The following is a 144179-nucleotide window of genomic DNA, read 5'->3' on the forward strand; positions in this document are numbered from 1 at the left end:
TTGTCGATTGATTTTTGAATGTAGGGTTTTTGATTTATTTCTATGCAAGGTTTTTGTTGTTAATTTAACAATATTGGTTTTTTGAACGGAGAATTTATCATGCAAGGTATTGTTGCTTGAATCCTCCTTAGTTTTATTTATGTTCTAGCAAGGCACTTTCTAATCTTTTGTTCACATGGATTAGTCTTTGGTTCACATGGATCAGTGAACAGTTCCTTGATGATAAAGATACAATAAATCCTAATTTTTTTTTTTTATGGAAAGATATAATACTTGTTTTTTGTGAATGGAAAATATAATACTTCATAAATCTTTTCATTTGACAGCAAGATATGTCACTATTTTTATTTTATTTTCCATAATATCCATTCTAAATTCTAATGAATAAATTATTTGAAATAAAGATTTAGGTTGTTTTTCTACTAAGATTTAGTTTGTTGATTGAAATATATTAAAAACTTAAATATCTTTAAAAGAGAAATAAATCACATAACTAATAGTCAACATTAAAAAATATATATATAACTTCATAAACAGATTACTATATGTTATGACATTTTCAAATAGCTTGTTTTGTTCACTCAAATTAAGGTCTTTGAAGTTTCTAAAAGAATGTTTCAACCAATTTAAGAACATCAAAACTCTTGTCATTTTCGAACTCAATGAGCTCGTATATGTGTCTAAAACCTTCCCAATGTGCTAAATGTTCTCTAAGAAGCAACTGTTGATACATGTGTGGCCAAAACATATCTAACCATTTTATACCAAAACAAGCAACGAAAGCAGTTTTGCTTCTAACAAATGAGAATGTCAAATTTTGCATCATCCTTTTCGGCAAGGTCTCTTAAATACCTCTCAAGGTCACAACTGTTCTTTTGAAGCATCTTCCCTTGCACAAAGTGATGGCTTTTTTGAAATAGCAGATTGTTCAGTTGAGGAACTGTTGTTTCCTACTGACCCAACAAAGGTATAAGCCAAAAAATGGTTTTCATGGGCAAATTTCTATCCCAAAACTTGTTAAAACTGAAAACCAACACCTTGTATATATATAGGCATCACTCAACCTGTCTTGCTCTTTAAGAAATATCCTTGTAGCACATATTTGTTGCCAAGCTATAAAACCTCATTATATTTATGATTTCTTGAGAAAGAAGTAACATCTTAAACTTTCTTGAGAAACAAAAAAAAAAAATAATCCAACAAGATTTTGAGTAACACACAACAGTTACAATCATTTGGCACAAGAAACTTGAGGGAGAATTTTGAAAAAGTTAAAAACTTCAACATCAGGCAAACAAAGATATACCACAATCAATAACCAATAATGAGTTCAGTGAATCTTGGTACATGGGTTAGTCCCAATTCTATGTTGAACCAAACAATCACAACCAAACACCAAGTTCGTCCGATACTCTATATTGCCGCCTCCGAACTCAAAGAAGAATCCATAAGCAATTTCAATTTCAATGCCTATATGTTAGAAAAAGCAAATGTCCCAAACAAACTATCAGATGAAGCAATTGTAATAAAGGAACCAGAGAAGATTCATGAAGCCATGCGACACTCCCTCATCGTCAGATGAAAACGAGCGTGTAACAATACTCTACATTGCCACCTGCAAACTCGCTGGCAGAAAACAAGAAACATTGATCGCATTAGGATGCACTGTTGAAATGATATATCCCCTGTCGTTGTTAAATTATGACGATTTACTATGTATGGACATTGTGGATTTCGCTGAAATGGGTTCCACTTGAAAAAGTTGTTCATTGTGGATTTGCAAAACAAGTATATGGTAAGGGAAGACAAACATTGTAGCACCAACCTTTCTAATAGAAGACATGTCTGTCGTTGACGCGAAACCCACACATGTAATTACGATTAACTAATTTATTTATTTTTAAATTTTTACTGATGTCAACGTTTCAACGTTGCGTTCAATAAAATTTAGGTAATTGACTATTAATCATCTAATTCAATCAATTAATTTTTCAATTTAGTTTAAAAAATGCTTTGTCACCTCATCTTGATGAATACTATCAAAACTCAACCAATCAAAAACATTCCTCCAAACATTTTTAACCTGGATACACTTGAAAAATAAATGTTTGGAATTCTCCACCAAAAGAAAAGGTCCCTCGAGCTAAGTAGTACTACAATATATGACAAAATGCTCTTTCAATAATACTGATGTATTCTTAGGGTTTGATTGAAACCCAAGAATTAAGAGAGAGTATTGTAATTAATTATTCCCATGACAAAATGCTCTTTCAATAACACTGATGTATTCTTAGGGTTGGATTGAAACCCAAGAATTAAGAGAGTTAAGTAATTAATTATTCCCTCTAGTCCCTTTTATAAAAGACAAATGTGTCAACAAATGCTTCTATATTTGGTTCATATTTTATTCATATTAAATTCATGTTTTGTAAAAAAAAAAAAAAAATTAACTTTTTCTGGAGCGATTCTTATAATATTATAAAAAAATTTTGCAAAATTTTATTCATAAATAGGAATTCTACATATGAGTTCACTTTCAAGAAGGGATCAAAAGTGAAGATCGAAAAAAATTTTAGGGACTAAAAGCTGAAGAAATTCTTTAGAGAGACTAAAACGAAAAATTGACATATTTATAGGAACAAAAAACATATTTAACCCTATAGGCTAAATACAAAATATTTTATCGACATGAATTGGCATGTTCAAATAAACCATACTTGGCGTGAAGGCAATAGAGCAGCTGATTGGTTAGCTAACTTCAGTTTAACTTTGAACGCTTTTGATTTCCATGTAATGGAGACTCCTCCGAGGGAGCTTCAAAATATTCTCTTTGATGACAGATCCGGCGCTTGCATGCCTCGGAATGTTCGTTTAGTTTTGTAGTTTTCTTCTTGGGCTTTTGCCCTCTTTTGTACCAAAAAAAAAAAGACCAGAACGAGTCATTAATTTTGTAGTAATTTAGTCAATTAATTATAAAATTTAGAGAAACGGTCCGATTTCAATTTTTTTTTTTGAGGCAGTAAATAAATACAAAATTGGGCATATGACCCTTTTTGTACCAATAAAAATAAGGAAAATTCTATGGTGAAGTCATGAGAATGACTTTTTTGATGAAGTTAATATTTTAACCAATCATTGAGTATTTGTGTATTTAATGCATTCCACATCAAATTATACGGTGTATTGCACATTTGTTCATACGGTGTGCCACTATATATTTAATTATTGCAATTGTGTCCTGATTGAATCAAAATTACACATTTTTATTATTATTTTATTTTTTTAATAGTAAAACTTATGCATCAAAATTGAATACGATCACTTCCATCTTCCCCATTGTCGCCGATCACTGCTTGCTTGATTGCATCGGTCAATCATCAAGTAAAATTACAACATGTGAATTGAGAAAATTGCGTTTATGGGTTGCAGCACAAACTGAGATTTACTACTCGATAGAGAAAGTTCTCTCTTTTTTTAACAAGTTCTCTATATCTTAATTTGCATTTCACAAATACAATCCATTACAGATATTTTAATTTTGCTAGTTAATTGATTGATTCATGAATCATGCAGTTCTTTGGATGTTACTTATACTGTCATATGTTATCAACATCACCATGGCAGGGTAGATTGAGTTTACTTTCCATCTAAATTGTGCTTTTGTTTTCGAAGCATACACATCCAAGTTACAACCACCTACTTTATTTGCCACACGGTTAACTCCCAAACTGAAGGCTCCCAATTTTTCTATAGTTTCAATAGGAACTGTAACAAAAGCAAACATGATTTATTTGATAGAGATTGGTTTCAATTTTTTAAAAAAAATAAGGAACCTCGATTTCTTTGCAAAATGCCACATAATTAACACCAGGCAATTGTTGTTTGTTTGCAAAATCTGTTTGGAATAAAATACTGTCTCATAAGTTTTTAATGCTAGCCACAATACTTGGTTCAATTACGAGTGTATTTAATACGCTTTTAATACACTTTAATAGCATTTTTATGCCCTTTAATTAGTACGGTTGAACACCGTTTCCCATAGGAGGATCACTATTATGAAAAGAAAATTTGCTTGCATGGCGTCAATTTTTAATTGTTGTTGTTCAGCCACCCAAACTTCAGTATCATAATTTTTTTTTTTTGCTATTTTTTTTGTTTGTTTACATTTTATATGATTGAAGAAAAAACAAATATTTGTGTTCATTTAGTTCTCATCATTTGCGGTATTATTTCATGTTTCTTCTTTCACTCGCTACATGTGTTTATCTATTTTAAAATAAGTACCATCGAGAAAGCAATTGGTGGATGAGATCTTTGGAAAAAAAAAAATTGGTTGCCTAAGATAAATTTTCACCCACACATGAATACGTAGAATAAATTAAAGATAGACGAATTCATTAGTTATGAAAATTTCTATAAATGAATATTTTGGATTTTTTTAATTAAGCAAATTTAATTGATTTCTAAATGTAGCAAAAGGAAATAATTTAAAATGTTTAATTGATTTCTATAATCATCATCTTTAAAAAAAAAATCATCATAGGAGAGTCAAATCAAAATAGAAGAAGATATTTTATCAAAAAGAAGAATGAATTTTTTTTTTTATATAAAAAAGAAGAATGAATGGCAATTGAATATATAAATGTTTGAATTTTAATAACAACATGATATGAAATAAGAGTGTACAACTTTAGGGTTTAGGGTTCATCATTCACTGTAGGGCATTATTTAAGGATACGAAATAAAGAATACAATTATAACATTGCATTTATTTAGAAGTTGGTCCAATCAACTGAATACATGTATTTTCCTTAAAAAATGAACTACTTTAGGGATTAGGGTCCAACCTGAAAGCCTTGAAGTTTCGTCTTACAATGTTCAACCTTCACCGTAGGGCATTATTTAAGGATATCAAACAAAGAATAAAATTGTAGCATTGCATTTATTTAGAAGTTAGTCCAATCAACTAAATACATGTATTTTCCTTAAAAAAACGAACTACTTTAGAGTTTAGGGTTTAACCTGAAAGCCTTGAAGTTTCGTCTTACAATGTTCATCCTTCAACGTAGGGCATTATTTAAGGATACCAAATAAAAAATAAAATTGTAACATTGCATTTATTTAGAATTAAGGATACCAAATAAAAAATAAAATTGTAACATTGCATTTATTTAGAAGTTGGTCCAATTAACTGAATACATGTATTTTCCTTAAAAAAAATGAACTACTTTAGGGTTTAACCTGAGAGCCTTGAAGTTTCGTCTTACAATGTTCATCCTTCACCGTAAGGCATTGTTTAAGGATACCAAATAAAGAATAAAACTGTAACATTGCATTTATTTAGAAGTTGGTCCAATCAACTGAATACATGTATTTTCCTTAAAATAAAATAAAAACAAACTACTTTAGGGTTTAGGGTTTAACCTAAGAGCCTTGAAGTTTCGTCTTGCAATGTTCATCCTTTCACCGTATGGCATTATTAAGGATAACAAACAAAGAATAAAATTATAACATTGCATTTATTTAAAGGTTGGTCCAATCAACTAAATACATGTATTTTCCTTATAAAAAAGCGGCCTACTTTAGGGTTTAGGATTTAACATGAGAGCCTTGGGTTTAACCTAAGTTTATTGGACCTTATCAGATTCTTCGCCGAGTTGGTCCTGTAGCTTATAAAATTATATTACCTCGAAATTTATCCAATCTTAATAGTGTGTTTCATGTGTCCCAACTGAGGAAGTATATGGATGACCCTTCACATATTATCATGCATAAAGTGGAGCTTAAAGAAAATCTTTCTTTTGAGGTCCCTCCAATGAGTATTGAGGGTCGAATCGTGAAATACTTGCGGGGCAAAGAATAACTAAAACAATAACTAAAACATATCTACATTTTCCTGGAATTATTAATAGAATTACTACATTGGTCTAGATGGTAAAAGAATTGTGTTTCTACTATCCTTATGTTGCTTGCGAGTTCAAATCTAAGCAATGCCATTTTTTTAATAATGCCATTTTTTTAAGGTGTTTACAAATGTTTCCCAACCCAAGAGAACCTCTCAAAAAAAAAAAAATACTTACCAAAGACCCTATGAAATTCTGGCACGTTAGACTTAGGACGTTCTATGACATGTTTCAACACTAGTGAGATGTATTATAATATTGAAACAAATGTAAGAACAACTTACAACAAAAACAAATGCAAATGACTGTAATTTGAGTTGGATGGGTGTGTCGGATCGGTTTGCGGACGGGAGCATTCTAAGGGGATGGCATGTGTGTTTAGGTGTGGAGGCGGGTGTTTGTTGGGGTGATTTCTTTTGGAGGCAGCCTCTGTTACACGAGTCCATGTTCGTCGTCACTAGCTCTTGTTAGCGTTCTTTGGGTTGTTTCAGGTGTTTGGAGGGTGTGTGTCCCGTTGTGTTGAGTCTTTTCCTTTGATTTGTTTGTTGCTTGCACCATCGCATATCATGTCTTTCGTCTTCTTTTTGTGTGTAGGTTACCGATGGGCCGGTTAATTTTGATTCGAGATCGGGAGTCGGTGTCTAGCTGCAATCTTGTTTGACTTGATATGATGTTTCTCTGGTGTACCGGGGGTCAGGGGTGCCCTGCTGATTAGGTCATAGTCTGGTGGGCCGATCACTTTTGATTCGAGATCGGGAGTCAGTTCTTTGCCTCATGTTGGTTTTTGGGTTTTTTATGGTGCTCTTTCGGTGTATCGGAGGTTGAGAGGTGGTGGAAGTTGTATGATCATTAGGTTAGGAGCTTTTCAAATGTGGCTCAGCTTTGGTGTTGAGGGCTGTGTGTTTTATTTTGAGGGGTGTTCTTTGGGGGTGAGTAGTGACGATGGGTGGTTGTGGATAGTGTGTTTACAGTGTTTGTTTATGTTAAGGTGTTTCTTAGGTGGTGATGTGTTTTGGTGGGTTTATCTTAAGGGGCCTTGTTTGGTGGTTATGATGTACCGTCTATATGCGACACCATTTGTATCTTGTTTCGTCCATACCTTGCATCTTGCGTGGATGACGTTTAATAATATTTGCTGATTAAAAAAAAAAAATCAGTTTCTTTTAAGCTTTGAATGTCATGATATGTTATGAAACTGTTGAAAAAAAGTTAGAGTTAAATATATAAATGCCTTCCAACATTTTCTCACGCCTAATGTTGGTTATTTGATTATAGGAGAGTTGACCAAATTTATTTGATTAATTGATGAGTGTCCCATATAATCTGTTATCAACCTCTTTCTTTTCTTTTCTTTTTTTGCTTAAAAAAAACCTCTTTAGGAAAATTCCATAGATCCGTGTAGTCCAAATTCATGCTAATTTATGTATATATTTGACCAGGATATTTCTCTCTTAATACTACTTTCATCCGCATTAATTTCCACATTAATTTCCTTTGATTTGGTAACATTTCCTTCCTTAATTCATCAGACTCTCAATATTTCAAATCATTCTCATCTACACATTTGGTAACGTGGCCTTGGTGTGACAAGACCTTGTTCTCTGATGCAACTTTGTTGCTCCTCCAAAGTCTTTAGATCTGCTAATTTTATGTTAAAAATTAGGCATGTTAAAGAACATTAGGCATGTTAAAAATTAGTTAGAACTTGAAAGGATTCATAATGGCAAGAAAAGTTCAATTCACAGAAGAGCCTGACCTTGAAAGCATGCACATATATGAGAGTAGTTGTGAGCAGCCAACACCAACACGCGATGATAGAACTGGAAGGCGATTCATGGACATGAATGAATGAGTAACAAACTGAAACATGGTTCTACCCTGCAATAATGAACTGAATCATTAACAAACTCAGCAAAATAGATATATAACATGCAATTCTTGAAATTAAATTTACCAAAGAAAAGTGATATAACCAGTAGTTTTGAAATTAGGGTTTAAAGCGAAATAAATTATAAAAAAAAACCTAATTGTAAGAGTAAATTTTGACATAGAGCTCGATAAAAGATATGGAATCTGAATTGCACAATGAAACCCCAAAAACTCCAAACAAAAAACCAGAAAAACCCCAAAAAACTAACTAACCGAAGGGACAAACAAATTGAAACTCACCTCAATCTTTGTGATTTGAGAACGATTTGGAAAAAGGGAGGAGTGAATGATATGAACAGGTTCAAAGTGGAATTGGATTTCGATTTCAAACCGGGAACGAGGAACTGGTTCAACTGAACCTCATCTCAATGTTTGAGTTTCGATTTTGAATGGTTTTGGAACGAGTTTTGTTAGTGATGAACATGTTTTCGATTTTGGGACGAAGATGAAGAATAAAATGAATAATTTGCAGATGAAGAAGTAAGGACAAACAAAATGAACAGATGAAGAACAAAAATGATTTTATTTTAAATAAAATAAGTTAAGAAATCAAAAGTAATTAATATTTTGTACGAGGATTGATTTGTAATAAGGTAAAATTTAATTTTACAGTGGTCCACCAGCAAGACACTAACTGACATGGCATCAACATTTATTCTATTGGCTAAACAAAATGACTTTTCCAAAAAAGTCATTTTCTTAACTACACCATAGAAGCCCCCTAAAAATAATATAAAAGATTTTTTTTTTGAGGAAAAAAATATAAAAGATATAACAATAAATACACTTTTTTTAACTAATAAATGCACACTTTTATTACCGTTGAAAGGAAAGTTCCTCCCGCGAGCTGGCGCGTTCCTATTTCTCACAAATCAAAACCCTAACTAACAGTTACATATATATACCATATTACATTATTGAAGGAAAAACCCTAACTCTGTTGTTCTGTTGAGTTGAAAGAGAAGTTGATCTTATTGTTCCGCCCCCATCACCACTCTATCTTACATTCAACAAAATCACTTCCTCTTGGGAGAAAAATACACTCACAAAAAACCCTTTCTTATTTCACAAACCCTCCGATAATAAAGTAAAAACCCAAACATGTGTCCAGGCAAAACAAAAGTGATTCAAGGTGTTGGATTCACGACAAAACCAGTTTTTGTCAAAGAAAATTGTATCAAGAAGAAGAGAAAATTTGTGTCCATTAATGCGCTTACAAAGAAGATGCAATTAGAGTCAGAGAAAGAAAGAGTCGCGGTTGATCATCAAACTCCATGTCAGCAAACTCCTCTCAAGAAACTTGTTGATCCTTCTATTGATGATCCTCAAGTGAAGAACACTTTGTCTAATTGGAGACAACTGAAGAGTCAGTGTCGTCAAGATCAGAGAGAAGAGGTTCGACTCAAACTCGAGAAGATCCAAAATACAGCTTGCTTCAACGACAACATGGATGCTATGAATGATTTTCACAAACTCATTGGATGTTCCGAGGGATTGATCTTATCTTACCCACGCGCAAAGTTGTTTCATTTGACCAACATGGGAGGAACAACAAGTAATTATCAATAATTGTTTAAGGTTTGGGTGAGTGTTTAATTAGGTTTAGTTTTGTCACTCTACTGTAATGTATAATTGTGGCAGTACATACTATATATATACATTCTTAATTAGGTGATCACAATTGCTGTAATTGTTACTGTCCATTCTTTTGTTGTGTGTCTGCAACATTAATCCTGTTATATAAATATATATATTTGTTTTAGCCATATATTCGGTTTCTTACTTGATGGGTGTTTTGGTGTTTGTGATTAGTGGTGAGTGTCTGACTTGTTTATTTTATTGACTTTTTTGATAGCTCCTGATGATACCCATACAAATCTACAAAGTTAATTAAGAGCGAAATTCAATAGAAAAACTCCTAACTCAAATTTGGAAGATATCATTTACCGTAAAATTTGAGTTAATCAAGATATAACGATAAATAAGATTACGGTAAATGATAAATCTTATTTAACATTTTTCTAACTTCACCTATTATAAACAACGTTTTTCTAACTTCTTTAACATTTTTTAGAAAATATTATTTCAGAATGATAAGTTTTCATTTTAAACCTCTTTTCATGTTTTCGAACAAGACTTTATTTTTCCACCACATGACTCTTTCTAAACTTATATCTACTATACCTTTAAGAAAATAATATGTTGTGTAAATTACTTAACTATCTTGCTAAAATCTATAGCTCAACTTCTATCTAAACTTCTCTATTATATAATATGTCGTTTTCCTTCTATCAAATTGTGCACAATCCTTTCCTGATCTCAACTAATATATGAGAAATGTTTATGTCTCCATAACTAAAAGAATAGCACTAACAAAAATAAAGAACTCTAAGGCATAAAATATAATGTAATATCCCTGCTCATTTCCCTTATAGACTGCAGTATCATTATTGCGTTTGAGAAGAGTTAATTAAGGAAGGACATTCGAGTAATTGGAGCACAAGTATATAAGCCAACCAACACCACTTTCCCTTCATTCACTTATTCATTCCTTTAAGTTAGAAAAAAAAAAATAATTCATACTCCCTCACCTCTCACGGTTCTCTCCCTCCCTCAAACTACTACACAAACTTCACCCATTCCTTGCCAAACTGAACATGCACCAGCCCTTAAGAGATCCTTGAGATAATTGGTATCTAAAGCAAATTGTATTTCCACCATTCCTTCTTTGTGGACAAGCCCTCCCTCCACCCTTCAATTCTTGTAAGCTTTGAAATTTGAGCTTGAATTGAGGCTTGCATGCATGGATAAGAAGATGATTGTAGTGTACTTAGGTAATTAGAAACAAGATGTTGAAGATTAAAATGAGGCAGAAGCATGGGTATTTGGTTGAGGTAGAGAACATGGAAAGAAAAGTAAAGAGAATGCTTAAGTTGAAGCTAAGGATTAACAGTTGATGAAAGTCTAAATTGTTATATGAGTGTTTGTTTTCGAGCTACTTGTTTGGACGTACAAGGTCGGATCCTAGGAAGTGCAAATTGGAATTTAGCATAAGCTGCTGTATGAGAGAATATTGGGTTGTCAAAGAAACTAGAATGATCAAAAGAGGTTTCAAACTAGTGCATGTGTGATTATGTGACTCGTAATGCAATTGTGGATTGATGGGTGCAAGTGTTAGGTCTAAACCCCAAATGCAATAAATCATGCAAATAATTCAAAAGAGTTTAGATGTTACTTCTACATTTTCTCAAAACATGCCTAATCTGATTTTCATAAAACTTGCAGCGGAAAAACAAGTATCATAAATATCTCAACACATGTAATAATCCTCCAATACATGAACAACAAAATCCAACACCATGTCTCAGGACTCATATACAAAACGAAAATTTAATCAAATAAAATTCAACAACGGATAAATGACAGTAAACATAAATGCCCGACACCCTAATAAGAGCCTTACTAGACTTCGAGCAAAAGGTAAAAGAGGTAGCCCAAATGAGTCCTCGAGTACTCACAAGCAAAGCAAACTCAGTCCTGCGCACCGTCTATCCATTCATACAAATTGATAGGCGGTCAACCAAACAACCATTGGGGGTTATATAATATTCCACATAATAAAATATAATCATAAAATAGTATTCAAGGATTTCAAGTATAGCACATATACATACTCATCATTCCTAGAATACTAACATCATGTGAATATTATCATAACTTCAATCATAGCATATCAAACATATTCATTTTTCAAGTCAAGTAAATATTCTCTTAATCAATTTATCCATCCGTAAATCATCACATCAACAATATTATCTCAATGTACTAGTATCACCAAGCAAACATTTCCGAATACACAACTTCACACAATCATGACATTCCTCAATTACATAATTCATATAATTCATCAAGTCACGTAATTCATTTCACCTCGTCAAATAATATATCATCACCTTGTTTTTTTTTTTTTTTAGGGAATATCATCACCTTGTTGACTAGCACTAAAATTACATATGTTACTCACTTCAACTTGTATTTATTTTTTTGCTCATAAGTAGGAATTGCATAACATTTCTAACAGCGAAACTCAAAACAATGTGTTGAAAAAAAATGAGAATGTTAAATATTCAGAATAAACCTACTCACATGAGTCACATCGGTCATTGTTGTTTTTTCTTTTTTCCCTTCTTGGATCGGTCATTGGTACTTCTTTTATCTTTTCTCTTAGCATTCTTTTCCTGTAAAAATTTGGTTGCAGTATAGGTAAAAATTCAGAATATATTGAAAGTATATTAATACGTAAAAAGACATAAATTTGGTTGTCATAAATACATTAGTAGCTATAGTATATATTTTATTATGTAAAATCATTTTGTTTAAATTTTACTATCAATACGTAAAAGACATAAATTTTTAGTTTATATGAGATATACATTCAATAAAAGGAAACCTAATCGTTTTTAGTAAAAAAAGGTGAATTTTATGATGATAGACAAATGGGAAGAGATTTAATTCTTTAAGAAAAATTTATTGAAAAATACGAGGGTTCACCTTTAGATTCATTTTGAGAGGGGCATATTAAACAACTCATACACATATCAGTTATGATGTCTAAAAATATATAAGGACTGACAATGAATTTCAAAGAATCAAGTATACTAGAATTTGTACGCTACTTTGCCCTAAAACTCCAGATCAATTTAGAGTTTTTTCAAAAAATAAAAATAATATTTTTTGAATGAAGGACGAAAATGTTAGCTCAAGATTGTACCTTGGGAAAGTAACTTTGAGGCAAGCTAAAATCCTCTTCTAGATTAAGCATATCGATCTCTTCGTCGTCTTCTAACATTTCTATGTTGTAGAATCGACCCACCAATTCAAGGACCTCCTCAGAAGAGAAGTCTCTGTTAAAATGCCTCTTTAGATGTTCCATCAGACCAAAAAGGACAAAGTTACGATGCATTCCTGCAAGTTTTTTTGGAGGATAAATTTCAAAGGCTATCAAGAGTTGTATCTCCAATTCAACCTGATCCTCCTTCTTTGGTTCCTCCTCCTTTGATTCCTCCTCCTTTGGTTCCTCCTCCTTTAAAATGAAGCAATTATGAGCAAACATATATTTGTTGATAAGCCAAGTTTATTATTAAGAATAAAAGGGGTACTCAAAACCTAGTTATAAGATGTCAAAGTTCATACACTTTAAATACATTCAACTGCGTTCATCCACCACGACCATGACAAACGTTTAAAAACGATTGACATACTTTTCCATTGAAGAGTGTTTTGTTCTAACCAAATATATGTACCATTTAAATTAGCAAATATTATGAGAGGATCTCATTTGAGCCATTTTTATTTAAACAAATGCTTAAGTAAGCATGTATCAGTTATTTTTTATTTTTTTAAGTTCATGAAATCACAACCCAATGAACACATCTTCCTCAAGACGTTGCCCCCATTAACACATAATAACAAATTTCTTGCTAAAGTTTCTGCCAAATCAACATATATTTCAAAATACTGTCCTTCAATGACAGTAAAAAATTGAATAAAGCTTATGTAGGTGTTTGATGCAAAATGAATCAATGGGTGACAGAATTTTGTATTGGTGGAAATATGTTGAGGTCTAACTCTAGCCCCTACCCCTAAAGATAAAAAATAGAGAAAATATTGAACAGATCTCGCGGAAGGACCGTCTCCCATCCTAAAGATCTAAACACTCTATACCATATCCGTAAAGAGAAGCAACAAGCAATAAAAAGATGGGTAACACTTGAGTGACATTGTATAAGAGTTGAAGTTTTAGATATTTAAAAAGAGTGTACTTACTTCGACGGTATTGACCTTCTCTTTTCCCTTACCAGCATGTGTTATACCATTCTCATATTTTTCGACAGCTACAAAGGATTTAAGTGTAACCCCTTTTTTTTCCTTATGATGATAGTACTGCAACAGAATGTAATTAAATGTATATCATATCAATAAAAAAAAATATAAAAAGACGTAATCAAAATGGAATAAAGATGATGAAACGATAAGACAAATATAAACTATTAATTAGTTGAAAGAAATCAAAATAAGTTTTTATCGGGTTTGTTAGAAGAGCAAGATAAGTTAATCTATTTGTGTGTATGAGTCAGGATTTGTAGACACCATGTATAAGTATAATGATTTATACCAAATCTCAACCGTTAAATTAAACTAATCCATTGATTCTTATCTATTAAATTAAGTGAGGTCTATGCAATTTTTCTTGCTCTTTTTTGGTTTTGCCGAATCTAGACAACAATAGCAAGACTCACAAAAAAATAAATATTACTTTGAATTTTAAATCAACTTCAAGTATAATATTTGCAAATAAATATTACGATAGAGAAGCTTCAAATTTTTATGATTAAGGATAAAACAATTATCCCAAATCTTACGGGAAAAAACATAAATTATATTATGAGAGAAATATTGAAATTAATCTAATTGGGATAATGTTTGAAGGCCATGACTTTACTCGTTATTTAAACTCAAGAATTTGTGTTGCACCTCTTTAAAAAAAAAAAAAAATCAAGAATTTCCACTTATTGGTATAATTTCATATTATTAATTAAAGGTTCAACAAACCACAAATTGGTAGGAATTCACACTTAACATATGCTTTGAAAATTGGTAGGAATTCACACTTAACATATGCTTTGAAATCTAAAGCATGAGTTGCAACTTAAAAACGGATCTAAAATGCACACATCAGAAAAAGAAGGACTTCAACCAAGAACATAATCTATGATCAGTGAGAAAACGAGAAAAGATCACGAGAAAGTCTTGAATCAGTGTTATAAGCTTTTCTCGGTCAATTAGCTCTAGGAGAAGACAACATAGAGAGAAGACAACATAGAGAGAATTGGATGTACCTCACTTAAGAGGTTTTTAATTTGACATATGGGAACTTTACGACTAAGTTAATTTAATGATTGAGATTTGATGTAAGTCATTGGAGTTACACCTGATGTAAACAAATCCTTGGCTATAGATATGTGTGTATGTGTGTAGGATCGATGGATCAAATTACAATGATTGATGTGATGTTACACTGCTCATATATCATTTGACCGTTGGATTGCAAATTTATATCATATAGATCTTTCCTATAAAAATTTACATAAATCTAAAATCATTTGATTTGTTATTGCAACCCATAAAGATTAATGGTTATGTGTTTTTATTGAACATTGTTCATCTTGACGAGTCTTAATAACATATCAAATAATATTATATTTGTGTAATTTTTTTACATGGATGATCAATAGGATATAAACTTACAATTCAATAGTCAAATTTGTAAAATATGTATTAAGTAAAATGATATTGAGATATATATTTTTGTAAATTTTTTAATTAATCATCAATTAAAACAGTTAGTTAAACTCAGTTCACCACACTATTTAGGATGGGCCGATGTAGGATGTTTTTTAGCTTAATAAAATCTCGGAGGGGGATAAACTTTCTATGGTGGCTCCGTTTTTGTGTGTTGAGATTGAGTTTTATTGTTATGGTATATGACGGTAACAAGATTTTTAGGTTCAAATGGTTTTAATTTTGCTTTCTTCAAAAGAATATGGTCCCTTATTCGTCTTGAGGTAGGAATAATGTTTGATCAATTTTTTAATCATAATAGTTACCCAGAAGTTCTAGCTCCTATTACTCTGATTCCCAAGGTGGATTCCCCACTCCATTTGGGGGAGTTGCGTCCAATTTACCATCTAGGCTCTCGTTATAAGCTGGTAGATCGGTAAGAAATATGGATATAGCTAACTAGTCGACGTTTATTAAGGGGAGACACATGGAAAACGAAGTGGTTGTTGTGAATGAAGTAATTGATCTTGCTTGAAATTCTATGAGGAATTGCCTGATTTGAAAGGTATATTTTAATAAGGCTATGATTTGATGAATTAGAGTTTTTTGGATTATATGATGAGGAGGTTAGGTTTTGATGTTAATTGTATAGCATAGATTCATGCCTGTGTGTATTCAGGGAGGCTCTAAATTTCGGTTAATGATTTCCTGACCTAGGAGATAAATATCCTAAACGGTACCAAGTAGATGGATCATTTAGCTTATTTCCTCTTTCTGCTTGTGGTCGAGGGGTTGAGTTGAGTGTGTCTATAACGAAGACAGAGGAGTTGGGGGAGTTATCGGGTTTATAATTGGGCTATTAGTATCTCGTTGGTGAAAACTCTTTGTTTAATCTCAAGACCAGTACAACTATATTCTAGTGTGTTGATCTGGCTTCTAGTCTTTGTGTTAACTTACATAAGAGTAGTATCGTGGTTGTAAATGTGGACATAGGTTTTCTGAGCCAGTTATAGAGCTTCCTCCATTGTAGAGTGAGCATGTTGGGGTGAATCCTAAGAAAGAATGGACATCTGAACCTTGTGTTAAGCTTATTTCTAAGAGCCTTCATTCATGCAGTGATAGGTTTGTTAATTTTGGTGGTAGGGTGTCTTAATTAACTGTATGGTCCATTCGAGGTTGGTTCACCAAAATATTTTGAGGAAGTTGCATCAGAGACTCTTATCTAGATATACAATCATATGGCGACATATCGTTGGTGATATGAATGGTGTTATTCGTATGTTGTTTACTCATGGAGGGAGGGGGTTGTGTGTTGTCAGCAACCCCCTCCCCATGGTGCAAATGAGTACATCTTTTATGAAGTGGTAAGATGCTAATCGGACTAGTTGTCTTAATGAGTTGTAGAGATTTTGCAGGATAGTTGAACAAATTCCACTTGGAGTGAAGTTTAGGAAGGCGATGTTCCACCAAGGGTGATGTTTCCTAGGTTGGATCATGTCTTTGTTTGTGCTCTTTGTTGGGTTTTTATCGAGTCTGCTCATCATCTTGTAATACTTAAATGGATGCCTTAGGGGTTTGGTATAAGATTATTAGATGGTAAGGATGAGAGTTGGTTATGCTTGGGGATTTGGTTTGACTTTTTGAGAGATTCTTTGGTTTTGATGGAAGAGATAAGATTATGGGAGGTGTTTTTTTAATCTCGCATACTGTTGTGTGGACAATTTGGACCGACTATAATGATCTTGTGTTTTCTAGTATGATACTATATATGGATGTAGACCGACTATAATGATCTTGTGTTTTCTAGTATGATACTATATATGGATGTATTAGTTCATAAGATTCAGTTCTCTCTGTAATATTGGTTTTTTTAGACACCCTACTTCGCCTTATTCTCGCGATTACTGGGTGGTTGAATCATTGCTCTACTAGAGTCGATAGCCTTGTTATGCGAGGGTCTTGTTTGGGGTACCTTTAAATGGAGTTTTGGGTTTGTTTCCTAGTTTCCTATATCTCATCTCTCTGGTGGAGTAGACTTGGTCAATTCTTCCATTGTTTTTGCACAAGGAGGGAAGTTTTTTTGTTTTCTTTTGTGTGATTGTTATTGGTGTCGTTTTTTTGGTGGTGTTGCAAGTGTTTTTTAGTTTTCAATAGGCTTTTTTTTTGTACCTTTCAGTATCCCTTCAACCTATTTTGGAATTTTACACAAATAATATTATTAGATGGTAAGGACGAGAGTTGGGTAAGAGTACCACCATCTTTTTATCATTAAGGTTAGTGTTTTTCAGTTTTGTTATTGGGCAAGAGTACCACCATTTATTCTCCATTTTATTAAATACTTATCAATTTAACCTTTTAAAAGAAAGAGAAATTTTGTAATCATTGTACATCCTATCTCTCAAAAGAAATTTTATAATCCCTAAAAAAAGTTTATATTGTATGTAAGACTCTATATTAGACATTGTTTAGTTATAACTCAATCAGATAAATTGAATTCTTATTTACTATAAGTAGCTAATAAGCTAAATAAATAGTTTTTCTTAAATACATTCATAAATAAGTTTCATTAAAAGAGTTCATTTTAAGTTTGAGTATTACATACCTTATCAATCCTACCATCACTTCGTGGTCGTTTTTCAACTTCCCAGCGGGCAGTCCATTCCTTTGGAAATGCTTTTGAGCGCCCAGACTTCCTTAAAGATGTTCTCTCTGAACTTACAATCTAAACACATACATGGTTCGAAATGTATTAGTAATATATTAGAAAATGTAGTCATAAAATTTTAGAGAAAAAAAAGAATATTTTGAAATATTTAAGCAATTTTTTTAAGATTTGAAATAAAATACAACTTACCGTATTGATGTTATCAGCACCATCACCAACATTATCATCAACACCGTCGTTATTGCTATCACCATTATTGTTGTCATTATAATTTATCGGAATAGGTTCGGCCAAAATGACTTAATTTTCCTGAGTTTACACAAACATGTAGATAGTTAAATTATGTCTTTAAATAGAATTTAATTATACAATACATATCTACATAGTATGAATAGTATGTGTTAAACCTATTTTCTTCGTTTGAAAAGCTTGTTTGTTTAGTTTAAGATAGAATGAAAGACATCAAGAGTACTTGGTAAGCAGGGTAGTAATTAATTTGAAAAGATGCTAAATATATACTGCTATTAATATTTATTAGTAATTTTTAAATTTATGACTCAAACCTCCAGCATAAGGTTTCCATTTATTCAAATACACATACAGTAAAAGCGTAAACAAGAGCCAGGTTGTAAGTGAAAACATATAAAATAAATTATTGAAGACATGTAACTAATGCTCATTTTGATCTTTGTTTAACAACCTAATAGAACTCATACAAATATCATATTTTTTTATAAAAAGGAGAATTATGAATGCAATCTTGATATAATATTAAACCTAAAGTATAAAAACTAAAAGGGTTAATTGCACTTTTCCCCCTATCTTTTGCTAATTGTGCGATTTTGCACCCCCTATTTTTTTTGAGCAATTTTGCACCCCATCTTTTGCCAATTGTGTTTTATTCAAAATCATCATTAAAAGAGGGGAAAAGAGGGGAAAAAGATGGGGTGCAAAATCGCTCAAAAAAAATAAGGGGGTGCAAAATCGCACAATTGGCAAAAAGATAGGGGGCAAAAGTGCAATTAAACACAAGAAGGTCCATCTAACCAGAAAGGGGGAAAAAAGATGGAGCGTAAAATCGCTCAAAAAAAAAAGAGGGGGTGCAAAATCGCACAATTAGCAAAAGATAGGGGGAAAAGTGCAATTAAGCCAAACTAAAAACTAAAAACATCATAAAACAATGTTGATATGCACAGTGGATGAAAGTTAACATTCAAAGTTGTGATAATTTTTTATATTTTTAATAATTGTTTGTTCACTATTTTCTTTTTCAATGAGGGGATTCTTCTAAGAACTTGAGAGAATTAGAACAATTAAACAAGGAAAATATTACCATGTGATGATAAAAATTGGGATACATGATACCTTCACCTGTCCCTCAACCATTCATAGGTGTCATCCCTAATTAATGCACCTCCTGAAGTAATATTTTGATATTCTCATGTTTGAATTAAGTATACATGGATTATGTTGAGATCTAACCACTAAATACTTGGTTGACATCAATTTAAAGATACTATTCTAAAATACAGTAATCTAGTGCTAGTTGGAGCCAGTAATGAACATTGAATAAATTTGTTCACTTTTAAAATTAATTAAATTTTTCAAGAACAAAGGATCTAACTTGTTATACAAAACTATACAATTGAATTGAATGAAAACATATCCACAATTGAGGTTGTATTTACGAAAATATATCACATATGTAAAAACACAATCTATGGAAAGGCAAGAGACAGAAATGAAAAATTAAGTCCAAAAATATAAGATATGAAAGAGAAGAATAGATTATTGAATGTGATGTTTACCTTTGTTTCCCCGTTCTTTGCTTTTGAATGTGATGTTTGCATGGATGTAGTCTGAAACTTCAAATATTTTGTTTTCAATTTTGTGAATTCAAGAAGAAGAAGAATAACTTGCCTTTATATGAAAAATTAAAATATTAATATATATTTTCAAATGTTTCTCATCCTCGTTTCGTGATTCCCGAAAACTGTTACACTTATAAAATGATGTTTTAACATTTTCCAACCTTTTTCATGATTCCCGAAAACAGTTACACTTATAAAATGATGCTTGAACATTTTCCAAACTATTTTCACGTATTCCCGAAAACTGTTACACTTATAAAATGATGTTTTAACATTTTCCAACCTTTTTCATGATTCCCGAAAACAGTTACACTTATAAAATGATGCTTTAACATTTTTCAACCTATTTTCACGTATTCCAACATCTTTTCACATTTTCCAAAATTGAAACTATCTATTCTACAATTTACGATATCTAAATCTCCACCTATTATTATAGACAGTTTTTCTAACCTCTTTCACATATTTTAGGAAACATTAATCTCAAAATGATAAGTTTGCATTTTTGAACTTTTTTTCACGTTTCTTAACAAGACTTTGTTGTTCCTCCATATGACTCTATCTAAACTTTTGTCTGCTATACTTTTAAGAAAAGACTGTGTTGCGTAAATTACTTGACTATCTTAATAAAATCTATGATCTCAACTTCTATCTAAGCTTCTCTTTATTATACAATATGTTGTTTTCCTTCTATCAAATTGTACACAATCCTTTTTTGTCACAGCTAATATAAGAGAAATGTTTATACCCCCTAACTAAAAGAATAATACTAAATAAGAAATAACTCTAAGGCATAAAATATATAGTAATAAAATCTAATATGTACGGTGAGGATGAATGAGAGGCAACGGTGGCGGAATGTGCTTCGACACGGTGGCGATGAGTCTTCGCGGTGGGACGAAAGGTGCCTGCAGGCACGTTAGCACTCTAACGCTCAAGTTAGTATTGGAACTGAGAAAGAGTGTGTAGAAAGTTTTGTGAAAAGTGAATCATACCTTAAGGGTGAAGCTAACTCGCCCTTATATAGGCGCGCATGTGAATAACCGTCTCCAGGTTTTGTGGTGTGTGATTATGGAGCGGTTAGAGGACACATGTAGAGTGATCCTCGCGTGGAGGCGTGCTCGGATACAATGTGGTGCACTGATGTTGGCATGCTCCTTCAGACGTTGAGCCTTAAGGCGGTGTATGTATAGTCCATGTGTCGTCGTGGAATTAGCCTTTTGGCTGGTCCAGAATAGTTTTCCCCATCCTGGTTGATGCCTTTAAGGAACAATGGCTTTAGTTGCAAGATTCGTTCGATGAGGCATCTTCGAATGTGGTGACTTCTTCGAGCGGTGTTTTTCCTTTTCGTGAGAACTTCCTTACCGCTCAGTTTTGAGGGTGCAGGTGCCATCGTAAGTGAGTGGGGGTAGTTGGTATGTAATACCTGGAACTGAAACGTTCATGATGAGATGGCTGCTCAGTCTTCTTTCCACGTGTCAGCTTCGTGGCTTACATGTGTTCTGGGTTTTGTGCTTTACATGCGTGTACTTGGGTATGCCTCGTTTCTCGAGGTTCCTTCCTATCTGTTGGATCGAAACCTTCAGATTTCCTTTCTTCTAGGTCCTTGATCTATACAATTCATAGCTTATAAAAGGGAAAACCCTTTCTTTTCCATTTTTTCGTTTTCCAACTCTCCGCTTATCTTATCGAAAGTTCTTTATTTTTATTCCTCCAATCCAATCTTCTTAAGTTTTTTTTTCTTTTCGTTTTTCTAATTATTTCAAGTGAGGATCTTTTCCTCCTTTTTGGCTTAAGTTTCAGGATATTAAAGCTCTAGGAACTTCTACTTCTTCCAAAAGATCACATAACTATGAAGGTATTGTATCCCCCTTTGTACTCTGTTTATCTTCTTTAATTCGTGTGTTATGCGTTTTAGGGTTGAAGTCGAAAGATGATGGTTTGTCTTGGGCATCTTAAGGGTTTAGTAGATTTGTCACCCGGAGGTAGTTTTTTCTTGTTGGTGGTGAGGATGTTGGTCTATATGGCTAATTAGAAACCAAGCTAGGGGGTGGGGGTGAATAGTTTTTGGAAAAGTTTTTTCAGAGTTTTTAATCAAGACCAATTTTAACGAAATTGACTATTGGAATCGTGCTCGAACAATCAAAAACGATGAATAAAAAAGACAAATATATGTGCAATAAGATTTAATCTTAAAATTGAGAGATTCACGATACAAATCTTATTATACAATCAAACTTTAATAATCCTTGAACAAAGTACAACACTTATAGACAATTTCATATATGAACAAAATTATTATGCTATCAAATCAAAACACAATACATGTGTAATTGAAGAATTGAATAGATTTTGCAATCAATTGATCTAAGCAAATTATGTGAAACCTAATTTAATGAATTAGATCAATTTTCAATGAAAAACAACTTAGATCAACATTAGCAATTATCCTAACAATTATTCAATTAATCACATGCATTAGTAAAAGTAAAGAGGATAGCGAAAGAGATAACACCGATATTTTTATAGTAGTTCGCTCTTTCTCGTCCTCGCTAGAGCTACATCTACTCTTCTCGATGAAGTACACCTTCACCAAGGTCATCCACTATGTAACAAATGTTGAATACAATGTGTTTAAACCTAATTCTTCGGCCCTTATGTAAAACACTCCCCCAAACTCCAAGTAACCCTTGAATTTGGTGCTCCTTGAATCTTCGAATCCTTGAATACCCATGCACCCCTTCGAACTCTTCACTCGAGCCTTCGATGCTACGTCCGGTAAGTGAGTCCCCTTCGACTTCAAGAACGGTTAGAAAGACCCCCAAGTCCTTTGGAGGTGGAATGAGATTATTCACTCCACTTTGAAGCCTTGATTAAGCCCAATCAATCTTTTTTAGAGAACCAACTTACAATCCCTACTAGAACCCTAGAGAACTAATGTGACTTAAAGAACAAAGTGATTATAAGAAAAAGTGTTTAATCTTGAAGAATGTATGAACAATTAGTTTTTGAGACCTAGAGAGAATAGTTGCAAATGATTCAATAGTTTTGGGATAAAGAAGAGGAAGGTTTATATAGTAAGGCAAGGGAAGTGTAAAATTTCGAGCAAAATAAACTGTTTGAATCGATTCACTTAATGTTTGAATCGATTCAGACCATATAAGACAAAACAAGAAAAGAGGAAAATGTGATGAAGAATGATACGTGTCAAACAATAATTGAATCGACTCAACTTACCTAGAAATGAGTGTTGATACGATTCATTTCTACAATGAATCGATTCAGACTAAGTCAGAGAGTTTAATGAATCGTTTCAAGCAAAGATGATATGATTCATACTTGAATCGATTCATTGTGTGTATGATACGATTCACATGAAGTCAGAGAGTAACATGTAAACACCTATGAACCTATGAATAGATTCAAACAAGATTTGATACGATTCACAAAGAGACACTTGATGCATGATAACTTTGTTCATGAATGCTAGACAAGCTAGGGTGCTATTTTACATACTATGAGCATATAGACTAATCAACATGAAAGATAAAGAAATACAATGCAAGGAACATCATTGAAACAAAATCAAAACTAGTTGGAGGCTTCAATCTCCCCCTTTTTGATGATGTCAAAAAAAGAACATGTTGATTATGTTGACTTAGCTCCCCCCTGAAACTATGACATATAGCAAATGCAATAATATCTAGCAAGCAAGCACAAAATCACCAAAGATACACATTATATGATCAACAAACACAATATCATGCAAGCATCATAAGCAACCAACAAACACAACCACAATATCATACAGACACAATAACACAATATCATAGTGACATAATATCCATAAAGTGACATAATATCTATAAAGTAAGCAACATAATAATATCCATAGCTTCTCCCCCTTTGACAACAGCAAAAAGAGACATAAAATGCTATGAAAGTGCATGAAATTCTACATAAAATGATGAAAAAACAAGATAAGCTCCTGTGCATCCATTCTATTGGTTATCATTTTCAGGGTCAAGGGAGCCGTCAGCAGTATTTTCCTTAAAAAGAAGTCAGCTGCTGAACCTACAAGATTTGTGTTCCACCTATGAAATTGCTCTCTAATCTCATTGAATTGAGTCTCCTGTGTGTCGAACCTGTGATTAATTTCCACAAAGCGCCCCTCTTGATCATTAAACCTTTGTGACATGAAGGCTTTGAGATCACTAATACTAGCAAGCACTTGATACAAATCCGGTCCTTGAGCTCCAACACCCTGGTGTCCTTCCTCATAGTTAGGGACATAATCAGAATCACTGACATCCTCAGCTTCACCCATCTCAGCATCACCTTCTAACCCAGCACCCCATTGTTTCGATTTGCCCTTACTTCTTCTACCAATGCACGTTTTGTCTTAGCAGGAACATCAATATCATCATAATACCAAAAATCACCATCAGAATAGAACCACTCATCACTAGAATCTTGGTAGCAGTGCATCTTATTCACAGTACCATTATCAAGTCCACTCCTAGGGCTAGGCTTGGTCAAGAGAGGGTCAAATGTCATGATCTCATTTTCTTTTAGGACAAGACCAAGGAAGGAGGGGAAAGGCAATTTTTTGGAAACATCTAGCTTATAGGAGACCATCCTATTGCACAAAAACAGTGGCCAATTCACCTTAATCCTATTTTTTATTAGCCACAAAACCTGGAGATCAAAATTATCAATTCTTCCAAAATTATCCTGCTTACATATAATTATTTTAACAATAATCCAGTGTAGAATCCTATCAACCAGTTACTGAACACATTGTTTTTGAACAACCAGTTACTGAACGTATCCCTGAACCTGAACCTGAAACTATCTCTCCTGAACATCATGTTCCTGAGCCAACCTCTTCTTCTACCAATTCTTTACCAGTACAAGTTGTCAAAATCACCCACTACACTGGTGTGTGTGATATGGACACTGATTCTGAGGATGATCAAGATGATCATTCCTCTGATATGATTATTGACAATTGTGCTAACCAACCCTCAACTAGCCAACCATTAACCACAAACGACCAACCAACATCAAGTCAAGCCATTGTCCCCATAGCCCCTCTAAAACCCTCAAAACAACCTTCACCACCCACCATTTTTCTAGATTCTCATGTACTGCAAGGTGTGTGGGAAGATATTACTTCTGAAGTGCACATGCTGATTGAAGGAAGAAGTGACTTGGGTCACAAGATCAGCTATCAGAAGCAATGGAGGAGGATTAAGGAGAGAGTCATCAATCTGATCTCAACTCTGCATGATTCTTGTCTACAAGCTCAGGAGGAGGCCAAGCAGAAGTTGGAAAATTGGATCAATGGGATTGATGAGGATGTGGATGACATAGAAGTCCTTGGTACTTGGGTGAAGAATCCACTGAGCATAAGAGGAAGGGAACCTGAAGATTTCCTTCCCAACTATATTCATCCCAAGGATCTGGATTTAACTTTCCTCTCCAAGATCAACCTGAAGAATGCTGCACCTGACCTGACTCTAGTTCAGGAGAACACGGTGCTGAAGAAAAGGAACAGAGAGTTAGAGCAGAAGCTACAAGAGCAAGATCAGAAGCTACTGAGAATTGAAGCTGAAATGGAACAAGCCAGAATCAGGGAAGAAAAGAACAAGTCAGAGATAAACCAGAAATATGCTGATATTCAAGAGACTCTGAAGAAGATCTTAGAAAGCCAAAATAAGCCAAACCCTTAGTTGCACACCTTTAGCTTATTTTTAGCTTACTAGGCTTCTGATATATTCTGATTTATTTCTGCTTCTGATTTAGTCTTCGCTTCTGATATTTTATGCTTCTGAACTTTTCTCGCTTCTAAATAATATGATTGTTTATATCATGTGTATTAGTATTTGCTCTGATAATATTGTTTGCTATGCTCTGTTTAGTTTATTTTTGAAGATGGTTAATATGCTTTAAGTTATATAGATATTTATTATGCTCTGAACCTTTAATCTTATGTTTTTCTCATCTCTTCTTTTTGTTTATTTCTTTTTGCTAATGACAAAAGGGGGAGTATATGTGATAGTATTTAAAGGCTCTGAGCCCCATTAATAATATTTGAAATTTTGAAAAATTTCTATCCTTTTGTTTACCTTAAAAAGGTGTATAAAAAAAAAAGGGGAGTATCAAATTTCAAATAAAATTAATTGAACCATTCTTCTTATCTATAAGTTAATTCTTTCAATTTTTAAGCTTTGATATTATTATGCATAAAATGAATTTAATTAACCTGGATAGAACTTAGGGGGAGCTTACAAACCTCACCTTAAAGGCTATCAGACTCAGGGGGAGTTAGAGCTTACAAACCTCAGACTCTGAGCTTACAAACCTCAAAACCCCAAAAGTCAACTCGTTAATTAGATTAAAAACAATTGATCAATTTTAAATACTATTGTTTGTCATCATCAAAAGGGGGAGATTGTTGGAATAAAGTGTGTTTAACAATGAACCTTAAAGAGTTTTAATGATAACAAGGTATTAAAAATTGTAAATTGGACTAGCTAATATTTGTTCAAGTGTACATGACCATAGTTAATTTTTTACATCATTAATTGGTTCTGAATGAGCAAATAAAGAGCAAAAGAAATCAACAAAATTGAAGCTTAGACGCTCCTGAAGGCAACTTGCTCCTGAAGAGAATAAGCGCTCCTGAAGTAAAGCCGCTCCTGAAGTTAGTAAAGTGCTTCTGAAGAATAGTGCTCCTGAAGACAAGAGGTCCAGAAGCTGCATCATCAGAAGCTGCGTTATCAGAAGCTGCATCATCAGAAGCTGCATCATCAGAAGCTGCATTATCAGAAGCTGCCTCATCAGAAGCCATTTCACCAGAAGCTGAAGATCAACTGGATTTGCAAAATTCAAGGATTCAAGAGTTGTTTCATGGATCGAAATTCATCAAAGGACAGCAGAAGATTAGTGGAATGTTGCAACAATCATATCAAAGGTGTTTGAAGGCATGTGCTTGCAATTTGGACGAAAGCGTTGACATTGTACTACTGTACGAACTGTACAACCACCTTCTCCACTACTCGTTTTGTGTCCACGCTACAAGACAAGAAAACAGCTCCAGAATACGGCTTCGCCTGCAAAGATGTTCCTTTGGATTAGGAATGGATTTCAAATTTGTTCTTCATAGGACAACAACCAAATCAGGCAAAAGATCATTGGTGAAAAATCAAGCTTCAACAACGACTCTTTGATGTGCTGGCAATTTCACAACGTCTCTTTCACACCTCTATATAAAAGAGTGAAGACTTTGAGAATTGGTAATGTTGAACGAAAGACTCACAACATTTTTACAAGTGCCAAACTGTTTTATCTTGGTTTTGGGGTGTCAAACATTGATTACGTTTGAACCTTTTAACCTTTGATATCTCATTTTTTCTTGGGAAGGGAAAAAATAAGCAAAACCCTTGAGAATCGAGGTCCGGGAGTTGTTTTCGCTACGGGAAGGTGTTAGGCACCCATAACGACTATAGTATCCTATAGGAACCGTCTTTACTTTCACGCACGCGCTTTATTTTTAAATGCTATTTGAAAGTGATATTTACACCTAAGAGTTTACTAAGTCAAGAATTGGAGGGAGAAGAAAGTGTTTGAATTTTTGTTTTATTTGAATTGAAGGAATATTGTTTCCTAGCCTACGTACCCTTTTAAGGGATCAAATCCACCGTAGTTCTCTTCCAAAGATGTTTTTGTTGGTTGATTTTAAGTTTGAAAATGTAATTTTGAAGAATAAGAGAGAGGCCTCAAGGGCATGAGATTTTAGGAAAAAATGAGGTGGAATTAGTCAATTGCAAAAGAAAGTCTAAGTATTATTAAGATTTATTAAAATTTTATTCAAGAAAAGAAAAGGAAAATACAATGGGATTTTGATCCCAAGGTTTATTTAGAAAATGATTTGAGTGATTTTGTTCATATTTTTTGGAAAAGAGAGTTTTTTCTAAGTTTCAAAGTTCCTAGACATACATCTAAAGCATTCAAACCCTAAACATACATCTAAGGCATGCATACCCTAATCATACATCTAAAGTATCTATGTGATGTGTGTGCATGTGTCGGTGCTTGTGTCGGTGTATATCATTAGAGTCCATTGTCCTTTACATCATTGGCCTAGATACATGCTATGGTCTTGCAAGAAAAGTAAATGGCATGAAAGTAATATTACAAGTCCCTAATTCTTTACATACTAAACTTTTGCAAGAAAAATAATATTGCAAGAAAACTAGGCTAGAATATGAGATGAGAGGAGCTTATGGGATGCATGAAACATGAAGTAAAGTGGTTAGTAACACAAGGTATAATAGCATGAAAATTATAAGCAAAAGAAACACTAAAAACTTGACAAAAAAAAAAATAAGACTTTTAATCTAAAAGTGGCAAAGTATACCTAAAATTTACCATAACATCAAGGCAAGTATATAGCTTATGATTCCCCATGTCATGACAATTTTCAAAGGTGGTATTTCAGCCATAACATGAGGATCACAAAGAAGTATCAAGCCAAGAGTTATGACATATTCATAGGCATATTTTCACACTTATTTCCACACTAGACTATTCACATAACTTGTAAAACAAGAAACTAACATTTAAACCCACAACACCATGGAAACAAGCACACATTCAGAGGCAAGAATATCAAGCAATCATATGTCAAGTATCCATGTGACATAGCAAAATATCATGACCAAAATATAGCAAGATTTCTCCAAAGTTTTAACAATAACAAGAAATATCACACATATATTTTTCAGGTTTTAAAATGTAACAACATCACAAAAATATCAAGAAAAAAGGCAAGAACATATAGAAATATATTTTTAGAATTTTTAAAGGACTTTTAAGCTCAAGAACGTGTAAAACTCCACAAAATTTAACAAAAATAGTGAATAATTAGCAAGAACACCACACATATTTTCCCTCAAGTTTTTACATATGAAAATATCACAAAAATGTCAAGAAAATTATCAAAAACATGTGGAATTTTTTTTTAGGAATTTTTAAAAGAAATTTAGGCAAAGCAGGGGTGTAAAAATTAAAACACAGTAGTGAAATAGCAAGAAATACAGATGAAAACGTATAAACCAAACTGCATGAGGCCCAAACCCAAAGTCACCATACACACACAGAAACAGATCTTAGCCACACAACGCATCATCAAAGAAGAATCCAACGGTGGAAGTGGCAAGGGAGCATGGTAATATGATGCACGCGCGCGCGTGGGATTACAGGGAGTATATATACGTACAACCAAAGGGAACCAACACAAAAACACAAACCACTTCTCTCTCTAACGAAAGTTAGAGAGAGAGGCTCTGCAAACACAAGCCTTTCTTCTCCGATGAAGATTTGAACGCCGGCGAGGTTTCCGGCGACAGTTTCCGGCGACGGCAACTTTTTCTCTCCGATTCAAACATTTTTTAGTGTTTTAGAAAGCTTTTTCTCTCCTCTTCTCGGATATGAACTCAGATTTGCAATAACACACACATAATCTCCTAGATCTAACATTCAATCTTGCGAAAATTTGAAACGAAAAGGAGCAAGAAAGCTTCGGATATACCTCACGTTAACAGCGTGAATCCGAACCTGTTGTATATCGTATCTTGCTGCAATGGATTCGACTCTGTCGCGTCCTTCTTCTTTCTGCTTCCTTGATTCAATTTCTTGCTAAGTTGTGACGCTGTTTTTGCTGTGATCTGACGGAGTTCTGGTATTTGATTTTGTTATCGCAAGAGTTAGAATTCGATTTCGTGATTTGTTGTCGTTGACGAACGATTCACGAATTGATTTGGGGATTCACTGTGATTTTTGCATTCTTTGGGGGTTTGGTAATGTTGTTTTGGTGCGGTTGATGTTCTGGAATTTCTGGAATTTTTGGATTATGGCTTGGTGATGACGAATGTTGATGATGAATATTGGTGAATTCTGGAAATTTGTGTTGTTTTTGGGAAGAAATTGAGTTTGTTGGGGTTTGAGATTCATGTGTTCTTGATGAGATTCATCGAGTTCATATGAATCTTGATGATTTGATTTGTTTTTTTGTGGAGAGAGAATCTGTAAGGTGTTTCTGATGAGTGTGCAGAAAATGATTGGTGAATCTGATGACTTGGCCTGTGACTGAGCTTTTATAGGTGCCATGCAGTGATTCTGACCCAATGAGAAAATGACATGTGGACTGGACTTGTAACTAACTCTCTTTGGACTAATCTGCAAAAAACTAAAATAAAAGGACTAAAATGCAAAAATAGCAAAAGGACTAAAATGTAATTAAAATAAAATTGGTAAAAAAAAAATGTAATTTGAAAATAACGTAAAGTGAAACGATTAAAAATAACAAAATGGACTAAAATGAACCAATTACTTAAATGAGGTACTTTAAAGTAACCTCTCTCTATCAAAATTTCGTGTGAAATGACCAAAATGCCCCTAAGGACTAAAACGACTCAAAATGACTCAAATGCATTAAAACGGTTTTTTAACAGGGAAATAAAGCAAGAGTTTATACAAGCAAATTAAAAGACTCAGAGACAATTTTTTAGGGATTAAAAGGAATTTTAACACAGGAAATGACTAAAATGCCCCTAGGGGCTAAACTGACTCAAAATGACTTCAACTGTGATTTTTGAAATGGATTTTATCATAGGATTGAAACAAGGACTTATTCAAACCAATTGAAAAGACCCAAACAATTTTTAAGGACTAAAATGAGTTTGAATGCAGGAAATGACTAAAATACCCTTTTTCATGAATTTTGCAAATAACATTGAAATAAGATGCAGAGAAAGATGCAATTGATCAGAGACACATCAAATGACTTGAAATGCAAGAAAAGAAGAATTGAGCTAGTATTTTTAGGTCCAAAATTAGGGTATAACACCAAACCTCTGCTGAAATTGTTCTGCATTCACTTAGAATTTATGTGTCTCAAAGTTTCATCTTAGAAATTCTTAAGTTATTGAGTCTGTATCTGATTTGTATTATGAGCACCTCTGATTGTATATCAAGTGTTCAACCTTAAACAATTTTCTGTGTAATTTTGTTTAGTTAGAAGTCTCTTGCAGTTGTGCTTGAGCAGGGAAGTTTCTTGATTGTGTTCTTGAGCAAAGGAAGACTCTTGCAAAGTGTGCTTGAGCAAAGGAAGTCTCTTGCAGGTGTGCTTGAGCAATTGTAATCAGATATTACTCTTAGTGAAATCTCCTTGGAAGTGCAAGGGGGACTGGACTACTTCCGGATTGTGGAAGGAACCAGTATAATTGCTTTGTGTCGTTCTTCTTCTCTCTCTCTGTTTTATTCTGCTGCATTTAGATTCTGATTACCACTTCAGAAGCTGTCTCACTTAGCTTCTGACCAGTGTGTTCAGTTTTAGGAGAAACGAAGAATTTTCCAAAAACACAATTCAACCCCCCCTTCTTGTGTTTTTCTCGCCTTCACACTCCTAGGGCTAGGCTTGGTCAAGAGAGGGTCAAATGTCATGATCTCATTTTCTTTTAGGACAAGACCAAGGAAGGAGGGGAAAGGCAATTTTTTGGAAACATCTAGCTTATAGGAGACCATCCTATTGCACAAAAACAGTGGCCAATTCACCTTAATCCTATTTTTTATTAGCCACAAAACCTGGAGATCAAAATTATCAATTCTTCCAAAATTGTCCTCCTTACATATAATTATTTTAACAATAATCTAGTGCAGAATCCTATCAACACATTTTAGCTGCATAGCGCTGAAGTTGGAGTATTCTAATGGGGGAATGCAAGTTTTAGAGATACTTTGCACAAAGGAAACCTTGTCATAATCAGCAAACACATTTTCACTTTCAATGTCAACACCAACACATTCCAGACCCGCTACACTAGCCCATATCCTAGGGGTTAGAGTTACCACACGATTCTTAAAAGGACAAACAAAACTAACATTATCTTGTTGCCTCTCAGCAGCACAATAGAACGCCTTAACTTGAGAAGAATCATATGAATTCTTCAAACCTAAGAAATTTCCTAATTTTTGAAAAACTAACAAATCCTTTAATCCAAACCCTAATCTATCTATAGCATCAATATCACAGAAGAATTGCCTGGAGGTTAAAGGGGTTATTTTTTTAAAAGCTTAAAACAAGCCACGAATAAGTGACCCGCCAAATCAAAAGAAAAAAAGCTAGCCTAATAATGTTTCACAATATATATAGCTAGCCTAATAATTTTTCACAATATATATCTATCTATAAATAGTATAACAACTAGTAAAAATGACGCAATAATTAAAAAAAATAAAAAATAAGTCGCTATCTCAGTAAATAATCATAAATTGATGTGAACAAACTCTCCTACCCTTATTGCCTTATATTAATGTGAAAGATTTCAAACTCCTACCCTTGTTGTCTTATATTAATGTGAAATAGGAAAAATCCTTTAATTGGAAGAAAATCCAGCATAAGTTTTAAAGTGAATCATATAATTAACATTCATTTTCTCATCAAGTGAGACTTTTAAGTTTTAACTCACGTGAATGTTCTAGTTGTGGTGCTACTGACATTTAGCTATTTATACAAAAGAAAACAACTGAAAGTTTCTTAGGGTGGTTGAAACCATTAATTAGCAATACATTTTAGACAAAATTACTTTAGAAATGTACTAGTTTAAACCATGTCATTAATCATACTTTCTTAAATTGATCTTATAAGTATTAAGATATAACTACAGTTGATTTTTTTGGTCATGTGTCCATGGCATGCTGTTAACATTTTTTTTTTTTTTTGGGTATACTAACTTTATATTATTTTTTTTATACAAAAGAAGTCCAACGGTGTTGATATTTGAATGCTTAATTCCAATGATATTAATCAATTTGAAGTGTGATGTAGTGTAGCACATCAGAAAGTGGTACTATTGCATAGCACATGTACGTCATATGCATTACAATATGTCTAACTCATACTCAGAATCAGTTACCAAAAACTGAAAAACAAGTAAAAAGTGTTATTAGAGAATTAGTGGAAAAATGATAATGACAAAATTGCATAAGTAGAAATATAAATGGACCACCACTAATATTTATTCATTCAAGAAATATGCAATTAATAACTAACCCTTTGCATTTGCATACATAATTCATTAGATGCAATAGGACAGTATCACCCTCTTCACCAAGCCCTAACAATCTGCATCTTCTCAACACCAAAACTCTTTGTTTCTCTCTGATCAGGTCTGCTCTCTCTGTTCTCTCACAACTTGTTTCTAATTTTCTCCAAGTTTTTCTTATTTTATTTTAAATTTTGTTCAATGGATCTCTTTGTTTCTTCTTCTTTCAGCAGATCCATTTAAAAGAAAAACATCATAACATAAATTCGTATTTTTATACACTTTATCATTACATTTTTAAGAAAAAGAACTTTAAATGTGGTGACAGTCAACAGGTAGAGAAAAAATTAAAATCAAGTATAAGTGTTCTTTAAGAATTTTGAATTTATTTTGTTGATGGAGCATTTTGAAAATGTCAAGGAAGTAATTTTCTTTAAGTATCTTGCTTTATTTTGTTGATTTTCTAGCTTTGTTTTTTTATTAGGTGTGTTATTGAATCGTTTATGTGTTGACCTAGACAAAATAAGTTTACTTAAAATTTTGAGTTTGACAAATAGTCAAATAAACTAGGGTTAATTGATTTGCTACCTTGTTTGTATATCTTTATATAAAGATGTCTTCTATTATTTCAATTTCTTGAGAAATTTTTTTGGACACATATTTCTTTTGAATATTGACAAAGGTGTTGAGTTTGCAGGGCTTCTAATAGTTTGAATATTGACATTTTTCAGACAACCAAACTATGACTAACAATGCAAAGGAGTATCCTGGCTTTTTCAAAGTCTTCCTTAAAGATAAGCACTCTGAGAGAATGGTATTTTCTTATTCTTAACCATGCTTCATCTAATTTATTTTTTGCTTTTTGATAAAGTCGGTTTGATATGCACTTGTCTTGAATCTCAACTATATTGACACATCAAAACTTTATCACATTCCTCAAATGTACACTTGCATGATAATAACAAAATTTTAACATATTGTATGGATTATTAACTGTTTATCGAAAATAACATGTGTAGTTATTAACTATATGATATGTGAACTTTGGTAAAAATAAAATAAAATATGATATTTATGTTAACTTTTAAGTAGCATTGATCTTCATTGGTTTTTTAACATATTGCAGCTTATCCCAAATGCTTTTGTGAACTTGGTGCGTTCAAAAAGAAGGGTAATAAAGGATTTTATCCTAAGAGATCGTAGAGGAAGAGATTGGAATGTGAAAGCGCGTCGTATTGGTGACGAGTTTTATTTTGATGATGGTTGGAAGCAATTTAGAGAAGAAAATTGTTTAGTGGAGAATGACTTCCTTGTTTTTACTCATATTGAAAACAATATATTCAAGTTCAAAATTTTTGAACTATCATCAATGTGTGAAAAGATGCCGGTGATGGATGAGGAGGAAAATAATAATATGGAAGATGAGGAAGAGGAAGAGGATGGTGATGATGTTGATTATGGTGACAATGATGATGATGATGATGCTGAAGAGGGTGATGATAGTGACGATGATGGTGAAGAGGGTGATATGATGGAAGAGGAAGAAAAAGATGATGATGATGACGATGTTGGTGACGACGATGACTCTGAGAATATAATGAAAGAAAAACAGAGTGAAAATGTGTACAAGGAAAATAATAAAAGTGGACATCAACATTGTAGAACCTGCAAAGCATGTAAGTTTTGACATCATACTGTGCATGCAAGATACATGAATTAGCATTTACCTAATGATTTCTTTTGTTTTAGGGGACATTGGGAGCAGTTCTGCAGGTTCAAACCTTGAAGATGATGAAATTGATGCTGAAATGTACATTCAACCGGGAAATCCACACTTCATTGCAAAACATAGTCTTTACAGACCCAATGAACTGGTATAATTCTTTATATCAATTGTTTTATTTCTCATTTCTTATCAATTTTCCTTTGTACTTTATGACCTTCTAATTAATCTCTATTTTTTTTTTTGTCCATATTCAAAAGGATTATTGAGTGATTCTACAATGTATCAACATGTCAAGCTGTTGCAATTTTAAACTATTACATGTTACTTCTTTGATGTACTTATTATGGATTTTGCAGCATTTTCCGAAGAATGTTATCAAGGATTTCTGCCTCTGCTTCACAAAATATGTCAACCTTGTATGTTGCCACTGCAAGGTATAATTCTAATTTGTAGCATTCCTTTTTCACGATTATGAAGTTATTTTCAGTTTTACTGATTGTGTTGTCTTGAGAATTTAATATTTCAGTTGCATTCATCCTTTTTTTTTTATGGCAGGATATTAAAAGCAGTGACATAGCAGCGTATCATCACATCTTGCCACAGATCAGCACAAGACATACCGAAAAGAGAGGTCAAATACGTACTTGGAAAAATGGCCGAGTCTTGGTGCTAGGGTGGCAAGATTTTTGCAGAAAGTGCAAGATAACAGAAAATGATAGATGCTTGTGTGAACTTGTAATGCGTAACGGAGAAGCAATAGAAATGATAAGGGTGCACATTGTTAGGAAGGTTAACTAGAAATGAAGCAAGGAGGCCTCAACCGTACTAATGCATTTTCAATTATCCTATGATGATCTTTGACTTGTTTATTTGTAAAATATTTTTATGCATGTGTGTTCTAATAACTTTCTTATGTAATAATTTCTGTCAAGACTATGATGATCTATTTTATCTATGGCTTATTGTATAATTATTATTTAGCTTGCATTAACTATTTCACAATCATGTGTCTGGTTCTACATTGCAAGAAAAACAATGCACAATGGTTGAAATGTTATTGATAATTATATTGATCAGATTTTAACTCAAGCTAGCATTTGGCTTTACAGTCCACTTGTCACAATGGTTGAAATATGTGTTGGAAAAGTTTGGAAGTTATATTTTTTCCATTGGAAATGGGAAATCACTAACCTATATATTGCTCTTTTATTATTCTGCTGTCTTCCATTTTCATTTTATCAAAACCCCTAACAATGCAATTCCTCTAAACCCCAAAATCTATACAATCAATTGTATTCTTTAGATGATATGCGCTGATAGTAGCAGCAGACTGAGAAGAAGGAATCATCTATTTTATTGTTCCACATCACGCAAACAAATTATATGACATATATCAATAACCTATAAAGAGTTTAAAGAGTGTGTGTACATGGTTAGTCCCAATTCTATGTTGAACGAAACACCAAATGAGTCTGTTCGATATTCTGCATTGCTGCGTGTGAACTACTCTGAGGGAAGGTAGAAACAGCGATCCCATAGAGATTCCATGTTGAAATGATCCACACCACCATGACATAATTTGCGATGATATATAATGCAGGAAAAAATTACTCGTGACGATATATAATGCATGGAAAAATCAATAGAAAAGAGTATTTAGTTAGAATCAGAAGGCTTGTTAAATGTGGACTTGCAGGACAAGTATGAAGGAAACATGAACCAGTTCCATTTTCAATTACTAATGGCCAATAAAAAAATAAATCATGGTCAATTATTAAATGTGGGAATTAGAATGATCTTGGGAAGAAAGAAAGTATTCTTTTCATATGCACCGAAGTGGGATAAACAACAAGAATTAATTAATTGATTTAAAAAAAAACTTAGGATTTCGTTTTTTTTTTTTAATTACTGTGTGGCACTCCTTGTTTCTTTTTTAGATAGATAGAATGATAATACCCACTTGAAAACTCAATACACAGAGATTTCGGATTTGAATTCGGTCACAGCATCTAACCTAGCAATTTTAACTTTTGTCGGTTGAGAGAGGACTTGTAGACAACACTCCTTATATCTACCACACTAATCTTGTTATATATATTATTTTTTTCTAGCCATAATATTAGGTTACTTTCTTGAATAGCCCATGTTGGATGGGGTACCTTTTTCTACACTACTGCATGAGGAGAATATGGGGTTGATTGCTCCTTTTACTTTGGAAGAGATTGAAAGGGTGGTTAAGGAAAATGATAGTAGTAAAAGCCCGGGACCGGATGGATTTAACAATGCTTTTTTATAGGATTTTTGGTATCTTTTGAAGCATGAGGTACGTATTTTGTTTGATCAATTCTATGGCAATGCAAGTCTTCCTAAAAGCTTTCTTTCCTACTTTGTGGCTTTAATCGCAAAGGTAAAATCACCTTTTGCCTTGAAGGATTTTCGTCCCATTTCGCTTTTAGGAAGTGTGTATAAATTGATATCAAAAGTCTTGGCGTGTAGGCTTTTTAAAGTTATGTCCTCAATAATTTCAAGTCCTCAATCGGCTTTTTTTTAAAGGAAGAAATTTAGTTGATGGGGTTGTGGTGGTTAATAAGGTTGTTGACTCGGCAAAAAGGTCGAAACGAGGATGTTTGATTTCGAAGGTGGATTTTGAAAAAGCTTATGATACGGTAGATTGGGGTTTTGGGGAATATATGATGAGGAGGTTTGAAATGTGTGATGCTTGGGTTGTTTGTTGAAGGCGTGTGTGTTTGGGGGTAATATGTCCATTCTAATCAATGGTAGTGCGACGGAGGAAATTTGTATCCAAAGAGGGTTAAGGCAAGGAGATCCATTGGCTCCCTTTCTCTTTTTGTTAGTAGCTGAAGGCTTTAGTGGCTTTATGTCCAATGCCGTCAATCGGAAGCTCTTCAATGGCTTTGAGTTTAATCGGAGAGGAACGGTAGTATCGCATATTCAATTTGCGGATGAATCTCTTTGTATTGGTGAGGCATCGATGGAGAATCTTTGGACTTTAAAGATGGTGTTAAGTGGTTTTGAGATGGCTTCGGGTTTGAAGGTAAATTATTCTAAAAATTGCTTGATATGGATAAATGTTCATTCAAGATTCATGGAGATGGAGTGTAATTTTTTGGGGTGTAAAGAAGGTGAATTCCCTTTCATTTACTTGGGTCTACTCGTTTGAGTAAATTCAAAGAATTGGCAACTTGGGAGCCTTTGTTGGATAAATTGAAGGGGAGATTAAATTGTTGGGGAAACAAGTATGTGAGTCTCGGAGGTCGCATTGTTCTCCTTAATGCGGTTATAAATTCTATCCCTACTTTTTATATGTTCTTTCTGCTCATGCCAAAGTCAATAATGAAGAGGATTGTCCACATTCAACGTGAATTTTCTTTGGGGTGGCGTGCAAGGTGGTCGAAGGATTAGTTGGGAGAGTTGGAGGATAATTTGCAAACCAAAATCAAAGGGAGGTTTGGAAGTGAAGTATATCAACTTGGTCAATTCAAGTCTTCTGGCGAAATGGAGGTGGAGGTTAGTGCAAGAGGAGTGTCCTCTTTGGAAGCAAGGGCTTATTGACAAATATGGGGACAAATCCCGTACCTTGGTGGAGCATAGAGATAATTTTTGGCCTTCTTATGCTTCTACTTGGTGGAAGAAGTTGATGTTAATTGGGGAAGATGGTGGCGCGTCTTGGTTTAATAAGGAGATGGTTAGGAAAGTGGGCAATGGTTTGTCAACTAGCTTTTGGAAGGATATTTGGGTGGGAAGCTCTTCACTTCGAAGTCCTTTTCCGTGCCTTTATTCTTTGTCAATCTAAAAGGAAGCAACAATTGGGGAAATTTGGAGAACGGAAGGGATGTATTGGGAGGTTAGGTGGCGTAGAGAACCTTTTGAGTGGGAGGCGGATCTAATTGCCACTTCCTTGGACTCCATTGGGACCTTGAATGGCAACTTGGAGGATAATAGGTGGTGTTAGAGACTGGAAGGGGGGTCTTTTTCGGTTAACTCCACATATTTATTGCTTGATAATTTGGCGCCTTCGGATTAATGTTTGACGGATTTACAAGAGGGTGTTTTCCATAAGATTTGGAAAAGTCCGGCACCGTCAAAAGTGGTGGCTTTTTCATGGAAACTCCTTCTTGGTCGTATCCCCTCTCATGCGAACCTCGCGTTACGAAATGCTTTAGTCCCGGATTTGTCTACGTCTTGTGTGTTATACGAGGAGACTTCGATCCACCTCTTCTTGCATTGCCGTGTGGCGGTTAGAGTTTGGGCTATGGTTGCAAGTTGGTTAGATTTCTCGTTTATTACTCCTCCAAATTTATTTGTTCATTTTCTTTGTTGGTCGGATGAGGCTTTGAATTTGAGGGTCCGTGGCGGATTTTGGTTGATTTGGCACGCGACAATTTGGATGCTTTGGAAGGCGAGGAATGACCGTATTTTCTCGGACCGGGTAAAGGAAGTGGACGATATTGTGGAGGAGGTCAAAGTCTTATCTTAGCAATGGAGTTTATCAAGGTTGAGGAACGCCTCGTGTCTCTACTATGCGTGGTGTTGGAACCCAAATGAGTGTATAAGGAGAGGGTAACTTATGAGGTCCTTAATTAGTTCTTAAGGTTGATGTTGTCTGTTGTAGGCTTGTAGCTTTGTTCCTGCTGCTGCATTTTTTGTTTTTCTGCTGCCTGTGTGTTGCTTTATATGCGCCAGGTTGCTGTTTTTAGGGGTTTGGCTTTAATTGCCTTTTGTATTGTTCCATGGCTCTTTTTATGCACTTCAGGTGAAGAATGATTTTGGGAAGAAAGAAAATTAAATCGTTTAATAGAACTAAATTAACCTAACCTGAAAGATTTGTTCTTGTTGCATCCCAAATTGACAAAAATGTTCTTAAGATCTTTTCAATGAATTCAATTTTAAAACTTTGATCCTTCAAAAAAATAGTCTAAAAGTGTGTTTAATTAGAAAAAAGACTTTTAAACAACAACAAAACCCTTCCAAAGAATTACGTACCTCAATCAAAACAAAACCCATTCATTTCACAACATTAATTTTTTCAAATAAATGTAGTTTTTTTTTCTTATCATATAAATGTAGTTTTTTTTACTTGAGATATATGACAGAAATTTTTGAAATATATTTGAAATATATTTGAAAAGTTATAACGGTTAAATAGAGACCATTCAAAGAAGGGTTGAATAAAATGACTCTATAAAAATACAAACACATATTCCAACTTTATAATTTAAGATTCTTCCTATATTTTACGATGTAATATACGCGAAGTCCAGAAAAGTGACTTCGAAGATGAAGTTTTTCATGATTTTTGGCAGGCATGATCAGGACATTTATAAATAATACATTCTACAACAACAAAAAATTCCAATAACCGATTAAATATGAATATTTATGCGCCAAAAATTTAAAAAACAAGACAGCAGAAATCTCAACTTAAAAATTGAATTTTGAGTTGGTTGTTTGTAGAGATATCTATAAAAATACATTAAAAGGATCTGGAAAGTTTTATAGCATTTCGAAGAAACCTCAATTTATTTTGACTTTTCATTGTGTTCTTCACCATCACCTTCTTGATCAAATTATTGCAGCAGTCCTCCAACACAGGTTCTGACAAGACATATATTGGGTTACCTTACTTGTTTATGTCCTTGTTTTGATGTCTTGTGCTGATAATTTTAGTTGTAAAAATATACTAAAAAAACTGGTTTAACTATAGGAGTTATTTTTATTTTAGAGATAATTAATAATAAACATAAATTCAAAATATTTAGCTCCCCCAACAACACTTTATTTTCTTGATTTTGTAGAATGATCTACAATCCAACTTTATTTTAAACTTTTATTATGGTTAATACACTCAACCTATGCATAATTCAAAAAAAATAAAAAAACTATGCATATTCAAGGGAAGAGAGCAATGAAATTACAAAGACTCCAAAATATATACCACAAGTGATAGTAAATGAAGAATGATTTTGGGAAGAAAGAAAATTAAATCGTTTAATTGAATTAAATTTACCTAACCTGAAAGATTTGTTCTTGTTGCATCCCAATAATTTTCAATTACACCCCAAATTGACAAAAATGTTCTTAAGATCTTTTCAATGAATTCAAGTTTTAAACTTTGACCCTTCAAAAAAATAGTCTAAAAGTGTGTTTAATTAGAAAAGACTTTTAAACAACAACAAAACCCTTACAAAGAATTACGTACCACAATCAAAACAAAACCCATTCATTTCACAACATTAATTTTTTTCATATAAATGTAGTTTTATTTTCTTCTTATCATATATAAATGTAGTTTTTTTTTTTTTAACTTGAGATATATGAGAGAAATTTCTAAAATATATTTGAAAAGTTATAATGGTTAAATAGAGATCATTCAAAGAAGGGTTGAATGTTTAAATTGACCGTATAATATATGCGAAGATAGGAAAAGACTCTATAAAAATACGAACACATATTCTAACTTCATAATTTAAAATTCTTCCTATATTTTACAATGTAATATACGCGAAGTCCGGAAAAGTGACTTAGAAGATGAAGATTTTCATGATTTTTGGCAGGCATGATTAGGACATTTATAAATATGACTTGCTACAAAAAAAAAATTAAAATTTTCGAACAACAGACCGATTAAATATGAATATTTAATGCGCCAAAAATTTAAAAAACAAGACAACAGAAATCTCAACCTAGAAATTGAATTTTGAGTTGGTTGTTTGTAGAGATATCTATAAAAATACATTGAAAGGATCTGAAAAGTTTTATAGCATTTCGAAGAAGCCTCAATTTATTTTGACTTTTCATTATGTTCTTCATCGTCACCTTCTTGATCAAGTTATTGCAGCAGTCCTCCAACAGAGGTTCTAACAAGACATATATTGTCTTAGTTGTTTATGTCCTTGTTTTGATGTCTAGTGCTGATAATTTCAGTTGTAAAAATATACTAATAAAACTGGTTTAACTATAGGAGTTATTTTTATTTTAGAGATAATTAATAATAAACATAAATTCAAAATATTTAGCTCCCCCAACAATTCTTTATTTTCTTGATTTTGTAGAATGATTTTAAACTTTATTTTAATACACACAACCTATGCATAATTCAAAAAAAAAAAAAAAAACTATGCATATTCAAGGGAAGAGAGCAATCAAATTACAAAGACTCCAAAATATACCACAAGTGATAGTAAATGAAGATAGATACATATATCTCCCCCTTTGTATCGTACCTTTGCTTCCATCACCCTATATATGATTCAAATATCAGTCAAACCAACAAAAAGAAATCCTACGTCACAAACAATGAATGACACACTTTCCTTAGTCCTTCCCTTTATTACTTTGATAAATATGAATCTTAAATAGGAGAAACCCCTTTAGCTTCAATGTACCGTAAATTAATCAAGAAATAATCATCAATTTAAAACATAATCAAAAGGACAGCTGAGATAATAGCACACATCCCTATTACAATGTCAATAATGTATATTTCAAGCTCAGAATGAGTTTCCAAAACCGGGCAAGTAAATAAAAAGTGTTACTAAAGAATAAATGGCAAAAGAAGAAATGTAAATGGACTGCCACTAACACTTATTATTGTTCCAAGGAAAAAAGCAATTAATATTGTTGTCAATGTAACAGACATAGCATCATCAACTCCATTTTATGTTGAATTTTCAATCAAAGCTCATCAATATTTCTACTCCAACACAGAACCCTCAGCATCTGCATCTTCCTTAATACCAAAACTCATTCCAAAGGTAAATGTTTTTTCATGGTTAATGTTTTTTTTTCCAAGAAAGATAGGTTAGCATCCACATCTGCATCTTCCTCTTAATTTACATGGTCTGTTCAATTCCTATTTCTTTGCAACTTTACTTAAATATATTCAAAAAAATGAACCTCTTTATTTCTTCTTGTTCACTAATTAAGGAACATATATAGAACCTTCCAACAAACCTTTTGTTCTTCCTTTTCTCACTTCAATATATCAAATAAAATGTTTTTTTGAGTAGGTTTTTGAAACTGAGTACGTGATTCATTTTTATAGTTTTATCATATCTTGTATTTTGCCTTATTTTGTTGATTTGCTACTTATTATTGTCTTAATGGTATTATAGGTACAAAATATTTGTTAGCTTTGTGAATAGCATTATAGCTCTGGGGCCAAGGTGTAGGTTTAGCAATACTTATAAGAAAATTAGACATTAATTCGAAATTATGTTGGTTAGTTTTGGAAATATTTATCCTTGTTCCAATGCTAGTGCCTAGTGGATAAAAGTTATGTTTAATTTTATTTGCAATTCATTCACATTGATAAAATAAAAAAAATAATAAAAAAAAATCAAAAGAAATTTTAAGTAAAATAAATATATTAAAATAGCCAAATGAATTTAAGAATTGAATTAATTAGAGTTCTTGAATTATTTAAACACTCATGTTTTCTCAAAATTAACAATAATGGTGTTGCCATTTTTTCAGATAACCAAATTATGACTAACAATGCCAAGGAGTTCCCTAACTTCTTCAAAGTCTTCCTCACAAAGAAGCACTCTGATAGAATGGTACTTTTTTCATTCTTAATCAAGCTTCCTCCAAATATTATTATACATTATTTTTATTAATACTAAGTTTAACAATAGAAATAATATGTCATGTAAATAGTTATTAACTACATGATATATCAACTTTTTTTTAAGAATATTTATCAACTCTTAAGAAACTTTGATCTGCTGCAGCTTATCCCAACGGCTTTTGTGAAGCTGATGCTTTCAAAACAAAGGCTGTTGAAGGATTTTATCCTAAGAGATCATAGAGGAAGTGATTGGCATGTCAAAGTGCGCCCTATCGGCAACAAACTTTATTTTGATGATGGTTGGAAACTATTTAGAGAAGAAAATTCTTTAGAGAACAATGACTTCCTTGTTTTCACACACATTGAAAACAATGTATTCAAGTTCAAAATCCTTGAACTATCCTCAATGTGTGAAAAGATGAAGGTGATGGACGAGGAGGAAAATACTAATACGATGGAGGATGAGGATGAGGAAGAGGAAGATGGTGATAATGATTATGATAATCATGATGATGATGATTACACAATGGTAGAGGAAGAAGATGGTGATGATAACGATGACGTTGATGAGGAGAAGGATGAGGATGATGTTCATGATGATGATGATTACACAATGGTAGATGAAGAAGAAGATGGTGATGATAACGATGATGTTGATGAGGAGGAGGACAAGAATGTTGCTGATATAATAATGAAAGAAAAAAGGAATAAAGGAGATGGAAAGGGAATCAGCAGAAGTTGTGAACATCAACATTGTAGAAGCTCCAAAACATGTATGTTATTTATATCATAATGGAGAAGAAGAAGGAAAAAAAAAATACTATTTTGTTTTTTCATTTCAATACTTAGTTGTGTATGCAAGAGTCAACATTTACCTAATGATTGATATTGGTTTAGGGAGCATTGGAAGTAGCTCTGCAGCTCCAAATCTTGAAGATGATGAAATTGATGCTGAAATGTATATTCAGCCTGGAAATCCATACTTCTATGCAAAACAATATGACAACAGACCAAACATATTGGTTTAGTTCTTTTTATGCTTTATTCTAATTTTGTGCTTTTGTCATTTCATTATTGTGTATATACATTTTTTTCTAACAACAAAGCATTGTTAGATGAGTAATTAGTCCATTTTCTTAGGCCTGGGGTGAGGATGAAATTGGTCTTATTTCTAATCACTATGTTAATATGTGCACATTAATAAAACTTTTGCAGAATATTTCGAAGAATGTCATCAAGGATTTCTGCCTTTGCTTTACAAAGCATATCACCCTTGTATGTTGCCACTGCAAGGTATAATTGTTATCAATATCTTGCATTATTATTTTTTTACACTTATGAAGTGAAGTACAATTTTATTGGTTGTTTGTGTTAAGAATTTGATATTCAAGTTGTATTCGTCCTTTCTGTCATCACAGGATGTTCAAAGTAACGGAATAGCAGCCTATCATCATGTATTGCCGCAAATGAGCACAAAACATATTGAAAAGAGAGGAGAAATACGTAAATGGAAAGATGGCCGAGTATTTGTGCGAGGGTGGGAAGATTTCTGCAGAAAGAGCAAGATCACAGAAAATGATAGATGTTTGTGTGAACTTGTGTTGCATGAAGGAAAATCAATTGAAATGCTAAGGGTGCACGTTGTTAGGGAGAAATGAGTCAAGCAGCAAAAGTACTCGTATTAACTCATAACTAGTTTATTTGTAAAATATTTTTATGAAGTGTTTTTATAAGTTTCTTGTGTAACTATTTCTGTCATGGCTTGATGACTAGTTTTAATGATGCCTCATTTAATATTATTTAGCTTGCACTATTACACAATCATTTGTCTGGTTTAACATTGGTAGAAAACAATGCATAATTATCAAAATGTTTTGATAATTTGTTGATCAAATTGAATATGGAAACATGAATTGGGTTTAAAGTCACCTGTTTTCCTTGTAATAATTGTTTCATATATAAAGTTCAGGTATTGAGAAAGTTTGGAATTTTCATTACCATTTTTATTAATGTAACCTTCTCAAGCTAAAACAAGGTACATCAATCTGTTCAGAATTTTTAATATAACTTTCGGATTAGCATCGTTTGAGTTGCATGCGTTACAGTCAATCAGGTTGCAAACATCTAACTTTATTGCTTGCGGAATTAACTGAACCTCTCGCAGCATGAGCAAGGTTTCTTGCAGATCTGAAATAAAGTATTTCCTTTCAAATAACTGGTATATTATAGTTTCATTATACTTGGGAACGTAGTGTTCATAAGGAATGTAAAACTCTGAAATACATCAATTACATATCATGTTTTACACTTGCACCTTGCATATACAGTCACCAAAAGTTCCACGTCTCATTAAAGAAAATTGCCCCGTTCCCACAGCTTCTTGGTAGCCTCTTTCATATCCAACTACTATTGCACAAAACTTGGATTGAATCTTGAGATAAAACCGCAGAACAGATTTATTGCCATCTTCCAAAATAATTGCATATATGGAATTGCCAATCAATAAACAGCTTTCAAAAGAAACCCATTTCTTTTGAAGAATTTTGCTGTATAATTCACTCAAATATACACAGATCACGCCCTCCAGTGTACTGAGGCAACGAACAAAAAGCAACTTTGTAAACTTTGCTGACCCGTTACTCATGGATCTGGGTTGAAATGCGCTGGTTCTTTGCCTTGGTTGGCATACTGGAAAACAGCTTCATGATCCATCCCAATAGCTTTATACATTTTCGTGACAACAATTACAAATCTAATGTAAATCCGATCAGAGAAGCTTGCTAGTTCTTCGTTTTGACGGCCCACCAGGAAATAGCTTCATAATCCATCCCAACACTCTTTCCACCACCTACAACAAAAAGAGATGTCAATTCCTTCTTTTAATTCAAGTTTCTAACCCTAGTATTCTTAATGATTACAACTATTCACTACTACTTAAGTTTTTCCTGCATAGACCAACTATTTCCACCCTTGACAATGAAATCGATGTTTTCCATTTTTTTTCTTATATACTTGCACTGCTTACAACCAGTGAACGTTTCAGTTGCATAATATAACTGGAATTTACTGACAATAGATGAGGATGTATAAATGATATGCTTGTCTTTCAGATAAGTTAAATCGACCAACATAAATTGCACAACTGTCTTACCTCATCACCCTCATCTGCATACGGAATGTTCTCATACGTAACACGAGAATCTGGTTGTTTTGTCGAAATATTATCAATATTTCCATTAACCATGTTTTGAGTAGTCAAAAGCTCTAATCTTTGGGTCTGGACCTCAAGTTTCCGGGACAACTCCTTGTTTATCTCCTTCAATAATGAAACGAAACAGCAGAAATTGTGTGGTTAGGCTAATACAGAACAAGAATAAATCAAAATACCAGGATTCTTACATAAACTTATGCAATAAAGTTTCTAAAACTCAACTTTCTGACAGTGCAAACTCAACCACACATCATTGGCCATAAAGTTTATTGTGACCATTTATGGGAATTAGATAGGAAAGAAGAAAAGATTGTCGAGACTATAAATAAAGGATATGTGATTAATATGGTGTCCATAGAGTATAATACAAAGCACTGAAACAAGTCATATAGATGACTTGCTCAAAAGACTAAACACTGATATACAGTGATTAGGTGTTTGATGCAGCACAAAAGACTAAACACTGAACCTTTCTTATACTAATAAATACTCCAAATCCTAATTAAATAGGAAAACAAATCATGATATAACAAATAATTATGGAAACAAATCTTAAAGAGATAGTCTAGGATCCTAAAAGATAAAAAAAAAAAAAAAAAACTAAATGTATGATATAATCTAAGATACTTTCAAGATAATATAAAGATGAAGATATTTTAATATCTTCTAGTACCCATTAAAAGTAAAAATAACCAAATACTATAATTTGGTATCAATGCTTGACTGGAGCGCCAGATCACATCTAAGACAAGTTGAGACCAAAAATTGCAGCTGTGGCAAAAGCTGGGGCCAGACCGCAATTGGTAAAAATAAAAGAATGAAACAGCAACTGAGACAAAACCAGTTTCAAACTAACTGAGATAAATCCAGTGCCAAAGGGTAACTGAGAAGAAACTAATACCCAACCACAACTGAAAGAAAAATCATGTCAAACAACAACGCAGACAACCAGTCCAAAACATAGCTGAGATAAAACCTGAGCAAAAGCACAATTGAGACAGAGAGATTAAACCTGAGCAAAGCAGCAACTGAGGAAAAAAGGTGCCAAACCGAAACCAAGACAAAACTAGAATCTAACAATGACCAAGACAAACCAGCTCTGGCAGAGAGCAACTACAACACAAATTAGTGCCAAAAAGCAGCTACGGAAAATAGAAGTGTAAAACTATGACTGGGATAAAACTAGTGTTTTGGAAGAAACACGTCCAATCTTAGATCCGATCAGAAAGACAGGGATAAAAGCAGGAGATAACATGGAGGATTGCAATTTGTTCATCAAACTCACAACTGATTACTAAGAACCCAAATCCAATCTTACTTTAAAAAAAATGTGTTCTCTTCCACAACCAAGTTAAATAATAGAGAAAAAGAAAATAAGTGTCCATTGAGTCATACCAAATAGAATTCTAATTGAATTACCTTCATTCTTGAACTCTCAGATGATTCAAATGCCAAGGATTTCATCAATTCTTCTTTCTCCAATGCCAGCTACAGTAAAATGCTATACGGGTGAATATTTAAGCTTATTTGATTGCAATTTCACTCTACTTAGATGAGATGAAACAGGATGGGTGAAAAAAAAAAAAGTAATTGTCCAAGCAGTAAGGAGCAACACCTCACGTTTCTCATTACTGTTTGGAGAATTACTTTTTTCACCAATCCAGCTTCGTCTCTGTTTATATATTACTGCTTGAGTTTTCAAGAGATCAACTCCTACCTCAGAAATAAGTGCATTAATGTTCTCAATCACTCTCATCTGATCATGAGGAATATTCACAGGAGAAACTCCAAAAGATGAATGTGTAGTTTCAGGAACTATGGACAAACTAGATGTTTCAGCATCACGAACAGCAGCATTGTCATTGATTTCTGTGTTGGAGTTTGAAGCAGGATCTTCACTCACTGCATTTCGTAGATGTATAAAGTTTAAACATAACTAGAAAACTAAACCGCTAAAAATGTCCAAATGATTGGGAGTACTTTAATCAGGTATTATTTGCCGGTTATGAATGCTGGAAAATTTTTTGCTGTAAATGTCTCGGTACGAGAAAATTTTATAAATGCTGGAAAAATCTGATATCAGATATTGGTTATTTACCTATGTACAAGACATTCTGGGTCTGGTAAAAAGTTATCTAAAATAATATAGTTTATAATAAAACAAAATGAACCTAAACTAGGTACACTGCAGTATAAATTCAAATGCTTGGTCTGCAGAACCTGATAACAATAAAACTCTTCATCCAAGCATCTTGTTAATAGATACACATCATAACACAGTAGAAAAATTTCCTCTCTTATTCACTTTTAAGAATAAATGAACCCCAGAATCATGCTTGAGTGACTTTAGCATGCAAGGAAAATATAAGTCAATGACCCATGAAAGAACACCTAACAGACAAAATAATAACCATACTGAGGAAACAAACCTAAATCCTCGGTAGATGTAGAGCCATCTCTTTTACTTGTTTTATTTTCAGGTTTTCCGAATCCTGAAGCCTTTCGTACCTTAGACAGCAACATCTTCTTTTCTGCATCAGTGCAATGACAAATAATGAACATGGCTTCAAAGTTCATATATGACTTAATTCACATAAAATTTGTCTAGAATTTTGTAAGAAAAGTTTATATTTTATAACACAATTTAGATAGTCAAAGTTTAGTGGCCAACAAATGGCTAGCTAGCATTATTATTATTGAAAAAAAAAAAAAAAAGTTATGTTCTTAATCTGAAGATCAGGTTACAACAGATTCATATAGCTTGCTTAACCTACACTATTGTGAGGTTTACCCTACACTGCTGATACTAACTATGAGTCAGCTACAGTTATGTGGGTGTGGGAAATATGACACGTCCACAATTGCAAAGCACAGCCTAACTAACTGAGAGCTTGCACAGCAAGCTTTTACAATTAAGCTACCAAGCTATAAAAAAGTTGGAACTAGAGAATTGGTATATTCTCACACCCTAATATTTGTATCGTCATAAAAAAGCCTAATTATATCAAAAGAGAACAAATCAAAGTTACAAGATACCACCAATTAAAAAAGAGCAAGAAGGAAATACATTCAGCTCTCTAAATATCCAGAAAATAGTGAAATGTGCATAAGTTCTAAACATTAAATGAGTCGTCTTCAATGAGTGTTGTCCACATATATCAGAAGCACCAATGGTGTAGGTCCTGAATGTATCATATCAGACATCATTGGCTATAACTAAAGTTCCAGACACATTGATATCAGACATCACTAGCAAAAAATTAATACAGATCTCAAACAAGTATTTTAATAAAATAAACGGTTAATGACCTACAACAATGTGTCGCAGAACATGTAACCATTTGTCCAAAACAAAACTAAACCAATATGGGCAGAACACCGCCATCATAAAAGCACCGTTAAATATTTTGATTATTTACTTATGGAGGAATGCTAGCAACACTCACTTTTGAACACTCTCTAGCACTCACTCTCTTCCTGGTTTAACTCATTGTATGTCCCACCACTTTGTGTGGGTTCAATTTTCAAAGTGTAGATCCACCATGATTTAAACCAATAAGAGAGTGAGTATTAGAGAGGGTGTTCAAAAGAGAGTGTTGCTTGCATTACTCTTACTTATGTAAGCACGCTAACAAACTAAAGGATCCTAAATTAGGAATTAATATGACATGACATGAAACAAGATAGAAGAAAGATTGGACAATCCGAAGATGCTATTTTTCTATCTTCTATTTCCATTGCAAGTTAACAACCCTCCTTAATCCTGATGTTTTGCTTCTTTCAAAAGCTTCATATAAGAAAAGAAAAAAACCTAGCCCTACCATCATCAGTCCACATTGGAATGCCAAGAGAAAATTTCAACGACAACTCAAAAATCAGATGAAACAATAAAATCTATGAAAACCCAAACTGCTGGGATAATTAAAGTTGAATTCTGATTACCTTCTTGAAGAGCATCAATGGTTGACTGCAAATCACGGCGGTCTTTTTCAAGGCTGGACATTTTCTTTCTGTAATATTTATAATCAGCTTAAAATGTGCGGTATCTTTATAGATAAACTCAGTTATGAGAAGTACCAGATGGAAGGAAATGAAGAGATGACATCTAATCAAATTTCATCAGAATGAGATGTAATATATTTAAAGAATACAACATTTTTAACCAGATTGTGTTGAAGGACACCGATGCAAGAAGTAATTGTGACCAAACCCAATTAGGTTTCCAATAATTTTTCTACTAAAAATAAAAATTACTTCAAGATGAATGTAATTGAGTATCTCTATCCAAATTAGCAAGCATTACTGTAGGTGAGCATTCCTAAACATAAAACTCGTTCTTTAAAATAGTTTAATTATATATTTTCAATACAAGAAGAAACCTTAGTAAAAGAAAGCTGGTGAGTACTTCAATTCAAGTAAAGGAAAATAAATCCTTCAATCACAAGCAAAAGAATGAAAGAAATACTAAGGAGTTATTCTTTTTGAATTTATTTCATTCTACTTAATATGGATGTCTTCCCTAACTCTGATTTGCACTCGGTTCAATTTTTCATACAGTGTTTGAGAAAAGACAATTTACTACATAATTAAAATCTCAATGACCATACGAAAATGTTCGTCCAACACTCTCTTAACACATTCACACTAATAACACAATAATTTTTACCTATAACTTGACCTGCAACATTAGACAAAAGTCTACATAGAGCAGAGATTCGAAAATAGATCCCTTCAAATAAGTGCCACCATTTCTGGCAGAAACCATGGGTGAATATCCGCTAAATCTTCATTTTTCTTTATAGTATTTGCGGCATATTTAAAAGTTCAAAATTACCTGTATGAAGAAATTTCTGCTTGTTCAATTTCCAGCTGCTTCTCAAGCTTTAACTCATTTGATCTTAGTCTGAGTGCCTAAGAAGTTAATTGAACAAAACAATAAATCAAAAGTTGGAATCTGATATATCTATTAACTCCTAAATCTATTAATTAGCAATAGTTAACCTACACATGCTCATTAAAAGAGTGACACTTGTGTCTGTGTTTGGTTCGATAGAGATTACATAATCACATCACTCTATATCACGGATGGAAGTGGTGATGATTTTATTAAACCAGGCAATGCAGATATAATTTTACATTAGAATTAGAATATTAACATTTTTGTCCTTAAGTTTTTGGGCTGAAGCATGGACATTGCATTGGTCGGATGGAGATGTGATTCATCCAAGTTGGAGCTCATTGCATATAAATGTACTCACGTTACAAAATCAACCTTTTTTGAAAGCACATCCTACAATTGATATATACTCCCTCCGGTAACTATTATAAGCAAAAACCCACTTTTTGAATTCATTGAATAATTGATGTATTTGGTCTATATATAGTTCAATACATCAGTTATTCAATGAATCTAAAAAGTGGTGTTTTATTTTTAATAGTGACCAGAGGGAGTATTTATCTTTGTATTAGAGGTTTGTCTAATTCATATATACTACCTGGGTTTCGGATGAAGAGGTTAATATTAAAGAGTCCCACATCAAATAAGAGATGGCCTGACAATATGTTTATAAGTAGGGGCAATCCTCATCTCACAAGTCAGTTATGTGGGGTTGTGTTAGGCCCAACCACAAATTCTATGAGTTATCATTTATTAATAATTATTGATCATTTAAATATATAATTCAAATATTTTTAATATATAATTCAAATATTTTTAATGTTTTTTTTAGGGGAATTTAAATATTTTGAATATTATTTATTAATATATAATATATAATTTCTACCGAATTCTTCAAAAAAAAAAAATTTCTACTAAATATTTAATTAATGTTAACCTACTAAATTTTTCGTTAAAGAAGGGTGATGTGCACAGAGCCAAAAGCAAAACTAAACTTTATATCTATTGCAAACTTTAACTTTAAATTAGAGTTTTCTATTGTGAGTTTTCTGTTGACTTAGTTAATTCAATACCTATGAATGAAAATCTTAATCATTGTAGATGTCAATAATTGTAGAGCAGTTATTTACATGAGATAAAACAAGTACAGATTACAACTTTATTTCTAATAGAATATGACAAAAAATGTTTACGGTCTTCAAAAGTAAATACAAATGCAAAACATACCAAGAAAAATCCCTACCTTCTCCTCTAAGCCAATGACTTCAGATGCCAATAACTTGGCACGCTCATCAGCTGCATTACACTCAAGTTGCACATTTGTATATTCACTCTTGATAGCCTCCAGCTCAACCTGTTGATGTGAAGAGTCAGATATCTACCGAAGACAGAGGCAGAGGGAAGAATAACAAAGTAGAAAGCAACTGCGGAGATATGCACAGAAATCAACCTTTTTCCAACAAAAACATTGTCAACAGTCAATGCTGTAGGAAGTATAAGTTCTACTTAAAGCACTAAAAATTTGAAATCGAAAAAGAGGAACGTGAAAATCTTAGATATATCAGGAAAAACACCATACTGCCCAGAAACCAAAATGATTACGCAAATAGATAGGAGGCTTTGATACAAACCAGTTGTGCTTTGATCTCTTGCTGTAAGTTCTCCATTTCTGATTTCAATTGATTGACAACACTTCTCTGTGAAAACAAAAAAACAAATCATTATATAACCAAGCTTGTATCCTTACAGACAACTATCCTACTCCAAATCAAACACAAAGCAGCTATTTAAATCCAAATTAGAGTACGAATAACGCCAAAGTAACAAAGAACAAAGTACTAGCACAAATTAGTAACTTTCTCTTATATATTGGACTGGAGGGAGTATATATTCTATAATGATAACAAAGAAAAATCGTCAATACCAATGGCAAGTGGTTGAAAATAATCAAAAGAAAGATAATATGATAAGAATTAAAAACTGGAACAGTCTCAAAGTTGAATATGCTACAAAATAGCATACTATTATTCGTAAACCAACCTGATGATTATAATTTTCAGTCAAAGATGAATTTTCAGTAGCTAGTGACTCAGCTAAAACTCGAGAAGCCTCAAGAGCGCGTTGCAAAGAAAATTTTTCTTGTGTTAGATCTTCAATATGCTGCATAAGAAAAAATGGAAAAACAAAGATAAATATATAAATCAACGTAATACACACACACACACACGCATATATATTTGATAGTGGCGTTATATGCTAATATGATTACAACATGCAAATACATCAATAACCTCCCCCCATTGAAAATTGTGAAACAACGACCAAAAAGATTCCGTTTTTCATTTTTAACACGTAAGAATTATAAACTTTTGCAGGTTGATGGTAGAAGTTAAATGAAAGAACTGTTGGGAAAACAACATAGGAAAAGTGTAAAGTATGACTCCAACTATTTTCTAGAAAAGAGAGGCGAGAATTGAAATAAAAACAATAACTGGTCTCTATTGTTGTTTATAATAGTTAGAGGTTGTTAATATTGTGTGAATTATTGCACTAAAGCTCCCGCATACGCAGGGTCCGGGAAAAGGTCCCACCATTTTGGTGAATCGTGCGCAGCCTTACCTTGTTTTTTACACAAGAGGTTGTTTCTAGGACTTGAACCCGTGACCTTTCAGTCACACGACAACAACTTTACCGTTGCACCAAGGCTCCCCCTTAATATTGCACTAAATAAATAATCTAAATAATATGACTAACACAAACCATAGAGATTCCCCTGAATAGTTGACGTATGGAAAACAAATTTAATATTTTCCCTGCTTAATAATGAGGTTATGTATACCAATATTCTGGTCCTCAAACTGGCAAACGAATATGATATACAATTTATATCCACAATATATTGGTTTAAAATCAATAAGGATATCATACTGCATAAATCATGTTGGCTTGTATCTTATTTTTAATTTATTGACATTCCTTTTGCAACCAATGAAAAGTTAGGTGCGTTTCAGCTCATATATTTAGTGTGTAGTAATAAATTACAGATATCCCCTAACAACCAAATGCTTGAACATCTACAAATATCAATGTATATAATGAATTGAGCACATTCATTAAAAACAAATAGGAAAAGTGAAGCACTCAACATCATACAATCAGCATAAAGAAAGAAGAAGAAAAAAAATGCCTTGACCATAACTAGTGGAAACCACCTGTTCTAAAGTTGAAAAGTCTTCATTATGTGAAGATGAGTAAAAGTCGTGCTTCTTCTCCATGCCATTTTCCTTAGCACTTATCATCGGTGTGTCCTGATTATTACTGAAAACTGGAGCAGTTGTATGATTTGAGAAAAGTCCCACAGTTTTAGTGTCTTCAGGTGGCTTATGGAAATAAGTAGACCCTGATGTGTCATTGCTGCTTGATTCTAAATGACTAAACTTAGAGGCATCTTGCTCAGGTTGATAAAATGGAGACCCCATAGAAGGTCTAGCAACATTTAGAGAATCAAGAAAAGATGGACGTGACTTTCTAGAACTTGATTCCATTGATGTTGAATTTATTGGTGAATGGTTAGAGGAATTCCTCACTTCATAACCAATGGAATCATATTTAGGTATAGTTGCACCATGAAGACTAGGCAAATCACTATCAGATCTAATGGTCTCTCTAAACATAGAACTGATAGAATCACTGAAGCCTGTAGTACATCATATATTGTGCAAATTTCATCAGCAGAAAGCACTAAGTCATTGTCAGGTTGAATGGAAATGTGAAACTGTAGAAGCACAAAAATAAAGGTTAAATTGTTACCTCCAGAAACCGAACCATGTGAAGAGCCACTATCCAAAGTGCTAGAATTTGTCGGCTTAGCTTTCTGTAGTGAATCAACAGAGTTCTCACGTATGATTTTTGACGGAAAGTAAGGAGAAGAGCCATCAGTAACTGCATAATCCTTCACAGAATTGTTACTCTTGTTTGGCTGGCTTCCATTCATTCCATGAAGGCTGGGCTGACTAGTACTGTTATCAAACTCTTGACTTCCTTGAGAGCGTAGAAAAGTACTTTGGTGGTTTGTTGTTCCATACGGAAATCCACCAACACCACCGGTGTGAATTCCATATATATCATTTGTTTTATTTGCGTCACTATTTTGACTAACATCTTCAGATGTAATAAAAGTAGAAGCATTGTATCTTTTACCTTCATCAATATCTGAATGTTCCTCCACCGGACTAGTGGTAGATGTATTAAGATCATTTCTCACAAGACTACTTGCACCAGCTAAAGACCCTTGATTACTACTTTGGTTAAACAAATTCACATTCTGGCTACTTGTCCCAGTGTCAGTAACAGCTCCGCCAATGCCATCAGATGTGGTAACTCCATCTAACTCATTAACTCGAACATTTTCAACTTGCACAGGCTGTTTCTGATTTTGGCTGGCTTTAGAATTCTGAACAGTGCCAGAGGATGCAGTCTTCTTGGCCCGCTCTTCGGCTTTCTTTTTACGAAACTCCTCCAGCTGCAAGACCCAAATAATTATTTAAGATGGGACAAAACGGAAAACAAAATAATAAAATAGATTTTGAAACACTCACACGCGTGAAAATCTTTATATATAAAACATAAAATTTAATAATTCTAAAAATCATAAACCGTTCTAAAAAAAATGGAAAATCAATTTTTTTTTCCAAAACTGAACAGGGAAGCCAACAAAATCCAGACACACTAAAATTCTATACTTTCTAGTTTCCTTCAATGTTGTTAAATAGCAGCAGCTATAGCGACTCTATACTAGCGCTATAGCCTAGCGGGATTTTGACAAACCGCTATTGTTGCTATTTAATACAAAATGTTGTCAAATAGTGGCTAGAGTGGTGCTATAGAACTATTGCATAGCGGAGTTTTAAATATCCGCTATTTTCTGCTAACCACGATTGACAACACTGGTTTCTTTACCCTAAAACCAAACATAACCTAAGAAAGTAACAAAAATTCAAAAACCTAAAAAAAAAAAAAAAAAAAAAAACGGATCCTCGTGCAACTAGCAACAATATGGCCTAGGCCTAGTTCCTTCCAACAACAGAATAGACTACTTTCTTCATTCCATAGGCTCAGACTTGAAAGATTAAAAATGAGACAATCGTACAAGATTCATTTTTGTGAAAACAGGAAGAAGTACGTTTTTTCTTTGTTGTCACACAAGAACCATGGCATGTAGTTAGTTGAATGCAAAAATAACTCTCACGTAAATTTGAACTTTGTACGTGATTTGCTAATCAACCCTTCAATATTTTAACATTGGACATTCACAAGAAATTAATGTGAGAACTGAGAACTAAAAAAGGACACAACAAAATGTACATCATTTTTCGTATTTTTGGTTTTACTAAGTGTAACAATACTTATGTCCGAAGCTAGTAAGGTCCCTCCAAAGCCTCGAAGTTCTATTGATCCAAATTGTTATTCTCCAGGTTCTAGTCTAGACTTTTACTCTCGGGCTAGCTTGTATCCTCCACCTTCAGATGCTGTTAAATCTCTTGAGAGAGAGTTTTGCCACCCATTGCGGTCCCACCTAACTCGAGGGATTAGTCTCTACAGTTGCACGCAAAGGATACCGGTTCATACAAAAAAAAGAATAACAGCTATCGCGCTATTGCATAGTGGAATTTAAACAAAATGCTATCGTTCTGCAACGCCCTATTTAGTACAAAATATTGTGAAATAGCCGCTATAGCACTGTTGCAAAGCGGAATTTGAACAACCGTATACGCAATTAATAACACTACCCATAATTGTAATAATTGTAGATTGTGCATTCAAAATTCCTCTTCTTTTTATCACTTCCTACCTCCCTCAATTAACCCTCCTCATACCAAAACACAATCATCTAAACAATAACACATAGAAAACATAAAAAATTAAACTTTATTATAAAACAAATCACCCACATTACTATCACATACACAAAATTCATAAAATGATAACCAATCCCAAAATTACACACAAAAACATGCAGAACATAATCAATTCCAAAATTAATTAATACCCAAATTCTAAACCTTGAAGAAGCTAATAATGAAAATTGAAGAAATTTGGAAAATGAAATGCATACCCGACGTTTTCCAGCTTCGAGATGCTCTTGCTTCCTCACCTGAGCCGACGCCATTTGAGAAAAGCGGAGGATCTACAAGAGATTTTAGAAATCTACGAATTCAAAATCTCAATGCATAAATCACCATTCACGTTGCAACGAATCCAAATTGAAGAAATTTGAAGAGAATTTCCCAGATCGCAGAATCAATTTGAAAAATTGAAAATTGAAACGTTAAAAGGAATTGAAAGTGTTGGAATTCAGACAAAAGTGACCGATCTGATCGAGAGAGAGAGAGAGAGAGAGAGAGAGATGCAGATTTCTCTCTCTTCTTGGTTCTGAATTTGGGGTTTTTTTAATTTATTTTATTATATTTTCGAAATTTTAATTTAATAAATGAATAATAATTTGGCTCTCTCTCTCTCTCTCCGTAACGTATCTGGTTTTAAACGTTTTTGTTTGGTTTGGTGGTGGTGATGATGGTGGCATTTAGTATACACAATGCACAAATTTGTGCACAATGCACAAATTAAGGAAAGTTTTATTTTAACCATTAGATTAAAAGGAACACCGATCTTTATTATAGTCTCTCCACGCTATATCTTTTTCACTTGTCTTCAACCCCCTCACCTGCACTGTTCTTCCACCACACTCTTTCATGCCCCCACTCACCTGCTATTACAGAACAGCAAAAACACTTATATTTATGTTCCATCGCTCAACAAAAAAATAAAAAAATAACCAATAAATTTGAATCTTAAGTATAATTAGGACTCAATTTAGTTCATCTTCTTTCTCATGCTTGACTCTAATTCTTTTTCCCCAATTAAAATATGCAACTATAGATTATTCAACCCAATACCCATATTATCAATTCCAATGGAGTCTGAATATTGCTCTCAATTTTGACAAAAATATAGAGACATAATTTTCACGATTTTAATTTTTTCCTTTATGAGAAATTTACCATAAATTGAATTTAATTTCTTTCTGGGTTGTGATTGTTGTTGGTGTAGCTATTTATCACACTGAAAAGTTTCCAGAGGCAACAACAGTGTCTCATAAATCTCATGGTGGTGCTGAACGATATGAAAATGTTGGGGTTTTTACTGGATCTGCAGTGGGGTGAAAATTGTGCTAATAATTGTTGTTGGTGTTTTAATAATTGTCAAAATTGAGAGCAATATTCAAACTCGATTGGAATTGATAATGGATATTGGGTTGAACAATTGAAGTTTTGAGTTTGCTGACAGGTGCTGTTGTGTTTGGTGGTGGTGGTGGTGAAAAGAGGGAGATGGTAGAAGTTGAAGATAAAGTGAGAAATATATGGTGTAGACAGATTACACTAAAGATCAATGTTCCTCTTTCATCTTATGGTTAAAAATAACTTTCTAAAACTTATTTATGGTGCACAAATTTGTGTAGTGTGCATACTAAATGCCACCGGTGATGATGTGTTCAGGTGTTGGTGTACTAATTTTGGTGGGGAGATGAAATGAAAATGACTAAAGAGGACATGTGTAAGTAATCACCATCAAAACCTACAACCATTTGAATTGAATTTACTAAAGTCACCATGATTTTGTGTATATTACATTCTTTCTTATTATGATAACAAAAATTGTTGTATTTCCTCTGAATTTTGAATCAAATACATAGTTAACTTAATTTTTTTATGCATTACTCATTTATATTTCTCTTTCATAAAATACATAAAGTTACACCACGGTCATTCTTCCTGTTTTAAGTGTTTTTAGAGGTCCTTTCGTAAGTTTTGTATTTACTATACTCTCAAATCACTAATTTTTTTTTAAGGATCTCAAAATCACTAATGAATAATCAAAAATAATTTAGTCCTTTATTAAAAAAATCCTGAAAAATATATATTTATTTAGTATTAATTCATAATCTATGCAATTAATTTGGTCAAAAATCAAGTCTATGCAATTAATGAGCTACTTATAAGAAGTTTCATTAGGGATATGGTTTCCATATAGCTTTAGTCAAAAAAACAAAGGTTTCCATATAGCTTATCTCTATTAATTTATCCTTCTTTACTTGTAATTTTTTAATAATTATAATTTTATCCATTTTAATTGAATAAAATAATTAAATGTAATCTTAATTTCATAATTTGATAATCATATTTGACCAAATTTAAATTTTAAATCATACTCCCTCCGGTCACATTTATAAGCAAAAAACAACTTTTTAAATACATTGAAATAAGTAATGTATTTGGTCTATAAATGTGACCGGATGCATTAATTATTCAATGAATCTAAAAAGTTGTTTTTTGCATATAAATGTGACCGGAGGGAGTATATAATATTATTCAAATCAAACAAAATAAATCAAATTAGACTAGTATTGAATTAATTTTTCATTGAAAATATAAAATAATAAAATTTAGTTCAATAGGTAAATTTTAATTTGTGATGATAAAGATTGTATATACTTTTCATTCGTGAAAAGCAGACAAACAGACACCGACGACACGCATGTCATTACGTTGGTATTTTTTTTTTGGTGACCAAGGTTTGAACCTCGGATCTTGCATATATTATGCATTATCCTTACCAACTGAGCTAAATTCACGAGGACTCACATTGGTATGTTTAGTGTAACTAGTTGAATACTTACATTACATTAAATCATAAAGTATATTAAATTCATAAAAGTTAATAATCTTTGTGTTTAGACACATATAATAATTTATAAAGCTAATCTTAATAAAGTTAAACTGTTAAATAGTATCCATAAAAAAATTATCTCAAAAATAAAAATGTTTTAAAAATTTTAAAAATACTTTTACACATCGAACTGCCTTATATTTCTAGGGTTTGCAACCAAATTCCAAAAATTGAGCTCCTTTTTTCACCCATGATTCTTTAAAAAAGTTTTAAAGACGAGCTGAGCTGCTATCATCTGATTTATCCATCCAAACAGGAAAAAATATCACTATGGACGAATTTATCCATCAAAACACAAGAGTTTTTTCCAGTTGGAAATGAATGGGGTTGAAAGGAGCTCTCATCCTAAAATGGGAAGTAGAAAAATTTTCTAAAAGGAACCCAAAAGGTGACGAGATGGCAAAGAAACAAAACTAGGAATATGATTGAAGGAACTAAAATTGAATTTTTTTCGTTACAAGAAAGGGTTGTCCAAAGTTAGGCTCCACCATACTTGGGGGTTGTCCAAAGTTAGGCTCCACCATACTTGGATTTAAATGGATAATAGAATAAGGTACTAGCGTGTCAAAGTAAGCATTACTCCATTAAAAAATTACAATCATATCAAACTACAAGCAACGAATGAGCCAATTATCTTCTAACATTTCCAGTTCACTTTACACATGTGACTTGTAAAATTGGTTAATACAAGCATGAAGCAACGGATTAACCAATTGTTGGAATTATTTTCCAAATCACTTGAGATCGACATGGAGTGAAAAAAACTGCTGCATTCATCTTGAGAAAAATGTCTTATGACAAGGATGTGCATTCATCTTGATATACATTAGATGACTGATAGCCAACATAAAATACTAAATTTAAAAAGCATTTTGTTTTAGAATTCGGCAACGCAATTACAAATGTTTCAGGTACAACTTTATTTCAGATACTGGATGTAAGTATCACAATGTAACATAATGCAGGGAGACCAGACCAATTGTTGATAGTGATGGCTAAAATAACATCACCAGACATCAGGACGCAGCTCACCACTTGCTGGAGGCATCCATCTTGCAGAGTTGTAGACACTTTCACCAACCTTCCACCCAGGCACATCCTTCATGACGTCTGCCTCGTACTCAAGATATTTATGCCACTCTTGAACAAATCTTCAGGAAGGAACAGACAGAAAATGGAGATGTCAGATGTTAACACTTAATACCATGAGGTTTACAAGTTGTGTGACAGAATCTCATATACCTCTCATCCTCTTCAGCCTGTAGCACAGGCAGTATTGCTCGCCGGGCAGCATATTTCTCTTCTTTCAGTGCCCTATACAAAAATGAAACATTTTGATACATCAGATATAGTTTTTGTATGACATGTGAAAACTGGAAAGAAATAAAAGGCGTCTCCCACCAATCCTAAAAATCAGTCACAGGGCAAGAAGGGCAATCACTAAAATCTGAGAATTTCAGTGGGAAGTTATTAACGAAGAATATGCATGGATTTACATTGCTTCTGCATCTTTTGCATCACAAGCACATAAGAGATGAACAATTTTCCATATTATCAAATTAAATGGCAAGAAACTACAGACTGCTTTCTTTCTAATTATTGTGCATCCAAATTTGGTCCAACCTAGTTTCTTATAGAAGAAATGTAATTAGTAAGAGTACAACCTATTTCCCAGGTCAACTCATAGAACCCATCAAAGGAACATAAAGAAAACAATTTCTCTTTTTTCCGGCATAATTTTTTTCACCTGAACATGTTTTTAGGGGGAAGTAACTAGTCAGAAAGTTTAATCAAGAAGCTATTTTTGTCCGAACAAATTTTCCACTAGATTAAATAAATCCTAGTTGCAAGAGATGTCTAACCAGGTTTTTATTAGATGAGTGTTTCTATTCCTAAAGTTGTTGGCAACCCTTCAAATTTAAGATCTAAAATAAATGTTTCTAAATTAATGAATTTTGTTAAAGAACTATGGGTATTTAATGATCCAAATGAACAAGGAAACGGGAGAAGGGTGTTTAATGATCCAAATGAACAAGGAAAAGGGAGAAGGGTATATTCCAATAAAACACAATGCAGTAAATAATACAAAACATTATAACCTAATACTCCTGTGTATATTAAATTATCAATAATTAGATGATGAAGTATTAATAAAACCAGTACAAGCCCAAGTGCATCAAGCCACCAACATTAGGACTAAAAACCCCAATAAAGATAAAAAAATCAAGAGATAACAAAGTCATGGATCCTAAGATTACTTCCTCAATTAGATGACCAATTGATGTCACAACTTATCCCAACTATACCATAAAATAATCTAAAGATATATTCTAACGAATTCCACGACTCTTCAACACAAAATGCAATTCATTTACAAAACTAGAATACTTAATTTACTTTTGTATGCATAAACTAATTATTGAAGCCAAACACAGGGAACCATAATCACAGCTCCAGTCATATTGACAACCCTCCCTTCCCGGTTCATTGGCTAAAGAAAATAAGACACCAAAAGCTTAACTTCACTTGTCATAAAAAAGAAATTTTATTTTAATATTTTATTAAAGAAAGCTATGAGCACAAAAGGCTGGCCTATATGGAATGTGTTGTCAATTGCGGATAGCAGAAAACAGAGATTTGTTCAAATTCCCCTGCGCAACAGTACTGTAGTGTTACTATAGCCATTGTTTCACAATATTTGGTCATAGATAGCGTATCATGGAATAAAAGCAGTTCGTTCAAATTCCGCTATACAATTAGTGCTATAGCGCCGCAATAGCCGCTTTTTAACAAATTACAACTCCTTAACAGAGACAAGTTTAAAAGAAAAACTCCAAAAGACTTGTCAGTTTAGGTGAGCTGTCAAGTCTCTTGGCATATCGTAATCATTGATACCCTTTAATACACCACGCCATAAACACTAAATCGAGAACATGGAAATAATTCTAGCTGGTAGCAATTCAGAGGTGAGGAAACACCCTTGAAGATGCCAGTATTAATTTCCTATAACAAAGTCCCATGAACATCAAACTGTCACAAGATTATAATTTCTTTCTTATCAATCAATCAAAAACAGATGTGTAGAAGCTGATCCAACAAACTAGCACACATAATGGCCATGAAGCTGATCCATCAACTTATGTGACATACAGTCTTGTTGAAATGAAAATCAGCCATGGCGAAAAAACCCTATAATGATAAAGAAAGTGTTGGTTGAGTTGTGTGAGCCGAACCAAACCAGCCCAAATGAGTTAAAAAAAACCCAAAAAGAGAAACAAAACGGATACTCTCAAGTTACAACTGTTTTACTGTTTTTGTTTTACCTCTCAATTTCTTCTCTTCATGTTGATCTTATCATCTTCATGTTTTCTGACAAACATCAACTCCAGCAACCATAATCGCACGACGAGCCTCGCCCTGAGGTTACTACCCTGCAGCAGTCACTACCCACGGCGATCACCACTTTTTGTTTCTTTAAAGTTTCTGTAATACTTTTTCTTATTCCTTTCTATTCATCTTTTCTTAACTTTCTATATATTATTTTCTATTCTATTGGATTTTAAACTCTTTTAATCCTTTATTTACTTCATTTTTTCAAAATTGTTATTGCTTCCGCCATAGGCAGCCATAATCAATTTTTGGATCGCTGCATAAACATCCATCACCGGTGTCTTATGCATAAGGCATTGCAATGCTTAGCCATGAAGAAATAAATGAGGCAGTTTCATATTACAATTTACATGTAATGTAACAAACAAGTAATCAGTTCAATATCATCCTACAAGACTGACATGATACCGGAGGGGTTTATTGCATGCACAAAAACACCAGGACGCAAGCTCCCAAAGAGGGAAGCGCAACGAATATCAGATGCAAAGCCACGCACATCCTCGATTACATACACACAACTTCGAGAGTCTGCGTCTTCGCCATCATTGCCCAGTGACCCAAACATCCACTCAATCCTCACTATTACCTATCAATCCCAAGAAAAGTCATTTCCTAAATCAGCTCGATAACACGGAATCTTTCTTTACTTGTTTACATATAACACCCTCCCTCTCTAACAAGCTGATCTCCACTAATTGACTAACTAATTGGGTAAGGTAGGGTTTCCCAAACATAGATGCAATGCAATAGAGTAAAATTGCTCAAACAAAACAAAAATACTCTAGCCTAACAAATGAATTGAAATTCAAAAAAGAATAAGTTTTTTCATTTCCAAATCATTTCTCTCCATGTCATAGCCTGACACAAAGGCGTGACATGTCAGTGTTGATAGTATCATATTACACTAAATTATGTCATTTTCTCAAAATTTTATTGGTGTCGATGTTTCAGTGGCGTGTCGGTCCATGTTTCATAGATCAAAATTCATCTGCATCATTATCTTAAATCCTATATTCTTCCCACTAATCAATCACCCAATCCTTCAATTAAACTCCACATCCAATCAATAATGCAATTCAAACCCTAATAAATCAATTATATACTCAAAAAATCCAAAATCAAAAATGAAAAAAGAGAGAACACCTTCGGATCTTGTTACCCTGTCCAACCTGATACATTCCCCAAGAGAAAGCACCAAAGGTAGTGAGAAAAATCGCAATGGCACTTGGACCAGTGTTCGGGATTCTTCGAGCGAACCGAACCGGAGCGAACCCGCCGGGTGGTGGACCGTCTTGAAGAACCGGCATGTCCTTCACGCTCGCCATCCCTGGCTTCTTCCTTATCATCGCTTCCGTCATTTTCACCTTCCTTGATTCTTCTCTTTCTCTGGTTCTTCTTCTTCTTCTTGATTTTCAATAATTCAATCTATGTGTGTGTTGTGTGAGGAAATGAATGTGGTTGAGCTTGGTTTTGGTTTTGGAATTTTCGGGTGGGTTGGATCTATTTTCTTAGGGCATTTTTAAATACACCTCCTCTATTTGAATTACACTTCCTTCTCTATTATCTTTTGGTATGAAGTAAAGAAAGTGATTTTAGTATTTTAGAATTCGATCGGGAGATAAATAACATCGGATCAAGAATTTATTGGTTTAGGAATTTAACACGGGTTATCTTAATCGATTTATTATTTGATGGAGCTAAATAATCATTTGTGTTCAATCACTAGTTAAAAGAAATTGTATTTTTATTTTCCATCAAAATCAATTAATAATTAATAATTTAATTTTTTTTAAGGGAACTTAATTTAATTTTTTGTTTTTAAGTTTAGTTTACTTGAAAATTATATTACTTTTAGTTATATGATTTCAATTATATTACTTTTATAACTAATACTCAAGTAAATTCATAATAATATTCTTTTTAGATGATTTCTTATGTAAAGGGGCTGGTCATGGTCAATCGGTTGCTTGAGTGTTGGAGTTTTATTTCTAAAAATTGGCAATTAGTTGCAAATTTTATATTTGTTGCGTGATTGTCGAAAACCCATGCAGGTTTGGCATCAGTTCATTATTAACTTTCATAATGATCTATTAAAAATGATTTTGAGATATGGTTCAAAATGCATGCAAACTGGTCAGTTTAACACACTCTTTCGTTATTGGATATTGATTTATTTAGAGCTAGAAATGACGAAGCTTTCTCTAACATTAATCATCCTATCTGGTTTATTTTTAGACAAATTACTCTCTTTATAATTGCACCAAGAAGATTTTTGGTGGTCTTTCTCCTTGATTGGTTTCTTGGCACCCTAGTTCAGATAATGTGATTAAAGTTAATGTTGATGGTAGTTCAATTGATAATCCTAATAGATCAATATTTGGGAGTCTCCTTGGGTTTTCTTTGGGTGGTTGGATCATTGGTTTTGCTAGAAGTTGTGGTCATACTACCAATATTAATGTGGAGCAATTCATGCTATTTCTTATGGGTTACTAATCACTTGGGATTTCGATTTTAGTGATATCATTTGTGAGTCAGACTCTCAAACATCATTGACCTTTATCAAGGATGATGTCCTACCTAGAAACTTTTACGCTTCTCTTATTCATAAATTATAGCAATCTTATTTTATTTTATTGATATAAATTCACAAATGAATAAGTGAGAAATGTGTGGTTCAAACCTCAACCCATGCATATTGTAACGTCTCTTGAGTTAAGTTCGAACTATCAATCTTAAAAATTAGGGAAATGTTAACTTGTGCCCTTGGGGCATAAGTTAAGGAACCAAAAGTAGAAGTATTTTCTTGAAAATTGTGCATTCAATGTCTTGAAAGTTTCAAAAGTTATCTTTTCAACATATAATTTATTGCTTAATTCTATTTTAAGTTCCTTAACCTGTGCCCTTAGGGCACAAGTTAACATGACCCTAAAAATTATACTTAAATGAAACATAAATATAAATTTATTAATATTAAAGAAAAAATATATTATTTGTGTAAAATTATTGTTATTAATTTAAAAAGATCTTACGTAACAATTCACTTTAAGCCTCAGAACATATTAGGTTGGCCCTATTTAAAGGTGAGGTTAATGGCTATTCTTCGGGGTTTTCTTCTAGCCTGAGTTGAGAGACAACCTATCATTCATTGACCTTTGAATCTAATTCTTATTATGGTCTTTCTTTTATCACTGAAGTGCCTTATACTCACCAGTATGCTTTGCTTGTGTATCACATTTAGAGGTTTATGGGACAAATAAATGTCTTTCACCCGCATCTTAAGGGAGGACAATACTAGTGTGGATTGGTTGAGTAAGAGAAAGTATCATGGTCATTCAAGTATTTGAATACATAGCAGATTAGTGGAACCAATAAAACTAGAGAAAACTTTGAAACATATATAAGATTTATGGTGATTTATTGTACATGTAAAATATGATTTAGATAAAGATGAGAACTAGGATTTGAATTGGAAATAAATCTAGAGAAACCAATAGTTTTTATGAAAAAACCTTGGCCATTGCCCATGCTGACTTTATCAATGCCATGAAAGGGTGGGCTTTGAGATATATGGCGTTGGCTTGTGGTGAGAGGTCCCTCAGTCCGGATACCAATTTTGTGTGTCAGAGGCTAGGTGCAAAATAATTTTGGGGTGTATAAGGGACAAATTGTTATTTCCAAACTACAGTTCGATGATTAATTTTTCTTTTGGAGCGAACAGTAGTTAACTGTCATTGAGGGTCTTTTGATCATTTCTAGGTGTGTGATAGCAAATCTTTTAGTGTAAACAACAATCTTATATTTTCCACACACTTGACAAGTAGGGTGCGGCCTCTCTTTACGGCGTCCACAACATTCATATAAACATTTGGACTATTACTTTTCCAAATGAGAGAGAGAGAGAGAGAGAGAGAGAGAGAGAGGACATTTTAAATGAGAGATGAGAGGGATAAATCTCAACCCATAGATTAATCTTTATTGTGCTACCTAATTTTAAAAACTGCAGCCTATATTCTTTTTCATTCCCCTTTGTGTGCTTCTTCTCTCCGCCGTTTTCTCTCCCTGTTGCTTGCTATTAGGCTTTCTTTTTCGGATCTTGGGCAAGGCAATTTCCTTGTATCAAATCTAGTTTTTAATTAATAAGCGAATCCCACTTTTGGAATCACACCAAAAAGAAGTTTGAGTAATACGATTTTTTTTTCATTCTGTTCATCTTTTAGCTGTAATCTACTTTCAGTTTAAAGAAGAAAAAAACAATCTTTTCTAAATCTTCATGGATTTTGTTTCTGCTGGATTCGTTTAATGTTTCTGTTACAAATTAAAAGAATGCAGAATTTTATTTCTCAATAAAAAATCCACATTTCATATTAAAAATCAAGATAAAGAGTAAAATTGCAAAACTATGAATAGCCATGAGAACAATAGACAAAATGGTTTGAAAATAGAAGTCGAATTCAAAAAAGAAAAAGAATTTCAATGGAACACGAAGAAGATTAGTTGAATAGCTAACAGTGGAGAAGAAAGGGAAGTTGAAAAATCACATACGACGCTAACCATAAACCTGGAAAAGGAAAGAAAGATAATCAGGTAGTCACGCGCCACATTAAATGAAATATCATCTCCACCGTTCAATTTGATCCTAGGGTCCTAATTTAATGCTCTCATCTCTCATTATAAAATGTTCTCTCACTTGATACACCCTCTACACACGCACACACACGCACACACACACCTACCTTTGTGTTATGTCTATCCGCTACACTCAGACTTTGAACTCATCAGATACTAGTTTTGAACACTTAGAAAAAGAATTTAGAAAAAAAACCAAATAATTCAACCCCCCCCCCCCCCGGGACTTAACTAGCTATCAAGCTGATAGTGAACATGAATAAATATTTGTCGTGGATCTTCTTTTCTCTTCAACTTTTTTATTATAATATTTTGATCGTTCCATTTTTTAAAAGAGTTTTTCTAAGTTACATCATTTTCAAAAAGGGGTTTTGTCAAGCTAAATTTGCAAAAAAAAAAAAAAAATTCAAAACCCAATTTAACCCCTATTGTGTTTTTCACCGTGATTAGATAGTATTACAAGCTAGTCTTAAGTTCTTCATTGAATTTATTTATAAGATAGAGTTCTCTTTACATCGAAGCAAATGTCAATGGATGAATTGTTTTCCCATGTTGTTATCATTCAAAATCAATATGTGTTGGAACAAACTTGGTTCTCAAAATATGGCTTGATCTTTAGAGCGATAATATTGATGAACTCGAAATCGAGTAGATATAATAGCTATCAACTTTCTATATCTTAAGGGTCACAAAGTCATATGAAATCATAGCACCTAATACACCATGTAGGGTAGATAAATTATACTTACACAAATAATCTATATCTTAGAATTAATTACGAAAAAGTGAAATTGTGAAGTGTGAATAAGTAAATATTATAATAACTAATCAAAATCGAATATAAACAAAAGAGAAATAAAAATCTCAAATTGTAAGTGTAGATGTGCAAAAAGAAATTTAAATTGACAATAGACCACTCATTTTATATATGAGGGGTTTCAAGTGTTGAATTATCATTAAAGGTTTGAAAACAAAACGAAAAACAATTAAAAAAACAATGAATCATTTTCTTCCATAAAATATGAAATAATAATAATAACAACAACAACAACAGTAAAAAAATTATATTGTTATGATTAGCAAATTTGTAACCTTAACACTTTGCTAAGCATGCTTAAGGGAAAACGTAACACATTCTCTACCTTAAGAGACATCTAACATTTATTCTACTTTTTTTAATTAAATAATAATTCTAATTTTAGAAATGACCTTTTACAACTCCATAAGTGTTGAACTCTATTTAATTATATTCAAGAGAGCATGAGCTTTGTACACTATAAGAGCATCTCCAACGCTAGTTCTACACATTGTTCTTGAAACTCAAACACAAGTTCTTGCTTTCTTTACCATTGGAGATGAATGATGTGGACTCCAGGTTGGAGAACCGTTCTCTGTGGAGAACACGTTCTAGCAGGTCCTGTCAGAATAAACATATGAAAAAAAGCAGAGAAAGAGAGAGAAAATATACAACCAGGAACATAGAGTTCTAAAAATACAAATCAAAACACCAAATCAAACACTTTAAATTCCAAATCCGAAAATCAATTACAAATTCCCAAATCATACAACCAATTGCAAAATCTTCACAATTCAATTCTGAAATTTTTCCTTTAAATCTGAGATCCCCCCTCAATCTGGATTTTGGGCTTTTCTTTACCTTCTATATGAGTTTTCTCCATTCAAATTGAAAATTGTTCAAAGAAAAAGGATGAGAAAATTATCAACGTAAAAAAAAAAAGAGATGGCCGATGGCAAATAATGGCAACGAGGGAGATGAAGGATAGTTTGGGAGAATGAAGTAGTGGTTGGTAACAGGGGACTTGGGAGATGAGTTTGGTTTATTCTAGAAAGGGTTTTTTTTTTTAACAAAATGAAAAGAAAAATAATATAACGATGAAAATTAATTTTTCACTTTTTTTATGTATTTCTCTTTGGTTTAAATTGTTCTCAATAAATGAAAATATAAATAAGTATTTTAATATAAAAATATTAAAATAAAAAAGAAATATGTGGGGCCAATTGTGGGACCCTATAATGTAAGTTAAGAACATAAATATTGTTCTTTGCATTGGAGTAAAAATGAAAGGATGTTCTTAATACACATGTGGCACCTTTGGACCCCATCAAAATGCTTCAAGAACACAAATATGGTTCTAGCATTGGAGATGCTCTAAAGAGATTAGATCATATTATATTTGTTACACGAAAAAGAAGAAAAAGTTATGACTGAAATTCTCAAATTTATATTTTTTATTATTCTATTTCTTTCCATATCTCTTGTTGCAACGGATTTTGATTGTAAGTCATTTTTATATTTTTCAATTTTTTCTTCTTTACTTCGTACGCAGTCTTTTACCAAGCTTTAGTAACATTATTTCACTTCTTTTTTTTGTAGTAGTACATAGTGGTTCATACGATTACTTATATGAAGTACATGACTGTGAAGTTGATAACGATTGTCCACAGGATCCCTTACCTATGAAGTGCATTAATTACAGTTGTGTTGTTCATAATGAAGAACCTTCAGACAAACTATAGAGAATACACAAACTCCATGAAGGGGAAGAATATGTTCCCTCACTAGAAAAAGATCTATACAATATACCTTATTCTATAACATTCCACATGTTGTCGTTTAATTATTGTGTTGGCTTTCAATAATTGTGTTTTCTTTATATTTCTTTCTTGTTTCATAGACCTTGAAGTTATGACTTTGTACACTAAGACAATGGCAATGAAACAAAATCAGAAATTAAAGACTATTATTTCAATTTTATTCTTCTATCAAAATTTTGGAGGTACCACAAAACATATCACATTTTCATTCCAACCCCACTATCAATCAGATTATCTTTAATGCACTACAACATTTATTAGCTACTCAAATTTATGAAAGGACATTAAAACATAGGTTGTACTCCCTCCGGTCACATTTATAAGCAAAAATTAACTATTTAGGTACATTGGATAATTAATGTATCTAGCTATAAATGTGACCAGATACATTAGTAATTCAATGAACCTAAAAAGTTGAGTTTTGCTTATAAATGTGACCGGAGGGAGTAGTGTCTAGTATACAATATTTTAAAAATAAAAATGGTTATTATGATATTGATACAAAGTTATCTTAAAGGTTTCAAGTCAATCAACCCATTGCTGAAACATTTTTCAATTTATGTTGACTTGAAAAATAATATTTAAACTAATTTAATAATAGGTTGTTGGTTTCAAACTGGTTAGGATTCTCAGTGCACTTTAAAGGAGCATCTTGTTCAGTTTAGTTGGATAGGATGCTTTTTAAGACGTGTTCGGTTGACTTTTCATATTATTTGGCTTTCCGTTGTGTGGGTAAATTGAAAAGAGAGAAACATACGCATTTTTTAACATAAGGAGGATCACTTGCAATATTTAAGTGAAAAAGTTAAGCTTATGTATATTTGGTTGTGAAATCTAAATTTAAATATGTAACGTTTGATTTTGATTATCATTTTTGGAGGCTTAGTCCTCTTTCTTGTTTTATTGTTGTATCTTAACTCTCTATGTTTTTTCTCTTTTCTAATTTACTTTATAATGTAACCTTTAAATGAATCTATGTCATCTCTGATACACCTTTTGTTGGAGAGACTTTTTTGTTTGTTAATATATTTCATTTTGACATCTTACAAAATTACTTAGTAAGAGGCAAAATACACTGAGTTCATAAAAAAATCACCTAACAAATGCATTCACGAAAATGACAAAATCATTCTCTAAACATTCCCGCAAATCCACACAAAGAGTTCACAAAAACTAACACACTCTCTCTCTCTCTAGGTTGGCAAGACCCACCCAATGTGTGTTTTATACGATCCTGTTAGCAAACTCTTGATTCGCAAATTTTTTTTTTTTTTAAAAAAACCTTTGTTAAATTGGATCACATTGTTTTTGTTCTTTTCATTCCTATATATGAACGAATTAGGCAAATTAGGATTTTAGTTTTTATCAATATATATTAGTGTGTAGATATGATAATTAGGTTACTATACACGTTTTTTGTCAAAAAAAGTTACTAAACGCTTTGATTGAACTTTGTTCCTACAACAACAACATCATATTACTAGATTAGGCTAATATAAGATATAATATTAGTTCCTAGATGACTTCCATATCCACATATTATACTATATTATAAGCAATTCAATGAATATGTGCATAAATTTAAAAAGAAAGTTTAATTATCAAAGATTTTAGTGAAAAAAATAGTAAAATATTAAGCTTAATATAATAACAAGAAATGAGGGGTGTTACCAAATTTATATAGAAGAATACACTCTAAATAATAGTCCCTACTATCTTATTTCTTTTCAATTCCATCATCTTATAGTACAAAACTATAACTACAAGATATGTGAAGCTAGGAAAAGAAATATATAAACGAAAAATTAACGGATGTAAACACAATAACTAAATGACAATGCATGGAATGTTCTAGCATCAAAGGTATATTGTAGAGATCTTTCACTGGTGAGAAAACTTATTCCTCCCCTTGGTGTTTGTGTACCATATCTAGACTTTGCACAAATGATTTTTATTCTAACCAATACAAATGTTATTAATGCACTTCATAGTAAAAGGATCTTGTGGACAATCTTCATCAACTTCGCATTCATATGATTCAGGATTATTATCATGTAAATCAGTATACGCTGTCATGAAAAAATATTATAATGGAATAATGTTACTAAAATAGGATAGAATATTGTTACGAAGTAAAGAATAAAAATTCGAAAAAAGGATAAAAATGGCTTACAGTCAAAATCCGCTCCAACAAGAGATATGGAAAGAAATAGGATAATAACACAAATAAATTTGAGAATTTTAGCCATATTTTTTGTATGTAAAAAATTTAATACGATTTGATTTCTTTATAGTGTACAAAGCTCATTCTCTCACAAATATAATTAAATAGTTTTAATACTTATGAAAATGCAAAAAGCCATTCCTAAAATTATAATTTTTATTTGATTAAAAAAATGGAATAATTATTCAATGTCTCTTAAAGTTGATCATATGTTGTGTTTGCCCTTAAGCACACTTAACAAAATGTTCAAATAAAACAAGCTTGCTAATCATAAGAATTTGTTATTTGTTTTTTTTAAGGAAACGAATCATTGTTTTAACTAACTTTTCATTATTTTCTTACCATTAATATTCAATAATTGAAAACACGCATATATAAAATAAGTGGTCTTATGAAAATATAAATTAAATTATTTTGTCCATGTTAGATTTTGATTAATCTATACTATACATAAAGAAAATAACGTCTTTTGAAGTTTTAAGGACTGACTTTTTCTCCTTCTAAAATTACCCTTAACTTTCAATACAAATAACACATATACCAAACCAATTGAAAATAATATTGGGGAGTAATTTACATAATTAATTGAAGGATACAATTGAAAAGAAAAAGACTATGTGGCATTAAAAACTGAAAGTGACATTGATTTTAAAATGGAGGAAGTACAATAGACTTTCTATATTAATCATATACTCCCTCCGTTTCTTTTTATAAGCAAATTTTACTTTTTAGGTTCATTCAATTAATGATGTATGTGGTCCATATATGAACCACATACATCATTAATTAAATGAACCTAAAAAATAAAATTTGCTTATAAAAAGAAACGGAGGGAGTATTTATTAATTATTTTAATATTGGATCTTCATGAATTTTGACTGTACAAAATCGAAGATATGACAGGGGTAAACCAAAATTTTATCAAATTACAAGGGGGGTAAACCTAAATTTGCTCAAATTACAGGGGTGAAATTTTCCGTGAAGGTCCAAAACCAAAAAATCTTCAAATTACAAGGATGAAATTCAAAAAAAATATTTTACAGGGGTAAAACCAGAAATGACCTATATTACATGGGGATAAAACACTATTAACCCTAAAAAAAAATCTTAATTTCCAATTTTTAATCTTAATCTTCACCCTCAAAGAGGGAACATGTTGCTTATATCTTCTATCCTGAAAGTCATTCTTTTCCCTCCCACCAAACTCTCAAACAAAATATCTTCCACCATCAAAGACATCACCTCCCCTCCCATCCAAACTATCAAACAAAGCCTAGAGCATAACTGAACTTCTCATTGATCTATTAGTCTATTGTCTATTTAAATGTAAGATGGCTTATATTAAAAATAGATAATTAAATAAACAAAGATGAAACAAGTATTATCAAACTTTCAAATAGGTCAGACCAGACCCCCAAAGAAGCCAACAATAGATAATAGGTAGGTCACACTTGAACCTTGATTTTTTTAAACAGGTCAGACCTTTTTGGTACAGAACCAATTTCCACCAGCAATTGTACACTACACATACACAAAAATATTCACACTTTTTCAAGCATGGTCTTAAAATGAGAGAAAAGAGCCATTTGATGATTCAGAGAGGCACCATACTAAAATGACACAGTAAATCTTCGGAAATTTATAATATCAAAATTTCCCAGCAATGACAACTACATAAGCAAACTACCAAGGCCCAGAAAAATCAAACAAAATAACTACACTATATAAAATAATTAAAAATATTATGAACTACACTGAACAAGTTTAACATTGATCTTATTATTCTGCCAGCCTCATTTGCCTCTCCGGCGATTTCTTGTTGCGGCACAACTTGAACAGTACCATTTTCCTTTTGGTTGTTCTTTCAGGCCAACACAGCCAAAATGAAACCACTCTATTTTGCACTGTAATTTATAGATTGCGTTAAAATATGTATGGAATGTAGGTAAAATGGATATAAATATAAAAAAAGAAAAAGTGAAAGTAGAAATATACATCAGGGTTATCACAGGCAACCATTTCTCCATAGCTAACTTGGTTGCAAAAGCAGTATGTGGGTTCATTAGGATCAACTGGTAAATCTAAATCCATGCCAGTAGGGTTTGCAGATGTGGCTAGAGCTTCTGTTGCTGCTGCCATTGCCGCTGCTGTTACAGTTTGGACAGATGCTGCTTGGCGAGTTCTGAAGCAGTTTTAAATTCAGACAATATTCATGAGATTGTAATTTTCTTTTCTAACTTTTGCTTTGTAATAAATCATACTGTAGCAGAAATAAAGCATAGTGAGAAGGTAAAATTATAAATAAATGTAACCTCACTTTAAAAGCTATAGGATGTCTTTTTTTTTAATGTCAAGCTGAAAAAATATATATAACTCACAAAGAAAAGGGGGGATACCCCCCAAAGGATACAAATAATGGTCCAAGGCACGCACAACCGAGGCCCATAAACACACCCCAGAGAAAGAAAAAAGCAAGGAAAAAAACACCAGACTCAGGAGCCCAACCGGACCCCCGAGACATGCCGAAGGAGGCTATAAACAAAGACCAAGCAAGATTACTATAGGATATCTGATGAAGATTCGGTTTAAAAATTCAGAGTTTTAATACCAGAATGAGTACTGGAGGAATGTAATTTACAACTACATATCCTCATCTAATTGGAATAATTTGGGTTTTACGATGTACAACAAAACACTGCGGCTGTGTCAAATGTCGAACAAATGTTGGTCGTACTGTGATGGCATTGTCAATTCGGAGATACAACGACTTCAACTTCAGATGATGCACATATTTGCTAATATCCATTGTAATCTGTTTGTACGCTTCCAATGTTAGGTCAGGCTTTGCTAATATCCATAATAATCTGTTTGTACGCTTCCAATGTTAGGTCAGGCGCAATTGATTGACAGGGCCCAGTTTGAGTTAACTGGGTGTTTTAACCAAGGGTAAGAAACTTATGTATTCTGTGGTTTTATGTTGGATTAGGTTGCGAGAGACTAGGCTCTCTAATTCCGAGAGGATTATTTTGGTTATTAGCAGTTTATTATTCCTATTGCAGCAATTGTAATTTCCCTCTGTTCTGTAACTGCTACTGCTGGTAGTTACTGCAGAATTGTTCTATCAATGATATTCAGGTTATCATTCTATCCATTAGTCTCTTAAATACCATAGATCAAGCATAACATGAAGCATTAACTGATGATAGGGCCAACTTAGGAGGAAAGGAAAAAGAAGCAGAGATGGAGACAATATCGGAATAAATGGGCCCAAGACTCACACAAGGGCTGCCGAGTAAGGAAAACAGGACAGAGGAAACATGCATAACATTATTGACAAATGGCCCAAGGAGAGTGGAAGAAAGAATTAAGGAAGGAATGGAGAATGATTTAAGGATGGAGCGTAGCCACAGGGGGTGTGAAGAAAATTCAGGTGCTTGATGGAAGGTTGGGAATGAGGAGCTATTCTCTCAGTTATTAGTTTATTTCATTGTCATCCTACAAGGAATTTGTCTCCATTCCATAGCATTGTAGTTGGTTTCTTCCTTACTCATACATATTTCAGATCGTAATGGAATTCATCCCCTGTTTAGAGTGAATTTCAATACTGTAAATTCTGTTCATCCCCTACATTGATTAATGTTATTCACTTCTTTCGTAACATTTTGGTAGTTATATGCACCAGTCTGGCATATTAAAATGCCTTTTCTATCTATAAATACAGAAAAAGAATTCCTGGAAAATTGTTATTTCACCTAATGTCTAGTTAATCTTGTTTTCCATATCCTCGGATAACTAGCAAGTGTCCACTTCTAGATAATTCCCCTCATGTCAATCAATATTAAGTAACAGAGTACATAGATAGAGGAATGGATCAGGAATCCGTAGTTAGGAAATAGACAGTTGGAAAGGACAAGGATAATTAATAATCACATAAACGACAACATGATAGGCTATCAGAAAATGAATCATCATAGATACTCCAAAATGAGTTACGTACTTTTTTCTGCCTCCTCTACCGCCTTCCTTTCCAGATTTTGTATTTCCATCAGGACTTGAAGTAGGCGCTCCAGTTATTGCAGCATTTTCTCTTTCTGTGAGAAATAGGAAACATATTACGCTTTTTTCAGACAGATGAGGGATTCAGTTGTCGCCGATTACAATATGACTCAATTTTTTCAAAAGACTATTAATAACATTCACAGATTGAGTGGCACAAAAAAGTAGAATGGGCAATATACCACGCCGAAGCTCCTCGTCAAACTTTTTCAGATATTGATCAAGTTGTTGTATGTGAGTATCTACCTGCAATAAAATAAAGAAACATAATTACAAAATCCAGAAACAAGCCAACAACTGTTCCTACTTTGTAGAATTTGTGATTTGTATGTCTAAAACAAAGCAACCCTCACTTCTATTTCTAATGTGATTATAATGAATACAATAAAGGGCAACCCAGTGCACTAAAGCTCCCGCATACGCAGGGTCCGGGAAGGGGTCCCACCATTTGGTGTATTGTACGCAGCCTTACCCTGTTTTTTACACAAGAGGTTGTTTCCAGGACTTGAACCCGTGACCTTCCAGTCACATGACAACAAATTTACTAGTTGCGCCAAGGTTACCCCTCATTATAATGAATACAATATGAGTTTTAAATCAATGTGATTTCACAGATTTGTGACAAAAAATTGGAGCAGCCAAGTATATTAACATGAGTATAATCACAATGTTAATACATTGCTAGTACATTATGTTCATCAACCAAATTTAGGTTACCATACAATAGTACTATTTAGTATCCAGCTTCTATTATGTACAGCAAATGTGGTGGAACAAAATGAAAATAACATTAAACCGTAAATGATCCATGTTTATGGTGCTAGTTCGTAGACAATTAAACACCTTAGTGTAATGAAAATCATTGACAACACAAAGAAAAGAAGATACAAATAGCAGATTTGTGGAATTATGATCATTGATCAGATTATCCTTGGTTAAATACATGTAACAAGATAGGATGATTACCAAATCGTATGCCTGGACAGCCAAGGCGACTTTTTCATCAGCAATCCTGATGCTATGCTTTTGTTCATCAAGTGCTTCATCAGAGAATCTAATAACTGAGGTATCCGGTGCGATGTTTCCAGATCGAACTCCTCGCCTAATATCTTCAATTTCTTGCTCACAACGCTGTTCATTTTGCCTTTGATTATCTGCTCATACAGATCAAATGCTTATGTAGCTTCGAATCTCAAACAATACTCAAGATGCAATAAACTAGGGGGAGGGGGAAAACAACCACAACTAAAAGCTTTCTATTTTTTCATTTTTACTTTTCAACAAAGGAATAAGATCACAAAAATCAAGAAGAGTTCAGCATGCCTTCATTTAATATAGCAAAGTAACAAACATACAGCTTAAGCCTGAAATTCAAGTTCATTTCACATTATCATTAGACTTTAACAAATCATCAAACAAGGCAGCAATAAACTGTAGCAGTAAATTCAATCACAAACTTGGCATTACATTCCCAAATTATCATTAGAATTTAACCAATCAAATCTCACAATCACAAATACACTTAACAGAATAGTTCAAAATGTCATAAATTATTATAAATGTGAATAATACCAGTTTATTATGTGATGTAAATGACACAGTTACGAGTTTGTGCATACTAAGGTTTTGTCTTGTGCTTTTACATCAACTGACTAACATGGTTATCGAATGGAGATTAATATCGTGAATCTGCAGACATTTTTCCAAACCAGGAATCAAATCTTATTATAAATCGTAAGAAACCACGAGAAGCTTTTGCAGAAACACTTAAGCACAAAAGACAGTATAATTCTATAAGAAGCCGAATAAGGTTACCACTCTTCACCACTGATTCACACAGTCACACGCACTACATTCATATTCTCAGAGAAAATTGCACTCAATTAACCACCACAAAGAATGACACCAAAATCACTAAATGACTAAATTAACGAAACCTATTATTACGATGAACCTATAATTTTATACAATATTACAATGTCAATCCGCCAAAACCGTTCCATCATTACAAATATTGACTTTGCTCAGAACTACCTTAAAAGCCACAAAAATGACATGTTTTGATTGGCGGACACGGTAAAATATTTTTACACTGACAGCGCATCAAAATTATTCTCTTATTTTCTTATACGAACTAAAGGTATACACGGTCAGCCGAAAACAGTTTTACACAGACATCCAATGAAAATCCACTACTTTGCCATATCACCCGACTCTGGTATGGTTATTTTGAAACTAAAAGCATGACATATAAAACAATGGTGGTCTGCCCGTGTAAAACTGTTTTAAACCGACAGTGTAAAAAAATACATGCTCTTAATTAATCACAGTTTCAGTGAAATATAAAAATGAAATAAAATAGTAAAATTAAAACTACCTTGTAAACTTTTATCTAGGTCACGCAATAAAGCATACTTCTTATGAAGAATATTAGGAAGTGAATCCAAATCTGCAGAAAAAAAACGCAAATTTCATTGTTAATGATGAAATTGAAAACACAAATATAAATAATCGAACCCTAAAAAAAAAAAAATTGTGAAAAATTAAATGAAAAAAATTAAAATTGAGAAAAGAAGGACGATTACTTGCTTGAAATTCTTCAAGGAATGACATTAGGGTTTCTGGGGAAGAACGATGCGTTTCGTTTGAAGGCGTGGTGATATCAAAATAAAAATAAAAAAGCGATAAAAAAGGAAAATGTTACTATGGTACGCTAGTATAGGTGGACCATCGTAATTCATTAGTTTGAAAATTGCAATTTGACCCTTAAACTTTTCGAATATCTATTTATTGACGGTGATGATTTTTTCTTACCTCAATGTTGTAAAGAGGCGCACGACGCGGTTCTCTACCACCTGCGTGCATAATGTCACTAATAAGCATCGTGTGTGGCATCGTCTTCGTGGTGGAGGAATTGAAGGGTTTAGAAATTGTGGGGTAAAATTTGCAATATTTAAAATTTCGAGGATCCAATTGTAATAACAAAATTGTTTGATTTGTGTTGTTCACCGTAGACCACCATGTTCAATATGAAATCATGTTTTTTTTTTTCCCTAATTTTTTTTTTTTATCGTTTTTAATCCTCCAAATTTATCTTGCACTATGTTTCACATTCTAAAGTCAAAATAACAAAGGTTTTTTTGAATGTATGTTACACTATCAGACCTTACCGTTCAAAATGTCTATGACACACGAGAATTAAGTAGGGTGAGATAAGAAATTCTCAGACATTTTACGTTGTATTGAAAAAAGTCTATTGTAATTTGATCTCTAATAAACAAAAAGAAATAAGAATATTCATAAATAAATAAAATAGTGAAATTAAAAGTACATTGTAGACTCTTATATAGGCCACACAACAAGGCATACTTTTATGAAGAATATTAGGCAATGCTCTAAGATCTCAAGTCAACACCACCAAGACAACCAAGTGAATTGAGTGAATCCAGTAGTATAATGAATACTAGGCATTAACATCGACCACATGTTGTTTATTATCATATTAAATTAAATATTATAGTATTAATTAAAATATTTAAAACAGTCATGAACAACTCCGATCCAAGTCGGGCATGACAAGATTAACAACATGGACAATCTTCCAAACACAAAATCAGGCTCACCTCTTTAACCCTAAATGGAACTAACCAAACCTATATATACACTATGTAAGAGACGACTTTGATAGAACCCTAATCCACATCCGTCTCCCTACATTTAAGAGTGACAAAATCTATATACACCTCCTTGCAAATTCTAGTAGGAGCATTATACTATAACACAATAAAAAATATAGCATATAGAGATTTTTTTTTAAAAAAAAAAAGGTTAAATCAGCCCACCAAAATTGATACCAGGAAGAATCAAATTACTCGAGACCTTAAGAAGGAACACATTCCAAGGACCCAAGTCAACACCAACAAACTAATTCAAGTGGGTTACAACATATAAAGATATACTTCTAGCCACACTTCCCCGATCCAATAAAAGATAGTTGAATCACATTTATGCTTATACATCTAATTTATTTGCGTAGCTTCACAACAGAAATGTGTAGCAATACTTCAAAAAGTTTATTGAAAGGTGGTGCTCAACAAAATGAAATGCAATGTCCTCCAATATGAAAGGAATATCATGTAATTAATCTGAAATATTTGATTGAGTTTATACTATTCAACAAGAAAGAACGTTTCTTCAAAAAAAAAAAAAAAACAAGAAAGAACGTTAATGCTGCATTGTTTTCCAAATTCAATTCCCATCAAATTTCACCAAACCTAATCTACATTAATATTGCTTTACAAATATACTCTTATTTCAAGTTCTCTGACTCACTCTAAAGGACAAATATTCCTCAATTATAGGATACCTAACATCAGGCATATATTCAAACTCTCTACATATAAGTTAATCATTTTATACCAAGGAACACGGGCAAAGTAAACAGCAAGAAACTCATATAAAAAATATTCAAAATAGAGTGTGAAAGAAGTGAGCTAAATTGAGCTCAAATTCCATGAAAAGAAGGAACCTCGGCTTGAACAATTATTGATATATTTTACTTATAACTCTACCCTAAAGAATCTAATTTATTTTTATTATCGATCACAATTTTTTTCTTGTGTTAACTTCGGTTACTAAGAAAAAGATGACCTAATAATCCAAAGTTCGACTCATGAAGTAAGTATAGTATATATAAACAAAAATTGTTCCATAAAAAAATCAAATTCGAGTTATTTTTTTGTGCAAACCGAGAAACTTCCGCACGCACAACTTCAAAGACTAATCCTAAACAATTTTATTCAAAACCTTCGTTAAGTTAGAAGAGATTCGTATCATTTTGTGCAAACGCTTTTTATAAAAATATATGGACTAACATTTATATTTTTTTGTTTAAATGATTGCCACCGCAGCAGATATATCAACGGTTGCTAATCAGTATCAAAGACGCGTGGGGAGGTGTTTGAATTAGGGTGGGGCCCCATCTAATGTATTTATGTTTCTCAATCAACAAGACAAAGCTGGAAAAGTTTACATCTATTGTCTTGACGTGACCGGGTTCCACTTGTGTAACATTGGGCATTTTATGTTATATAACATTACCCAATCAGGGTGTGCCACGTGGCACACCTTTTTTTTTTTTAAAAAAAAAAATCAACTAAAGCTGTTGGAAGAAAACAGCACGTGATGGTGGAAGAAAACGCAAGCTACACACCCTTTTCCTCTTCTTCCTCCCTTCCTCTTCAAAACAAAACCCACCCACCATCATCATCAGCTTTTCGTCCACCGCCGGTCACCGCCGCCTCCGCCGCCGTTGACCTGCCACACTGTCTTCTTCCTCCTTCCTCTTCAAAACAAAACCCACCCGCCGTCTGATTTTCCACCAATTGTCGATAACTTCAAATTTGTTCTGAATTTTTAGAATTCATTTTTACTCATGGCTATTGTTTTTGTGTGGTCATCTGCTTGCGTTTTGAATTCAATGTTTATAGTGTTATTTTGTTCAGTTTTGTTATTGGGTGATTTGGAATTGAATTTAATGGAGATATATGTGAGAACTCAATTTGGCTGAAGATGTACCACTGCACATAAATTTGACAGCATAAAGGCATAATCACAAAGGCAGATTTGAAGTTGATATAAGTTTGTAACTCTTTTTAAAACATAATGAATTGAGATTCTTTGTCTTGTAATAGAACTGTGTTTCCTGATCAATCATTGTGAGGTTTGACATTCTTCTTCTTCCTTTCACTTCAAAACAAAACTCATCCACTATCATCATCAGTTTCATTATAGCAGATTAATAACAACAATTTTCTGCAGATTTTTTTCACTATAGCAGAATCCTAAAATTCATTATAGCAGAATCCTAAAATTCATTCCAAATCAAATCCAAATCAAATTTGAAAAAAAATAATATTGTCAAGGCAAGAGAAAGAATTGACGGCGGCGGCTTATGGCATAACCGTGGTCGACGGTTGAGAGGAGGACGGCGGCTGAGAGAGGTGGAGAGAAGTTGATGGTGGGTTTAGAAGTGAGGTCGCAAGGAGAAGGAGAGGAGGAACAAATCTGTTCTTTGTTTTGTTGTCTCTCTCTCACGTGTTGTTTTCTTCTAACTTTATTTGATTTTTTTATTTTTAAAAAGGGTGTGCCACGTGGCACACCCTTATTTGCCAATGTTATATAACATTAAACCCCACTATGGTACACAAGTGGTACCCTGTCTTGACCTTGTTTGTCTATATTTGCATGTTTTTCTTTAATTCAAACTATTCCCGTTACTCTTAGACCTTTCTCCATCTCATTATTCTCCAACTTTCTTCCCTTACTTCCTAATTATACGTATATGACATTGAACAAATCAAGACTAGTACATTAAAAGTGACTACTACATTATACATGTATATTATACGTAAAAAAAGTTAACATGTATGCATGCAATGACTATTCTCTCGAGCTAGGTTAAACTACAATGAATAACAAAACTCTCCATTAGAAAATTTAATATTGTTTGTATAAAATGTGGTTCCAAATATTTTATAATATAAGTATTGTACTTATAAAAATGTGGTTTACAGTACGGTTGAGTGACTTATAAGAAGGATAAAAATATGATTAAATTATACTAACTACTAATCTCGTGACAAATTAATCAAACAGCTGTCTTTTACTATTTGGAAAAGGTAATCAGTTTTGTTTACCATACTTCTTGGTAGGTTTTCTGAATTCTGCATACCAATATAGTTTGAATTTTTTTAATTAACTACTAATATAATACTATTAAGGAGAAGACGAGGAGACTTCATGATGAATGAGCTACATGCACCGAAAATATGAATTAGATTTACATAATAATCTAATCATGCACAAAGTCAAAAAGACAAGACAAAAAATATATATTTGATAAGTAAAAGCATGTGTGTTTACTGATTAGTGTGAGGATTGAGGAACATTATATGGTGCGCATGGTATGGCATGGCATGGCATGAAAGAGCATATCATGCATCATATATACAGACACAAAGAAAATGGTTTATATGAATCCAATAGATTTAAGCACAAGTTGCAATATATTTTCATACAATCCTATATATAGGATAGGAGTGTGAGTATCCTGTTTTCAAAGAGTGCACTCTTGAACAAAATAAGGTGAGAACATTGTGGTTCCTTTATATTTTGCACTATGTTCTACATATTATAATCACATTCATCATTCATGTGTTCTTAACAGTACTTTATTCATTACTTTATTGTTTGAGCATCATTTGTAAGTGAAATTTAGGAGGCTCCTTTTTCATGGTTTTAAATTTTTGTAACGACATTGTTCGTGTCGCGATTCCTGACATTGCAGTCATACACATAAAAAATTCTTGTTGCATAGATCGCGGATGCGAACATTATTTTTACAAGTGTGTTCTTTTTGTAGCTAGAAGTGGACATTTAGCCATTGATGTATTGCTACACATATTGTACTTAATTAGATTTGATGTATATGGTTTAGTTGTTACTTGTTAGAGTTTCTTCAACGAAAAACCAAAACTACAAAGATCAATCTTGTAATGCATTTGTAATCTTAAAACACTGCAGGTGTATATATGTGTTACACTAGCACTATACTTTTGATGAACAAAGTTCTTTGATTTTGATTGAAGAATGAGTGCATCTGAGGGAGCAGCAGAAGTACATATTGTTCATGTTAGTGATAGGCAGAGTGTTCCTTTGGAAGAAGTAATGTCTTCATTGGAGTTAAACAAGGTTGATTATGCAAAAGAGAGAACGAAATCACTTCACGCCCGTTATTATTTTGGCGTTATATTCTTGATAATGAATCTTGTTGCATGGTTTTTCCGTGATTATGGACAAAGTGTTCTATCTTGGATTCGTAGTAAGTCTATTTTCAATGCTTTTCCAATTTGAGACACTAGGATTTTTGTTTCTATCACATTCGTTTAACTGTGGTTGCGATTGCGGTTATGCTGCACACCTTGATAGTACTGCAGCAGAATTCAGACAATTGCGGCCACAATTCCTCTTGTGTTGCCTTCGAAGAGACATTCTTTGTCTTTTTGCTTAAAAGAATGCTAAGATTAGCCATTGGTAACTTTGTATCCTTTTCTCTTTTTACAGATATCAAAGTTTGTGGAAATGAAGGAGATGATTGTTTTCATTCAATGGGGGTTCTCCGCGTGAGTTTAGGATGCTTTGTATCCTTCAATTATGGCACATGCTTCATGAGGAATTATTGTAAATGTATGAAGCATTCATACATAGACACTGGTAATAATATGAAAAATGGAAGTGATTGAATGCAATGATGAAAGTTTTAGATTTTTAGCCATAGATCACTAGATACAAATTATAGCATATCATCAATAACAAAGAAAGAACTAGAGATTGTGTACCTTTGAATTAGGTTGATGAGGATAACCGTATACAACGCCGACAATTATGAGAGGGGTAACTACCCTCATTCCGTCTAGCTCTAGGTTTTCACCTATATTCAGAATAATTAACCGTCTAATGGGATGACGTTTAAAATAGCTAAACGGCTGAGGGCAGGGACCTCTCATTGGGCTTATCTAAATGGTCCAACCCATCACGGTCCATTTAGTAACAAAAGCCCAATCACTCAAATTCATCATATAATTAGTGCTTAACACAATAGACCATAATTTATATTATGACATCAACTTATAATAATTGATTATTGTCAATCCATAATTGATTAATTAAATAATTAATCCAACAATCTCCCACTTGGATGACAATACTCAATTACTGAAAGAATAAAAAATTCACTTGTCATAAAGAATTTAAAATTTAAAATTACATGTATGGTCAAAGCACTAATCATTCAAAAGAGAAGTAAGCTTTAATGCTGCAGAAATTGAATCCGATAGGGAAAACAAATCATACAGATCAAAGACTCGCTTTTCTAACAAATGATGAATCTATAGTGACACGTTTGAATTAAAAGGAATATGTCACTAAAGAATAGCCCAAACATTTTAACACTACTAAAAAAACGCGAATTAGAGACGGATTTTAGGGAGGGACAAAATTCCCTAACTAATTGTGACGGAATTAGGGACGGATTTTAGTATTAAATACAAATATTTAATTGCCAATTATTAGTGAGGGAATGGTTTAAACATCCCTCACAAAATATCCCTCACAAAACATCCGTCACTAAATCCCTTGCAAAATTGATGAGTTAAATGTTTGTTAAGGAATTTGTCATGGAACTGAGCCCTCTCTAACGATTCCCTCACTAAAATCGTCACTAATGTCAATTATATAGTTGGTGAGGCAATTAATCCCTCACAAACAATTAATGAGAAAAGTGAATTATTCCCCCCAATTGTTTCACGTTTTGGCTTTCCCTCTCTTATACTAAAATATTCCCCCTCTTTTTTTTTTCACAAACCCTAAAATAACATTTTTCCCCAAAATTTGGCTCCAAGTTTTGAACCCAAAATTAGAATGTTCTCTCAAATTCATTGAACCCACAAAGATGAAATCAGTACCAAAATCACTTAATACTCCCTCTCGTTCCAAAATTTTCCCCCAAATTCATTGAATCTTCACTTAATCTCAGAATCCTTCCTTCGTTTGTTCTCCCAGAATCGTAATCCTTCCCAGAATCGTAATCTTCACCAAAAATCTCTCAAATCTTCACTTAATCTCGCTGAATCTCTCCGAATCTCACCGAATCTCTCAGAATTTCTTTCTCTGAAATCTTTCCTTCTCATCGATGAACTCACACTCATGGTAACATCTCTCTCTCTCTCTCTCTCTCTCTCTCTCTCTCTCTCTCTCTCTATCAATCAAAGAATTTAATTTATTTTTTTATTTTTTATATTTTATTGCAATTTGTTTTGGGTTTTGTGGTGTAACAGTGAACTCACTCTCCTTTCTGAATCCAAAAGTGAATCAGTGAACTTGCTCACACACATTCTCTGAAACAGGTGAATCCAAACCCTTACCTATGTTTGTTATTAATTTTGATTTTTAATTTTGTATTTTGAATGATTGTTGTTGAAGACTGAGATTATTTAACTTTTGATTTTGTTGAAGATTGGTAGTATAAGACTTGTTTTTCAATGAATTCGTGTTGGACTTTCTGTTTTTCAGCTATCCTTCAGTTCCTAGGCTTGTGCTAGAATTGGTTTTGTAAGCTGTTAGGTTACAATTTAAAAAAATAACGGTTTTGCAGCTAAACTGCTACTTCAATTTAACATGGTATATATTGCAAGGTTAGAACATTAAAAAAGGATGATATTGTAAAACAAATGCAAACAGAAATGAAAAAAATTGTAAACAAAGTTAGTTACCAAGATTTTCAATCAATCGAGTTTTGGCTAGAAGAATTTACATTGATGAAATATGTGTCCTTAAACTACCACACAATAGAAAGTTTTAAATAATTTTTAGAAATGTTAACTTAACTACATCATATATGGTTTTAAATAATTTTCCTAGGCTGCACTATGGTTTTTTTTTGAAACAGCACGTATATTAATTGTCTTGCACAAGAAGTACGACAGGCTGAGAATGATACAAAAGAGAAGGCATGGCATAACTTCACTACTCAACCGTAGGAAGTTAGTGCACATCCTGAAGGCCAAAAACAAAGGCTGAGATGCCACAACATTACAACAGCAAACCAAAAACAACACCTAAACCAAACTGATAACAGCCAAACAAACACGAAACAGCCGGCCAGAACCTCTCAGCAACCAAAACTGTCACGCCACAGCCTGCACACAGACTCCTAGTGCTAACAACCTATGTCAAGTTATTGAAGTATTATTAAATGAATAACCAAAAAATATATTAATACATGAACGGTCTTAAAATATAATTTCAGGTGTCTAAAACAATTATTAACATATGTACATGAAGTAAACATGTCATCAAAAATTGAAAGAGGATAAGTGATAATCACAGATTCAGCCCAACGTATAACCTTTATCGCCAGTCAGTTTTGTGTCTCAACCATTATAATTTGGAAATTATATTTAAATGCCAAACAAGGCGGTTGAACGCAACTGAGTTTGAATGGATCAAACTCAATCCACTGAAGAACCTTCACCAAAGGAAATCAGCCAATTTTACCTGCTACTGTCCAGAGTTTCCCAAAAGTCGCTCAACCGCTGCATGATCATTCCCTGATGTAGCAATAAGAGTCGGCTGCACTATGGTTGTACGACAGTTAGCAAGTTTTTTTGAGTTTGTTTAGCTTTCCCTGATTTGTATTGTTGCGTTTTGATGTTGGTGAATGTTGTGTCTGTATGGTTACTGTTACGTGTCTTGTTGGAGTTTTGCCTCTGCTAGTATGTTGGTGAATTTAACTTTTTGTTTTGTTCATATAATACTTTACAAAACATAAAGTTAAATTCAAGCTCTGTCAAGTTATTATATGAACATGACCGACAGTCCAATATATTGTCTATTTGTGATAGATTAAACCCATTTTCAGTTATAAATAATAATGTGATCCAAATGTTCTTCATATTTCACCAAAAATTATAACAAGACATGTAGGCTTGTAGCAAAAAAATATATAGATGTAAGCAGATCTAGTAAATGAAAATTGAGTAGGTTTTGCTTCCTGCTTGTTTACATGCTCTGTTGCAGTCCTATTTTATTCATTTATTGGTTTTCCCATAATACATTTGTATTGCATAAGCTAATGGACATTATAGAGCATGTAAACAAGTGAGGGTGTTTGGGACTGTTGTAACAGTGCTGCTGTTGTGGCTGTTTTGGTACTGTCTTTTCTTGAATTAGACAGCTTGGTGCCTGTAGAAACTGTTAATGGGGTGCTGTTTTGATTGCCTGGGCATTAGGGGCTGTTTTTACTTTATGCAGCTAGCGTTTTTGTGCTGCTATTTTTTCTGTTTGCTCCTGCCCTGTATGCTTATGCGTTGGGGTGTATTTTGTTTGTTTTTCGTACCGACTCTTGTCTTGAGAGTTTTGGTGCCTATTAATAATATTGGCTTTTCAAAAAAAAAAAAAGTACTTTCTAGTTGTGTGCAGGGATGTCTTTTTAGCATTACCTCCCAACTAGTTATGTGACGGATCTTCACTTTCAAACATAATGTTTAGCAAGATAGCCAGCTGACATATCATATATTGCACCGTCAAATCGAAATTAATATGTATGCCTATCTCTCTTATTTGCACTGTGCATACTTCATGCATTTGAGTGGAGCTAATACTGATGTTGCATTAGTTCTTTCTTGTGACACTCAACCAAGCTTAGTAGTTACTTCTTCAAAAGTTGTTAGGTTTATTATACAGGTTTTAAAAAAAGAAGAAAAAACATGTTAAATTGAATTTGGACTAAACTTTGTGTTGGTATATTATACAGGTAACTTTATAAGATTAACTAATGTCTCTCTGTAATTAAATACTAGCAAAAGGATGGTAGTTAATATTAAAGGTACCTCTCTATATGAGCCTTAATAGTATTTACCTGTTTAGCTGCCGCAGCTGCAAAATGTGCTGCTGTTGTCGTTGTTTTTTTGTTGCGTGATCAGCGCCTGGTGTTTTTTGTTGTGTTTGATATAATTTTTTGAAGAAATTAAAAGTTTTTTTACCTACTGTAGTAATAATGCAAAATGAGCCTACTGGTAGTATAATGTTCCACTTATATACTTCATAATCTTCTACTTTTTCAGGTAAACAAATGCTTCTTCTAGATGTTTTTAAAAATAATTTGGTGTTGTTTACATGCTCTGTTGATGTGCTATTCCATGTTGTTTACATGCTCTGTTGTTGTGTTTGGAACAAGATTTGGTGTTGTTTACATGTTTTTAATGTTATATTTGATTATTAATAATTTGGTGATGTTTACATGTTTTTAATGTTATATTTGATTATTAATTTGGATTTTGATTGAATGGATGTTTTCTCACTCGCAGTTCTTGAACCATTCGTTTTAAATAATACATCACCAATGGAAGTACCTGAAAATAGAAAGTGGATGTATAACAGAGTTGATTGTTACAAGAACATTACTGCAGAATTTAATACTGGAGTTCTGGAGTTTATTAAGTTTGCTTTGGAACAAGATAAAGATAACATTGGAGGAGGGGATATCAGATGCCCATGTAATACATGCAAGTGTTTGAAACATGAAAGTCCAGCAACTGTGAGGGCACATCTATGTTTGAAGGGATTCATGAGTAATTATTATCATTGGACGAACCATGGTGAGGAAATTCCCCCGATTCCGCAAGTGGCTGTTAATCACTCTTATTATGCAAGTAGAGGTCAAAGGGAAATGTTTGACAATTATGAGCAATTAGTAATGGATGCCGCGGGACCAGACATTGGCAACTATCTGGATCAACAAGGTGAAGACGAAGGAGACCTAATGGAAGAATCTCCTAACGTAGAAGCTCAAGGATTCTTTGAATTGTTGAAGGCCGCACAATCTCCTTTATGGGATGGTTGTGATAGATATTCCGTGTTGTCAGCTTCTTTAACAGCATTAAATTTGAAAGCAGACTATGGTTTTTCCGAGGGTTGTTTTAATTCATTGATGCAATTTATGAGAAATGCATTGCCAGATAATAACCGCATGCCAAAAAGTTTTTATCAAGCAAAGAAGACGGTTGCTGAACTAGGGTTGTCAAGTATGAAGATTGAATGTTGCCCGAAAGGATGTATGTTGTATTATAAGGAGAATGCTGCGCTCCAAAGTTGTAAAATCTGTGGAGAGGAGCGGTATAGGCATATTAAAAAGCAGGGAAAGGATAAATTAGTACAAAAAAAACATATGTGGTACTTTCCGCTTGTTCCGCGACTACAAAGATTGTATTCCTCCATACAAACAGCTGGTGAAATGACATAAAGAACCAGACATTTTCTTTTTTTTTCTTCCATACCAATCCTAACTCCACTTGATTATTTTTTTGACATAAAGAACTCCATATTAAACTATGTCCATATTTAAGAAGCAGATTGAGAAAAATAATGAATTGTCTTGATAGGACGATATATTAGAATGTTAGTTTGTTTGATGCTTCTGGAAAACTGATATAGGCAAGCAGTGAACACATCATAAGTTTTTAGGACAACATACCGGGTAAAAATCAACAACATTGTTTTTATATAAGGTTTTAGGCGGTGGATTTTGTTTGTTTGTTTGTTGCTGTTATTCATCTGTTATTCACTCTGCTATTTTGCAGCTTGTTTTTCTGTCATGGGGTTTGCTGTTCTGCTTTTTCCCTCCCTCTCCTTTCTGTTGAGCGGCTGTTGGTGTGTTTAGTTTGGTGTTTTATGGCCTGTTCATAGGTGAGGCAGGGGTATGCTTGGTACTCGTAGGTATTCTACTACCTCAGCGATTGATGCCACCTTATTTTTGGTTTTTTGGGTTGTTGGTAGTTCCGTATATTTGCGGCTACAATTGTATTTTTCCCTTGTATCCGCGAGTTTTTTTGCTTCTTGCAATGGCTCGACGTGAATAAATTTCCTTGTGTCTCTTTATGTATTTTGAGAGTTGAACAATGGTTGTAAACTTATTGAGAGTTTCCTTATGACTTTTATGGTGACAAATGTATGTGTTGGCTATGAAGACAATTTATGAAGTGGTTTTTGTTGTATATTTATAATTTCCAACAAGTTCAATATGGTTTAATATAGTAAATGCATATACAATATTAATATAATCAATTAATGAAATCTGGTTTGAAATGGAACATTAATCCGCTGATGCAAATTTCTGTTTGAATTAGTGAGGGAAATAAATTTCTCACTAAACTTGTAGTTTGTGAGGGAATTCAATTTCATCACAATTTATGCCTTCAAAATTTGAGAGGGAAAACCAATCCGTCACTAATTACTGACGGAAATATTGGTAAAAATTGATGGAATAGTCCCTCACTATTAGAGAGGGAACAAGAATCCCTCACTAATTACTGACGGATTTGTCCAAGGTTTAGCACATTTCTGGTTCATATTTAGTGACGGATTTATATGATTAGGGACGGATTGTATCCGTGTCAATTAGGGACGGAAACCAAAATCCCTCACAAAAATTTAGCAAGGCCAATATTCTTAAGGGATTACCGGTCGTCACTAAATCCCTCACTAAATTCGTTAGTGAGGGAATTATGGTAGTTTAGTGACGGATTTCTACCCTCTCTAAAATTGATTTTTCTAGTAGTGTAAAAAATGCTATAACAAACTCCCACTAACCCAAAATAACATAGACTTGATCAAATCATTATGAGTTACAATACTCATATATATAAGTCTGTGGTTAATGGTTCTTCCAATGAGTTTTCAATTCCATAAAAGTCATATATCCACATAGGTATAAGAATAGTAATTACTTATAGGGATAGCCTATAAAGAGAGAGTAATTACATTTAGTCAAAGTCGATAAATGTTCTATGACATTCAATTAATCCAAGTTTTATAAAAAAAATGTGACTATGAAAATCCATAAAAGCAAAATAGGAAATTCAATAATCCCAAATTGGATTAACATAGACACGTAGTTTAAAGAAAAAGATGTGGATTAATGTGGCCACTGAAATGTCAATAACAAAAGAACATTTATGATTATCTCAAATTATAAGTACCACAAGAACACAATATCATACTCGATAGGAGTATTGATATTATACATTGTACTTACTATTTATGACCTCAAAAAATGTGGAATGTTGGTAAAACAGAAGCACAATATATATTTGCATGCCAAGAAGTTATTGTGCATATTCCAACAAAATTGACTTAAGCATCCAATTATGATGCTCATTGAGATCGATAGAATTTTAACATATATCTCAATATAATAGAATGAGACTAAAATTTAAAGTCTCTTAAACTATGCCATATTTTATAGTGTGCACAAGAGTATATGGCGATAACGAGAATAATATTGTGTACACATTTCTCTTGATCTCACATATATATAAACAAGAGTGAGATTTCTCATTTGAGCTCATGATATATAATGTTGGGTACACACTCCCACTGATCCCACATATATATAAACAAGAGTAAGTGTGATTCTCATTAGTGATCACTGATACAAAAAAATATTATAATAATGTAATATTCAACAGTGGGATACTTAATTACTAGTGCAAGATTATCAACATAAGCGGTTATATAATTTTAGCCAATAGAGTTTCATGAACTCAACCACATATTTTGCACATGAGCATAGCAGAATTATTAACACAAGTGGTAACTCAAGAATAATATGAAACCCCCATAAATACATATTTTATCAATAGCAGATATTATCAAGAATTGGGTTTCGTAGTTAACCACATATTCTGCATTTAGAATTAAGGAGAACGTAAATTTTCATTTAAGAATTTTATAACACAAAATCTCCTTTTTCACAATTAAAATTCCAAAGAATTTTATAAATATAGTAACCTCTATACGACAAATATGATGATTATATAAAAGGTTTATCATCATATGAGTGAGATAAGTCTCTATTATTATAAAATAGGATATGAGACTCTATTCACAATTTTAATAACTCACTCAAAACTCAAATGTTATAATTATACTTACACAAATTTGAGAAACAATTAGGTTACAAGCAGCGGAAATACACAAGACTTATATTTTATTATTATTGAGGATATGAGAGAAAATAGTCACAAGCTTCCATAAGTATTAAAGAATAGCAATAGCATAACTAATATCCTCAATATAAGTCTCTACAAAAATTTCATATCTAAAAATATGAAAACAAATAAATATATTTGTTTATGAGATATAGTTAGTTGACATGTAGAATTTTTCTCACTTGTTGAAGAATGATATTTTCTCCACTTGGTGGAGAATGATAGTTAAACTATCTTACCCACAAAAGGATGATTATGTTAAGTAATGTCATACCGATAGGGTATGTCCATCACGTTACACAATACATAGCAACGATTCTCCCACTTGATAGAGAAAAAACAATGATAGTTGAATTAAAAAGTTTGAAAATATTTTAAATAAATTATTCAACTATTTCTCTATCACAAAATGATATGTTAAGTAACGTCACACCGATAGGGTATGTCCGCCACTCACATAACAAAGGGATAGTGGCAATCCAAAATATATTTATATATATATATATATATATATATATATATATAATCACATATAGTTATAAATTTAATTCAAAATATAATAATATTGGATTGCAAAATTTATACAATTTTCTACATGTCTTTTAACAAAATAACTTACTTATATTAATCTCATTCAAAGATCTTAAGGATAATAAGTAAGAACTATATCATCACAATGTACCATTCTTATGTCTTACAAAATTTAGACATTGATAGAGTATTATAATTGACATAAGTATAAACATTTTAGGTACATTGAATAATAACAATTATATTAATAACAACACACCGATAGGGTATGACTGTTACCAATATAATGTTAATCTATTTAACAAAATTCGCATAATTGTACCCACGATAGGTGAGATTACAATTATACAAATAAATAATTTTTATGCTTAAGAGAATATGATATAATAATATCATGCATAAACAATTGTACTTAATTTACTCAACTTCGGTCATATTCAAATGATAGAAAAATGTGCTTAACAATATTTTAAATTAGCACATCATAAATATGACTTTAGAATTTCTTTTATATGAAGTAGTATAATAACAAAAGTTGTTATTTGGAATAGAAGTGTGTCAAATAGTTTTCTAATTTATCCAGAAAAGAACTCTTAGAATAAAATTTTTCAATACTCCCAATATAAATTAGAAAAAACACAAATACAAAATGGAGCATTATAGTAAGAAAATAGTATATAACAACAGAGTTCTGTTTAGAATATTCTGAAAAAGGATTTCACTTCTATATATGATATCATAATTGCACAACAAAAGAGAAGAAGAACTAAATTTCTTCATATGTGCAATAATAAGCAATAAGTCACAAGAGGATAAAATAATTAAATAACAACTTACCTCGTAGAGTGTGACATTCATCCTTATACTTAGAGCCACTGAATTTTGATGACTTAACGAGAATATCTTATAATATAGTCATCTCAAAAATATTCATCAATAGAGAATAAACAATTATAAATAAGCATATGTGAGACTCTAATTATAAATCAATATGATTTATATAAGAATTCAGATGTAAGGATGATACATATTTCAAAAAATTGCCTCCATTCTTAATAAGTTGTTTTGATAATAGTTAACAGATAAACAACAAAGAGGCTTACAAATTTTAATTCATCATTATAATTTTAGCATAAAAAATGCAATAATGCATTATTTACTATATACAAAAATACATAGTTTAACATAATTGTGATCCAAATATTTAATTGCGACAAGACACACTAATAGTATTTATCACAAAATTTAGAGTAATAAATTACGGGTCTAGATTAGAGAGAATAGCAGAAAGCATAATGTATATTAAAGAGAAATATGTCAATATTATATTCAATTAATATAAATGACATATATATAGAACTCACTATACTCATTTTGAAAACAAAATATTATGAGGACCCTTAAAAACAATTTGTGACAAGAATCAAAGACAAGTGTCTTAGTTTAAATATGTTGCCAAAAGAATGATCAATTAGTGAACTTTGGATCTTTATGCTAAGACAATATGAATTCAAGAATATCTTACATTGCAAGTGTCGGTATCTAACATTGAACAAAACTTCTATCGAAAGTGTCGGTGCTACATAGTATTATAGCCCACTGCCACAGGATCCTCGTTATCGAAAGCAATTGTTATCAATAAACTTATATTCTGAAAATTTTGTTATAAAAATTATGTTCCTTAACAATGAAGTCAGATATTTTTCTTAGTAATGTTTCTCAGCACAGTAAAAACAAGGAAATTATGTGAAGGTAGAAATTCATGGCATTCTAGATGGTGGGAATTCAAGGCTGTTTTATTGCTTTTATCAATAGCAGTACCATTCTTCATCCCTTCACAATTTGTACAAATATATGGTTGGTCTCTAATTTCTCTTCCTCTTAATTCTTACAATTTCCATGTAGCGAAAAAAGTCAGATCAATGAAAAATATATATTTACGGCCCGCTGCATTAGGATCTTGGTTATAGCTGGTCAATTTTGTTTTGAGAAATGGTTCTTACATAGAAATGGTTCTAACTTCTATGTTTTTGCAGGTGAAATAGCTCGTATTGGTGCAGGGTAAGTTTCTTCTTGTTCAACTTTCATTCACTTCAAGTTATGGTTGGAAATAACCAGCTAACTATTGTAGTTGATGTTTACATAGGATTTTTCTTCTTTTACAACTTGTGAGTGTGATCCATTTTATCATTTGGTGGAATAAGTATTGGACTCCAGACGAAGAAACGAAAAAGAGGTACATATAATTATTGCTGCAAGGAATAATGATAAAATCTAAGGCATAATAGCGTGCACAATTCTTAACATCGAGACCATTTTGTTATCCCTTCAATAGCCTTCACAGAAATGTCTGCATTTTGGTACAGGTGCTCCTTTGGACTACTTGTGTCAACATTGTTTTATATTGGTGCTATATGTGGAATTGTGTATATGTACAGATCATATGCTTCAAAAGCTTCATGTTCTCTCAATATATTTTTCATCGCATGGACCATAATTCTTCTTGCTGTAATTCTGGTCATATCCTTACATTCAAAGGTATACTTCACAGTTTACATTGACATGAAAAATTCTGGTTTTTCATTCCTTGTATTTTTTCTTAATTATTGCAGGTTCATAGAGGTCTTTTATCCTCAGGAATTATGGCTTCTTACATTGTTTTCTTATGCTGGTGTGCAATCAGAAGGTACAGTTCCTTCATCCTTGTCTCCGTTTAATCATTTGTATTTTGTGTATGCTAATTTGATTCACCGCCAACTTAAAATCATCATGAAATTTCAGTGAACCTGCCACCATAAGATGTGAGACTAATAACCAAGAAAAAGGAAATAGTGGTTGGATAACTATACTTGTAAGTTTTTCAATCTATTTTGCTTCCACAACTATTTCATACACAATATTCCATATGAATTAGAATGCATACATAATCTCATACTATAAAGGTCTCTTCTCCTCTTAATAGGGCTTCCTTATTGCCATATTTGCAATTGTTTTGGCTGCCTTTTCCACAGGCATTGATTCCAAATGCTTTCAGGTGAACCACTCTTCTGACTCTTCAAAATATATGAAAATCATAGTAGAACCATCTAAATTTAATCTCTCAAATACTAATATCTCTCATATTTAGTCTTTGAAGTATATGAAAGTAATAGTCATTAAAGTATGTGATGCTAAAATTTTATATTCATCAGTCCCCTACATGTTGAAATAATTAGTTTTTGTCCTTAACAGTTTTCCAAAAATAAAGTTGAAAATGAAGATGATATTCCTTACAGCTATGGATTTTTCCACATGGTGTTTTCCTTGGGAGCAATGTACTTTGCAATGTTATTCATCAGTTGGGATCTTAATAACTCAGCTAGAAAGTAAGGAACCTAATTTATTACATGATTGCTTTAAGGTGTGATGATTTTTTATGTCTTATAGTATCTTATCTTGTATAATGTACATTTCTTACCATTAGGTGGAGCATTGATGTTGGGTGGATAAGTACATGGGTGAAGGTTCTCAATGAGTGGTTTGCTGCATCTATTTACAGTAAGAGAATAATTACTTACTTTACATGACCTTGATCTTGTTGGTACTAGTAAGACATTCTTTATGCTTGAGGTGTGCACATAGACATCAATATATGCTACTATAGTCATAGTGAATTGAGATTAGGTTTAATTATTACATATGTCCCAAACTATTTTAACTTTTGAAATAGTTCCCTAACTCTTTCATTGTTTTGTTTATATTTGATTTAAACAGTATGGATGTTGATTTCCCCAATTGTGAGACAGAACAAAGTTATGGATAATGATACAATTATGCAAGGCAGAGCTGACTCAGTTGATGCATGATGGAAGAGTCATCAATATTCTTCTCCTTTTAATTTTTTGCTACTCCTTAAAATCATTTTGCCCTTCAAATTCTAATTAATCTTCAGTGGTTGAAAGGCAAAGTTCATTGTTAATGAAATAAAATGATGATTTTTATGTCAAATTAGTAGGTCCTTATGTCGGATACCAAATTTTTAAAAAGAAAATTGATGATACATTTTCAAAGCTAGCACTGGTTTCCACTTCTCTATTTTTGTAGCTAATTACATTCAACACTATTTAAATCCAAATCATGGTCATTATCTTTATCTTTAAATCTGAACCACGGTTATTGAATCTCCGAGGACTGCGGTTGCAGTCACGGTGGTTCATTAGCACTCAAAATGGTGCATATAGACACGTTAACACTTCAATAGCACTCAAAAATGTGACACCACATGTTAGTGTTAAAAAAAATAAAATAAATTGTTCATAATATTAATAGTGTATCTCATGAAAAAGGGTCATCTAATTTGCTCAAGGCACAACTAATCAACTACTTGATAATTTTATGTTAATTTTAACAACTTCATTAGCACCACCACTCATATCTCTCAACCACTCCAACACACATTACATTCACCACTATAAAGGACTCATTGATTTTAATCATCCAAACAACAATTATCTTCTCCACTAGTACAAAAAAACAACTTAATTAGCCTCAACAAGATGCATTTACCATCACAAACAAAATTACTTTCTAAACCAATATTGTTTGTTACCATTGCAATGATGGCAATAGCAACAAACATAACAGCTATTGATCCAATTGCAGCCACAGGAAAGGAACCAATCATTGAGTTGTTCATGCATGACATTCTTGGTGGCAGTAACCCAACGGCTCGACCAGTGACCGGTTTGCTCGGCAACATATACAGTGGTCAAGTACCCTTTGCAACCCCAGTTGGATTCAACATTCCAAGTGATAGTATGCCAATCCCTAATGCAAATGGTGCTAATCCTACTGTTAATGGTGTTACTGGTATCCCATTAGGAACTGGTTTAGCTGGTACTTCCTTTGCACCAAACAACAACAATAACAATCAAAATAATGTTCAGTTAACGTTAGGACCTGATGGACTTGGATTAGGGTTTGGTACAATTACTGTTATTGATGATATATTAACATCTCAACCTGAGTTAGGGTCACAAATTGTTGGAAAAAGTCAGGGGGTGTATGTAGCAAGTTCGGCTGAAGGGAGTAGACAGATGATGGTTTTTACAGCACTTTTTGAAGGAGGGGAGTATGGTGATAGTTTGAATTTTTATGGTTTGTATAAGATTGGAAGTACTATGTCGCGATTATCGGTTGTAGGAGGGACAGGGAAGTTTAAGTATGCAAAAGGGTTTGCTGAGCTGAGACCTCTTATTCCACCTGGACAGGTTGCTACTGATGGTGCTGAGACTTTGTTGAGGATTACTGTCCATTTGAAGTACTGATGAGAATTGTGAAGGTGTGTGAAAGCATGTGGGAAAATGTTTGATTATGATTATGATTATGATTATTATTATCAGTTTGGTGTTTTTTTTTTGTTAGTTTGTTTGCATGTATTTGGATCTTAGTTGTAATCATATATGAAAACCTTGTATTTAGTTGTTAATTTTGCAATATGGGAACTTGGGCTTTGGTTTAATGACTGTGATAGCTTGATTCATAATTGACAAATGATGTATAAAGCACTAATACGGACTTCACTTTGAAAATGGATAAATGAATAAAATGGAACTAATGAATGAGTAATCATATTGAAACATGTCGAATGACAAACACGATTTTAATTTGAAGTGTTCGTGCTACATAACAAATCATCAATTTTATCACCAATTAAATATTTACTGCAATCTCTTCGACTGCTGAAATTTTATGTACAAAGTTATTCTTCAATACAGGTCAACTCCAGTTCAAGAAATTGAAAACATTCGAATGAAATACAAAGATAAAATACTTTTTCTTTGGGTGAAAGATGTTTGGATCTCCTCCACTATTCAATGCAAGTAGCATTGATCTTCAATAGTTAAACTACATCACTTTGGGACAATTCAGACAAGGCATAGGACTAAGATCGCAAGATCTCATGCATGAGGCTCTAACTACATATTTGAAAAACTAATGTATCCCCAATGTCATTTTCACCTAAGTTAAAAAGTGCATACTTTTGATATAATTAACTTTATACAACTTAATTTTTAATAGTTTGTTTGATGTTACCGGCAAGTATTAAGTTTCTAACTTCTGTTAATTGTTAATAGTTTCCCTAAAAAAACTTCTGTTAATAGTTTAAATTTGGGTTTTGTGGAAAGATTAAAATTACAAAAAATAACGCTTAGAATTATTAAAATTTTATGACATGCTAGTACTTGGATCCTAGCGATGCACAGAAAGTTGATTATCTCATTGACTAATAAATTTGGTAGTTGATCATAAAATGAAATGTAATAATTATTGTTGAGCATGAGTTAATGCTTCCAAAAGACGACGACGATAACAACAACAGACAACAACCAAACATTATCTCACTTAGTGGGGCAACTACATGGACCGAAATACGTCATTTTGTTCTATCATAAACCATATTTAGATCCAACTCATTAGTCTATAAATCTTTCCTATAGTTTCTCTTATAGTTTTTCTAGGTCTTCCTGTATCGCTTGTAAGATGACTATCCTCTATTTGATCTATTCATCTTACTATAGAATCTATAGGTTTTCTCTCTTCATGTCCAAACCACTTAATCCTATTTTCCACAATATTTATACTATAGGTGCTACCCCAACTATATCTACAATGTTGTCATTTTTAATCTTATCCCATCTAGTCTTACCACACATCCAACACAACATCCCCATCTCCGCACACTTACTTTATTCTCGTGTTGGTTCTTAACCGCCCAATACTCTTTTCCATAAAACATCGTTTTTCTGACAACTGTCTGATATTTTTTCACTTCAACTTAAGTGGTATATTTGTATAAAAAAAAAACACTTGAGACTCTTCTCCATTTCAACCATCCAACTTGAATAAGATGATTTACATATGCTTTTATTTTTTCGTCATTTTGTACTATGAACCCAAGTTATTTTTCGTCTTGCTTCTACTCAGACGAAAGCCATACGCTTCTAAGACTTGTCTTCAAGAATTTGTTTAAGAGACTAAATAACTTTTATATATAAGATTTGGAGAATTTCGTAAATAATAATAATAATAATAATAATAATAATAATAATAATAATAATAATAATAATAATAATAATAATAATAATATTAATAATAAATGACGTCATGAGTTAATAGCTCTAAGTAATTTTAAGAATTTGGTTGAGTTATGACTACAGATAAATGGTTTAAATAAATGATGTTTCGAAATACAACATATTTCAATTTCATCCACACTAGCTATTGACTTGAGATTTTGGTTTAGCTGTACTTGCAACACCTCTCATGTTGCTGACTTGTCATAACAAAAGTATTTAGAAAAGGAAAAAGTAGCGATTGCAACTCAGCAAAGAATTTGTTTTTCCAATGAATTTCTACACAGAACCTCATTGAGTTATATAATATTCATAGCTATGCTTGACTAAAATATATTTTTTTAAAATAGAATTGGCATAAGTTTATACGAATTCTAGTGTATCTTCCATTAGATCTCAACAACGCCACTTATCAGAAATATTGACTACAATTTTGGCAAAATGTGATCTACTTTCCTGTAAATTTCAACAACTTCAGTATGATCCATGCATCACAACCACTCCAACACGCCCTTCATTCCCTCTTATATAATACCAAGACTTGCATTTCAATCCACTCATCCAAACAAAGATTCATTACCACAAAGAAATACTAGTATCTATATCTGAAAAACTTGGAAAAAAGATGGCTATGGGATTACTAACTATATCTCCCTTGGTAATGTTGGTTGTTTTTTCTTATTTAACAATGTCTATAACAGCAGTTGATCCTATTGCAGCCACAGGGAAAGAACCAATCATTGAGTTGTTCATGCATGACATTCTTGGTGGAAGTAACCCAACGGCTCGACCTGTAACTGGTTTGTTGGGCAACATATACAGTGGCCAAGTGCCCTTTGCTACGCCAATAGGATTCAACACTCCACAAGGTGGGATTCCCATCCCTAATGCAAATGGTGCTATCCCCACCGTCAATGGTGTTACCGGTATCCCATTAGGAACTGGCTTGGCCGGTACTTCGTTTGCACCAAACAGCAACAATCAAAACAATGCTCAGGTGCAGTTAGGACCTGATGGACTTGGACTAGGATTTGGTACAATCACTGTTATTGATGATATACTAACATCTCAACCTGAATTGGGTTCTCAAATGGTTGGGAAAGCTCAAGGTGTTTATGTGGCCAGTTCAGCAGATGGGAGCAGACAGATGATGGTATTCACAGCCTTGTTTGAAGGAGGGGAATATGGAGATAGCTTGAACTTTTATGGTTTGTATAAGATAGGAAGTACCATGTCGCGATTATCTGTAATAGGAGGTACAGGAAAGTTCAAGAATGCAAGGGGGTTTGCAGAACTGAGACCTCTTATCCCACCAGGACAGATTGCCACCGATGGTGCAGAGACATTGCTGAGGATGAGTGTCCATTTGAAATACTAGTACCGTGCTGTAGAAATGGAAAAGCGACGGAGTGGTTTTTAATTACAGATGGCAGTGAGATTGGTCTTGTATGCTGTCAGGTTTGATTGAAAAATTGTATTTGATATCTTATTTGTAATCCCATGAAACAATATATGGTGATTTGTATTTTTGTGTTAAAAAAAGGGTATTTGTAGCTACTACTTACTTAGTGCCATTTAATCAATCTGAAGATGAAATTTGAACGAAAAATGCCTCAGACTACATGTTACGCATTAAAAAAAAGAAATATCAAACAAGTCACAGGCATCATAAGTGGTGAAACATTAGCTATTATTGCACATGAACAAGAATGAAAAAGGGAAAAAAAGCATGATGGAACAATATCAAATTAGTCTATGAAACAAAACCTGAATAAATAAAAAGTTTACTGCATAATGCATGTAAGAAAATGTTATTCATTCCCTCATATATATAATTAACTCTACAGATCTTCCACATGATAAGCGATGTCTCAACCTCAACAGTTCAGGAACAACTTTCAACAAATCAATTCCTATGCATCACAGACATTATAAGGAATTAACTTTCAAAATATGGTTAACGTTGACCAACATAAGTTACGAGGCCAAAAAAACTATACCATTGTTTCTAGCGAAGGGCAATACTAGTTAAACCGAAAGATATTTTAAAGCAGAACATCCTGTTATTACTAGCTAGTGATTATTGACAAAAATTCTAGAGGATCTCCACTGTCACTAAGATCCATCTTGAACTAGTGGATACCAAAATTAACAACTATGAGCTATGATAGATATAAAATGTAATAATAACTACCAACTTACAAGAGCTACATGCGGATATCAGATTTCAACCCAAGCTAGTGATATTAACATGAGATTGCAAGGTTGCTTCATCAAGACCGTAGAGTGCATCTATCAAGTGCATCCGCAACGATGCAGGACCTTTAGCCATCTTCATTCCCAGCTCACCCGCAACACCAAATACAGATAATGCCGATACTGTTGCATCTAAAGCATGGTTTTTGTCAACTGCAACAAAGGCAGCAATAAGTGCGGTGACTGAACACCCAGTTGCTGTTATTTTTTGCATCAGTGCCACCCCATTATGAGCACCAACAACTCGATTTCCATCTGTGACAATGTCAGTGGCCCCGGACACTGCAACTATGGCACCACTTGTTTGAGCCAACAACTTTGCTGCTTCAACTGCATCCATTGAACCATGAGTACTGTCCACACCCTTTACAACAGAAGAGCTAAATTACAGAGTGCAAATCCAAAACCCCAGATCAAAGGTTAGAGAAGGAATGAACAGAGTTTTTGTTTAATTTTGGATGAGACCGTGTAAGTGAAATCTATTTTTTCCATCTACCTTTCCTAGGGAAAGCTATCAGAAACACAACAACAACCAAATCTTATAAATAGATCATGTCTATAGCCAAACCATTGGCCTCTAAATTTTTCTGAATAGTTTTTGCCTATAATCTAATTTGGTTGTTCTTTTCTTCTAGTGATTAAGCTGCCCCACATATAATCGACCCTTTTTACTACATAATCTACATATCTTCTCCACACCAACTTAGGTTCTTACTATGGAACCTACATATCTGATATCTCCTTCATACGAATTTGATCTCTAAATTTGAAGTCAATGAATTTCCCAAAATTTAAGCTAACATTGATGCATTCATGGCAATGTTTCTTTAAGTGCCTTTTTTTTTTTCTTCCTGTATGTGTAAGCACTTCAAATGGTATCGCAATTGTCCTAAATGTAGAGAAATACAAGGAATTTAAATTTAAAGAGTCTAAATCAATTTCATTCATGATCAAACAGCCTAAGTAGATATTCAATCATCTTTTCTACAACCAGTACAGCCTCAATTATCTTTCTAGAGTTGAATTTAGAGTTACCTTTGAGGCAGCAGAGGATTGAAGCGAGGAAGAAGAAAGAGAGATAATTTCAGAGGCATTTCCTCGAATAACAGTTGGTTTGAATCGAACAAGTTGAACGCAAGCATCGAAACGGAAAGAAGAAACAGAGACAGCAACAGGATCAAGAACCCAAGGGATATCCAACTCAGAGCATAGCTTAGCAGCAGCTATCATTCCAGGAAGAGAAGAAGGAGAAAGTGTTCCAACATTGAGACAGAGAGAACCGACGCGTGGAGTAAAATCTGGAATCTCTTCGAGAGAATGAACCATTGCTGGTGATGCACCAGCTGATAAGAGAGTATTCGCCATTAAATCCATTGATACGAAGTTAGTTATGCATTGAATCAGCGGTGATTCCATTCGAACCTTTGAAAGTAGTTTCCATGTCTTTCTTCCCCATTCCAACTCCTCTTTCTTGTTCTTCTTGCTTTCTTCCATCAAAAAGCAAGGTGATGGATCCAGTTGATAGATAAAGTGTATGCCTTGAAACAAAGTTTTTTGTCTCCACAAATTCTCACTCACTCGTAAACACAAATATCTTTCGTTCTGATCATCATGATTACGAGTGTAATTAGTTTGGACAAAATTGATGGAATAGAATTGTTTGGTTCAGTTTAAAACCGGACCGAATCAATCAAAATCGATATAATTTGGTTCAGTTTTTAGATTTTAATTTTGAGATCCAAAGAAACAATAAACCGAACCGATGCTAACCTCACTCTTCATTTTAGAAATATTATCCTTCCTCACACACACACATATTTGTGATTAAGCTCAAAATTAATTCATTCACTTTGTGATTAAGCTTAATTCATTCACTTTCTCCCATCATCATCTCATCTCATCCTCACAGTCTATTTCGTTTCTAATAAAAAAGAACATTAGACGTCAGTCTCACCTAATCTATCGTTCTTCACCGACGATGAGATTGTCCATCTCATGTTAGTTTTTCCATGTTAATTATATAGTTTGAAAAAAGAGAACATGGAAAACAAAGTTCTATGAAATATTTGAGTATATCTCTCTTAATATAAGAAGAGAAGATGTTGTGGAAAACCTCTTATTGCCCCAGCCTGGTTTATTGACAAATCACCAAAGTAAGGGTAAAATATGTCTATAAATTACTTTATTCAACCAAATCACCACAATTAACTAACATGATGTCATCTAACTAAATAATATGTTTGGTTCAGTTACTTTGCACACAAAAAACAGAAGTCACATTACATTCTAACAATAGGTAACCGTGTAAGTTGAGAGGGAAAAGAGAAACTCATTCAAATCTTTTTGTCAGGATATCATATCACTATTCCCAAAACCTTGGTCTATAACATATCATATCTATCTCTCTACCACTATCACTTTATCCCAACATCAAACTTTGAAAGGAACTTAATCTCTCTGCATTCCATGGCTAGTAAACACTCTTTTTTTTTATTTTCCATTATATTATCATATAGATCTGCTGATAATAACTTATATATGGTTTAATTGTTGTTTGTTTTAGAGCATTTTGTACATTATTTTTTGAAAAACAACTCCTTTTCAAAAGTTTTAACCTTATATATGGTTTAATAACTTATATATGGTTTATTTATTGTTTGTTTTAGAGCATTTTGAATTTTTTTTTTTTTGTAAAACAACTCCTTTTCACATGTTTTAACCTTATATCTGGTTTAATATTTTATATATGGTTTATTTGTTGTTTGTTTGAGAGCATTTTGAACATTTTTTTTGTAAAACAACTCCTTTTCACATGTTTTAACCTTATATCTGGTTTAATATTTTATATATGGTTTATTTGTTGTTTGTTTTAGAGCCTTTTCTAACTTTGTTTTTGTAAAACAACTCCTTCTCAATATATGTAACAAGATCCGTTTTTTAAACTGTTTATTGACATAGATCTCAAACTGGTTCTTTTATATATTAACCCTTTCTTTACAAGTCCGTATATATGATAGTAGAACTGCTATTTCCAATGTTAACTTATGTTATAATGTTTATTTATTTACCCGTTTGAGAAATGTTCTGTTTGTATCAGCTTTGGTGATTGAAAAGCCAGTTGAGTTTATTCAAGACATTACAGACAAAAAGGACCTTTGGAAGCTAGCTGTTAGGATCAAAGACAAATGGGTCGTTGTTAAGGATGGGAAGGAACACCTAGAGATGATCACTGTTGATGCCAAGGTTTGTTTCATGTTTTTATATTTTGATTCATTTTGTTTGTCAAACTATAATCATTTATTTATCAGTTCACCCTAACATGTTATGTTTATATCATAGGGGACTGATATACAAGTTATAATCCCTACTGGTTACAAAGTTATGGTTGACAAAATCCTACAGGAGAATTCAACCTACACACTAAGTAACTTTAATGTTTTGAAGAATGACCTAGCTTTCAAGGCATCTGAGCACAAATACAGACTAAGATGAACCGGTGGTTCCACTGCGGTTGATGTCAATGTTCACAATATTCCATCTCCTGGTTTGAAATTCAAACCTTTTGCTGAAATCTTGGATGGGAAGTGAAAACCTGATATATTAATTTGTTAGTTGGTTATTAATGTGTCACTACATATAATGCAGTATTAATAATCTTTTCTGTTCTTATTATGTGTGTAATCCATTATGCTAACTTATTAATGCATGGATGTAGATGTCATTGGAGTTGTTCCGGATATGGGTTTTTGTCAGCTTATTGAAGGAACCGAAAAAAAAACTACAAGTCAATTTTACAATGAAAGATCTGAGGTATATATCATAATAACCTTAATATGAACAAATCAATCGTCCATGTCTAACGTACAAAAACATATAACTTACTTGCAGTGACATATCCCTTAACTGCACGTTATGGGAGGAGTATGCTGGAAGGTTTATTTAGTTTAATACTGAGAGAAAAGTCAATGGTCCACTGATTGTTATGCTAACCAACTGCAAAGTGAAAGAAGAAGGTCTAATAAAATCTCTTAACGTAGTTCTTTCTCAACTATTTTTTGTAATTACATACTAATACTGAAACATATACTTTGAAATTACCAATATATTTATTTTTTAGGTCGCTTCCCGCTTAGTGTTTCAAACACTTACTCTTACACTAAGTTGTTCATCAACGTTGACATCTCAGAGATTAATCAGTTCAGGGATAGGTGGGTTTAAATTTTATGAATCTTCCATTCTAGCAACTTGCACAATGTTGGATTTTAATACTTTATAATGATGCCTTATAAAATCTATGTATCATCTAATGTTTTTACATTGACTTATTCAGCCTACCTAAAGACCAACAAACTCAGTCTCAAAGCCAACTGATGTGTACACAGTCAATGTCTGGTACACAAGTCAGTTCTGAGGAAGATCTGCTCTCTAATAACCAGGTTCTGCCACTTTCACAAGTGATCCAGCTTGATCAGGTTTGGGTTTGGTTTTCCGTTATAACTATATCTAAAAGTCAAAGTTCATATCATATTCAAACTGTAGGTAAGATTATATTGTTATGAGGCAGATGACATACTGTGTCACGGTTGCTAAGATTGAGAAGGTCAATTCTACAAAGAATGGATGGTACTATTTTGCTTGCCATAAATGTCCTAAGACTGCTAAAGGTGACAAACCTCCTTATACATGTGACGATGGCCACAACACTAAGACTGAAATTGTCAGGTACAAGCTTGATATATCACATATAAATCCTATTTTGTAAAGAGAACTCTAATTACTAATACACCATTATTTACCTAGATACAAGCTTGAAGTTAATGTGTCTTATGCTGTTGACAACACAACCTTTGTTTTTTGGGACCGCGAGGTTACTTAATTGTTGGGGGTTTCTGCTTCTCAGCTCCGCATTAACATGATCCAAGTTTGTAAAATGGTTATACCTCATCCACTATATCTATAATTATTATGTATTAGAACTTAGAGATTGGCATATATGTTTTCCTATATGTTTTGATCAGGATGGTTTAACTAATCGATTAGAGTACCCCCTCTTGATGGACGACCTTGCTGGAAAGACTATGGTGTTTAAAGTAAAATGGCAGCCAAGATGGAAATCAGCCTCTGTTGTTTGTTTTAAGGTTGGAAAACCTTTTGTTGATCAAGTCAAGTCTAGGTTCCCTAACTACCAAGTATATCTGACCTCTTAATATATAAATTCCATATTATAGAACTGAAATAATATATAACCTAACAATTGTAAGAATTGATTTCTATTATGTATATTTCATTTTAAAGATTGCTGAGCCGGAAACTCCTGAAGATGAACCAACTGATATGATTCAGAACAGCAATGCCCCTTTTCATCAACTGGATGATAATATCACCATCTCAGCGGTAATTTCTCATACGCACTTTATAAATAAGCTGCATGTTTTCTATCTATATTATTGTATGCATGATACCACAATAACTTTGTATACTATACTATACTTTGATATATAATGATGTTGCATGTTATCTATCTATATTATTATAAGTAACATACCACAATATTTAACAATACTTACTTTGATCTATAATGATGTTGCATGTGAACTATCTATACTATTATAAGCAACATACCACAATAACAAACAATAATTAGAAAGATCATTGATATTGCAATTGGTTGTATGCAGCAAGACGTATCTAGAACAGCAGAGAATGACCCTGAGAGTCTGAGTCAGATGACACCTTTTAGCAGCTTTAAGGTGCTTGAAGCTTCAAAAAATTGGGACACAATGACACAACTCACTCTCATGCAACCTATCTCTTGCTGATCATGCCACTCCTTCTCATGCAAAGCCAATAGATGACACTCTTCTCGCTGCAACCCAAGATGAGCCCATTCCTACCAGGCACTCTTCATCAAAGAGAGTCAAGCTCATCAAACAGGAGAAGAAATGACCGCTGCTCATGTGTTTATGTTTTTTGGAAGGATCATAATTTATGTTGAATGTTATCCTGCTTTTAGTGTCTTCAATGCCAATATTCATATCTGATCCTATTTTGTTCTATCTATAATGTGTTGTAATATTACTACTTATTTGTATTATCTTGGTTGATCATTTGATCCCAAGATATACGAGACTTATAGGAGAGTTTACCTCTTCATATCTACTTCATATGTTCAGTTCCCAGTCATATTGGTCTTATATCTTGCTCCATTATTTAATTGTCATAACCACTTTGGCCTATGATTGAATGAGGGAGGAAAACTGGTGTAAGATTTATTACAACATCAGCTGGTGGGTTTAAATTTCACCAAACTTATACTTTACAACTTGCATATTAGAGTTATATACTACTTTTTCAAAACATTTTATAATATATGTATGCCTGTGGGGTTATCACATTTCATACATACTATTTGACATTTTATAATAAATGTATGTTGAAGACACAATCATCCTATTAAATAGTTCATACATGCTAGAATAAATTGCTACTTACATTGCAAGTTGTTACATCTCTATATCATATTATCTCTTCATCTCCATTTATCATGTTAACCCCATTATCTATGTTAGCATCCATATTGTTATCTAAATTGGAATCAACCACATTATATTGGAGATTAGTTTTCTATTAAGTTATATTGGAGATTAGTTTTCTATTAAGTTATAAGGGTAAACAAACTAACCAAGTGGTATGTACTTCAGTCTCAAGTGGTTTACATGAATATTAATCATGTCTACATCCACTGTATATATTTATACATCAACTAACAGCATCCACGTAATAGGATTCATGAACTTTGAATGTTTGTGTATTACCACAAAAGTAAATCTACATACATATAAATACCATATACAATATATATATGTGTAGTACACTAATACGATGACATACATGTTTTCTACTTAAACTTTAATTTGTTACCTAACTTACTAACTAGCAAGATGTGCCCACCTTATTTTTATAATATTGTTTTATTAGTGTTAAGACAACTATCACTTTTGGACAAGACATTCACATATCACTCCCTTTATTCAGCTGCCATGCATTTAATGCCAATGTCTAACTTTTCCAAATAAATCTTACACGCAAGACCTATGGACTAATAGTTTACTATTACCATCATTTTCTGCCTTGACAACCACACTATATCATATGTAACACAGCTGTTAAATTGTCCTTTTTTTTTCCTTGGAGATATAATCTCAAAGATACCATGTTCATGTCCTTCTTTTAAAATGCAAGGTAGCTCCCTATTTACTTTTTCAACTTTTTCACCTCCATAATATACCTTTCTAATTCGTATCTCATTTATCAAAGCTTTTGTTTTTTTAAATTTAAATATTATTGAATTATAAACCATTGTGAATCCACATACTCCAATCCAAACACAACATCATTGTCTCATTATCACCCTCTATGCATTATAGAGACTTGATTACACTTCAGGAATTCTTCTACCATTTCAGGTATCGTCTCCCATTTGTTCTTCTTTATTTACACTCATGTTTTATCGTTATGTTTCAATATCATTCAAATGAACAAGCTGTTACCATATCAAAATGTATACATTCTATGTATTCCATTATTCACTCTTTCAAGTGCACATCATACATACTAAATTATTGCATCCCCAGTAATGATTAAATATGTTCATTAAACTTTCATACCCTCATAAAATAAATTTAGCTTGAACTTACATTAGTTAGTTTCTACTTTACGTCAATTTCTGACCATAAATCTCATATTATCACCCTATATGTGTGAAGCCTGTTTTTTAAGAAGTCCATTTCACAGATTATGAATAGAGATAAAGATTCTCTTAAAACAAAGACTGCTCAAGCTAGGATTAGAAGATTGTCATTGAGAAAGAACAAGAATAGTAATGCATCACAACCGAACCAAAAGAAACCTCTTTCTGACATTACTTCTGCTACGGTTAACAAAACACCTACTACAAATGTTCATACATTCAAAGGTAAAAAACCTAATGTAGAACATAAGCAAGATACTCCTCTCAGACCAATACAAGCAAGAAGAAGTGTACATGGGTTAAAAGTTAGTGAGATTGGAAATGAAGCTGTTAATCCTCTCCCAAATTGTGAAATACAGAAAGAAGTTAGGAACAAGCGATCTGCAGACTCACTACCCAAAACAGACATTCCTGTTAATCACAAAAGAAAGGTGCATACTAATCATATTCCAGATCTTATAACAACACCTATCACAATAGGTAGTGTTGTTCACAGTTCTCCACCTATTCATTCCAAACAACATCAATTCTCAGATGATGAGACCACCACGATAGTCCCCCTCCTGTGATTTGGAATATAATAATAGTCTGTTGTTTTATAAATATCTTGATATTTGTGTTAAATATGATTGATGTGGCAATGCTTATATTTGGTGATTTGATATGGTGACGTTTATACTTGATGATTGGATTGTGTTGATGTTTGATGATTTCTTCTAAATGTGATTTGGTTTGATACGGTATTTAAACTTGATTTCTTGCGTGTTCTTTTCATTTATTTTATACTATTACATGTTCTCGAAACTCACCCCTTCGTTGTTTGTGTTTGCTGGCTTGGCGCTGCGGTTGCGAAACCGTAGTTCTATAGGTTATGAGTCTTGGAGTCAAGTACATGCCTTCCATGAATATTTGTATTGTGTCGTTGTTAATTTGGGAAAAAGCTCCGCTCTGATAGTGACACTAGGAAAAGGATATGCTTACTTATTTAGTTTTGTACAAGAAAATCATTTTCTATGATGTAAAAGAAAAGTATTATATTTTTCAAGGAAGTTAAATGTGAATTATGTTTGTTATGATTCAATGTGGTATCCTAAATCATGTGGAAGAATTCTTATATGAATATAAAAGTTTTTATTTGGCAGTTTCCGCTGCAAATCAAACTCAGTTTTCGAATAAATAATAATAATAATTATTTTTGGGATTTAGGGTGTCACAGTGACCCTGTTTGAGAGTGTCCAAAATGCTGAGCACTCATGTGGTATCAAGAAATGAAAAATAAACCAAGGAATACTACTATTCCTAAGTTTCAATTATGTTGTGGTACTGGCAAAGTACAACTCCCACTGTTAGAACAACCACCAGCAGTACTTCAGGAGCTCTTATTCCAAAACCAAAGCAAACCTAGCAAAAACTATCAAAAAAATGCAAGAACATATAATGCTATGTTCTCATTTACATCTCCATGGATGAAAATGGATACAATTTCTAACAATGGAAGAGGCCCACCTAATTTGTGGATTCAAGGTCAAGTCTGCCACCGTATTGGATCATTGTTACCTTTGCCAGGAGAACGTCCTAAATTTACTCACTTGTATATCTATGACACATATAATGAAATTGAAAATAGAATGGACAGTTTTAGGTACATCTTATTTATTACACATATGAATTTTATTTTTACCACATAGGTGTTGAAATTAATATACTTAACATTACTTTTATCATGCCAGAGACAATAAAGATATTGATGAAAACATTGTCAAGGCACTGAAAGATATGCTTGATATCAATAATGTTAATGCTAAGGCTTTCAGAATGGCTCGAGATATCTTTAAAGAAGGACCTGTCCAAGATGTCTATTTGAAACTAATCTCTGAAAGGAAGACTGACGGTAGAGTCTACAACAAACCAACTGTTTTGGAAGTTGCTGCACTAATTGCTGGTGATGTTGACTCGGCTGAGAGAAGAGATATAATCATGCAAAGTCAGTTGAGGAATTTACAAAGAATTGATGAATTCCATGCGAGTTATCTTGGGTTTCAATATCTACTTCTATTTCCTTATGGTGAAGATGGTTATCGTCCTGACCTTTTGCATAGGTACATGCATGAAACTATTATTACTAGCCACAACAGGCTAACAATCAAAGCTTGGCTATCCTTTAGAATTCAAGCACGAAAAATGGAAACAATGATTTTGCTATTTTCCAAGAGACTATTTCAACAATTTTTGGTTGATGGCTATACAATGATGAAATCAGAATGACTCAATTGGCTAAGGAGGAATCAATCCAAATTGAGAGTTGGTAAGTATAGACAGCTTATTGATTCCAACAATGGTTTTAACGAAACTCAAAATACTTTCCAAGGAACAAGAGTAGTCCTACCATCAACCTTCGTAGGGAGTACGAGATACATGGATCAGTTGTATTTTGATGAAATGACAATATCAAGTGTTATTGGTTTTCCAGATTTATTTATTACTTTTACATGTAATCCTAATTGGCAGGAGATTACAAGGGAATTGAGAAAATTCATTCTGAAACCACAAGATCGGCCAGACATCATTGCGAGGGTATTTAAAATCAAATTTGATGAGCTCATGAAAGACTTGACCAAAAGCAATGTACTTGACAATGTTTTGGCATGTAAGATCTCTAATTCAAATTTCAATCTAAATCTATATTACATAAATCGTATTCATTTAAATTTATTACTATGGTCTGCTTTGTTTAAACAGATATGTACACAATATAGTTTCAGAAAAGAGGCTTACCACATGCTTACATTCTTATTTTTCTACATCCTTCAAGCAAGTATCCAACACTTGAAGATAATGAAAAAATCATTTGTGCAGAAATCCCTGATCCGACCAAGCACAATGATTTGTACCAGTTGGTCAAAAGTCACATGATACATGGTCCGAGTGGTCTTGCTGGATTGTCATCACCTTAAATGAAAAATAACAAGTGTTCAAAATACTTTCCAAAAGCGTTTACTGAGCGTACAATTGTTGATCAAGATGGCTATCTTGTTTATAGAAAAAGGTCAAAATCATTTACGGTTGAAAAAAATGGTATTACCTTAGACAATAGATATGTTGTTCCATACAACACAACATTGTTGCAGAAATACCAGGCTCATATCAATATGGAGTGGTGTAACCAGAGCACATCAATCAAATACTTATTCAAATACATCCACAAGAGATATGATCGCATTACAGCCAGAATCCTCCCTGCACATCATCATGGAAGAGCTATTAAACAACCTGTTGATGAAATAAAAGAATATCTAGATTGTAGGTATATATCTCTAAGTGAAGCCTGTTGAAGAATATTCTCTTTTAAGATTCATGGCAGGAAACCCGCTGTTGAACGTATGTATTTTCATTTAATTGGTGAGAATATCATATACTTTACTGACCATTCCAAAATGGAGAAAGTATCACTGAGTCCATGTTCACTGCTTGGTTACAAGCAAACAAGGGAATTAACACATGGAATTAACAGTAAAGGAATTAACATATGGTCAGTTTGTTACCAAATTTGTATATAGCAAAAAGAATAGAATTTCGACACAAAGAAAAAGGGGCTTTACTATTGGCAGATTGATATGGGTCCCCCCAACAACAGGGGAACTATTCTACCTTAGGTTAATGTTAACTTTTGTTAAGGGACCAACATTATTTGAAGAGATTAGAAAAGTTGGTGATGTTCAATATTTGAGCTTCAAAGATGCTTGCTTTGCCATGAGATTCCTAGATGATGACAGGGAATTCATTGGAGCAATTCGAGAAGCATTTCAGTGGGGTTCAGGATATTTTCTAAAGAGATTGTTCGTTATTATGCTTATTTCTGGAGCTGTTAATAGACCATGCCATGTCAGGCACAGCACGGTCCAATGGTTGTCTGACGGGATATTGCACACTCAACGTGTTTTGACAAATAATAAAGGTATCGACACAACTATATCATTAATTTATAATATCATCCACGTAATTCATCCAATTAATCATTTTAATCAAATATTACGTTGTTTCAGAATTGATGCTAAATGAAGAGCAACTGCACAATTTAATTTTGATTGAAATTGAAAAGTTATTGCAATCAAGTATGAGAACTTTGAAGGAATTTCCTTCTTTGCTTTATCCTAAAGGATACATACAAGATCAATTGGGTAATAGGCTTATCTATGATGAGAGAAGTTATGATACTACGACACTGAAAGTAGAACACCAACAATTGTTTTCAACACTTACATGTAAAGTTAAACTTAACATTTTTCATTCATTTCAAATTATTTATAATATTTATAACAACACTACAACTAATGTGATTATGTCATGGATTACAGATGAACAACACATCATATATGACAAAATCATGTTGTAGGTGGCAAGGCAAAAAGGAGGAGTATACTTTTTGCATGGTTATGGTGGGACAGGGAAAACATTTATGTGGCGTACACTAGCAAGTGCATTAAGATCCAAACATGAAATTGTATTGACTGTGCCACAAGTGGGATTGCATCATTGTTATTACCAGGAGGCCGAACTGCACATTCTAAATTTAAAATTCTTGTTTTTATTTTTGATAACTCAACCTGCAAGATTGATCATAATAGTGATTTGACTGAAGTTCTTCGACAAACCAAGCTAATCATATGGGATGAAGTGCCAATGGCTCATAAATATACATTTGAATGTTTGGACAGAACACTTAGAGATATCATGAGTGATGAGGATAACAAATGTGAAATTATCTTTGGGGGTAAGGTTGTTGTATTTGAAGGGGATTTTAGGCAGATTTTACCTGTTATACCTAGAGGTAACCGTTCAGACATTGTACATGCTACAATAAATGCCTCTTATATTTGGGACCATGTTCAGGTACTAACTTTGATAAAAAAAACATAAGACTCAAACATGCAATCGACCAATCCTTATTTCATAACTGCATGCAACAAAGACCAGATTATTTTTTCCCTTTTCCTAACTTCTTTTTATTCCTTTTACTTCCTTTTGTTTTACTTATTTCTTTTTTTATTTTATATAGATCATTGCAGAATTAGATCATTTATTTATTGCAGAATATTACAATGAACTTGACGAACAATAGTTATTGGTTGATGACAATGGAAATCAACATATTGTAAAATTCAACCAATGTCTTACAATACCTCATCTAACCCAAGGTTGGGGTCCATTGGGAGCTTATTATGAACTGAATGATTATGATCTAATCTCTTTTACATATTTAGGCAATAGTAAGTTCAAAATACATATATTCCATGGACCCATTCAAACCAATGAATTTCCTCGATTTCATAAGATGACTACTTCTATAACTCGCAATCCAACATTTGTTGTTTTTGTTCAAGATGTTCAAAATATTGAAGCAAAATTGGTATGTATTTGCATTATTTATATTTATTCATAATTTTTCATTTCAATTATATTGCATTAGAACATATTTCTTCAATAATTTTACATTTTTTAATTTTTTCATAATTATCTTTCTCTTTCAGACTTTACCAACAAAATTTGGAATTTTATTGAAGAACAAAATGCATAGAGTTAAGATTATGTGGACTATCACATAATATAACTACTTGCAAGTTAGAGTTTGAAGAAAACGATACGGTTGTCAAGATCGGCCGAGGCTGGACTAAGTTTTTCCTCAAAAATAATCTTTACGATAATTATATATTGGAGTTCAAATGCGACTCCATATGACATCAAATATTGTAATTGTTCTCATTTATGATGAAACTTTCATACACTTTTTTAAATTATATTTTGTATTTCCTGAACTTCTATCTTATTATTTATTATAAACATTTCGTTGTCCAATAGGTACATATTTCACATTTCTAATAATTTTGCTTCCTTAATTACATTACATATAACTTCATCATAACAACATCGATAAACATTATAAGACTTCAATAAACTTCAAAAATTAACATTACATGAAAAATACTACAACATCATAAAAACTTGCACCACATTCATATTTGTTACATTCATCACAACCATGTTTATTCAACAACATAATACACCATAAAACAAACACATAACATAACACACTGTAGAGACTAAGACAACACACACACACATACACACACATACACTTAATTGCAACCAACTTTTTTGACTTTCATATTTTTTGCATTGTTGCAAACCATTATATCCAATCTATCACCAATTACTAGACTCCTTACTTCAACATAATCTTGCCATTCTCTTGCTATGTATTTTTCACTACAGTCTTCATCATCTTCTTCAATCTCACAACTACATGAAAAACCAACATCCTCATCAATTAACTTAATATTTATCTGATTAGGATACAAACACTCTTGACTAATATTCCTGGGAATAATCTGTGGAGACAATTATATTCAAATTGTTATGAATGATTTGTAAAGGTAATGTAAACTCCTTTCAGCCTTACATATCCATAAAATATATATATGCTTACCAGCACACATCGGCCATTAACGCCAGATTCACCTACAGTCAGCTGCCATGAGTCACTCCTTACCTTATATCCACTTTTTCTGCTAAACCACAAACTCAAGATGGCTTTGACAAAACTGTTTTTCAAATGAAACAGGATCATAAGTTGCAAGATATTGTGCATAGTTTGGGTCAATTTCATCACTTCATAAATGGTTTTTTGAAAAATACTCAGTACAGCGCATTATAAGTTAAATAATTATCCATTATTACATTAGTTATGCAAATATCTACCTATAATATATCATTCATAATAAATTTAATATTATTTATCCAATAAATAATGGCTATAACCCAACTTATTATATCTGGAACAATTATTGGAAGAAGAACCCATCTCAAATGCTTTGTAAATGACGAGTTTGGTATATTATATAACATATAACAGACATAAACTTATGCAACTCTAACTCAATACAACTACTTCTTATATATCCTCTATACATGGATTTTTTTTTATTATGAGTTATGGTGGTAGGTATGATAATGAAAAAATCAATTTTTGTCAGTTGAAATAAACAAATTTAATTGACTTTTCCATTGAAACTCTACTTTATCAGTTTTCAATTAAATCTACTATTGTTTTTATAACAACACTACAAATTTCATGCAAGTGGGGTCTATTTCATATTGTATTTGTAACTACACTATACAAACAAACGTTCAAAAACATTCAATCAAAACCATGTGCATTCTTACAACTACAATAGTATAGATTCCTGACAAAATAATTCAACACTACAAACGCTTTAAAGTTGGTCCATGTTACCAATTACTTATTCCTGTCCTTATTATAAAAATTAGTTGTCTTTTTAGATTCTTTGAATAATTAATGTATCATTATAAATATAGATTGGATACATCACTTACACAATGAAACTAAAAAGTCATTTGTTTGTTATAATAAGTACCGGAGGGAGTAAAAAAATATCGACAAAACATGCTCAATAGTTAACTCCATACCCTTCCAAATATTGTGGGGTAAAAATGGCCTGCAAATCCTGATTTTTATTTCGTTCTACATTTATTTTTTTCAAATATTGTATATTTTTTAACAATTCTTGACCACTTTACATGATATTTTATATATTTATCAAATTTGATGTTCACACCATTAAAAACCCTCGATATTTTATATATTTATACAAACTTATCTTACAATTTCTCAAACTGCCAATCGTTATAACCCCTATTCAACTATTTGTATTTTCAAATCAAATTAATAGCAACCTCACCCATAAAACTATGTCATTTAATATGGTTTTATTGCTACAACCAACTTCACTGCATATGTTTATGAGGTTTGTTACCTCAACAATCACGTTAACATTGCTTTGATCATATCTTTAACTTTCCTGATTTCCTATATTTTTTAAATTTTGATACTTCAATATTATGAATACTAATTGCTAGACACTCCATCTGGGTCGCCAACAACATCGTTTATATTTTCTTTTGCTTACATTCACAAAAAAATGACATATATTATGACCTTGTATCACAATCCTCCAATTGATAATTTTTGCGCTGTCAAGTTATCTATTCAGGTAATATCAAAATACTCAATTGGTTACATGTTTATTCTAAATTGTTTTTTTCTACCATATTTATACTCATTCTAATAATATCCTATCAAAATCTAGAACCATGTCGAAGTTGATCCCAAATTTGTAGAAAAATACAAAGATGATCTCCAAGACCCATGGTGTATTATGAACATTGAAGGTGGAATGCACCAAATCAAATTCAAAATTAGCTTATACAATCCTACTTTGAAGGATGGATGGGATGAACTCCAACAATATCATCATTTTCCTGATACTGTTGACATTATTTTTGGATATTATGGAAATAATCTTTTTAAAGTTATAATGTTCAGAGAAGTTTTTTGTTGTACCAAAATCCCAGCTTTTCATAATCGCATTATGTATCCAAATGAAATCCTGCAATTTGATATCAAGATTTCTGAGAATGACTTAACAAGTCCAATAATGGTACTTTTTCAATTTATATACTTCATTTTTTTTTATTTCAATATATGTTTATTTATCTATTTTTTTTCCCAGATGTTGCCCAACATTTTTGGGACCTTTCTTAAGAACGACTTTCGCAGTCTTCTAACTTGGTGTTGTGATGATGGAACAATTCACTTTGTAGACATTGTTGATTATGCTAATGACTTTGTTAATGATTACAATGAAGAGTCTAATACTGGAATTCAATGGAATGATTTCTTACTCAGCAGTTACATTGTTCCAGGACAAACCCTAAGATTTAAATTTGATATTTCAACTACCTATATGTGTCATGTCTTTGCTATTGATGTTTAGTTATTTCTATTTCTAATATAGTAAACTAAATTGTTGCGGTATATACACTTTTATGGTGTAAACTTATATTTATTCCTATGTCATATAATTATTCGTATTTTATTATGCACATCTATATAGTTACCTTTTTTTATATTCTTTTCTGTCATTAAATCAATTACATCAATTAAATTCATAAATTCTAAAAAATATCAGTACAATACTAAGTTTTAAAACTTATTATAATGTCTATCATTTTTTCATTCTTTTATTATTCTTCAAACCATACAAGTTTTTTTATACGAATCTTTTACTATTTTCAATATCAAAATTTTAACTACTAAAATTAACTTTCAATAATTAACAAACAAAATCATTAATTGTAATGTTCCGACTACCAAAATCGTCCTCAACCAACCAGTACCCATGCGGATGCATCAACCAATGAATTACCATGGCCATAAATCTAATTTATAAACTAATACAAACTATTTACATAACCTAATAATTATATTACATCAAAACTATTATAAATATCAATCGATGGTTTACGAATAATAAACGTTTACTGTACCCATGCGTCAACACGGGTATGTTACTAGTTGTATACATGAAATACAAATTTGGAAAAATATGAATTTTTTTAATTGTATTTTCAATTAAACCGATCAACCGAACCGATCCAAACCGAACCTTTGCACCCTTACTCATGATCTGAAAGACTACAATGAAAGCGTTTTCATGACCAAAACTGTAACATACCAATTTTTAATATTAGTTTATTAATATTATTTTTAGGCGATATTAGTATTATTTAGAATCTATTTTGTTTGCTTGTTTTATTATAACGTGGACGAATTGATGAGTTAGTTGATTTTAAGTGCGATGATATTTTTGAGAAATTAAGGAAATGGAGGTGTATGAGTAAATAAAAGGTTTAAGTGAAGTAATTGTGTAGTGTTTTATTTTTAGGATATTTTTCAGTCATTTTATTTAGGTTTTGATCCAATTTAGAGGAGTTTTACAACGATTGCCCTATGGTTTACCGAAGATTTTGTAATGTTTTCATTTAGAGTCATGTAATTTTAGTTTTCTCTAAACCATGAAATTTTTAGGTGTTTTTGATGCAATTCAATGCAAAATCATCCAAATTGGCAAAGAAAAGCACATCATGATGATTTGGGAAGATAATGGATGAAGATTCAAGAGGCCTCTGAAGACATTGCAAGATGGATAACTTCTATTCTGATTCCCAAGACAAGTTCCAAGAAAGAAACTACTCAAAAGACTAAGAAACAGGCAAAAACGCCCAAGAAACATGGTATGGAAGCCTCGAGGGTGCGATAAAGCAGTGCATAATTGAACTGCTGAAGGTGCACATACAAGGCGCGCCACCCTACACATGCATGGGGCGCATGCGCATCCAATAAAAATCCCAGTTTTTCAGCCTAAACCCACTTGGAAATCAGCCTATAAATACATCTCTCATTCATAATTATTCATCCAGAACGAAGTGGCTCAAGAGGAAGGCAAGCGTTAGAAGATTCAAGGAAATAGTCTTTCTCCTCATCCTTAGTCTATAGGGTATGTTTATTTCTTTTGTAATATTCTCTTTAGTTACGATAAGTAGCTAAACCCTAATTTGATAGGGTCCTAAGATGAACCTCTATTTATTTGTTGGATCTTTTAAATTCAAATTTAATATTCAGTTATGTTATAATTTATGTTTAATATTCTTATGCAAGAGTCTTAATGCTTTCATAGACCTGGGGAGTGTGACATGCCTAAGGTTGGTGTCTGATCATAGAATAGAGTAAAACTGTATTGTGAACGTTGCATATTAATTTTACTCTTTTTCCCTTGATAAGGTAGACGGGATATGGTTGCCTATTTGTAGAACTATCAAGGTAGAAATTATGTGATTGAACGTCTAAGATTCATATACGAAGTTGGAGACTTTAGATGACAATTTAGGAATCTCAATTCTTTATGTTTCAATTACCTCATAGAAAGTACAAGCTCACTCTAATATTCTATACATCGGCCTACTGACTATCATTATTGGATTGACAACCATGCACCCTTTATTGTTGCGTATAACCTTAGAGTGAATCTGGTGCAACTCAACAACTCAAGGGACATACTACCCCACGAACTCAACACTTAAATAAACCCTTTATCTTATAATTGATCATGACTTGTCTTTTAAATCCATCAAGTAAATGGAGGAGATTCGAAGAATCCTAACCGCCGCTAACATTCTGCAATCAAATCAGGTTACTAAATCACTATTGCTTTGCGTAATCAAATCAAACTTGTAAATCCCCCTTAATTCACTTGATTTATTTAATTTATATTTTATTTTATGATCTAGTAAGTAACACTAGTTGCTAAGTTGAAACACCAATATATGTGGGTACGATCTCACTTATCACTTTATTACTTGTGAATGATTTGGTACACTTACTGAAATTGTCCACCAATAGCCAAACTGCATCTAGGGGCAAGACCTTTAGCCAAGAAAGCTGGTCACTATCAGGCGACAATGAATCAAGGGGCTAAGACAAATATCAAGGCTTGTGATAAGTGCCAAAGGTATATGGATATGGATGTGGCGCCCCTAGCGAAACTGAATTGATTATCCTCTCTGTGGCCATTTAAATGGTGGGGGGATAGAGACATTTAGACCATTATGAACATGCTCTAGAGGACTTAAATATCACATAGTAGTGGTTGTTTACTATAAAAAATAGATTGAGGCCACACCAATCTTAAAAATCATATCTAACAACATACAACGTTTCCTTAACATGAGCGTTTAACAAGATTTGGCATCCCAGTCATGACCGTTGACAACAATACCTTGTTCACAGACAAGTGCTTCTGAAAGCTAATGGAAGATCTCAATGTCAAATATTAATATACTTTAGTGGAACACCCACAAACGAATATACAAGCAGAGTCCACTAACAAAGTTCTCCTCAAAAGCCTTAGACGAATATTATACGAAGTTAAAGGGAGATGGGTGATGGTAAGAATCGACAAGTGCACCAAAACTTACTTAAGTAATAAAGTAGTAAGTTATCGTCTTCTTAGAGATTGTCGTTCAACTAGGTGATTAGATGAATCTATTTAAAAGTAAAAGAATTAAGAAAAGATGAAAGTGGCTGTAGGGTCTTAATAGTCCTGCCCAATATGAGATTAGGTTTCGTGATTCGTAAGTATAACAGCGATTAGGGAATCCTTGAATCCCCTTCCGTCTTTGTTGGAGATAACTTGGTTGGTTATTTGTTTATGACCAAAAAAGGCATAGACATAAATTCAAATCTCCGCCTAGATATCATCATTCAAACCAAATCTTAAATACTAAATAATATCTCATACAACTTCTTAAATTGAACGTTGAAGATTTATAATAATCATCATATAATAAATAACTAATTAAAGACTGGGAGCGATCAAGAAAAATAAAGGAAACAAAGCAAAAGCAATAATTCTTGAAATCAAACTACATGCAAACATTAAGTTTGATGACACGGAAAGTTTATATTAAGAAGGCTTATTGAAACAATACGTTGTTCAACAAAATATATAAATATGACAAACAACAAAAACTTTATTAAAGCATGATCAATATTGATAGCAAAATCATACTATTATATATCAATCCTCCAATAAAAACAAAAACAAGTTTAAGAAAACACGAATCATGGAAAATAACGAGAAGTCCTGGTTTCAAATGATGGTAGTAGTTTGCAAATATATTTTCTAGCCCAAACATGCTTCTTGTTGATGGTGAGTTTCATTTCGGTGTTATATTCAAGAAAACAATCAATTACATCTATAGCCCAACGATGACCCAAAATGCTAGCATACAAACTTTTATGACTAATCTATCAATGATATCTCCAAATTTTCTATTTGGACAAGAAAAACAAGTCAAGGACAAAAATAGGAAAATATAAGAGCATGATAAAGAAAATGAGAAAATTGTTATGAGACTTGGCATCCATGAAAGGAATAAGAGAAAAACTATGAAAACTCTTGTATTGATGAGAATGAAGAGTGTTACAAATGAGGAAGTTACTCACTAATAGGGTGGTTGCAAGCTATTTATACTTTTATCTACTAGAACTAATATGCAACTAATATATATCTCCAATAGTCCCTCGCAAGCTAGAAGGTATTCACAACACTTCCAACTTGGGATGACTAATAAAAAAGAACATCAAACCCAAAATAAAAATACAATGAGATATTCCGGAGAATGTCAGAAAGTCTAATGGATAGAACATAACATAGCACATCAGAGGACCAATAACCACATCCAATCAACAAAGAGATAACAAGGATATCATAAAGCAACAATGACATCTAAAGGCAACATAACTGCAGATGAATGACCAACTTCTACAATGGAAGAAGTTCATATGATGAACTTGACACCTAAGGTGCCATGAAGCAACAAGCCTAAGGTTCCAAGAGATTATAAACAAGATTCTCTCCAATACTGAGTTGAACCATAACCAAATGCAACATGTACAATACAAGGCGTGTCAATAAGAACAAACAACAAAATCAATAAGGCAAGCAAGGATCATAGCCATTTGATGTGTCTTCAAACCATAGAAAACAAATCCATGTTGATGTATTCAAACCATAGGCAAAAAAAACCAATGCTTCTAATAATGAAGCATAAAAAAATCCAACAAATAGTCTTCAATTGTCACAATTGCAGAAAAAACAGTGAAGATATTTTATCTTTTAGTTTTATCTTTCTTGTTTTGTTTTTATTGATGTCTTTAATAAGTTTTTGTACAACACTCGATCATTCTAGATCACTCACTCCATACAATCGTTTTTAGAAAGTTAGTGGAAAGGATAGAAGCAAGTTGACATTATTCTTTTTCTAAAAACTATGTCTTGATTTGAATCAATGCCTCTCATTGTGTCATTTGATTCGAATCATTTCTTGCCTCAGGAAGTCATGGGTTGAAACATGATTCAAATCAAAACTTTTACCTAGTTGCTTTGATTCGAATCATTTCACCCTTCTATCCTGTTATGGTTCGATTTAACTTTTTGTGATTCAAATCAATCTCATTCTGGAAATCCGTACTTCGAATCGCTACTCATGTCTATCGACTCAATCTTCATAGCAATTCAGAATTCATAAAATGCACTATGGATTTAAATCAAGCTTCTTGTGATTCGAATCTAACACAATTTTTTAGCTTTATTTTTATCCCACCTTTTGCTTATCTTACACTCCTATATATAGTTGTCTCCACTCATTCTATCACTCATTGAATAAAATTTCAAAAACACACTAAAGTCTTTTCTCTTTATTTTTCTACAAAATTCATATTAAACACTTTTTCTAAGAACACTTTTAGGATTTGAGATCTAGATTGTTATGGTTCTATAGAATAATTGTATGTTTGATTTCATTCAAGGATCTTGGAGGAGCATCAAAGATCTAATGCAAAAAAGAGATACTTTTCACCTCCAAAGGTAATTGTTGGGGGTTGTTTCTCAATAAATCAAGGTTGAAGGGGATCGAAGTGAGGTCATAACAAAGAAGATTTCATGTGCAAGAAGATCAAAGGTTGCATGCTAGCCTGATCTAAATACCTTGGGATTCATCCAATATTAAAGAGCTCGAAGATTTGAGGCATTTTAGTGGTTACATAGTGTATAAGATTTAGGATCGTGGTGATTTGTAAATTGAAAGAACATTGTAATTAACTTCTGGAAACATTTTCAACATTATAGTGGAAGTCTGTGTAAGAGGCGTTTTCTTTAACAAAGGTTTCTCTAACGCTTTCAGGGAGATATAACCAGACATTCAGATAAATAATAGCTAATGATACCCTAGCCAGGATATCAACACATTGATTACCTTCCCTAAACACATGGGGGCCAATAAATTCATTGACCTAATACTGAGTAAACAATTCTTCCATTTGTTTTTAACTCTCAAAATATGATATAACCTATGGAAAATATCATGAAGAGGGTCCTATCATCATAATTAGTAGCACGAGCAAAAATACTAGTATCAACAACATAAATATCATTATTAGTAGTACGTCATCCATTTTTTTTAGTGTTAGTACCCCTTATTAGTATACTTCATCCTAATTAGGGATACTTACGGGTTTTAATGAGCTAGGTTGATGGTCATTTGGAAAGGTTTAAGTCTATCATGTACAAAAGTTTAAGGCATGAGCCTGATATGTGGCCTATGAGCTACTTCTTTTTTAGGCCTGAGTTTGACATTTCAAGATCCTGATATTGCGCAATAGTATGTTTAAAAGACTATTTGGTATGAAAGCATTTAAATAGGTAATCTAATCAATGTTTAAATAGAGCAACCAACTAATAGACGAATAATATTAAACTCTTTTTATATTTAACATGATATATTAAAGAAATTGACTATATATGATATCATGTTTCAGTTCTAGTTTATAACAATAATAATAATACATTTAAATATGCAAAAATTAATGTCGATTAATAAGCTTAAATTGAAAAAGTTAACAAATTTATAATTTACTAAAAAATATTCAATTTAAAATGATAATAATAATAATAAAAGATATCATTAATATTTATTTAACTTGACTAGCCTTTGCTCAAAAAAAAAAAAAAACTTGACTAGCCTAGAAGGCCTAAATGGATTTTCTTACGGCTCATGGCATATTCTTTTAATCTAAACAAGACTCTATAAAAACCTTAGTATTTCTTATTTAAAAAAAAAAACATCCGGTTTGGCATGACCTATTTCCACCCCTACTGCAAATTCATTGAATTGTGGAACAACAAATTGTTGTCGCACCATTGAAACATCATTTGGAGCATAACACACCCCCTGTGGTTGTATCATAATAGGAATATTAGAACCCCCATAGACATTTCTCAGATGTAATTCTTGCTCCTTCACAACCCTTTCATAATACACTTGTTGAATTATATCCGTAAAAGCTCTGATACATACATTATTGATGAACTTTGTGACATCAGCGATTAGTTCAAGGCGTTTTTCATGGAAAAACTCAAACGTTACTTTGCAGCGCATGATTTGTTGAATCAATAGCAACTTACTTTCCCTTGAAAAAGAGTTAGGGTATCGAGAACTCTCAATGCAATTAAGGATTACAACAACCTCATCAACAAGGCCGCTTAGCATGACGTCTGGCCAATGTTGAAGAATATTTGCTACTAAATTGAACTGTTTACTTTTACTTTCAACCCACATGAAGAAGGCCATTGCATTTATTGATTCAGAGATTTCACGACCTAGCCCCACAACCAATCGACTGAACAGTCGTCGATCAACAATGTGAAACAAGTTGAACTCTTCTTTGGTCACAATCACGTTGGAACCTAGGTCATGATATGGTAGAATGAGTGGTAGTATGGAAGACATTTTTAATTAGATAATGGTGATTACAATGATGAATATTTTTTCTTTTGAGGTGATGATGATGAATATTATTAGCTATCATTTATAAGGTTGTGATATTCTTAAAATAATAAAAAATTTATAATTCTTTTTGACTAATTTTATAAAAATAAATTAAACAATCATAAATTATAATTTATAATCTTTAAAAGGTAATTTGTTTGGGAAGATATTTTTTTTTAATAATGGTAACATTTTATCAAGTATGAAGTTATTCCAAAATATATTAAATTTTCTTTGTGTGGTAGTATATGCCTTATAAGATATGTATGAAACTTGTAAAAAAAATATATTAAACTTTTTCTTTTTCATTCATCCGTTTTTTATTTTAATTTTTGTCTATTTATTTTAAATATTTAACATCTATGTGGTCAATTCAGATTTTATTTTATGTGATTTCTTTATTTAGAGGATAGTCTTGCATATATCTATACTATATATAAAGAAAACTACCCCTTTCAACACACTTTTGGGTTGGAATTTTCTTTCCAAAAATACCCTTAATTTTAAATACAAATAGCCAATTATAAAATAACACGTGAATTAATAGTCAATGTCATTAATCGTCATCATTAACCTTCTTTTACCACTGTTAACCACAAATCAAACTCACAAAAAGTTTAAAAATTATATTTGCATTCTTTATGTCTGTTCTCATGAATTCAAATCGATCCAGAATTCATCATAGTACATCTCATCACCTCTAAAAAATTAGAAAGTTCCAAGGCTCAAGACCTTGATTAATACTTCTGAAGCACCAATGAATGGAATATCTTTAAGGTCCACTTCATAAATTGAATATCTTTCTGTTATATCCTTGGAGCAATTTACTTTCCGCCAACATTAAAATTCAAGCTTTGTTTTTACTTTTTTTTAGAAGAATGAATGAATCAGAATTTGAGAAAATCAAAGGTGAACAATAATCACTTATGCAAAAAAAACAATCCAAAGTTTATGTTTTTTCCTGCTTTATTTCTCACAACTCTATGAGTTTTTTTAATTATTTTTTAAATAAAAATAATAGCCGATGAGGATTGGACTATAAATCTTCTAAAAAAAGATTAGTAACAAACGTGAGCAAAAAACATTGTTAAAGATTGGACTTTAAATCCTCTAAAAAAAGATTAGTAACAAACGTGAACAAAATATTAGGATTCAAAATCTTTTAGAAAAAGATTTGTTAGCACTATATTAAATGGACTATAAATCCTCTAAAAAAAGATTAGTAACAAACGTGAGCAAAAAATATTGTTTAAGATTGGACTTTAAATCCTCTAAAAAAAAGATTAGTAACAAACATGAGCAAAAAATAATGTTAAAGATTAGAATTTAAATCATCTAATAAAAGATTAGTAACAAACGTGAGCAAAAAAAAATATTAGTAACAAACATGAGCAAAAAATAATGTTAAAAATTGGACTTTAAATCCTCTGATAAAAATATTAGTAACAAACGTGAGCAAAATATGTTGAGTTCATAAATAATTGGTATATGCCTTGACAATATTTTGTTTATAAATCAAATATCAATAATTTTCATTAACATTTTAAAATTTAAATCAAAATGATACAAATAAACATAATAAAATAATCACATGCGTTAGCGCAGTAGAAAGAGCGGACAGACGGGCACGATAGTGCCCGTCTTTCCGCTAGTTACAATAAAAACCAATATATATATATATATATATATATATATATATATTTTAAATATCAAAATAAATTATAATTTTTTCGACAAAAAAATAATTAAATTATACTTATAATTATTAATTATAACAAAGATAATATTTGCATATCATCTTTTCCTTCAAAAAAAAAAATTTTGCATATCATCTAAAAGTATATTGAACAAAAAATATAAAATGATTTTCTTTTCCTAATATATAAAATGATATTATTTGGAGAGATAAATACAACAAATTCATCATCTAGAACATATTTTTCAAAATAAAAAAAAACCATGGAAAACTTTAATTCAATTATTCTTAGTGTGATAAATTTGTTCAAAATAATTAATAAATTATGTTAATTTTCCAAATATCATTAGAAATATTTATTTGGTAAAAAATTATATTATAACATTCATTGAATATATTATTTTTTGTATCATTTCCTTATGTGTTTAATAATAATATTTAATGAATCACATGATGATGATGATGATGATGATGATAATAATAATAATAAATAAAAACAAAAATAATAATAACAATAACTACTTTTCATCTTTTTCTCTCTATTTCAATCTAAATAAGTGATTTTTACATAGATCTAGGTTTTTTCTTTGTGATTTCATCATTTAAGTGTGGTGGTTTGTTGTTCGTCATTTTGTGCGGCGTTGTTTGATTTCCCGTCTTCTTGCGATTTTATTTGATTCATATTGAAAGATAGATTATTCAATCAAAGATTTGGGTGTCAACGTTGCAGATCCGGAGGCCATGGATATTCCGGTCACTTTAATTTTATCATATATTTTTGTAGGCATTATGTCGTTATATGCTATTAACTGGATGCTGTCAGTTTGTTTGTAGATTCATCCTTTACATTTTTGGCTGTGTTGAATGATGTAATCTCTCGATTTGAATGAATGAATGTCATTTTGTATTTGAATGAATGAATGTCATTTTGTTTTTGTCAAAAAAAAAAAAACTACTACTACTAGTGCTAACTTATTTTGAATTGTGATGAATTCATGATTGGTTGTTGTTGTTGATGTTGTGAGGTGCTGTTGTTGATGTTAGAAACCTTGGGTAATCATAATCCTTGATGTAGTTATGAATTTGTATTGTTCATGAAGTTTTCATAAAAATGGGTCAAATGATGATTTTTGTTGTAAGGATGTTTTGATGCAAGTTTTACATGATTTTGAGTGTCTTTTCATGTTTGGAAATGTTTAAACAAACTTTGGGATCAAATTTGGGCATTGGGAAGTCAAAATTGGGGTATTGGGGTGAAAATGGAGGTTTTCCCGAGCCTGAACTATCACAACTCACACTGCACTCGCAATGGCGAGTTGGATGCGAGTAGCAGGGGCTTCCTGGAAGCCTCTCGCAGTTGCAAGTAAAGTTACTCGCAGTTGCGAGTTGCACAGGCAGCACCCCCCTGTTTCGCATTCTTGCGTCTTTTTCCCTCGTTTCTGTTTTGATTTAGTTTTTGATGTAAACATGGAAGTTGTAGATAATCTTGTTATCTTTCCAATGGTTTTGGTTTGGCTTGAAAATGATTCTTGGATTTTAAGTTATGAGGAAAACGCTCTAAGGATGTCATAGAGAAATTTTACGAAAACTCCGCATAACCACTTTTAAGTCAACCCAAACCTTATGGATTGTTTCCTGTTTTATTTTGGTTTTCGGGTGTCAAACATTGATTACGTTTGAACCTTTTAACCGGTGATATCTTATTTTTTCTTGGGAAGGGAAAAAGTAAGCAAAACCCTTGAGAATCGAGGTCCGGGAGTTGTTTTCGCTACGGGAAGGTGTTAGGCACCCATAACGACTATAGTAACCTATAGGAACCGTCTTTACTTTCTACGCGCGCGCTTTATTTTTAAATGCTATTTGAAAGTGTTTATTTATGTCTAAGAGTTTCTAAGTGAAGAATTGGAGGGCGAAGAATGTGTTTGAATTTTTATTTTATTTGAATTGAAGGAATTTTGATTCCTTGCCTACGTACCCGTTTAAGGGATCAAATCCACCGTAGTTCTCTTCCAAAAATGTTTTTGTTTTTGTTGATTGATTTTAAGTTTGAAAATTGGAATTTTTAAGAATAAGAGAGAGAGGCCTCAAAGGCATAAGATTTGGAAAATGTGAGGTGGAATTAGTTATTTTGCAAAAAGGTCTAAGTATGATTAAAATTCATTAAGGTTTTTATTTAAGAAAATAAAGGGAAAATTCAATGGGATTTTGATCCCAAGGTTTCTTTGGAAAATTATTTGAGTGATGTTATTCAAGTTTTTTTTTGGAAAATTGATTTTTCTAAGTGTAAATCCTAAGCATTCATCTAAACATACAATCCTAAACATACATCTAAACATGCATATCCTAGCCATATACCTAAAGTGATGTGTGTGCATGTGTCGGTGCTTGTGTCGGTGTACATCATTAGAGTCCATTGTCCTTTACATCATTGGCCTAGATACATTCTATGGTCTTGCAAGAAATTTAAAGGCATAAAAAAAATATTACAAAATCCCTAGGTATTTACATCCTAATCCTTGGTAAAAAAATTAAATGCACAAGGAATAAAATGAAGGAGGAGATGAAGTATGCTTATGGAGTGTATGAGACATGAAATGAAATGGTTAGTAACACATGGTAATATCAAAAGAAATAAAGCGAGAAAAACACCATAACACAAAGCATAGAAAACAACCCAAAACAAAGGCAAAATGAGTGCAAAACATGACTAAAATTTGCTCATAAAATGCAAGGGCCATATGACCTATAATTCTCACATTCCAACACATTTTCATAGGTTTAGAATCAGGTTTGGAATGGGAATTAAGGCAACATGATTAACTTGACATTTTTTAAAGCAAACTTAGGCATATTTGCATTGTTTATTTACACAAGTAAGTTGTAAACTAAGTAACTAATCAAGATTCACACTCATGCAGCAATATCAAATACAAACAGTAACAATAAACTCACAAACTTCAAGCAACATATACCACAAACAACCATCAAGAGCTTGAAATGGAATTAGACAATTTTCATAGGATTTTTCAACATGAAATCAAGAAATAATGCAAGAAAATGTGATAATATTTTTTATTAGAATTCTCAGTGAACAAATTGCATAAAAACATCACAAAATTGACAAGAAACATACAAATTTTTTTTATAGAATTTTCAATAAATTTTGAACATGAATAGAGGTGCAATGAGTGAAACCATGTCTGGAAATAGCAAAAATATGAGGAAAACATGGAATCTGCAAAAAAAAGGCCCAAGCCCAAGGGTCTGGAGTGGATTCGGATCATCCAATGCGCCAGAGGCGTTAGATTGATCCGTTCCCTTCAAAAACCCTAGATCCAAGGGCTAGGATCACGCAGCGCACCACAAGGCAGATCAACCACTCCGTAACAAAGCAAATCAGGCCGTACACGTCACAAGGAGATAGATCAGATGGCCAGGAATGATGAAAGACCGGTTTAGAGGTGAACCAGACTGGTTCGTATGAACCGGTCCGGTTCACACCCTTATATAATCAAATCTACCGGTTTTTCTCCATTCCTTCCCTTCGTTTCTCTCTCTCTCAGGCTCCCCTTCTCTCTCTAGTTCTCTCGTTCTCTCAAGAACCTCCGATCATCTTCTCCGGCGGGATTGACCACCGCCGGTGATGATGGAGCTCTAATTTCATAGAAACCCTACGATCTAAAGCTTACGTTGCTCAGTCTTTAACCCTAAACACAGATTCACCAACGAAATCCATAAGAACTTAACGAAACGGCGTAGATCTAGCTTCGATCTTCTCAGTTTTCACTTTTTCAAAACTTTTTCGAACAAAAAACTTGAACTGAAACTTTTTAAAGGCTTGGATCTATGTCGTTTTGCAGAGACAAATCATACATACAGAAGAAAATCGTAAAGAAGAAGAGATTGAAGTGTTACCTCTTCATGACCTTGTTGCCTCAGACAGGGAAACTTGGAATAGATCTTCGTTCCTTGCTTCTGGTGAGTTCGTAGCTTCAAAGATCGAAAATAAATCGATCTTTTCACTCTTCTTCTTCTTCGCGATTTTCGTGGAATCCTGTGAATTCGTAGTTGTTTTACGATGACAACTGATGAGGATTGAGTGATTCGGTGATGATTTGATGCTAATTTGAGAATCTGGAAAATTAGGGTTTCAATTTGGGGACGAGTGTTCTTGAGGTTTTTCTGGAATTTTTGTGTTTGATCTATCTTCTTCTCTTCTTCAGACTCACTTTCGTGATCCTATTTGCTCTCGTATTTTGCGATTGAGCCGGTGCTCGAATTGCGAAAGAAAATGCTCGATGATGAAGATCGTAGATCTCTGAGAGCTGGATTTTTTCAAAGAAACGACTCTGTTGCTTTTTTCTGGCTATGGATTCGTGTTAATTGGCGCGGGAATGGTGAATTTGGATGATGAATTCATGTTTCTGGTGGTTTAGGGTTTCGGTTAGGGATGAATGTTCTTGATTTTCTTGATGAATATTCATCAAGTTCAGCAAGAACTTTGGGTTTTGATCGAAAAAAGGCAGAGAGAGAAAATTGGAATGTGTTTTTGATGATGTGTAAGAGAATGAATGGTACCTTGACTTTGACTGTGACTGGTCAGCTTTATAGGCTGATGCAGTGACTGCTGGACGAATAGACTAATGACACGTGGCATAACTTTGTAACAAACTCTTGGACAAATGAGGCACTGACATGTGTACTGGACTAATGACTTGGACAATATGGACTAAAAAATGTAAAAAATTAACTAAAATTGGTAAAAAACGTAAATTGAAAATAACGTAAAGTGAAACGATTTAAAATTGACAAAACGGACTAAAACAAACCAATTACCTAAATGAGGTACTTTAAAGTAACCTCTCTCTGCCGAAATTTCGTGTGAAATGACCAAAATGCCCCTGGGGACTAAAACAACTAAAAATGACTCAGATGCAATTTTAAAATGGATTTTTAACAGGAAATTAAAACAAGAACTTATGCAGGCAAAATTAAAAGACTCAGAGACAATTTTTAGAATTAGACAGGGTTTTGACACATGAAAAGACTAAAATGCCCCTAGGGGCTAAACTGACTCAAAATGACTTCAAATGCAATTTTTGAAATGGATTTTGACATGAAATTGAAATGAAGACTTATTCAAACTATTTGAAAGGACACACACAACTTTTCAAAGATTGAAAGAAATTTTAACATAGGAAATGACTAAAATACCCTTCTATGTGAATTTTGCAAATAATATTGAAATAAAATGCAGAAAAAGATGTAATTGATCAGAGACAGTTCAAATGACTTGAAATGCAAGAAAAGAAGAATTGAGTTAGTATTTTTAGGTCCAAAATTGGGGTATAACAGCTGCCCCTATTTAAGTTTCTTTGTTCGGAGAGTCAAGAGACGAAGTCTTTGGGTTGACGGGACGAAGATACTTAAATATTAACATTTGCACTGTTTTTGGACATAAAAATACGCTCTTAGGTTTTCAAAACATGAATGCCATGCAACATGTTGATTATGAATGCAAGACAAGCAACTGGAGTCTAACAGAGCATGTCATATCACTGGGGATTTAGGTAGACATTGACAGGGTAGACAAACCAGGGGACAAAAGATAGGTACAAGCTGTTCTTTGGATCGAACCTGCCACTTGACCGAGAGATACAAACAAGAGATGGGTACAAGCTGTTCTTTGGATAGAACCTGCCACTTGACCGAGAGATACAAACAAGAGATGGGTACAAGCTGTTCTTTGGATCGAACCTGCCACTTGACCAAGGAAATACAAACAAAAGATAGGTACAAGCTGTTCTTTGGATCGAACCTGCCACTTGACCAAGGAAATACAAACAAAAGATAGGTACAAGCTGTTCTTTGGATCGAACCTGCCACTTGACCACGAAATACAAACAAGAGATGGGTACAAGCTGTTCTTTGGATCGAACTTGCCACTTGATCGGAGATATAGACAAGGGGTAGATACAAGCTGTTCTTTGGATCGAACTTGCCACTTGATCAATACCACAACATGTAAGTAGGTGCAAACTGTTCTTTGGATCGAACTTGCCGTTTGACCGATAACAAAACATAAGCAAGGGTACAAACTGTTCTTTGGATCGAACTTGCCGTTTGACCGAAAATATAGGCATATAAGCAGGTACAAGCTATTCTTTGGATCGAACTTGCCACTTGACCGATAACAAGATACAAATTGGAAGTTTGATTTGGAAAGATACAAATTGAGAGTAAATTGATATTGATCTGATTTGAAGATAGACATGACCATTTTTGTTGGCCCAAAAGCAAATTGAGAGTGAATTGTCATTGATTTGAATTGAATTGAAAGTTGACATTGAAAGGGGAATTGGAAATTGAGATTGATAGACATAGACATTGAATTGAGAGTTTGAAATTGAATTGAATTGGATATTGAAATTGAGTTAAATTGACATTGAGATTAGACTGAAAGTTGAGATTGAATTGAATTTGACATTTGAAGTTGAGTTGAATTGAAATTGAGATTAAAGATTGAGTTGAGTTGGAAATTGAAATTGGGTTGAATTGAAAAGGGAGATTGAACTGAATTGAAAGTGGAAACTGAGTTGGGTTGAAAGTTGAAATTGGAAATGCAACATGTATGTATGGTGTAACAAGATTATTGAATGTATGAGCACATAAAATGCATGATTATGCATGTATGAATGCTTGAAATGCATGATTGGTTTGCAGTTTGAGAGAGAAGTTTCACAGAGACAGACAAAACATTGGAAGATTGGGCACGTAGTGGCTCGTGCTGCAACATATTCACATAGAAATCCTCTTTGGAGAGACCGTCATTGAGAGACGTATCGAAACCATGGCTGAGGGCAATATAAACTTGTAGAGGAGGGATCCTTGGGAGATTCTTGGGTACAGGTCGCCGTTGTTAGGCGTGTCAGTGCTGGGAAAACATTGGATGTTTGCATCTATGGTCAATGCTTTTCATATCATTTTCATTCTTTCATTTTTCAATCCCATTTTGCCTGAACCGTCCTTTCGGGTTTTCGATTCACCGGGGAATAAAATTCTTTTCATTGCCCCATTTTTGCCTGAATTGCCTTCATAGGTTGTCAATCAGCGGGGTGCTCATTTTTGCCTAAGCCGCCCTTTCGGGTTTTCAACTTAGCGAGCTTTTCATTTGCATTTTTTCAAATTTTCATTCTGTTTTTTCATTCTTGCCATTGACCACAGATCATCCTGAGGAGTAACCTGCTTGTAACACGTATTGAAATAGACATTGTCACTCATTCATTCATGCATGTTTCATTGAAATGTACCTTATTGCTCAGGTTTGCTTTCAAAATAGACAAAAAAAGATTTTTCAATTTTCAAAAATGTTTGTTTCAGACATTGACATTATCAAAATGGAAAGAAAATATTTTGTATATATAGCGTTGAAAATAGAAAGAAAAATAGAGCTTCAAACAATAGCACAGGCTCAAATTGATGTAGAAGAATGAGAGTCAGCCAAAGGCATGACCTCATGGATTTACAAAGCTTGGAAAATGGTAATTTTATTGGTTAGTGATACATTGAACACGATGACCGCTACATTTCCTAGAAATTTTGAATTCACAAGTACAGAAGCTTCTGATGAAGATGATCATTGACAGTTGCAGATGCCCCAAGGGGTGATGGTGGTTTGCCAGATATAGTTACTTGTCTTTTATCAACCTCATTTTTGCATGAGCCGCCCTCTCGGGTTTTCGGCTCATCGAGGCGCTCATTCTTGCCTGAGTTGCGTACAATCTCAGAGAGCTTTTTCATATTCATTTTTTTGTCCCTAACTTTTGCCTGGATCGCCCTTTTGGGTTTTCGATCCACCGGGAAGCGCATTTTTGCCTAGGCCTCCCTTTCGGGTTTTCGACCTACCACGCTGTTCTTTTCTTTCTAGACAAAGTATTTCTTGACTATATCGGCATTAACAGGATTTGGGAGTTCAACACCATCCATATGTGTAAGAATCAAAGCGCCACCAGAGAAAGCCTTCTTGACAACATAAGGACCTTCATAGTTAGGTGTCCACTTGCCCCTTTGGTCGGGTTGCTGACTTATTCTTCTTTTCAATACAAGTTCGCCTTCCTAGAATTCTCGAGGTCGGACTTTCTTGTCAAAAGCATTCTTCATTCGCACTTGGTACAACTGTCCATGAGTCATAGCATCCATACGTTTCTCTTCAATCAGATTCAATTGATCGTACCGACTTTGACACCATTCAGCCTCAGTTAATTTTGCTTCCATGATCACTCGAAGAGATGGAATCTCCACTTCCAGAGGGAGAACTGCTTCCATACCATATACAAGAGAGAAAGGAGTTGCCCCGGTTGAACTACGCACTGCAGTACGATAACCATGCAAGGCGAACGGTAGCATTTCATGCCAGTCTTTGTAAGTAGTGACCATCTTCTGAACAATTTTCTTGATGTTCTTGTTAGCGGCCTCAACTGCACCATTCATCTGAGGTCTATAAGGAGAAGAGTTGTGATGTTCAATCTTGAATTCTTCACATAAAGCTTGCATCATGCTATTGTTCAGATTGGAACCATTGTCAGTGATGATCTTGTTGGGAACACCATATCGACAGATGATGTTATTCTTGATAAACTTCACTACCACTTGCTTGGTCACATTTGCATAGGAAGCAGCTTCAACCCACTTGGTGAAATAGTCAATTGCCACTAGAATGAAACGATGTCCGTTGGAAGCTTTTGGCTCAATTCTTCCGATCATGTCAATGCCCCACATAGAGAAAGGCCATGGGGAAGAGATAACATTGAGGGCATGTGGAGGCACATGAATCTTGTCAGCATAGATTTGACATTTGTGGCATCTCTTAGCATGTTTATGGCAGTCACGCTCCATAGTTATCCAGTAATAGCCGGCTCTTAACAATTTCCTTGACATGGTGTGGCCCGAAGCATGGGTCCCAAAAGTGCCATCATGTACATCATGCATCAATTTCTCAGCTTCTTGTTTGTCAACACACCTCAACAAGACCATGTCATAGTTCCTCTTGTATAGGATTTCTCCGTCCAGAAGGAATTTGCTAGCCCATCTTCTTAAGGTCTTTTTATCCCTGTTGGAAGCACCAGGTGGATATTCATGATTCTGCAAGAATTGTTTGATGTTGTAGTACCAAGGCTTTTTATCATTCACATCTTCATCAGCTTGATCTGGCATATTTTCAATGGTAAACACATGAGCGGGTCTATCAAGACGCTGCACCTTGATCACGGGCACATCATTCCAGTGATTGACACGAAACATAGAAGACAAAGTAGCAAGAGCGTCAGCCATCTGATTTTCATCCCGGGGGATGTGGTGCAGCTCAACCTTGGTAAAATATGTCAACAGACGTCTTGCATAGTCACGGTAAGGGATCAGCTTCTCATGATGAGTCTCCCATTCATCCTTTATCTGATTTATAACAAGTGCAGAATCTCCATAGATGTAAAGATGCTTAATTCTCAGATCAATGGCCTCTTCAATGCCCAAGATGTATGCTTCATATTCAGCTATGTTGTTCGTGCATTCAAAAGTTATTCGAGCAGTGAAAGGAATGTGGTGCCCCTGCGGAGTTACAATGATGGCCCCAATTCCTTTACCATAAGCGTTGACAGCACCATCAAATACCAATCCCTATTTGCTATTGGGATCCGGCCCTTCATTGATCAGTGGTTCTTCACAGTCCTTTGCCTTCAGATACATAATCTCTTCATCAGGGAAATCAAACTTAATTGGCTGGTAATCATCAAGAGGTTGACAAGCAAGATGCTCAGCAAGGATGCTTCCTTTGATTGCTTTCTGAGCTTTGTACACAATATCATATTCAGACAACAACATTTGCCAACGTGCAATCTTTCCAGTAACAGCAGGCTTCTCAAAGATGTACTTGATTGGATCCATTCGGGATATTAACCAAGTTGTATGATTCACCATATAATGATGCAGGCGTTTGGCAGCCCAGGCTAAAGCACAGCAAGTCTTTTCAAGCATCGTATAGCGAGTCTCACAGTCGGTGAATTTCTTGCTCAGATAGTAGATAGCATGCTCTTTCTTACCAGTCTCATCTTGCTGACCGAGAACACAACCCACTGAATCATCTAACACTGACAGATACATAATCAAAGGCCTTTCTTCCACTGGTGGGACAAGGATAGGTGGTTCCAACAGGTATTCTTTAATGCTATCAAAAGCTTCCTGACATTCATCATTCCATACAACAGGCTGATTCTTTCTGAGCAATTTGAAAATTGGGCCACAAGTAGTAGTCATGTGAGATATGAATCTTGAAATATAATTCAGACGTCCGAGGAAACCTCTGACTTGCTTTTCAGTTTGAGGGGCCGGCATCTCCCTGATGGCTCGGACTTTATCAGGATCAACTTCAATGCCTCTTTGGCTGACAATGAAACCTAGCAACTTTCCAGACCTTACACCAAATGTACACTTGTTAGGATTCAACCGTAGCTTGTACTTTCTTAATCTTTCAAACATCTTTTTCAAGTACACAACGTGCTGCTCTTCATCACTTGATTTCACAATCATATCATCAACATATACTTCGATCTCTTTGTGAATCATATCATGAAAGAGAGTGGTCATACCCCTTTGATAGATAGCACCTGCATTTATCAAGCCGAACGACATCACTTTATAACAGAATGTTCCCCACGGAGTGATGAAGGACGTCTTTTCTCTATCTTCAGGTGACATTCGTATCTGGTTATAGCCAGAGAAACCATCCATAAAAGAGAACACTTTAGACTGAGCAGTACTGTCAACAAGCACATCAATATGAGGCAATGGGAAGTTATCTTTGGGACTGGCTTTATTCAAATCTCTGTAATCAACACACATTCGAACTTTCCCATCTTTCTTTGGTACTGGTACAATGTTGGCAATCCACTCAGGATATTCAGCTGTCATGAGGAAACCCGCATCAATTTGCTTTTGCACTTCAGCCTTGATCTTAAGAGCCATGTCTGGACGAGACCTTCTCAATTTCTGTTTGACAGGAGGACATTCAGGTCTTGTCGGTATCCGATGTTCCACAATCTTGGGATCTAGACCCGGCATATCTTCATAGGACCATGCAAAGACATCTGGATAATCATGAAGAAGCTGAGTGATCTTCTTTTTCACTTCTGGCTCAAGTGCAGCACCGATCTTGATCTCTCGCTTGTTTTCTTCAGTACCCAGGTTGATAAGCTCAATCTCTTCCTGGTGAGGCTGAATGGCTCTTCTTTCTTGTTCAAGCAGCCGAGTGATCTCATACGGTATCTCTTCATCATCTTCCTCATCTTCAGCTTCATATACCGAGGATTCAAAATTTGGAGGAACCATAGGGTCACTGGGTTCAACGGGTTTATTATGGTTCAATCTGCATAATATGATTGGGATGATTTTTAGAAAAAGTTTTTCATGCAGATTTTTGAAATTAATAAGAAAATACAGATGTTTTGGTTTTTTCTGGCATTACCATTATTTCCAAGAAAAAGACACTAAAAAGTATAAAAACAAAGAGTCGTGAGAAGGACGACAACTTTTATTGATAACGGCAATGCCGAAACATACACGCCCTTACAATGATATCACTTTCGCCTTGGGCAGAGCGAAATGATTGTTATTTTGAAAACAAAGAAAAAACATGAGCAACAAGACACATTACATGGAAGCATGCATGACTAAAGGAACATCAATGGCCTCCCAATTTCTCACAGTGCCTCCTGGTACAACAAATGTAGGCACATAACTACTTTCAGCAACGTCTTCAGCAATAGCATTAATGAACCCAGCACTATAGAAAGTTCCAGTTGAAACACCGGATGTTGGGGAGAATCCAAGGCCCTCTTTGCGCTTGTTTTCCAAGATCTGAATCACTTTGCCCCAGCCAGCAGCTTGCCCTTCTTGAACAGCTTTCTGGGCATCTTTCAATGAAGCCATACTAGCACTAGCTCTTCGGGGTTCTGCACTTTCAACAGTCAAGCCTTGAAATGACGTCCCTTCAGCGGACCCTGCTTCAACACAAGAGAAAGATGACACTTGGCTAACTAGATATGCTTCTTCACCATGTACAGTGACAATCTTACCATTCCTCATAAACTTGAGCTTCTGATGCAGAGTAGAAGTTACTGCTCCAGCGTCGTGAATCCACGGTCTTCCGAGGAGACAACTGTAAGAAGCGTTGATGTCCATGACCTGGAAAGTAATTTGAAATGTCTCGGGACCAATGGTAATCGGTAAGTCTACTTCTCCAAGAACATCTTTGCGAGATCCGTCAAAAGCCTTAACCAAATAGCTACTTCCCCTCAGAGAAATTCCATGATGACTCAACTATCTTAGTGTAGACTCAGGCATTACGTTTAAGGATGATCCAGTGTCCACCAACACATTGGATATCATGTCAGACTTGCAGTGCACTGAGATATGCAGAGCCAAGTTGTGGTGCTTTCCTGCTTCGGGGAGTTCATCATCACCAAATCCCAAGTTATTGCAAGCAGTAATGTTACCCACTATTCCATCAAACTGATCCACAGAGACTTCATGATCAACATAAGCTTGTTCCAGTACTTTCATCAACACCTTTCTATGAGCTTCTGAGCTCATGAGCAGAGACAAGATGGATATCTTTGACGGAGTTTGCAGCAGCTGGTCAACAATTTTAAAGTCACTCTTTTTGATGAGCCTCAGAATTTCATCTAGATTAGACTCGTCAATAGATTGGCCTGTTGGGCCGAGGCTCTTGTCAACAGGAGGAGCAACTGGTGGAGTCACTGCGGGAATAGGTGTAACCACCTTCTTTTGAAACAAGGGTGGACGGACTTTTCCGTTTCTCAGAGCTGTAATTTCCCCGGCAACATTATCAACCGTAGCTGGGGATACTAGAGGCACTTCCACTCCATTCTCAATCATGGTTGCATTGTACTTGTAAGGGATTGCTTTTGTAGAGGCGTAAGATGCTGGACCAGGTAACCTGATCACTAAGGGCTCAACATTCCTTGTCTTAGATACACTTTCAGCGGGAGAATCATGAAACACTGGCACAATCACACATACATCACTGGCAATCAAGTGCTTGTCATCCATCAGGCTCTGTATATCATCTTGCACCACACAACAGCCCATAGAATTTTGAAGACATTCTGAACAGGAAGCATGATCGTGATTAAACAAAGAAGCCTGGCAAAGTTTGACATGTAGCGGTACCAAGGGAGTAGCAACATTGCGGACATCCAACATGGGAGCCTCTCTAGGAACAGGAACTCTTTCAAAAGCTTCAATCATGTTAACAGCAGCATGGTTTGGAAGTGGATTGTCGAGAACATGAGGAACACTATTTTCAAAAGTCAACCGTCCTCTGTCTATCAGATCTTTCACAACATATTTCAAAGCATAACAACCTTCAACATCATGGCCTTGAGCGCCATGATGGAATTCACATGTAAGATCTTGTTGGAACCTAGGAGGCAAAGGATTAGGCGGAGGCCTGCCTGGTCTGGTAACACAATGTCCCTTAGCAAGTAGAGTTGGGAGCATATCGGCATACCGCATTGGTATTGGTGGAAAATAAGTCCTGGGCCGAGGACCCTGTTGCTGCTGCTGTTGTTGTTGAGCAGGAGGTTGTTGTTGTACTTGTTGAGCAATGGCATTAACGGGCACTGGTGGTTGACCCGGTGGCAGTGGATATTGTTGGTAGAATGGCGGGAAGAAAGGATGTTGAGAGTACTGCATATATTGGTAGGGCAGAGGCAACTGAGCAGCATTAATAGGAGCGACAGTAGCTGAAGATTGGTTACCAGACACCATCCCTACTTCGGATTCCTTCTTCTTATGGTGGCCATTACCATACTTCTTAGGTGCGCTAGTTGAGGATTCACCCTTCTCAAAAACAATAATACCCTCTCTGACAGCCTCCTCTAGACGAGTTCCCATAGTAACCATGTCGGAGAAATTATTTGGAGCAGAGACTATCATTCTTTCAACATATTCCTTCTTCAAAGTCTTCAGGAACGTCTGTGTTAATTCTTCCTCATCAAGCCGAGGAGAAACACGGGCAGCTGCCCCTCTCCACCTCTGAGCGTATTCACGGAAAGTTTCATCTGACTTCTGAGACAAGGACTTAAGAGAGTCCCTATTTGGCTTCAAGCGGGTATTGAACTCATAATGACTTTCAAAAGCAGCAGCAAGTTCCTCAAAAGTATGAATATTGTCTTTGCTCAAACCAGTGTACCAATCTGCCGCATCTTCTGCTAGGCTGTCTTGAAAGCAATGTATCATCAGTGCATCATTATCTGCATAATTGGCCATCTTCCGGACGTACCGAATGATATGGCTATGTGGACAGGAAGATCCATTGTATTTGTCAAAATCTGGCACCTTAAACTTCTTAGGAATCTCAAATCGGGATACCAAGCATAGATCACGAGCCTTAGCAGAGACATTGTTTCCACGGCTAGCCTTGACCTCACGGAGTTCTCCAGCCAACTCTCTCAACTGTTGTTTCATAGCTTCCATTGCAGGGTTTTGTCCACGCGGAGTGTCAACATCAATCACCTGTTGCACAGTGTGTACAACAGGGTCGGTAACAACAGTAGTCACCTGAGGCATAGGAGTACTTGTACCAGCAAAAGTTGTCGTAGGATTCTGTCCTTGACCAGCAAAACCAGAGACACCAGCAGCAGTATTAGGAGCATAGAAAGCTGAGAGTCCATAAGGACGTCCATTGGGCATAACAAAACGAGCATCAGTAGCCACAGTAGATAGTGGGATAGATGGAATCGCTTCAGTAGAAGCTGGGACAGATGTGGCTGGTTCTTCTTGTGCAGCCATCATAGTGGACATAACGTCATGAGCCTTAGCCAAGTCTTCTTTCATAGCAGCCAATTCGGCACGGAGCTGAGCATTTTCTTCTTCAAAGTTAGACATGATCCTTCTCTTGT

At 33.3% G+C, this 144179-nt stretch overlaps 10 protein-coding genes, 4 long non-coding RNA genes and 4 pseudogenes across 19 annotated transcripts; 11 read left to right on the forward strand and 7 right to left on the reverse strand.

Annotated features, from left to right (window-relative positions):
• The first annotated feature begins 32795 nt into the window (after nt 1-32795).
• On the forward strand, nt 32796-35523 carry LOC146954330 (B3 domain-containing protein REM21-like). Its single transcript, XM_085715876.1, has 6 exons — nt 32796-32945; nt 33553-33635; nt 33948-34497; nt 34571-34695; nt 34904-34981; nt 35103-35523. The coding sequence occupies exons 2-6, from the start codon at nt 33564-33566 to the stop codon at nt 35343-35345; spliced, it is 1068 nt and encodes a 355-aa protein (XP_085572002.1). The 5' UTR covers nt 32796-32945; nt 33553-33563; the 3' UTR covers nt 35346-35523.
• Nucleotides 35524-42184: 6661 nt separating this feature from the next.
• LOC146954331 (B3 domain-containing protein At4g34400-like) lies at nt 42185-44958 on the forward strand. Its single transcript, XM_085715890.1, has 6 exons — nt 42185-42322; nt 43044-43126; nt 43301-43910; nt 44035-44159; nt 44353-44430; nt 44556-44958. The coding sequence occupies exons 2-6, from the start codon at nt 43055-43057 to the stop codon at nt 44793-44795; spliced, it is 1125 nt and encodes a 374-aa protein (XP_085572016.1). The 5' UTR covers nt 42185-42322; nt 43044-43054; the 3' UTR covers nt 44796-44958.
• Nucleotides 44959-45337: 379 nt separating this feature from the next.
• On the reverse strand, nt 45338-57673 carry BLI (protein BLISTER). The gene is made up of 13 exons (XM_085715886.1): nt 57361-57673; nt 55056-55767; nt 54458-54942; nt 53286-53405; nt 52877-52942; nt 52489-52599; nt 51183-51259; nt 50291-50358; nt 48778-48879; nt 48066-48250; nt 47768-47836; nt 46289-46453; nt 45338-45985 (listed from the first exon to the last, which is right to left on the reverse strand). Exons 1-13 carry the CDS (start codon nt 57412-57414, stop codon nt 45905-45907), a joined length of 2295 nt encoding a protein of 764 aa, XP_085572012.1. The 5' UTR covers nt 57415-57673; the 3' UTR covers nt 45338-45904.
• A 2757-nt stretch (nt 57674-60430) lies between these two features.
• LOC146954333 (uncharacterized) lies at nt 60431-64839 on the forward strand. The gene is made up of 2 exons (XR_015012763.1): nt 60431-60513; nt 60547-64839. It is a non-coding gene; the product is annotated as an uncharacterized LOC146954333 (long non-coding RNA).
• LOC146954334 (NADH dehydrogenase [ubiquinone] 1 alpha subcomplex subunit 13-B) lies at nt 60783-64864 on the reverse strand. The gene is made up of 3 exons (XM_085715895.1): nt 64566-64864; nt 61275-61346; nt 60783-61183 (listed from the first exon to the last, which is right to left on the reverse strand). Exons 1-3 carry the CDS (start codon nt 64778-64780, stop codon nt 61039-61041), a joined length of 432 nt encoding a protein of 143 aa, XP_085572021.1. The 5' UTR covers nt 64781-64864; the 3' UTR covers nt 60783-61038.
• Nucleotides 64865-69885: 5021 nt separating this feature from the next.
• On the forward strand, nt 69886-70819 carry LOC146954335 (uncharacterized). The gene is made up of 2 exons (XR_015012765.1): nt 69886-70346; nt 70444-70819. It is a non-coding gene; the product is annotated as an uncharacterized LOC146954335 (long non-coding RNA).
• Nucleotides 70820-72358: 1539 nt separating this feature from the next.
• Nucleotides 72359-73085, reverse strand: LOC146954336 (uncharacterized). The gene is made up of 2 exons (XR_015032410.1): nt 72838-73085; nt 72359-72733 (listed from the first exon to the last, which is right to left on the reverse strand). It is a non-coding gene; the product is annotated as an uncharacterized LOC146954336 (long non-coding RNA).
• Nucleotides 73086-74232: 1147 nt separating this feature from the next.
• Nucleotides 74233-79580, reverse strand: ING1 (RING/FYVE/PHD zinc finger superfamily protein). The gene is made up of 7 exons (XM_085715917.1): nt 79530-79580; nt 79322-79393; nt 77911-78098; nt 77127-77190; nt 76886-76979; nt 74884-75070; nt 74233-74792 (listed from the first exon to the last, which is right to left on the reverse strand). Exons 1-7 carry the CDS (start codon nt 79555-79557, stop codon nt 74682-74684), a joined length of 744 nt encoding a protein of 247 aa, XP_085572043.1. The 5' UTR covers nt 79558-79580; the 3' UTR covers nt 74233-74681.
• A 2565-nt stretch (nt 79581-82145) lies between these two features.
• On the forward strand, nt 82146-99582 carry LOC146954338 (Serinc-domain containing serine and sphingolipid biosynthesis protein). Of its 3 annotated transcripts, none has more exons than XR_015012793.1 (13): nt 82146-84090; nt 84529-84826; nt 85069-85145; nt 95780-95939; nt 96119-96143; nt 96229-96318; nt 96449-96620; nt 96695-96768; nt 96864-96933; nt 97045-97116; nt 97358-97447; nt 97546-97619; nt 97836-99582. XR_015012793.1 is itself a non-coding variant. In XM_085715925.1 (13 exons), the coding sequence occupies exons 2-13, from the start codon at nt 84595-84597 to the stop codon at nt 97925-97927; spliced, it is 1272 nt and encodes a 423-aa protein (XP_085572051.1). In that variant the 5' UTR covers nt 82146-84090; nt 84529-84594; the 3' UTR covers nt 97928-99582. The 3 variants fall into 3 exon arrangements, 2 of the variants coding, with proteins under 2 accessions (XP_085572051.1, XP_085572052.1); XM_085715925.1 differs by having other exon boundaries at nt 97314-97447; XM_085715926.1 differs by lacking the exon at nt 82146-84090 and having other exon boundaries at nt 84477-84826; nt 97314-97447.
• LOC146954339 (uncharacterized) lies at nt 86572-89992 on the forward strand. Its single transcript, XR_015012810.1, has 3 exons — nt 86572-86712; nt 86841-86909; nt 89871-89992. It is a non-coding gene; the product is annotated as an uncharacterized LOC146954339 (long non-coding RNA).
• LOC146954340 (dirigent protein 16 pseudogene) lies at nt 98618-99582 on the forward strand (annotated as a pseudogene). The gene has a single exon (XR_015012799.1). The product of XR_015012799.1 is annotated as a dirigent protein 16 pseudogene (transcript).
• A 1909-nt stretch (nt 99583-101491) lies between these two features.
• On the reverse strand, nt 101492-105077 carry LOC146954341 (hydroxyethylthiazole kinase family protein). 3 transcript variants are annotated; one of them, XM_085715942.1, is made up of 3 exons: nt 104489-105073; nt 103400-103817; nt 101492-102815 (listed from the first exon to the last, which is right to left on the reverse strand). In XM_085715942.1, the coding sequence occupies exons 1-2, from the start codon at nt 104945-104947 to the stop codon at nt 103425-103427; spliced, it is 852 nt and encodes a 283-aa protein (XP_085572068.1). In that variant the 5' UTR covers nt 104948-105073; the 3' UTR covers nt 101492-102815; nt 103400-103424. The 3 variants fall into 3 exon arrangements, with proteins under 3 accessions (XP_085572068.1, XP_085572065.1, XP_085572079.1); XM_085715939.1 differs by lacking the exon at nt 101492-102815 and adding an exon at nt 102871-103110; XM_085715953.1 differs by lacking the exon at nt 101492-102815 and having other exon boundaries at nt 103226-103817; nt 104489-105077.
• LOC146954342 (dirigent protein 18 pseudogene) lies at nt 101823-102693 on the forward strand (annotated as a pseudogene).
• Nucleotides 105078-105431: 354 nt separating the features above from the next.
• Nucleotides 105432-109272, forward strand: LOC146954343 (uncharacterized; annotated as a pseudogene).
• Nucleotides 109273-112675: 3403 nt separating this feature from the next.
• LOC146954344 (uncharacterized) lies at nt 112676-116322 on the forward strand. Its single transcript, XM_085744422.1, has 4 exons — nt 112676-112845; nt 112934-113302; nt 115919-116093; nt 116260-116322. The coding sequence occupies exons 1-4, from the start codon at nt 112676-112678 to the stop codon at nt 116320-116322; spliced, it is 777 nt and encodes a 258-aa protein (XP_085600548.1).
• A 2878-nt stretch (nt 116323-119200) lies between these two features.
• LOC146954345 (uncharacterized) lies at nt 119201-120092 on the forward strand. Its single transcript, XM_085755395.1, has 3 exons — nt 119201-119272; nt 119369-119719; nt 119792-120092. Exons 1-3 carry the CDS (start codon nt 119201-119203, stop codon nt 120053-120055), a joined length of 687 nt encoding a protein of 228 aa, XP_085611521.1. The 3' UTR covers nt 120056-120092.
• Nucleotides 120093-126013: 5921 nt separating this feature from the next.
• LOC146954346 (uncharacterized) lies at nt 126014-127469 on the reverse strand. Its single transcript, XM_085744433.1, has 2 exons — nt 126840-127469; nt 126014-126127 (listed from the first exon to the last, which is right to left on the reverse strand). Exons 1-2 carry the CDS (start codon nt 127467-127469, stop codon nt 126014-126016), a joined length of 744 nt encoding a protein of 247 aa, XP_085600559.1.
• A 13433-nt stretch (nt 127470-140902) lies between these two features.
• Nucleotides 140903-144165, reverse strand: LOC146954347 (uncharacterized; annotated as a pseudogene).
• Nucleotides 144166-144179: the final 14 nt, after the last annotated feature.

This window comes from Medicago sativa, chromosome 1 (genome assembly GCF_051527215.1).
Source record: "Medicago sativa cultivar Bolivia chromosome 1, Bolivia_mono, whole genome shotgun sequence".
Taxonomy (NCBI): Eukaryota; Viridiplantae; Streptophyta; class Magnoliopsida; order Fabales; family Fabaceae; genus Medicago; species Medicago sativa.

Excerpts from the sequence above, each read along its gene's own strand:
- LOC146954334 (XM_085715895.1), bottom strand. The coding sequence starts at position 64,780 with ATGACGGAAGCGATGATAAGGAAGAAGCCAGGGATGGCGAGCGTGAAG. Across the intron at positions 61,347-64,565 it reads CAGGGTAACAAGATCCGAAG|GGCACTGAAAGAAGAGAAAT; the intron begins GTGTTCTCTCTT and ends ATTTTTGTATAG. Across the intron at positions 61,184-61,274 it reads CAGGCTGAAGAGGATGAGAG|ATTTGTTCAAGAGTGGCATA; the intron begins GTATATGAGATT and ends TCCTTCCTGAAG.
- LOC146954341 (XM_085715942.1), bottom strand. The coding sequence starts at position 104,947 with ATGGAAGAAAGCAAGAAGAACAAGAAAGAGGAGTTGGAATGGGGAAGA. Across the intron at positions 103,818-104,488 it reads AATCCTCTGCTGCCTCAAAG|GGTGTGGACAGTACTCATGG; the intron begins GTAACTCTAAAT and ends TCTGTTGTAAAG.
- LOC146954338 (XM_085715925.1), top strand. The coding sequence starts at position 84,595 with ATGAGTGCATCTGAGGGAGCAGCAGAAGTACATATTGTTCATGTTAGT. Across the intron at positions 85,146-95,779 it reads GCGTGAGTTTAGGATGCTTT|ATATTTTTCTTAGTAATGTT; the intron begins GTATCCTTCAAT and ends CAATGAAGTCAG. Across the intron at positions 96,934-97,044 it reads GTGGTTGGATAACTATACTT|GGCTTCCTTATTGCCATATT; the intron begins GTAAGTTTTTCA and ends TCCTCTTAATAG.
- LOC146954344 (XM_085744422.1), top strand. The coding sequence starts at position 112,676 with ATGGATACAATTTCTAACAATGGAAGAGGCCCACCTAATTTGTGGATT. Across the intron at positions 112,846-112,933 it reads AATAGAATGGACAGTTTTAG|AGACAATAAAGATATTGATG; the intron begins GTACATCTTATT and ends TTATCATGCCAG. Across the intron at positions 113,303-115,918 it reads CGTCCTGACCTTTTGCATAG|AACACTTAGAGATATCATGA; the intron begins GTACATGCATGA and ends ATGTTTGGACAG.
- LOC146954330 (XM_085715876.1), top strand. The coding sequence starts at position 33,564 with ATGACTAACAATGCAAAGGAGTATCCTGGCTTTTTCAAAGTCTTCCTT. Across the intron at positions 33,636-33,947 it reads ATAAGCACTCTGAGAGAATG|CTTATCCCAAATGCTTTTGT; the intron begins GTATTTTCTTAT and ends AACATATTGCAG. Across the intron at positions 34,982-35,102 it reads TTGTATGTTGCCACTGCAAG|GATATTAAAAGCAGTGACAT; the intron begins GTATAATTCTAA and ends TTTTTATGGCAG.
- LOC146954345 (XM_085755395.1), top strand. The coding sequence starts at position 119,201 with ATGACATATATTATGACCTTGTATCACAATCCTCCAATTGATAATTTT. Across the intron at positions 119,273-119,368 it reads CTGTCAAGTTATCTATTCAG|AACCATGTCGAAGTTGATCC; the intron begins GTAATATCAAAA and ends ATCAAAATCTAG. Across the intron at positions 119,720-119,791 it reads ACTTAACAAGTCCAATAATG|ATGTTGCCCAACATTTTTGG; the intron begins GTACTTTTTCAA and ends TTTTTTTCCCAG.
- LOC146954346 (XM_085744433.1), bottom strand. The coding sequence starts at position 127,469 with ATGTCTTCCATACTACCACTCATTCTACCATATCATGACCTAGGTTCC. Across the intron at positions 126,128-126,839 it reads TTCCACAATTCAATGAATTT|CGTACTACTAATAATGATAT; the intron begins GCAGTAGGGGTG and ends AAAAATGGATGA.
- ING1 (XM_085715917.1), bottom strand. The coding sequence starts at position 79,557 with ATGTCATTCCTTGAAGAATTTCAAGCAA. Across the intron at positions 77,191-77,910 it reads CTGTCCAGGCATACGATTTG|GTAGATACTCACATACAACA; the intron begins GTAATCATCCTA and ends ATTTTATTGCAG. Across the intron at positions 74,793-74,883 it reads TTGCCTGTGATAACCCTGAT|TGCAAAATAGAGTGGTTTCA; the intron begins GTATATTTCTAC and ends TATAAATTACAG.
- BLI (XM_085715886.1), bottom strand. The coding sequence starts at position 57,414 with ATGGCGTCGGCTCAGGTGAGGAAGCAAGAGCATCTCGAAGCTGGAAAA. Across the intron at positions 50,359-51,182 it reads GCAGAAATTTCTTCATACAG|AAAGAAAATGTCCAGCCTTG; the intron begins GTAATTTTGAAC and ends TAAATATTACAG. Across the intron at positions 48,880-50,290 it reads CATTGATGCTCTTCAAGAAG|AAAAGAAGATGTTGCTGTCT; the intron begins GTAATCAGAATT and ends GCACTGATGCAG.
- LOC146954331 (XM_085715890.1), top strand. The coding sequence starts at position 43,055 with ATGACTAACAATGCCAAGGAGTTCCCTAACTTCTTCAAAGTCTTCCTC. Across the intron at positions 43,127-43,300 it reads AGAAGCACTCTGATAGAATG|CTTATCCCAACGGCTTTTGT; the intron begins GTACTTTTTTCA and ends GATCTGCTGCAG. Across the intron at positions 44,431-44,555 it reads TTGTATGTTGCCACTGCAAG|GATGTTCAAAGTAACGGAAT; the intron begins GTATAATTGTTA and ends CTGTCATCACAG.